At 39.5% G+C, this 144179-nt stretch overlaps 1 protein-coding gene across 5 annotated transcripts; it reads right to left on the reverse strand.

The window, feature by feature from the left end:
- Positions 1-24100: 24100 nt before the first annotated feature.
- Positions 24101-70817, reverse strand: PTBP2 (polypyrimidine tract binding protein 2). 5 transcript variants are annotated; one of them, XM_082286743.1, is made up of 14 exons: positions 70707-70817; positions 69099-69129; positions 56593-56668; positions 45403-45575; positions 44846-44989; positions 41122-41286; positions 40935-41045; positions 34114-34309; positions 29673-29812; positions 28227-28260; positions 27691-27783; positions 27092-27308; positions 26912-26989; positions 24101-26772 (listed from the first exon to the last, which is right to left on the reverse strand). In XM_082286743.1, exons 1-14 carry the CDS (start codon positions 70712-70714, stop codon positions 26643-26645), a joined length of 1596 nt encoding a protein of 531 aa, XP_082142869.1. In that variant the 5' UTR covers positions 70715-70817; the 3' UTR covers positions 24101-26642. The 5 variants fall into 5 exon arrangements, with proteins under 5 accessions (XP_082142869.1, XP_082142868.1, XP_082142867.1 ...); XM_082286742.1 differs by having other exon boundaries at positions 24101-26775; XM_082286741.1 differs by having other exon boundaries at positions 29673-29827.
- Between the last annotated feature and the right edge of the window lie 73362 nt (positions 70818-144179).

The raw sequence follows: 144179 nt of genomic DNA on the forward strand, positions 1-144179 counted from the left end.
CACGCAGGGCTAAGCTCTCAAACCCACTTAATAAACCTGGGTTACTTTCTCTTGGCAGGGGAAACATCTGCAAGACACAGCTGAGCTGGAAGACTCTTCTTTCACCTAACCAAATTGTCATGATTCCCAACATACAACTAGCAAAAGGCTGGAGACAAATGGGCTCCTAGAGCAAAGCTGTCCTATGTGATATGGGACATGCTGGACTTCAGCTATTTTCACAAGTCATAAAGAAAGGACAAGGCAGGTGGAAAGTTACACACTCAAACTAAAACCACTTTTGTTTAATTCACAAATGAATTGATGAAGTATGAAACTCGCCTCCTTATCTCATTGTGGGTTTGCTGTCAGGAACAGAGGGGCATAGTTCAGAGCAGTGACAAAAAAGAGCAGCAGTGTACATTAGAAACGCTACTTCCCACGGGTCCTGTGCTTTTGATTTCTGCCTTTAATACTGATAAGAAGTGACAGTAGTTGGATAAAACAATCAAAATTGGAGTTGAAGAGCTTATAAACCTCCTGACACTTCAATAAACCAAAAGCCAATACAAACCTTAAAAAAAATCATCTATCCATTTTGACTCTGCAAGGCCAAATAAAGCAGAACTGAAACACACTCGGAGGGCTAGAAGTTTATCTCTTGATTTATTTTACTCTCATTTCATAAATTTTAACTAAAAAAAATAAATGCTAAATTCTACATGGAGAAGTAAAATCTTTTATAATCTTTTAGATAGTTAAAGCCAGTTCTCAGAAGAGCTTTATGCTTGCTGCTAAATGTCTACAAATCAATATTTAATATTTTGGAAGACAAAGTCTTAATTATCCATCTCCCCTTTAAGCATCAAACCAACTTTCATTGCAAATACAACCATTGTGCTTATTAGCACACCTTTTCCTGTGGGTCAGAGAGAAAGGCTTTCAAACACATTTCTTATTTGCCTGACTTTAATTTCACCTGATTTTATTCATCTATAAGTTGATCTCAGATAGTTTCTAAGACTCCTGGCATAGTCAATAGCACCTCCAAGCACTTGATTCAGTGTACCAGGCTTCCTCCTCAGGGAACTTCCACTTTGGGCAAGGGTGTTGTTTCAGGTAACACCTGAATCGAGATTTGCTGTCAGATCCCAGGCCCCCCAAACTGGCACTTAACCACACACTCATTCTTACCTGTGTTTACATGACACCTCCCACAAGCACCTTCCTGCAGAACACCCTTCTAAATGACCAAGACTTTTCCATAAGAACTTGTGGCCTTATGTGGCTAATATGTATTTTAAAGAAGTTATTAAGAAAAGATAAAATCCCAACTCAGGGCACCAGTTCAACCTTGCAACAAAAGGTGCAGAGGATGGGCTTCATGGTGACATAGCCATGGCCAGGTGGCCAGCCCATGAGAAACACCCTGGTGCAGCTCCCAGCCAGAGCAGAGCTCTCCCAGGTCTTACCTTTTGGCAACCTCAGATCCCATTGCCTGCTTCGCTGTGCCATGTGGGAAGCATTCCCCAGTTATAAGCAGCTGCCAGCAAGAACTGCTGCTGCTCTGCCACAAGTGGGAGGCTGTGAGATGGGATGGTGTCCACAGCACCTCTGAGAACAGAGACAGGCAGCTACTCCAGACCAGCTGGTGTGTGGCATCCGGGCTCCCTTTGAAATGATAACCCCTTGGCAAGGTCTTTCCGTGATCAAAAAACATCTGAGACATCTCACAGGGAAGAAGAGGGGAAAAAGGGAGCCTTCAGGGCATCATGCCTTCAAAGAACCCAGCTGAGCAGCCTGGCAGTCTGCCTAGTGCAGGGAGGGTTTCCCTGGCAGTTCTGTGATGTGCACACCTTTAAGTCTCCAGCCAGCTATTTTTATGGTGGCTTCAGACAAGTGGAGAGTTTATTGAAGATGCAAAGCTTTAGCAATTGTCATTTCTTTGAAGAGTTTTGGTGGAATGGTAACATCTTTTTACCCTTTCCTATTTCATACTTGTGTTCAGGAATTGAGAGAATTCCATTGCATAATTCAATGACAATCACAGGTGACAGCCATCAGTGCAGCTCTGCTGAATCCAAGAGCCCCATGCTGACTTACTCAAATTTCTGGCCACAAGCTACTTCAAGGGATTTAATTTACTGCACAGAAAATTTCTTCAAAAGATTTTTTTTCCTCCAGATGGAAACTGTCCTCAATACCATGAGTGCACAGCAGCTGTATCAAACATTTGGTCCACTAATTAGGAGAACTAGAATAATCAGCTTTAAAGCTCTAATACCCATCTCTAAATACCTCTAAATGAATTCAAGCTGACTTCTACACAAGCAGTAGAGAGTACTACTTCTTACAGAAACATGTCATATTGGTATAACCTGAGGCATTTTTACTTTTTCTGGTTTAATTTTTGGGGGGACAATCATTAGCAATCTGATCCTGTCCACTTAGGGTTAAAAAAGACACTTTTTCTGGCCTGAGTAGAAGCAAGATCAAACCCTAAATACATGCCTTCCCTAGAGGACCAGGATATGCTGATGTGAGAGATTGCTTCAGCAAGCAGAAAAATGAGCTGGAACTTCTACTTTTGCTTTGTCCTTTGCATTTTTCATACTCTGTATTGACAGCTTCTAGATGTGCAGCATTCTGTGGCTGGTGATCCTTCCTACGCCTATGTACTTGGCTGTCTACAACCCTATTAACCTCAGATTTATTAGCTAGTTTGTCAGCCACTTACACTGTCAACTTCCCAAAAGGCAAATGCATCCCTATGTGAAGATGCACCAAAAAGACAGCAATGGAAAAAGTGCAATCCAGCTCACCCTTTAAAACTCTAAAACCTTTTAAACAACAAGTGAATAATCTAAATGTATTTTAAATTTGTGTAGCAAACTTCAGCATTCTCCTTACCTTCAGAAAATAAAATTTTCTTACTATTTTGTATTGCTTGGGGAGGGACAAATATGTTGACTTACCGAAAAAGATCACAGTGGATATTTGGTAGGAAAGTAAGATATTAACAATGAAAAAGCTATAATAATAAAAAGATTTTTTTGTGTGATTAAGGCTCTTGGTGAAAAAATACCTCGAGGGGGGTGATTTTGTTTGTACTTCAGACTCCATACAACAATGGGCTAAAATTTCAGTGCTGGGTGCAGTATCTGGTGTATGGACACAGACTTGCTTTATCACCTACTCAGGGAAATGGCTGTGACACCAAAGCAACATGTAAGTTCTTGAACTTCATAAAAACATGGCTCTGCATACTAACTGGAGATTGGAAATCAAACCAGCAAGGGTACAGTAGGAGAGACTATGAAATATTTAGGTAGGTAGAAACATGAAGGTAGATTTTTTGCTCACACACAAGACAAGAAAGGAAACTTTACTAAAAGGTAATGAAAGTTATGAGTTTTATAAGTTTTTTCTGTGTAAATCACTGAACACCTATGTTTTTAGGCATATTTCTGCAGTTAGGATATATCTGATAAATAACGAGCTCACCAGGCAACACAATAAACCAGCAGTTGCCTCAATGTTGCTGAGGCTGTTTTAAAAAAAACCTCCTCCTGTGTTTTCCCTGGTGTGTCTCTTGGAAATTTAAGAGCAGGGAAGTGTTTTTATACTTTACCTCGTGGCAAAAAGTATGAGAATGCACGTAAACCTGGCTAAAAGGGAGGCAAGTGTGGGGAAGGATGTAACAGGAATTTCAGGAACCAGTGCTGAGTATCTAGCCATCCTATGTTTTATCTCCCCATCAAGAACTCAGTGGTATCTATTGCACTAAATGTAAGATGTACTTGGGACAAACAAATAATTTGCAATAAGCTTGAATGAAAAACAGCCTGACAAAATGGATTTTTTAAAGTAGCATGATATAAAAAGCACAACCAAAATAAAATCCATGATGGACTACTGAAACAGTCTATTTCACTTATTGAACAAGTCTGTTATTTACTGAGAAAATAAAAGGAACAGAAAAGGGAAAGTAGAAATACTGGAAGTTTTATTGTTGTTTACAATGATTGCAGGTTAATTCTAATGGATCTTCTCTCAACCATCTCTTTTTATCTCAACACAGTTCTTCAAAAATGGGGGGAAAAAGGTGCAAACATCCTTGTATGAACTAGCTGGGGTGTGCTTTTTTTTTTCCTTAAATTTCCTTGTGAAGATGTTGAATGCACCAAGTCTCATAAAATGCAGAATAGTACAAGCCTCAGATTGTTTTGGTAGTCCAGGGTACCTACGGTTATTACAATGATGCTTATCAATGAATTCAGAGTTTGCAAACCTAGTCCTCACAAGGACTTAGTGCAGACCATCCTGCCCCTTTAGAGACTTCTTAACTACAGGACTAATTTGTAGTATGTTAATTACCAGGAACACTCATTAACACTGTGCTGAGTGCTGCCGACAGCCCTGTGGGTTGGTCAAGGTCTGGTGAAGAATAAAGGTATCAGTTCCTCGCCACACTTGCTCAAGACAGGCCATATTTTACAATTAACCTCCTTGCCCCAGCACAGAGGAGAAGGAGGCTGCTGCCATGCAGGAATGGGAAGCCAGCACTGCTGGCTCTGCTCTGCATGCCCCAGTGCTGCAGGGCCTCCCCTTCGGCTGTGCCAGCAAAGCCCTCACAGACAAATTCAGCCAACGCTGCTGGAAATGTGGTGCACAGAGCAGCACAGCCCCAGAAGGCGCCAGATTCCACACCTCCAACTTTGCTTCACTGGACACTGAAAAGCTGCTAGTTTGAGTCAGGACTACCACTGGATGAAAATGGCTTTATAAGCTGTTTTGTTGAGAAAGTTATGGAGAACAGACTAATGGGGTAAGTTTTTCTGACTTTGGGGAATAAGGGTGAAAATATTTTCAGAGAGCATTTCCACAAACTCAAATGTTACCTCTGGATAATAGGCTGGAGCTTTGTTTGTACAAATGTATCTATATGTGAGGTTTCATGAAGCTTGGAAGACAGAAATCTGTGCTGGAAAACACTGTTTCTGTAAAATAGCTTCTTAAGACAAGATGGCAGAAGTGTTCCACATGGGGATGCATATGAGCAGACATTTACAAGGGTTAATTCTTTGAAGTGCCATAGCCTTCTCCATTTGTGCATAATATTTTTAATAAAAGGTATTAAAAGCTTTTAAATAACAAAGTCTGGCCCAGTACTTTCCCTGAAAGGTAGTCACATGTGCGGGTAGAATGCAAGTCTGGGAGTTCTGTTACATCATATCACATCCACGCATTCCTTTTTCTTTCTTCTACCTATTCTACACAGGAACCTTTCTGAATATAATAGGAGTAAAGGTAATTATTTTGATTTGTGGAGTCCCATTTATGAGCCTTTTTGTAAGATTTTATCAGGCTGACTCCTTCTTTATGGGGTTGTGATATAAAAGCATTCTTCATTTCAAAAATAAATCACACATTATTAATTCTGCATGTTAATTTGATGGTCAGTGTTGATTACTATGCAAGTACACTTTATTAAAAAATAAACAAATGTACTAATCCCAATTTTTAAAATTTATTTCTAAATACTGTATTTGACATTTGCAGCTACATACTTACAACCACTTTCTCTTCACTATTGTGTTTATTGATTGAAATGCCATTCATTTTTGTGCAGATAAAAGAAATGTGTCTTAGCCTGTTTATGTTTATTAAGATGTTGCAAGCAGGAATATCACTTCATTTTAAAAAGCTCAGATAACACTTTCCTTACATTTGCTTCGTATATACACTGTTTGAAATTCTGAAGAGAATTATTATAGCATGCACTCATCCACCTCTGTTTAGCTTCTATGAGCACAATGGCTTCTGCATTCCTCTTTGCCAGTAGTTACTCAGTGATTTACATGTTCTACATACATGTGCATAAACTGTGGTATTAGCTTTAACACACCTAAATAAAAGATTATTGAAGAAAAGTGACACAAGGAATTTGGGAAAGTTAGAGAGTTGTAGAATGCAGCTCTTTTTTCCAACCGACCCATCAGGACTTCTAACTTGAAACCAATCACAATCTCTTTAATTGCTATGGCTAAATAGGATTCATTCCCCTCTAGTGATTGAGAGGGAGGATATAAGACTTTACTGCTACTAGATAACAAAGAAGATTAAAGTTCAGATTGCATGGCTCATACCCACTGATAATATGCAGTCAAGAGATCACTAAAAAAAAAAGATGTATTTTAAATGTTATAGCAGAACTTTCCTCAAGAAGAAAACATCATAGTTAAGAAATAATAATGAATTCTTCTGGAACATCACCAGAGATACAGATACGGTAAGAAAAAGCAAAGGAACAGAGTCACAAATGTCCCCAAAGCTCAAGATAAAACCTACAACTTGATACTGCAAAAAACCAGAAAAATATGAAATGCAGGAAATTATTAGTTCAAACCAATAAGCTTCTGTACTTTTCTACCATGGTAAGATTTCTGTGTACATCAAAATGATCAAAGGAAGACAATTGCAGGAGTGGAGGCTGAGTGCCTCATAACCAAGAAGTTCTGAGGCAGCAGCAGCATCGGGGCTCCAAAGCACTCCCACAGCATGACCCTGCTGGGCACCCACCAACAAACTGAGCCCCAGAGAGGTACTGAAATCACTTTGCCATTACCACAAAATCCTAACTTGCAAAGGAGCACTGATGTATAATGGGATAAATAACACTGAACAAGAACTGTTCAAATGCTAATATTGCTTTAACTTCAGAGGGACAAAGCAATATCCATAACTGAGTTAGAAAAGGATCATGCTGTTTATTTGTCTATATCCACAACATTAGCTGTTGTGTACCACTATAAAAGTTTCTTCTTAACCTGCTTTCTGATGCTCAAGTTTAACCACAGAGAAGGAGACAAATGACTGTCAACTCCTGATCCTTTGGAAAGTTATTTAAGTTAGCATAAATCCCTTGTGATCCAGCCACGATTTATTAGAAGTTTGGAAATGAGTGTTGCACATCTCCTTCCTCCATTTGCTATCTTCTGCCAGCTGTATAAGGACTCAATAAAAGAGTCATCCATCCTCTTTTGTCAACCAATAGTTCTCTAGTCTCGAGCTATAAATGAACAGCACAATAAATTAAATGTTTGACAGGGAAGATGTATGGCTTCACAATACTCTGATCTATGCTTTTAAGGAGAAAGCACTGAAACCCAGAGTTCCAGTTATGCTATTGATTACTGGAAAAAATGTGTTTAAATAAAGAATAAAGAACATTTCTTTTTCACCCAACCTTGGAAATTACTCTAATTCACAATCAGGAGAAACAATAAGAAAATAAGAGGCAATAACTTAAAATCATGGCAGCAAATCCAACTTGGTGCTTCACACACAAAGACATTTTTTCATAATTAAAAGGAAGGATATTGGTAGCTGAAATGGAAAGGATGCTTTTGAAAAACAGAGCAAAGAATAGAGCTTCCCTTGCCTTGCTGGCAAAACTCACTAAATTAAGTCAGAAAGAGTGGAGAAAAACAGTTACATCCAGAGATGGCTTAACCCCCTACCTCTGCCAGAAACCTCTCTTGACACAGGTAGTGTTGAGCTGCTTATCTCTGATAACTAATTTTGAGACTATGGTAGATGACTGGTTCAGATGAGGTGTCTAATATTTAGGCAGCTAAATTTAGGGGAGATGAATCACACAAAAGAGCTTGCTTAGCTGCTGTTAACAATCAATAGCAAGACAAGTTTTATTTTACTGGTGCCCTATGAATGGCAAACTGGCCATTTTAACAGCTCAGCCATGCTACTGTCATGCTGTAACATGCTGTACCAAAACCTGCAAGCACTGAGCTGTTTCCAACACTGCAGGATGCCTCTAATCCGGGTTAAGCAGAGCTTTCTGTATTTATCATCTGAGATAAATTGCAGCCCAGGAAGCCACGGATGTGGGCAGATTGACTGGGTGGTTAGAATGGGTTTCAGACAAGAAAGAGAAGGAAATTTTATGGTTTAGTCATTAAAACCACTAAAGGTGTAGAGTCCAAGCTGCATTTGGAGGAACTTTTATCCATGGTGGATATATGGACCTGTTCCTGTGAAGCTGCTGTACCTTACTTCTGTGGATAAGAAACAGCAATAAACACAGTGGCTGAGAGAGAGGTGTCAATAGCTGGCACTCAGGAATGAGCTATAGTTCCAGGAATCAGGAAAACCTGTGCACAGTAGTACTCTGTCAGCCTTTAGGGGGACTTCAGCACTACTGGGAAAAAAATCCTGCTCTGCGTTTCAAGGTCTCGAGGAAGACAGGCCCAGACTGAGTGTAATGTCCTTTTCAGTGAGCATCAGCAAGTCCAAATTAGACCAAGATCACACATGCACAAAAGATAACTACCCCCAACAGGGCAGCACAGGGGATGTCTTTTGTAGATAAAAAAAGTCTGTTATTTCCATGTCCATCTTTTCTTGACATATGAACTTTCAGCTTCCAGTGCTGTGTGAAATAACTGCAATTTTCCTTCAAGCACCTATTAACAGTGATGAGCTGACAGATGGGAAGCACATGATCAGCCCACTCAACTTTCTTCATACCTGCCAAAAACAATGATGCTACAGAATGAAACCTGCCCTCATCTTTAGATATTTTCTGAGAAGCTGGTGTGAAAACTTTTGGAACATCTGTAAAGTAATAGGAGAATCAGTAGTAAACAATTTGTGAGGTGTCAGCCTGACATTTGTTTCAGATAGTACATAAATAATGGAGCTAACAGGAAAGTAGATGTTTTCTGCAATTTAAAGTTTATGCAAAGCGTAATTTTTAAGAAACTTTCCTCTACCAACAATTCACTAATCTGTCCGTAGGAGGCAATTTTCAAGTACTTCCCACACACAGACACAAAGATTACAGGGCTATCTCTCTCTACTGCAAACCTTAGGCTCCTTTCTATTGAGCACGTTTTTCTTGTAAAAGGAACTACAAAAGACTGAGTAATCCTCTGTTTTAAAAACAGCTTTTTAATCAATTTAGTTATCTGACTGGAAGGAGTAACAGAAAAAGAAAACATCTCAGCTCAAGTTAACTTCTCCACCAACCACAATTTTTTCAAAAGTTCTCTCTGAAAACAAGAGTCATACTCCCACCTGACACTCCAGGAAAATCCTGAACTCCTGCAAGAAAGTGTGCCCAGGTGCATAGGGTCAGGATAACCTCAGCCACATGTTCTGTACAATACTTACAACTGAACCATCATTGTGAGCTGCCAGACTCAGCTCCAGACATAGAATTTGACACCCACTGGACACTGCTGCAAGTGAGGAAGGAGTTAAAAACATCACAGGGAATTAACCACCTAGTTTCCTGCCTTCCAATGCAATCCCCAGTCCAGAGCCATGCATATACCCTGCTTGCACTACAGGTTTGTCCCAGTTTTTAAGAAGGCCCAAATACTGTGTTTCTACGTGCTCTCCTATCAAATGCAACGGAACCCTTTTTACAGTCAGAAAGCCATCGCTCAAGCCTCTACACAAACTTCAGTAGAGATGTGCCACCCCACAGCCTTCACAGTGCTCCCCAAACTGGAGAGGCACCAGCCTGAGGTACTGGAGAGCGCTGCTGTGCTCCCTTGGGCCTGCTTGCTCCTGCTCTCCTGCAAGAGCCGAGACAAGGTTGCACTGCTCCTCTTTTCTGGTCTCAGCAGCACACATCCTATTCAGCAGGAATTTAGGGGCAGACCTTAGACTCGGTTGCATGAGCACAGAAAGGTGTGCCATGTGAACACTGAAGGTCTTACTTCTTCCTCACACCAAACATGAATAAAAATATCTCAGTTTACGGCCAGTGCAAACCATGCCATCAATAGGTCATGCCACATTTGCACAGGTGGCATCAGGTGGTGGATACAATTCAGCTGAAGTGGACAAGAGCTCTGAGCACAGAGGTTGCCCTGGGCTAAGGTGCACGTTTCTCTTGTAAGGGAAGCAGCCTGGTGAGTGCTCACCTGGGTGCCTTAGCACCACATTTCAGACTATAGGGGGGAAGCCCTAAAGCTCACTTCCTCCAGTTTCACCACTGCATCCTTCCTGCTCCTACCCTGTATTACTTAAAGAATTATTGTTCTAGAGTCATTTCAGTCAGAAAACACTGATGCACCACCAAGAAAATACATTAATCCTCCAGAGCAGGAGTTCTCCCAATGCCCCAAAAGGGGCTTTTTCTAATCAGTTAGCAACAGGGGACACTCACCTCTACCTGTTTCTACACTGCCCCACAATTCATGCAGTATAGCCCTTGTTCTGAACTTTTCAGAGATACAATAGTTTGGCCAAAGGTCCTACCCTCACATACAGACCAGGTGCTTCAAGACACAAGGGCCTGAAGTTTAGAATGAGATTCATCCAAAGTCTTCAGACAAATGGCAATTAAAATGGATAAAAAGTGTTCCAGGAAACCCAGTGCCAGTTGCTCCTAGGTTTGTTAGGGAAATACTGTGGTTTTTTAAACAGTATCTGGTTTCCTCTTTAGGTAAATCCTCTCCTGTTATCTTCCTAGGATGTGCTGTTCATAATCCATGTGCTGCTCTTCAGGAGAATGCAGGACTGGGTACAAGGTGGCCAGGGATTCATCTGAACAGCATCATGGGCCTCAGGAGCTTGTTTGGTGGCAAGATGACAAACAGTTGGCAGGATGTGTGTAAGGAGAATGACAACAGTGAGATTCCTGGGAGAAATAGAGAAGACTGGGTGTTTGCTGCAATCCAGGAGTCACTGCAAGCTGCTGTTGGTATCTGCCTGTACCAGTGGGGTTAAGGGCCACACAGATGTGCCACATGTGCTGTGTAAAGGTATCAGTGTTTCAAGAAGAACTCAGCACTTCTTAAAAGACAAAGTAACCACCATTAACCACCATCTCATATCCTACAATAGTAACCAAGATATTTTTTCCTGATGCAGAGCCTGGAAGCCACAGTAAAAAGAAAAATCACGATTTAGAAATGGAATCCTAAAAGACTGCTCTCTTGAAGAGAGCTCAGTAAACCTCTCTAAATTAGCTTCTGAATAGCTTTAAATTAACTTCTATTCAGTACTAGATTAAGGCACACTAGGTTCAAAGACGCCTTATGAGAGAAAGCCACCAAATGATCCTGCAATCATCCAAATAATCCACCTGGGATAGCCAGAATGACTGAAAGCATAGCTCAGGCCCTTCCTCCCTCTCAGGAGCACTGCCCAGGTCTGATGTCTTGTCTGAAAAAGGGAAACCTTCATTACCAAGAGGGTAGATAAGTTCTGGTGGACACGTGGGTGAGGCCGATGACACTGCACCCCCTGTGACATTCCCCAGCCTCTCAGTGGTATTTGAAGCTGCTCTGACTCTGGTAGGCACCATGAAATGTGCTGCAGCTTCAGGCTCTGGGGAAGCACAGGCAGCTCAACCAGTGTCAAGCACAGACTACATTTCTGACATCTGCTTATTTATTGCTTGAGACATAGTGGCACCATATGCCTTTGCACTGGAAGCAAATTGTAAAAAAAATATTTGCCTATAATATGGTAATTCCTTAATAGCTTGTTCAAGATTTCCAGAGCATCAGTGCTGTGTTTAAGCAGAACTAGTATCACCTACATCTGAACTCCCAAATAATTAGATTACATTCACTCCAGAATCTTCATTTTATATTCAGCTTTACAAGATTTTTGCTATATCTTGCAGCTCTTACATTAGGAGGTGATTCCTGCATTTTGCAGTAAAACGGAGAGCTTTGCATACCTTACCATACCTCTTCCGATTACTTGACCCTGTTTTCTCTGTCTTACCCTCCCACAAAATAAACAACCTTCCTGCAATGACTTCTTCCCTCACTGGTGCCAGTTTTGCTGATTTCTGTGCCCCAGGCTGGTATTTCTGACATATTTTCCTAAGCAATCCCAGCCTGACGTGGCATGACTGACAGGGTTACCTGGCTGCTGTTGGCCTTGCCAGGCTGTTCCCCAGCAGAGACAGTTTTCAAAGATGAGGCCTGATCCCACTTCCTTGTGTCCTGTGAGTAATTTCATTACTCAGAAGCAATGATAAATATATTGAAAAGACATTGTAACTGTCAGCTCTTTGAAACAAGATTCTATTTTAAATTGAAGTGGTAATTTCAAGTATCATATCACGTGACTAAGATTTGACCGAAGGAAATGCCACACTGTACATTCTGCTTCTTCTGCATAAGAAATGGACACCTCTACTTAAATCATGGAGGACTAACAATTGTGATTAGCGGCTGATATTAGGAAATCTTCAGCTTTAAAAAGTGTTAAGGCAATAGCTTACCCCCACAGAAAACTGCCTTGACATAACAAGCATCCTGACTTGTTAATATTTACAGGGAAGTAATACTGACAGGAAAGTTTGAAATGCTAAATACTATAGATGGCCAGAATGTGCAGAAATGCAAACATTTTCATGAATATGTGCTGCAACTACAGAAAATTTTTTTGTCAAGTGACTTTTGCTAAAATCATTTTCTCTTTTGAGTACGAATCATAGAATATGCTGAGTTAGAAGGGACCCACAGGACCATCGAGTCCAACTCCTGGCCCAGCACAGCACTGTCCCCAAAAATCACACCATGTATCTGAGAGCAGTGTCCAAGTGCTCCTTGACCTCTGCTAGGCTGGTGCTGTGACCACTTCCCTGGGGAGCCTGTTCCAGTGCCCAACCACCCTCTGTGTGAAGAACCTTTTGCTGATATCCAGTTTCTTCCTTTTACACTGACACCAGCTGTAAATATCTTAAAGCAAAAGAATCACCAAAGAAAAGCATCATGCACTTGGAACCTGTGTTTCTTTCCTGTTAGCACAATGATCATCTAAGTCTCTGTGAATTTTCTGCTGTTTCTCACTCTGGGTTTTTGTTTAATTTTGAACAATTCTTTCTGTGCACCTGAGATCCATACCACTGCAGTTGATTATTCTTTTCAGATGGTTTCCTTCACTAACATCCTGAGACTTAATTCTTGTTACAGTCCTCCCTACCCTGAGGAGCAAATTTCCTATTGACCAATACTCAGCTCAATTCTGATTATAATTGTAAAGGCACTGCACTGAGATTAAACTTCCTACTTCCACATCTCATGCACAGCAATCTGAGAGGGTTATTAAAATGGACTCCCTTCTGATCATCTCTGTAGACGTTTTAATCTTACATTTAGTGTTTTTATATCCAAACCTTGTTCCTTACACACAGGGGGAAGGGAATTAATTGAATTGAGTGGGAGGTTGATTTGGTGGAGTCCATTGGAACTGAGTAAAAGTATCTCTCATCTATTGAAAAGCATTTACCCTGAATTCTAACAAAATAAGCCCATTTTTAAACTGCTCACTTCAAGGGGAAGAGTGGGAATTGTTTGTGCTCTGTCTTTCCCCACTAGTGTTTCTATTATCATTTTTCTTAAAAGCAACACAGGCACCTGGGAAGGGCTGATACTGCTGCAATGTATGGAGTGCAGCGTGGTTGGGTTTTTTTCCCTGTAATGTTTTTTCTGGTACCGAAATGTGAAAGGCTTTTTTTTTCCATGTGGACTCATGGGATGAGAATGGACTGAAGGAGGCAGTGAAGGAGGCAGTTAACAATACTGCATTTTCTCTCTCTGCCCACTGCATGAAAGCAAACAGCCTGGGGCTTGGGTTCACTTGCTGATTTTCTCACGTCTTCTCTTTTGTATGTAAAGGACAGAATAAGTAACAACAGTAGGAAAAAGCATTTGCCTAAAGCCTCTACTCAAGATGTTAGTGCACAATGCAAACTGGAGCTTCCCCCGTTAGGACTGTGAAACCCACAAACCCCAGCACCTCCCCAAACACAAGGTGCTTTAAAGAACAGACTACAGGGTTTGCTTTGGAAGAGATGAGGATTGTGAATTCTGAGCACATGGTGTGTGCTGCTAGGTTTACTCTCATGACCTGTCAGCATCTGTGGAAAGATGTGTTCATCAGGAATAAATCAGGATTTGCATGAGAATGCACAGGTATCCCTTATCTTGCCCTCACACTGCATATCTTCAGAAAGAAGGCAGAACATTTGCCATGAAGGTCAGAGAGAAGGACAAACACTAATGTTAAACACAGGGGTATTCATGTGTCTGACCCCCAAGTCTGCAGCCCAGGCTCGCAAACAGATCTGTTAAATCCCAATATCCTTCTACCTCTTTCAATAACATAAATATGACAAACTCACACAGTACCTTAACATAACATGGACAGCGAGCTCAAAATCTCCTTTCCTGGGTCATGTTAGGACTAATTAAATACAAGCCTGTAAAAAACGTCTGGGTGCTTGCAATCTAACTAGAAATTCTGGGAGACAAGACCTTATTTTCTGCTCAGCTTCAGTGGCTGGATCAGTGTGAACAGAATCAAATGCTGAAGCATAAGAGGCCCCTTGAATCAAAGTTCTCTCTAGCAAGTAACAAGGAGTCACAAGTTCATGCTTAACTTCAGGAACATCAGGAGTTCTGTAGCCTCTTGTTCTTCCAAAAGTTAAAGCTCCCCTTACTTTTATTCAACCTCCTCACTATTTTCAATTAATTGCTTTTATTTACCAGATTTTACATTTGTTAATCTGATCAATATCAAATTAACCTCACCTTCAAGGTCACTAGAGAACATGCTGAAAGAAACTGTTTTAAGAAAACCCTGAGAGCAGCACGTACATTTTCCCTGCTCATCACTAGCAATCACCCTTTCTCCTGTCAATTGATCCTCTCTCATTACTAGCCCTTCCTTTAGTATATCAGTAGATTTTGTGATCTAAAAAACCCAAACTAGCAATTCTGCCATATCCCATAGGTATCTTACCTGAGAAACAGGCCCAGACAGATGGGAAGGGATTGGGTCAGAACCTTAAAAAAACCCCCTCATTTGGCTTTGCACATCGTCAATAAAATTGAAAGCTCTGGAATGTGTTTAGAAGTCCTGCTACCACCATTATAACTATCCAGCAAGATTTAAAGTCTGATTTCTACATACATCCATAGAAAACACATCCTCAAACGTTCCCACCCCTCAATTCAGAATTAAGACTGTCACCATTACCTGGACATCTTGCTGGTAAATCTTGTTATGTTCTGAACAGACGAGAGGTCTTGCTCAAGTGCCCCATCACACAGTCTCTGATGCACTCGTAGTTGAGGTCTCCTGGGCCAATACTCCATACACGTGAAGGATAAGGATGGTACTTCACAAGGCAGCACTCTCTGTGCTCAGGTTTAGAGTCACTAAGTCCTCCCAAGGTCAGTTTTGGCTGGAGAAGACAAGCAGCTCCTGAAACTGCTCCCAAACCCAAGAGTTCCCAGCATGCTCACACCTGTAGAGGGCCAACAGCAGCATTTGTGTGCTGGGTTTGCCACAGCACCATTACACCTCCAACAACAAGCAAAGGCAGCCCAAAGCAAGAATGTGGGGATCATTCATTGGGGAAGGGTGGTGCACAGAGGACAAGGAGGCAGAAACATCAGGGGAATAAGGTACAAGGATGCAATGCTGGATGGAGAACAGATCAGGAGAGCAGCTTTCAAATCCAATCAATGTAAACAATGCAAATGCTCCAAACCTGGGGCAGGTGGTGTGATGACAGGCAGGTATTAAAGCAGAGAAAAGAAAAACATTGATTTCATTTAAGGTTTGGTGTATCTAGGCTGAGATAAATGGAAAATGGAAAAGGAGACAAGATAGATAGAACAAGGAGGAAAAGAGCTGCAAAGTTTCAGAAAAGAGTAAACCAAGTCTAGCAGAACTTTTTAAATTCAACGTTCAATCTGCTTTGACTCTAAAGAACAAAGCTATTTAAAACACTTCAGAAATTTAGTACAAGAACTAGTCTACAGCTACCTTTGCAGCAATATAAGAATTACCTCTGCAGTGTAAGAATGACACTGCTTATCACCTTTACATTGTCATTACATATAAACAGAAATATTTCAGTCTATTTCTCAAGAACCTACCTTATTACAACTTCTTAAAATATTCCCATAGTAATGAATCAATTTGGTAAAACAGCTTTATTTTTGGCTTTCTCTGACATCCAGATCTGTGTTAATATACATGGCAATTATGTTCTAAGTAGAAATGCCACAATATTTTACTGTATTCATTACTACATAAATATGTAGATTTATGTGCATGGCTCATAAGGAGTAAATATTACCATTATCTGTCACCATAAAGCAGTAAAACCCTGGCTCATGAAGCACCATTTTTTTGCCTTTCTCCTCTTATACTACAGTGATGCGGCAAAAATCAGAAGTGTTTCTTTGAGAATGCTTATGGCCTTTACAACATGTCTGACACCTCAAAGAGAGCCTTCGCTTTAAGAAACGTATGGCATAAATGTCAGCCCAACTCCATCAAGTAAAAGCAAACATCATTCTCAGCATGATTAACAAGGAAATAACACATTGTTTCAAAAGAGCATGTCTGGAAACAGAACAGGAAAATCCCACCCAGATAATAACCAGAGACTTTAAAAGAGCCATGCCCAGAGAATCCTGCTTGGACCTAAAGCAGCAATGACAGAAACACAACAAAAGTGGCATGATAGGCACAAGGTAGGGGAAAAAAGCACAACCCCCCAAAAAACCCCCAATAAACAGCATCCCAGAGATCATTAATCCATACTTAAAAGTATTTTTTCCTGCTTCACTGATGGAAAAACATTAATTTAAATAACATTACTTCAGCAAAACATGTCACATAGCCCGTAAAGCTGATATAATCCACTAATTTTGCAGCGTGTGGCAGACCATTTCCTAAGATGCTGTTGTAAAGTGATGGGTTTATTATGTCAATTTAGGTTACAGCTCTGTGTAATAGACAGTATTTTAGTAATTATTAATGTATAGAAGCTAAAGAGATTCATATGGGCACTCGGGTCAATAAACATCACAGTGTGTATTAGCTCAAGTCCTAGAGCAACTCAGTATTTCCACCCGTATCTAAAACTGGTGACAGTTCCAGCCTTTAGGGCTGGAACAACTATATCAGCATAAAGGGTTTGAATTGTGAGATTTTGTTACATTTTAGCTGATATTTGACTTCTGTTGAAGTAGGCAGCGTTTTTTTCCCCCCTCCTCCCAGGAGTTTGCTCCATCTCCTTTAGTATTTCTCTAACCATTCAGTGACCAGGTTCAGTCCACTAAATTGCAAAAACTAATATGAAAAAGGGCAGAGGGAGAAGACAGTGGAGAAGTTTGACTTTTTTGGTAGAGATGCTGTCAAGTTTAGCAGGTTGAATCATGCAGATGAAGGGCAAGAAGACAGGCATCAGAGCTGGCAGAAGGTCCCAACCAAAAATGGCAGGAGCAGAACTAATCCCCTGAATAGCAGCAAGCCTTCAGAACAGCCCAATTGTAAAGTGAAAGCACCTCCTGAACGATTCCTGGCTACTTCTCGCAGTGCAAGAGGAGCATTTGGAGCACCTCCCATCCTTGACAGCCATGTTAACAAAGGGATAGGAGAGAGCAATAGGTCACATTATTAGTACCAATATATTTAAATATATGTGTCTATTGTGTGTAGCTAAATCTTTAATTGCATTTTGTACAAGGAATTAGGCAGTTGCACATGTAGGACTTTAAAAATCCAGTTGCAATTTTACAAGTATTAACTATCTTAAAATCAAATTTGGAACAAAGCTAACATCCAAAATATTTAAAACTTGTAACTGTTCCATCTTTCTTACTGCTTGAAATGATTGCAAAAGAAGGCGCTTAAATGCTAACAAGTGTAAGATATTTTGACACTTCCAACACTTCTAAAATTGCCAAACACAGAAGAATTAAGTCTGTAACAAACCTGGTAACTCATACAAACCAACCAGTTCAAAACATCAGTTCTTTATCAGTGGAAGGAGTTGTTAGCATCTCTGAATAACAGAATGGTGGCAAATAGGCATTCTGTTACCTGACAGAGAAAGGCAACTTGATGTACACGTACTTACTCAACAGGAGATTTTGTACCATAGATTAAGGCAGCCCAAAGATCAGGGTTCTATTTATGACAATTACTAATCCGTAAAAGTGAAGTCTCAGCTAGATTCAGTGTCTTACATTATTTCCAGTTTTAAGTGAATCACACCTGGCCTCATAGTGACACACAGCTCATTTCCATAGTGCTGCTTGACAGACTTAAAAAAATCTTAAAACACTGCAACCTAAATTTGCAAATTCATTTTTGAAATTGGAAAGGGAAGAAAAAGCATTCTCATAAAAATGAGTGCAAGGACATAGGCTGAAACTGACTGAGAGAGGGTACAGCTTTGGGCCACGTGCCCTGCAGTAGCCCCCTTTCACACAGTATGTGCAGAGGAAGCTCTCGGCTACTTGTCTCATCTCTAGGGAGCTGAAGTTCTTGTGTCGCAATTCAGTATTTACAGCATTTTCCCTCAGTTTCATTTTCTTTGCATACTCAGTCATTACATCTGGATGAACTTTCTCTTCTCCCTAGGAACATGGTTTTGGCAGGGCAGATGTCTGCACAAGAGAGGATCTTGGCATTCAGTAGCAGTTGCCTAGATACCACCTTTTAAGTGCCAGAAGCCTGGACTCGTTTTTTCCAGCACAGAAAACTAATGCCTATTGTTCCAAGTGGTAATCCTCCTGCAAGTTCACCAACTTCTGCATTGACTATTATTCAGTTCTACTAAAATAAATGTAAATAACATTTACTACAGACATAACAAACAAACAAAAAAAAAAAAAGTAGAGGACTGAAAAATATAACTTTTTTTAATATTACAAAAGAATTATCCAGAGCATAACATTAAGTTCCAAAAACATTTCAAAAAAATGAGGCATTTTAACAGCTTCTCTCTGAATGTAACAAGGATGTTGGTTACTCAGGATTCAAGCAGGTTGCTAAATACTACGTGAAGCTGAAATGAATATAACTTTCAATATCCCATGATTTCTTATGAGGGAACTGTCTCAAAACAGACTGAAGGGCTCCCAGATTTTTCTGGGGCTACTCAGTGTCCTAATCCAAGAGCCTTAAGTGCACGCACACCAAGTGTTCTGAAATCACGGATGCAACTTGCTGTGGTTACTGAAGGGTCTCAGAAGTGCTGGAGAGTCCTATAAGCACTGAATCTGCAAGGCCTGAATTCCTAGGAACCTAACAGCTGCAGCAGATAACCAGGTTTTGTGTCAAGTGTGATAGCTCACTGAGGGAAGTTCAGGGCTTATACTACGGTGCAGGTACACCAAGCACAATATATTTACTTTCCAGTTAATCTGTCTGGAAGTTTACCAAGCAGTTCTAAGACCAGAAGGCAGCTGGGTAACTGCTCCCAACACAGAAGGATCTCTGTACTTTTCTTTAGCTATGCAGGAATATGTCACCTATGTTGTTTGAAATCACCTTGGAAAAAAAGCTATGTTTTACAGAATTCCCATCTTTAGAAATCGAGGAAGCTGCTGTGGACTGAAAAAGGGCGTGTATGAAAGGGTGTATTATTTCAAATCAGCAAAAATCCACGTTTACAACTAGCTCAAAACTTGCAAAAGCTGAAATTAGAAATGAAATGAAATGTGGAACCCCTTTCCTTAGGGCAACATATTCAGACCTGTGTAAAACTTACAGGTCATAGCCGATGCAAACCAACAGTCTACATTCCTGTGAAAAAAGTTCTGATACTTTACATGTTTGCTTTGAAAAGCAAACTACTTTTAAAGATTTCTAGCTATCCTTAAGAAAACTGCAAATAAATATTAATATTGATCTGTTAGCAAGATCACTTGCATTCTACAGACTTCAGTTTTACTGAGCAACTCCAGTCACTTGTGAATGATAATGGGTGGTGACGCGGCAATTCTTCCATTGCTGCAACTGAGAGCACATCCCTTGGGGGACTCCTACTTAAAAAAGCTATGCCACCTCCAGGAAAAAAAATCTTCAGAGTTCACCCAGAGCAATGCAGAAGGGCTTGCTGTTACCATTCTCTAATTAAAAGAACAATTTATTAATTTGTAACAGAATGGCACCACAAACACCTCTGTTTATAAGAACAATTTTGAGTGAAGAGCCACCAATAGAAAAGGGTCATCTACTATTAATCATGTATTTTAGTGTAACTACACATGAAAGAAGATGAGGTATAGCTCCAAGAGGAACTTGAAAATGATCACACTCTAAAAACCAAAGTGGACTTAAATTGCAGCAAAAGATTTGGGTCAAGATTTTTTTTTCCCCTAAAGTCTACCAGTAAGCATGGCAAAGCAGTGATACAGACTAAGGAAGTTGTGTGACTTCTACCATCAGAGTATGAACAAGTTAGACACACTTCTGATGAAAATGATTAAGGTCGACCAAAATTTGCTTAAGAACTCTAGTTTATTTAATGGAGACCTCTAGTTTATTTTGTATAATCAACAGGAAAATGCCCCTATCTCTAAAAAGAGAGGAAAAAAGGAAAAGCCCCCTCATTTTGAAAGATAAACGTTGTTCACAAAAAGTTTACTCAAATTATCTAAGTCAATACCTGAAGGTTGATGTTTAGACGACAAAGCACAGCATGATGAAAGGAGTATTTTGTTGACACAGCACCAGGACTCTTTACTGAGGATTGCCGGCATTTTAAAGTGGAAAGGCCGGTGTCCCACCACACGCTGCAAATCACTGGTGCTTACCAGATGCAGCTGCCAAGAAACCTTTCTTGCTTCATGAAAAAAAGACTAGTCCAGCATGATTTCAGCTGCACAGCTGAAATCTTCAAAGGATGTTGATGCTGTCAGAGAGAAGCCCAGGGCATTAAGGAACGAGGGGGAACAGGGTTAGCCCAAAGGATACTGGTGTTCCCTGCCATAGAATAAGACAGTCAGGAATTTTACAGTTTATATTTTTCATCAAAAAATGCCAGTCCCCACATGTGTCACTTGATGACTCCTCTAACAAATCTCTTCCTGGATCTCACTAGCTCACTTTATCTAGCTCTTTGGCAAGCCATCAGTGTCAATCATCCTAAACTACCCTGACATATAGCCTATCCTAGGGCTAGAGGCTTCAGGCTTTCAGTCTTGCTGGTTTCCAGGGATGATAAGTACTCATCCTAGGAAAACCAACTTCCACAGCAGTCTGCATGCAATTGCTAAGCTCTGACACCCCCATGCCCATTGAGCTGAAGTGAAAATATATCACATTTACCTCACAGGCTGGACTAATTTTGTCCAGACTTGTTTGTGAAATACCCCTACAAAATTATTCAGCCAACATGTCTCACCTTGTCAACAATTTTTCTCGTCTATTTATGCATGAAAACAACTGAAAGCAAACTACTGAAACACCCTCAAGGCTCCTCTGTCCAGTACTCTGCTCCTCCTGCAAAATAGCCCTTCCCCTTCACTTCCAGTGGCCTGTACACAGTATGTCCAGGCCATATTTGCTATCTCACATGCTGCTGCCTTTTCACAGGGAGAGAACCATGTCCATGCCCGTTTGAGAACTCCCAGCAAAAGACAAGGCATCAGATCTTCTCCTTCCCTTGCCCGTAGCATTGAAAGTAAGGACTTTGACTAGCAATCCTCAATCATGAGGACAGGAACAGAAATACCTTACTACTGGAGACCTTCAACCCCTCTGTCTGACAGGAAGCCAACCAAAGGGTGCAGGAATGACAAGGAAGAAACAGGGGTCATCTTGGGAACAGCACATTCGCATGGAGATGGTGCAATTACACACGCCTCATTTCCTTATGAAACTGGGCTAAAACTCATAAAACATGCAGAACTCTTCAATAATAGGAGTGTTATTTTCAGCTACATTTTTTGAGACATTTAATTCAATCTGCATTTAATTCACATTTTTTCCAAGGAAGAAAAGTTCTTCATTTTTCCTTGCTGGCTGCCTGCCTACAGAACTAATCAAGAAAGAATAGATTTTACCATCACACGCTATAAACTTTGAAAGTGAAAAAACAAAGCAACGTAACCCTCTTCCAAATTTAGTTTGTTGATCAGAGGAAAATTCACTGAACTCAGAAAACAACAAGAGATATAGCAAGCTGTAAAAATTTTTTTAGGTGAAGCAGGAACTCACCTATCTCATTTTGTCAACGATCCTGAAGACCAAACACATGGACTGGAAAGAATTTCAAAGCTCAAGATACTCAGATTATGCAGTACTAAATAAATTCTTACATTAAAGGAAAAAACAAGGTAAAGACATTCTTTAAAGCTTCATTACTGTGGCCTGTAATTCCTCAGCAGGGCACGAACTTAGTGCATTGGCTTGCTAGAGCCAGTGACAAACAGAATAATTCTTAATGGTTTACCATTCTCTATAGTTAAGATTACTGCAGTCTACTGACTAACTTTCCCAAGGCCCATTAAGTAGAAAATACCATGCCAAATCCCATAGTTTCAGAAAAATCATTCTTTCTCCTTATGTTCTGTGTGGATGGAACCAGACTAGCAGGCTGCAGCTGCTCAGCTCCCCAAGAAACCAGGAAGGTAAGAAATATTGCAGATGTTGCCATATACACACACACATATATATCCCTTTCTACACAATCACATCAGGACTACAAGACATGGGGCATCCTGCCTAATTATTTAAAAGAAAAGTTTTTCACCTCAGCAGAACTCTGAACTTCAGGTTGTCCAGCATCTGGAACAGAAAAAGGGCTTCAGCCTCATCCCTACCTAACATAATCAAATCTTTTGAGCAGCCTTGCTCACTGTAACACATTTGATATTGGAAAAACCATTTCTTGAGATGGACTAGTTGAGTTATATTCCTGCTGGCAGAGAAAAACATAATTCTTCTTTCTAATGTTTTGACAGAAGTGCATGTTATCCAAGCATAGAATTAGACAAATTATCTGGAGTAAACTAGAGTCTGAAATCACAGTGCCTTAAATCCTGCAGATAGCAGGATCTGATTCATCTTGTCACGCTGTAAGATACTATAAAACATAAGGAAACTTATAATGAATCAAAGAAACTGTTCCTGTAAGATGGCTTATAAAACTGATTATTAACGTAAAACATTAAAAACAGCAAGTTACAAATAGTTGTATGAACTGTTATTCCTCCAGGGCAAAAGTACCCTTCATAACATGTTAAAACACAAAATGCAGAAATACTTCTACGTGTATTCACTTAACTTTGAGGTTTTCCCCCAAATTCTAGCTAAAATGCTAAAAGCTTTTGGTTTATTTCACTTACATACTGTATTTGCCAGTGGACATTATCTGATCAAGGAATCATTTTTGGACTTTTCCAACCAATTTCACTGCTCCACCAGAGAAAAACACAACAATTCACAAAGGAAGAAAAATTAGCAACTGCCTTCTGACAAAATATCACAATTATCTTAAAAATCTGGATTTGAGTTTGGAGAATCACCATGCCTATGGTAAAGCTTTACTAACAATCTGAAAACTCACATTCCATGGAGTGTAAGAAGTTATTCATGAATCTTATTTTTAGTAAAATTTTAATAAAAGTGATGTTTTTCACATTCTGAAGAGCTAAAAATACAGAAACTTATTTACATTTTATAACAACAAAAATGTACAAATTACTATACAAAATGCAGTACCATCTCATGAAAAACAAGTTTTTGAAAGTTCTAGGAGTTAGGATATTACTAAATCTGTATTTTCTGAAGAGATACCACTTTAAAGACTAAGTATCAATAACTGAACAGTGATTTTTTTCAGGTAAATAAAAAATGCTTTCATGACAATTATGACTGTCATTTTAATTTTGGCTGATACAAATATATCCTCATAAAAAAGGCTGCTGAATTTATAACAAGTCAAAGCCAATATATACTCTTTCCCTTGAGGTTCTGGTGACAGAAATTTTCAAAATGAGATAAGTATAGAAACTTCTTTTTAAGGAAATAAGCCTGGCAAGAAATATATAAGTTACCCTTTTATAAACCCCTATATTTATACACAATCAGACAGTGCAGATGTTTACAGTTATTTCAAAATTACACATATGGCAATCACTGTATGCTATCTGATACATGTTTTAGAGTGGAAACGATTCAGCACAAGCCGAACCCACGGAATGGCAAATTTCAATTCACATTTCTAGTTGAAACACACAAGCACATCTGATACACAAAAGGAAATCTGACACACTTTTTATTTTAGAAAAATATGGGACATCATATTGTACAGATGAAAAACGTAACAGATCAGCTCAGTCAGACCCTTAACTACTGCTTAAATCACTGGAAATAGTCACATCTATGCGTTTGGGTGCTTGAGTTGTAAAAAGATGCTGATTCACAAGCTTTGAGTATGGATGAATAGGATTCTACCAGCACTTCAGATTGGGTCCTCACTGCAATGCCTGGAGTATAACTTCAGTCATCTATTGGGTGTAATTCTGATAAAATTCATTTTATTTAACATATTAAGACTAATGCAAGTCCCCTATATTATAGCATGACCTTCAAAAGCTGATAGCAATTTACTGATTTGAAAGCCACCCAAAGGAAGACATCAGTTCACAAAGTACTCTGACATCAACGTATCTACAAGCGGTTGTACTGCTAAAGTGACTGAAAATGCTTTGATTTGAATGCCGACAGCTTTTACCGAATGCTCCAGGATCATTCAGTTATTCTTAAATGGCAACTGTGTAAAATCCTATTTCTAACTGAAGGGGAAAAAACCCCACAACAATCAGTTCAAAGTAATTAAGGAAACACTACTGAAGTGCCCAAACTGTTTTAATATTCATTTGAACCCAAGACTCTGGAAAGGTGAAGTATCCTGTTCTCAAACATGTATGGTCCACAATCTCATGTTAAATCCTTTGTTACTTTCACCCATGAGTGCACTGTATGATTAGTAGGAAATCTTTAGCAGACACAAAAAAAATGGAAGATGAAACTTGCAGCAAGAGAGCATGGCAAACCTGAGAGATCTATTAGTGCATAAATCTGCTTAAAAACTAAAAAGATAGAAAGAGAGAGCTAACAAACTACAATAAAAGTTATGTCTTTAAAGCAGTAAGTTGTAACAGGGTGGGAAACGTTTGATTTGCACATATGCCTGCAAAGGGGTCACTATCTGAAAATAGAGCTGGTATTTTTCACAGCATCAGATTTATGGTAAAGAGCCATAAATAGCAGTTTTTAATACTACGCTTTTCCCACCCTGGCAGAGAATAAACATGAATTTAGAAGCACAGTAGAAGTGAAAAACAAAGAAGAGGAGAGATAGAAAGCAGCAGAGAAAGACAGAAAAGGTGAATACAGAGCTACAGAAGTGTTTATTGAGCATGCTACAGAGGTAAGCAGAGTACACACAAAATGAAATTAAACAACCATCAAACCTCCCAACTTTGTTAGAAAATTAATTTTTAATTGTGCCACTTTCAAACTATACTGAATTTTACAATTCTAAAGATGTAAAAACTCAACTAATAGAAAATATACATGACCTTTTTTTTCTACATAGATAACAGAATCTATGAATCTTGAAACTAAGTACATCAATTTCAAAAAGTATTGGTCATTTAAACAGAATCAAGGTAACAGTTCAGACTCTCAGTGAACTGCTTTCAAATTAACAGGATCTGCAGATTCTGAGCCATGTTTATAGTAAAGTCAGATCAATTTCTAAATACAAAATATTTTGAAGAGATTTATTAAAACTGAATATTACAATGCAAGGTAAATTAAGACTAAAGGCACATAAACTTTGGTCCCACCTGGTTGTCAGTTTTAGGAAACTGCCACAAAATTTCCTGCAAGCATTTGCAGCAAACTTTCTTCATCATTGAAAAATACATGCACCATTTCCTGAACTAGCTTGACCAGTCTGTACATGCTCAGAAATCCACAACCATATTCCATATCTTAATTACAAACTAAAGATGGCAATATATATTGAAATGCACGTAAGTCATGTCAACTCCAAAAACATCTACGGAAAATATTCAGCCACAAACAGGACATTACTTAGTGCTGACATTTATATGATACATCCCACAAGAGTGTGTACAAAAAGGTTAAGATTCCACAATGCTTTTCACGTAGGGCTCAAAGTCACAGAAGTCACTTTTTGTCCTTTAAGAAATTAATATTCTGTACCTTGTTAATTTTAACTAATGCCTACATTCATAACTGAATCTAGACCAGAACAATGAAATACAAAAGGCCTTTTTTAAAAAAGAACACAAAGCAAAAAGTAGCAAAACTCAAATAATGTCATTTTACTCTTTCAGCATAATGCATCTTATCCAATTAAAAAGAAAAGTAAGTGACAAGCCAGCATATAAAGAAATCTATCAAGCAGGAGAAAACAAAAACTTAACCTTTTTACACACCCCTGCCTAAACATATTTAAATTATCATGTAACAATGTGCCCCAGACAACCAAATTTGCTTTTTACTAGTTATGCAATTCCAGCAGTACTAATTTTCCTTTTTAAGGCACGTACGTCAACTAAGTTGAAAAAATGTGGTATTAACTTGAAATCTTTTAAACAAAACAATGGTTTATCTAAACAACAGTTAAACAGTTGAAAAGCAGTTAATATCACTGCCTTTTTTTTTTTTTTTTTAAACAATCGAGGAATGATAACAGCATGAAAAAAAAAAACAAAAACAGAAGACAAACTCTGGTCCCCACTTTCCTGAACAGTCAAAAGGTGACAACACCAAACAATGCAATACACCTTCATTCTCTATCTGCCTTTTTAAATAGTTGACTTAGAGAAAGAAACTCTCAGATGGTGACTTTCTCCCAGATTGTAATTGTGAAGATCAATCAAAGCCTGAATAGCTTCTTCTACTGTTGACATCTGAAGAAGTGCCATCTTGTGATCTCTTCTGAAACAAAATAATGGAATTAGGAACTTGAACACTGCAGGGGTTGCTCCTAATGTTTGCTATCTGATATGTACTTTTTCTTAAGATGTGCTGCAAAAACTCTTTTTTTAGAGCTATGTGCAGAAAAGCTACTTACTGAAAAAATTTAAATGCCTTCACAGTGCCTCCAGTGTTAGCAAACAATGTGCGTAGATCCTCTTCTGCTACTGATGGTCTACAGACAGACAGAAAATAAGCATAAGCAGGAAATCATTAGGCAATTCAGTGTGTTGTGATTCACATGAATATTAGCGGCTTACTGACAGGGAACACTTACGGAATATTGGACAGATGAAGTGTTGCAGAAGGAGGGAATATATTTTGAAAGTTTTTTGAACCAGGTTTCTTGAAGCGGTGCAAAGGTGAATTACCAAAATCTTTAGTCAGCCCTTGGTCATCGAGTCCCTCGCGAGGTAGTTGTACTGTCTGATGTTTAGAAAGGGTAACCCGAATAATCTTTCCATACATTTTTTGTCCATTAAGATGGCTCATGGCTGAAAAAGACAAGTTTACTCAGTTGAGTGCTACTTTTCAACAGCTTGTGGTACATTACACAAGCAAAGAAGAAAAACACCCAAGCAAATCAAAGGGTCAGTGTGCTAAAAGACTGGAATCAAGAAGTAGGTCTGCAGCCTCTTTGTGAATAATTTTATTTAGGGATCACCACATTTGATTCGCTTTTGAATTCATTTAGGGTATTCATTTAGGTGCAGACCTTCTGGAACACAAGTGCATGCAAAAAGATTTTGGATCTGGTGGGTAACCAGAGTAAGAGGCAAACTGACAAATATAAACACACTTAGTTCACCTGATCTTACACAGCCTAATTTCCAAGTACTTAAACTAATGGGAATATAAACAGAAAACTAATCTTACCCAGCTGTGACTGGTTTCCATCAGCCATCTGTATAAGAGCACTATCTTTCTTATTGTACAAAATCTTCACACGCTGCACATCACCATAAACACCTTTTCAAAGTCAAAAGTAACCCAAAAGAAAAAGTTCATTTTAAAGCCAGCCACCTAAGTAATGTATTTTGACATATCAATGGAACATTCAGACAGCAACAAGATCACTCACTCAAACTCAACACACTCACAAATGAATAAAGGAGATAAAGATTTTGAATAGTGAATTTTGAAAAGAATAATTTCTGATAAACCCTCAAAGCTATGTGAATGATATAAAATTAAAGACCATGCAAAATATATTAGCATGCATTAAAAGAAAATCTGTGTCTATGGAGAGATTTAAACAGCAAAAGAAAAATAGCAAAAGATTTACTATTCAACTTTAAGCCAAAGTGCTAGCTACAAATAAGAATTAAGGTGAAACAAAAAAACCAACCAAACAAAAACCATAAAAACAAAATCAAATCAATAATAAAAGTATAGTGCTAACAATAACATACCGAAGAGGGTAAACAGACTTTGGGGCGTAACCATCTTTAGAAGGAGAGAAGAGCAAGCAGCGTAAGACAAGAAGAGAGAAGAGTCGAGGAAGAGCGGAGATGAACAGATCATCCATAACGAAGGGTGGTTCCCGCAGAATGGTGAGGTGGTCATGGATCATGGTTCAAGGCGGTTAATTGGGGCAAGTTGGTCCGAGGAACATTTTGTTCAAGCACAGAAGCATGAACATAGGGAATGAAGACAGGGAATGGAGACAAAGACGAGGAGAAGGGTAAGACAGGGAAGGGCACGGGAATTTGGGTAAAGACAAGGAAAGGGAAGTTGAACACATAGGGAAAAGGATGAAATGGGGGAGGGAATACAGCAATGCAGAAGAAAAAAAAATAAGGAAGTGGGGAACAAAAAAAAATAAAATATAGGTCAGTACATAGGAAATGCAGGAATTTGGTCAGAAAATGGTTGGTTTATGTACTGTACAAGAAAAACTGAGTAAAATGTAGTCACCCAAGACAAATATGGGTAAAGTACATTCATATTAAGAGTAAACTACAGCATTTCATCTCAACATGAACATAAATTAAAAAAAGCATGCAATAGAAATTTTAAAATTTAAACTTTAACTGCGTAAGCATGGCTGGCTATGAAATGCAGGCAAAATATCTTTCAAAATGGCACTCTGATCTGAAACATTTTAACATGCAAGACTGTGGATGACAAAATAGTACCAGATGATAAAAAAAGCTTAATGATTTACAGTGACAGAGGCCAGTTAAAAATGGAACAGCTAGACTGATACAAACTTCCCACATTTCATACCAGCTTTCACAGCCATCAAAATAAATGTAAAGGACAGTAAAAATGCAAAACTAAATTAATCCCTTTAGACTTCAGAGTTAGCAAGAAAGATACAGTTAAGGTGAAAATGCTTTGCCACCACTTTTTTTTTTAAGACAAATGAGTAACTGCAAAGAAAAAAAAATTACTAAGAGAGACTGGAAGACTGCCTCGTCAAGATCTTTGGGAGAACCTTCAAAGAAAAATGTGTTAGAGTAGTTCACATAAATTAAGACTCAAAAATGTGAGATACAAGCATGAAATGAAACAGCAAACAATTAGAAACAAAACAGAAATTCTAGTTTACATGATTACAATTACAAAAGAAAGAATAGTTGGGTATTCAAACATGCAGTAGTTACCAAATTTTTCTTAGAAAAAAATAGGTAGCTGACTGTCAAAGGATATTTTAAGTTGTTAGCTACCTAGGAAAATAAATGTATTTAACAATAATGGCTTTAAAATAAGCTTTGGGGATTATTAAAAAAAACAGCAAAAATCCTTTGAGCTTAAAATCCAAATGTAAAATGCCAAATGCAAAGAAATTATAAAATACTGAAAAATGAAGTGTGACTCAAGAGGAAAAAAAAAAGTAAAATTGTTTCACTGACCTCTTCATTTAAATTGCTAACCAGAAGGACTGTATTGCCACCAGCTGAAACTCCAGGCATTCCCACACGGCCAGCAGCAGCAGCTGCAGCTGCAGCTGCAGCATTTGGAATAGCCAAAGGACTCAGAGCTCCTGGAACAGCTGCAACAGGAAGCCCTAATTTTAAAATAAAGCATATTTTACGAAACACACACAAGTCGTTTTAAAAAAAAAAGTTCCTACATCAGTACTAGTGGTGCATACACCACTCTACACAGCAGACCATCCCACTGTTAAAGTCATCCAAAGGGTTGTGAAATGGGTTGCTAAATTAACATAAGAGAAATGTAAAATATTTTTTTTCAGATCAAGTCTGCAAAGTTATGAGGTGTAAAAAGTACTTTCTATTCAAACAACCATTATTGTGCACCAAAACTTTTTCCACTGCACTCCAAAATGCTTGAAGTGTCTAGTTTATCAAAATGGTACAAAGTAAATGTCGACTAAATCAGTAAGAATAAACACTAATTGTGCTCTCTGCATCATTACATCCTTATTTTCCATCATTTGAGACATTCCTCACTTCAACTTAACGCTTGGCTAAATACTCAACAGTGAAGCTGGCCACATGAAGAGGTTTACTATCTCTCACAGCCTCAGCATGAGGTGGGGAGGCAACCCTCTAAATTCAAAATTCAACATGCTCTGTGGCTTTTGTAATCCTATTGTCTGAAGAAGCATGTTAGCCTCAGCTAAAGCTTCAGCTGTGCTTTTATGTTTTCTTCTTCCAAGGAAACTCAAATCCTACAGAGAAGTGTTGGTTTTGTCTGGTCAGGTCACTGGGGTATGAGATGAGCGTGCTACTCCCAGGATTCACGAAAGGTTCTTGTGATAAATATGCACTACACATAGTTTATAGAGGAACAGCTTTATCATATTTGATCAACATTGTATTTGCACATCATGCAGGGCTCAGTAAAAGAGCACTGATGTATCCAAATACTTTTCCAGGACAGTAAGGCATGGCAGATGTCAACACAATGGAAATACAACTTATTTTATAACTAGGTCAATAGCAATCACTTAAGTTTTAGAAAATGTCAAGCTACCAGGTCTTACTAGAGCATATCAAGTCTTCTAGTATGTCTAGACACCTCTCCCTAACCTTAGGAACTTTAAACCAGTCCAGCATTTTTAGGAACAAAGGAATCTAAAGAAGACTAGTGAAGTTCTTATGGTTCTTTCCATAGCTGGGCACAGCACAGCCAAGTAACTCATACTTTAAAAGGCAAAATTCTTCATAGCATCAGACCCTCCCAAGGACATTCTTGGTCCCACTGAAGAAGTTAAAAAACAATGATTAATTAAACACCATTCCTATAAAAGTATTTTCAATTATTATCCTTCAAAATTAGTAGTAAGAATCTTAAAAAGGGGCATTAGTGGAAAGTGCGAACAAAGAACGCCAGCAATGACAGCAAGGGATAAAGCTCTGGGAGCCCTAAGCACAACAATGTATTTCCAGCTCTAATATTAAACAAATATCTAAATTGCAACAGTGAGTAACGTATTATTTCATATCAGTATTTGCAATTATAAACAGTTCTTCTATTAAATACTTTGTTTGTTGTGGTTCAGTATAATACAGTTGCTGTCTATCCAAAGTTTTTCTGTAACATCTGTAACTTGGAGGGGTGGGGGGGAGGAGGAGGGAGAATGTATCTACTGTTTCATATGTGAGGTAAAAACCAGAAGATAAATAAATTTGCTTCTGATAATTCATCTGAAACCATTTCATCCACTAGTAATTTTCTCCTTCTTTCAAAAAATATTAAGACTCACTGAATATTGTCCAATTTACACTCTCAAAGATTTCTGAAACCTTATTTTATCACAGGTGAGGATGTAGTAGATGAATGAGTGATGATGCATGCAGGCTAGATCATCTATTTGATTGATATGTTTTTAACTGATTACATAGCACACATAGATTTCATTTTTTGAAAAGGTCAGACAAATTACAAAGCCACAGCAAACAGAATTCTTGGTCTGCAGGCTCCACTGTACTTTGTCATGCTGATTTAAGCAATTAAAAGGTTTTTAATAAATAAAAATAAGAAGAGTTTCTATTATGAATAAGTTACCATGTAACGCACTGTTTAGGACTTACCTGAAACTATTTAGAAACCATCCCCATTTGATAGATGATGAAGAGTTAAGAATATAACAAGCTCACCCAACTGGCCACGAGCAGATTTAGAAAATGTACCCAGCTCCCTTAAGTCTCTTTTGAAACAATGAACGTTTTTACAGAACAAAAAGCCAAGATGATATAAAATCTCCACTGCGCATCAAAATAAACATGACTGACTTCACTGATGCTCTGAAAATGTTCCATAGCTGCAATGAAAGTCCCTCAGGTTGTGTACCTTTTATTTTTCTACCACTTGGAAAAACAGTGAATGTAAGGAGGTCTACCCAAGTAGTAAAAATTATAATATTTAATTAGTTATTGAAACTGTCATCTTCATAATTTTTTTAGAAATTGCTTTTAATATACACAAAAGAATGAGTGATTAAAATCAAAATGTTAGAAAACTTTGTAGTTTTGCAGACAAAAATCAAAAGTATGTAAGTGACTTTCAGGTGTAAAGTACTAGATCATAAATTCCACTAAAGTCACTTGGATAACTGCAGAAAGTACAGTAACCCCAATTAAATATATCCATAGAAATGCAAAGCCCCAAGCATCTGCAGAGTGTGATTCCACCATGCCAAGCAAATTAAACCTGTTAATTTGATGCATACTGTAAGTATTATATACAAGGAAATACTTTAGTAAGCCTGAGACTAGAAACCAACTACTCAGGATTCAGGAAAATGTCAGAATCAGAGTTACATAAGTAGTGCTGCATTTGTCACTGTTTTGTAACTCATGAATCTTTACTCTCTCCTCTCCTAAATCCCTGCCTTACAATGCCTAATATTATGGGTCTCATTAATAAGCAGCTTTACTTTGCTTTTGTCTACTTACTACTCATACTGCAGCCCCATGTCTACATTCTAGTCATTGTGGGCTGACAAAAGAATTACTAATTGCCTCAAGGGTGCTCCTACAGCACTCATCTCTATGGTGTCAAACTTCTCCACAAACACTCATCCACCTTCCCAACTGAAGCATGAAATGAGAGATTTCAATTTTTAAATTATGGGAAGTTAAAAGAGAAAAAAAGAAAATGAACTTTAGGTACAAGTTTTTTTCTGAGACTTCAGATTCTTACAGTATTTTTTACTTCCCAAAACTTTTGCTGTAGCTGCAAGTGATACATCATTTTGCAAGTCATGCTGGAGATGTAAAGTCAAGCGCTCTGGAATTTGGGGGAATTGGGTTTGTGTGTACTTTACAACTAGATATAAAATGTATCCTTCAAGTAACCTGATTTCAGAAAAGGGGCAAATACAATGCAACATTCAGTAGCCCTAGCTACAATATTCACCTCTTCCTGGGCTCACATCATTCACTAAGTGCCTTCTATCTTTCATAACAGAGAGCAGAGGCCCCTCTTTCCTACATTAACTCAAACTTACTTCAATTCGGCCCAGACTGTACAAAAAATCATGAAATCTATGTTGTTGTTATGTTTTCTTCAGAACAATAATGAGAAAGGATAAAAGAAAAAAAATAAGAAAAAGATTAAGTGGGAAGAACAAGGATCACAACATAACATCAGCTTTCATAAAAGTAATGATTCTACATCTGAGTGCTATTACATTTTAAAGAGTGAAAGGTGTTCTCACTGAAAACCAATTTGACAGGAGTAGGAGTACACATTGATTATTTTGGTAATAGTCAGAAGATAGATATATCTGCACCTTTATCAGAGCATTTCACCAACTTCTGACGAACTCAAAGGCTGACAGGATATTAGAACTCATATACTGTAGCACTAGAAGTGCAACTACTGATTTTTTTTCTTTTATTCACAGAAAGATACAGGCTAGCACCACATGGTTTGGGTTTTTTAAGCAAAGAGCATAATCTTTCCTCTTTGAAGGAAACCAGCAAAACATTATTTTCATTATCGGATAGTACAAATAAACATTAGCATGAAGAAATCATGCAAATCTTCTTAAGTCTCTCTTACAAACTTGATGGGAAGGTGGGCAAGGTGGCCACAGACAGGAACATATGAAAGAGGGAAGGATGGATTTCGGGATACAAGTTGAACTAACTTGATGTTTTCTAACACTCTGTGCATTTGTCATTTTGTCACGCAAGTTTGCATTCATTTTTCACAGTACTTCTAAAGACAATGTAATTGTGTTACTACAATTCAGATCACAATATAGACTGAACCTTGAATGGGCCTTCGGACACTACTGCAATTTAAGTTGTTAGAAGGATTAACGAATATTTTAATGAAGAGGCTTTGCAATACAGAAGAAGAATGTCAGCGTCATACCGAGAAGAGAGGTCTCCTTTGCAAATGCTGCAGCAATAGCTGGGTCCAGCGTTGGCTGTCCATCTCCAGATGGAAGGTCAGGACGAGTGTAGTCCCTGCTTTTATCGTTGTTGTACTTGACATTCAAATTCACCAATTTGGAAAAATCAATTCGGAGGGTACAGCAAGCATTATAAATATTCTGACCATCTAAGGCCTGGAAAAGAGAGCACAATTTATTTAAAAGACACAATACAGGTTGGTTGCACAAGGTTGGGGTTTTTGGTTGTGTTTTTTTTAAACAAGGTCAGCGTATAGATATTTATCTATCTTACTGTCTAGCTTAAAACCAATTAAAATGCTTTAACCTCTCAACATGATTCCAGGAAGCTCGATGTTCCCTTCTTACCTAGAAACTGTTTTTATGCACCAAAGTAGCAAGGGACATTTTAATGCAGTCAAACTTGAATTTAGTCTGTTGAATAGAGCTATTAACCTGCATTCCATAGCACAGCTTAAATTCAGACATAACACCAAATAGATTTCTCAAAGAAAAATAATAATAAAAATCAAGAATCTCACAAGTACTCTTTTACATAGAAAATCAACTGAGGAAAAAATAAAATCTAGACTTAACTACCATGTTAGAAAGCCATCTGTTAAGGTATAATATATACATTATTCCCGCATGTTTTCCTTCTCCCCTTAAAGGTAATTAGTGCCAAAATTGAAAGAAAACCAACTTTAACTGCTAACCTGATGTTACTAATACTGTTTTTTAGAAATCTCATTTTCACAATTAATTGGTACTTCTGAAAGAATGCTTATTAGCATGACACCTAGTACTCTGTGAAAACACTCTTTAAAAAGGCCAATATATATACCTGGATTTCAGCCCATTTACATTTTGGCCATATCTTCCTTTCACTCAAAGTACTACCAGTTAAATATGAGAGACTTAAAAACGCGGAAACTTTTTAAACAAAGTCAGTTTAATTCTTAAGGAACGTTAGGAAGTGAAGATGCAGCTAATCTTAAAAATTAGCATTCAGTCAAGTCATTACGTTAAATATAAAACTACTTTATATATATATATGCGCTGAAAAAAAACCCCAAATAAACCAAATTTTCAAATACAAACATCAGATCTTTTATTTCAATGTTTGGACTGAAACATTGGACTGAAATGTACCACTTCTGGACCTGAGCTAGCTCTTGCAGTTAGCTGGGTTACATCTGCAGTGTACTTTACAACACATTCAAGTTCTGGTAGGGCTTCTTATTTTGAGCTAAGCACTGCACAAACCTTGTGTGCCTGCTGGCTGTGGAAGCAACATAGCTATTTTCATACAGTGATGCATCTGAAAACTGAACATCTTGCCGACACCCCCTCTGCTAGGCCTGGGCCAGCAAGGCCATCCCTACAATACATATTATCACAGCTGACATCTCCAGGGCTCATGAAATCACTTAAAAGAACTACTCCCATTTTCAGCCAATGTAAAAGAATATCTAAGTCAACATAATTATTTTGCCATAGCTTGAAAGTTCTAAAAACATATAGAACAAAAAACCAATAGAAACTGGAAAATCTAGACTCTGTATCAACAAATCCTTAGCAATTAAAGAGAAACTCCTATGCTTGAAACTCCAATTAAAAAGTACTTTATATAATATTACAAAAGCAGAACTTACTGTCCTTATTCATAGAACACAAGCTGAGGATTAATTCTGTATTGTTGGGGTGGTGGTGGGTACCACCATTACAGCATACACAATTTGCTAGCTCTTTTATACACGGTGACAAAGCAGAATGCAAGACTCCTAATGTTGGTATTTGGGAAAAGAGTATCACTTGAACACTTACACCTAAAAAAGTTTATACTGAGAATCAGCCATCACTTTTAGAAGACTTCCTACCTTCTAAAATACACTAAGATATGGATTAGAGGAAGGGCCAATTTACATGGCCAGAGTTTACTTACTGTCAAATACAATGCCACTGCCCATCAAGGGAATACCCATTCCCCTAATGAAAAAAACAGGTATGAGTTAGACTGAAAGGCTGTATTCTTTAGCTTTGTCCCAATCACGGGACCCATGAGGATTCATACTATACCTCTATGTGGAGTCTGCAGAAATATTGACCTGTGGCTGGCAGAAGGCTGCTAAGTTGATGGAAATACTTCAGATTTAAAAAGTAGCAAACCAAGATATATCTGTGTTTGCAGTTTCGAGCAGTCAGTGTTTAAAGGGAGCTATGTAAGTAACTAAAACTTCTACTGAAACAGCAAAAACTCCTCTTTATGACTCAAAGTGACCAAAAGTACATATAAAAGGTCCTGCACAAGAGAAATCCATTGTAGCTGGGACACCGACAGGCTGAAAGAACATCCTGAACCAGAAAGGAAGGAGATGCACTCTTAAAAAGCACTGTAGTCAAACTCTAGAAAAGGCTTCAAGCACCAAAACAAAAAAAAACCCTCACCAACCCCAACCACCTCTACCATCAGCATTATACACCTGTAACAATGCAAGAAAAATGCTGGTTGGTGAGAATCTTTTTCAAGATTAATTGTTCACATGTAAAGTCACAAATGTGAATGCATGTCCTGAGCTCTTACTTGTACGGCAAAAGAATGTGCAACAAACCGTCAAACACTGTTCCTCTCACAGACATACTGAAAAAAACCGAGACCAGCCATACTGCTAGTGAATGTACATTCTAACATCATCTCCAAGAACTCTAGTTACTGCTAAGAAACTTCTATTTCGAGTATTTATATTTACATTCACATGTAATACCATACCACACACACATGGGCCAAACCAAGATCAAGTATCGTGAGACCCTTCTACAAATGTACCATTCTTTATCTTGGCTGTGCCAGTAAACCCAAAAAACTAAAAACAAGATCTTAGAAGGGTGTAAGAGCTAAATTCATAAAAAAAACCCCAAACCAAGCAATACTTACAAAACATACTCCAGCTAAAATAAGTACCTCAAAGTAACTGAAGGTCATAAGATAAGTATCTCTTGGGAGAGATGTGTCCCAAGTGCATCCTATAGATATGCATCTGAATGAAAGTAATTTCTTTTGAGACAGGTGTCTAAGACACAAGAAGTTTCTGTGGCTAAAAAGTGTATGTAAATACATTCTGTTCTCAAAAATTAACATACTTTATGTGCAAAGGACCTGTTGCTGCACTTCTTGGGCTTTCTGACTCAACGCAATCCAGCACTCTCCTGTTTACCTGAACACTACTTATTATTTCTGAACATAAACTGTGCTCTTTAAAATTAAAGATGTCCAAAAAAGCCTAATACAATAATAGCAGATAATAGCCCTTCAGCTCAGTATCCTATGTGGAGATGTCCTTTCTTTCATTCTGCAATGACTACCTGAAGTTCCTATTACAGATTTTAGGGCAATGCAGACTAGCAGAGATCTTTTGCAGACTGCTCCCAGCACAGACCCACCCTGAAGTTTTAAGTCAAAACAACTGGAAAGCCGACATCTTGAGTGCAGAGTCAAACCTCACTGGAATCTTCGAATAGCCTGTGGGCCAAGGAAGGATCAACTGGCCAACTGTAACAGAACCTCTGTGATATTTTTAACCTGTGCTGGGTCAAGATGACTGGCACGCACTACGTACGAGCCTCAGTTAATTTCCTATAGATGAGTCATTAATAACTGTTAACATCCATTATTTGGCAAGGGTCCTTCCAGTACATTTGCACAAAAGCAACACTCTGAATTAGCCAGCTTCTCAGACAGAAACACCAGCATTCTCATGTCTCCATGGTAATACCAAACTACTGGTGTACTGCTGCTTATGCTAAGACTACTCATCATTTACAGTAAAAATGGGCTATTTTTAGTGCTTAGCTCCATACCCATACAGACATCTCCAAACAAAACCTTCAGCAGCAGCAGAAGCACAGCAGTGCAATGTGCTCTACTCTTGCCCATTCTCAGTTACTTTCTCCACCCCTGACTAGACTGCTGCATTATATGGAACCTCAAGTTCCCAGTCTTCACCCAAGGAACCTGTAAAGATACAACCTGAGGGTGGTGATAAAACAAGTATCAGTGTAGCCACTATCTACTTTTACAGGAAATGAGTTTCTTACACAACAAGTGAAGCAGGAATGAGGCTTTTTACCAGCTGCTCATTCAAATAGCAGAGGAGATCCCACAGGGCTACAGGCTTCATACTGTATATTCTTGTCAGTGTCACTGTTTTCTCAGAACCTTCAAATGCATAGCATCTCTCCTTGGTACTTACATCACTTGAGTTTTTCAAATTGCTCTTTAACTTCCTTAATAAGTCTTCAATTTCTATTAAGGCCACATTCTGATTTCCTGTGAAGAGGGCCACCGGAAAATTAAATTTCCCCATTATCTTCTACAGTAACACGGATGGAAAACAAATCAAAAACTGTACTTTTTTACCATGTGTTTGATTGTGAACTCCATGCAACTTAATTGCAGCCACCACATCATCTTGCTTCTACTTCCAGATGTATTTAAACTGAAGGGCTTTTTTCCCCTATCACCTTACTGCTTCCTTTCTTTAGTTATTTTTGTTCTGGTGGCACTTGGCTTAACCGTAAGAAATATATTTTAACTCTATTTAGTTTGTGAGGGTAGTGGGGAAATCAAACCTTCCTTCCAATTTAGCATCCTTCAATACTACTCTTAACATTCTGCATAGACTGCTTAAAATATGAAACTATAAACCTAAGACCATTTCAATTTGACATTAAGGCCCCAACATCACTGACAATGACTGTACATACAGGAGTCACATACTCAATGAAGTTTAGTCACTCTCACATGAGCTGCTACTAGTGAACATGTACCCTAATCAAAACATGCAAAACTGGAGAAACATACATGCTGGGCTTTTTTAAAGATAAATACAGTATCGCACAAGCTAGTATCAGTTTGTCTGAAGTCAACAACAGAAAAAGATTTTTAGGTTCCTTTCATACCTTTACATACCTCATCCTTTCGTTTGTAACTTCTTTATAATATATTCCTAAACTGGTAATTTTCACATCACTACAGCCCATTTCGCAGACGTCATCTTTCCATTGAATTTTCTGATAATATGTATGACTCAAAAAATGAGGTCAAAAGATTTATCACTTGATGTCATATTTTGCGTCAGAAACGCACTTTAAAAGCAGCAGTAACATCTACTACTGAAAAATAGCTTTCCAAACACAAGTCAAGCCTGAATTACAACCTTCTGTAACAAATACATTTAGCATCCCACTATTTATCAAATATTTCTAATATAAATCTAAATGTCCACAATTGATTTCTGCAGCACTTGTAGGTTAAGATCTAGTTTCTGCATGACTATTTTAAACCCGCAAGGTTTATCCCATCCATATATATTCTTATGGAGTACAATGATATATCTGCATGTCTCTGAACTCTTTGATATTATTTCAACTCTGAAAAGCACATCCCTAATTTAAACTGTACTCCAGATCTACAAGTATTTCCAGACTGCTTTTCAGGAGTAGATTATCTTAAAGTTGACCACCATAAATCAAGGTGCGTATCATCTTGTCTCTTCTCTCTTCTTTGTTTTCCTCTATAGCATGAAAACTTACACTCTGCTTTTTGAAAACATGTCTTATTTTCTGTGATTCCCTGTCTTGATCATCTCACAGTTTTTTACTCAATGCCCAGTATTTCATTTGGCGATAAGGACAAAAACGACCATCCTCCACCACTTAACCAAGTCTTTACTTCAATATAGTCCTCATTCTTTTCAACAGAAAATGAAGCCCATTTTTGTCTTTCCTCTACTAAGAGGAAAATTTGCCAACTTAGCCTGAGGTGTGAGCTTTTCACGTTGGTGAAGTTCTCAGCTAGTCTGTCTTCTACAGGCAATAAGCACTTTCTGTGCTGCCAAGCAACACTTAACCAGCACATCAATTTTAATCAGCCTTCCTCAAACCCAGACTGCATGTGAAGGTTTGAAAATATAAATTAATTCCATTTATCTCTTGAAAATTATAGTAATAATAATAATAATAATAAAAATCTCACCTTCCCCTTTGGTTCAACTTTCCTACTGCCACAAATGTGCATATCTCATTCAATTAATTCAAACCATCTGGTCTAGATGACATGCTGTTGATCTTTGCCATAATTTATCCAAAGGCTCACTCCTGCTATAATGAATAAAACCAGTTACCTGTTCTTGCCTCTCCTACCCAGGATAGGAGAGTTTCCTATAAAACAAAAGCAAGATCCTGCTCACCATCACTGCTACAAGGCTTCTTCACACTCTGGCCACATGAGTAAACTGCACCCTGTCTTCTGGGCATTTATGGTTACAAATAAGTTTACTCTTAACTAAATACTTTCACAAATCTGTAACTAATCCACAAATCACATCTTTGTATGGATGCTTAAAAGTACCTGCTGACAACAATCCAACAGGGTTACTAAATTTGCTGCTTCTGGTGAATTAATTATGCATCACCATGACATCCTACATTCTTACTTCTGGTTGACATTTTTACTACTGCAGTCTTGCACATTATTTCATGTCTGTGCAGTCTTATAATAATATTTGTTCATACAAATGTCTAAAATAGTTCAGACACAGTATCCATAAACATACCATCATTAAACACCAATTTCACATGGTATAACAACATATTGTATAATAACTTCCACTTCTTTTTTTTTTTAATGTCAAAAAATTGTGGAGGAGTATGACACACTTATGGCAGTACTCTGTTAGATCAACATTTGTAGAATGTTGGGAGTACAGGAAGATCTCCAGCCTTAAAAGAGAACTATACTTACTTGTTTAGCTTGCTGTGCATTTACTGGATCACCAAACTGCAGTAAAGCTTGAAACTGGTTATTCTTTGTGAATGTGATTATCTTCAATACAGCACCAAATTTAGAGAATATCTGCCAAAAACATTATAAAGTTTTACATGTCTGTTTCTCCCAATCATAGCTCAAATTAAAATGAAATTTGACTTACCTGATGAAGAACATCCAGGGTTACTGGATAGTACATGTTGTCAATAATTATTCTAAGTACTGGACTCTGAGCTGGAGTCACTGCACTCTCACTAACAGTGGTCCCACTAATGGGAGCGTTTGATGCCTGCACAGCCGTCACTGCCTGAAGAACAGCTTGGGCCCGCTTAAAAAAAAAAAATGACAGAAGAGAGATTTTCTTAATATTTCAAGATAATCGCTTGAAATTAATTAAAAATATTAATATAGTTAACTCCAGAAACACAAAATAGTCCACTTATTTAAAACTCAGAGCTACAGACATAACACAACATTAAGTGCAATGCAGTCTGACTCTGTGAGAAGAGACAACAAAAATGAAAACATCAATTAATCCTTATGTCACATTAACGAAGGGCTTCAAACGGCACCAATATCAATCTTTCTAGTAGCAAGCTTATTGTTCTACTAGTAGGGATAAATAAAGTGAGGATTTTGTAGGTTTCAAGATTCTTTCCTTTACAGGAAATAAAACTAAACAAACCCACAAACCAACCAATGAAAAACCCCAACCCTATAGAAACCAGAAGTGCTTATCTTACTGTTCAAAAGACGGTATCTCAGCTCACATTTCACTGCCATTTTAATTATGTAGAAGGTTCTGATAGGAAGGGAAAATTCTAAACTAACACACCCAAACTTCTCAGTTTTAACACAATGAAATAATACACAAGACTAACAAATCTCAAAGAGTAGTATCCAGAGAGGTAAATGAACTGGTGTCTGTTATCCACCCTCTTTTGTAAAAAGAAAAACAAAATCCTCTCCATATATGGGGATTTTTTGTTTTAAACACAAGCAGGATTTTAGAAATTCAAAGGTAACCACATGATGATACCACAAGAACACACATCTATGTAACTACTTCCACTGCCAAAACTGACAGTATCAGAAAGATTAGATATCTTTTTCTGAGAAAGAAAAAGTGCAGAAAAAAGGGGTTCCATTTTCTACTTTCATTACAGTAGCCTTATGAAGCAAAACAATACAAAACAAGAGAGACAGGTGAGCATGCCAGGTAAAAATAATAACCATCATATTAATGCATACTGCATATTTTAAAGGTATTAGAGCTACTAAACAATTTCATGTCTCACAACTTACATGATACTCCTCATACTGAAACGAATCAATGAATAAGGAAAGTGGGGGGGAAAAAAAAAAAGACCTGGTGAACACCAGTTGGGAAAACAAAATTTACCTCTACATTTAACATTAATTACTGTAACTGTATAAAAATGTCTTTTGATTACATTTCTTTTCCCTAATGTATGAAACACACAACTTTCAAGATGGCCAGATATTTGGCTGAGTTGCATAATTATTTCCCACTCATTCTATAAGCACCTATCAATTTACAGTCAATCCTTAAAGTGACTGGAAAAGTTTAAACTGTATAACCCAACAAAATACAACTTGTGAAGTCAATTTTAACATATGACCCTTGTCGGCACTATCTACCTATGCTTATACATCATACTTCATTCCATTAAAATTAATGTGAATACATGAAGGAATAGAGAACTAAGCAATGGTAAGTATTAAACTTCTTATGAGTATTTTGTCAAAGAAGTTCAAAATAACATCCAGCATCATATATAAGTAGCCAATTTGAAGACATTTAAGTAGTATGTAGCACCGTTTCCTTATTTTTGCAAAATTGAAACTAACATCATAAGATCAAGTACACCACCTGAGGTACATTTATTTCTAAAAGTTGCAGTGCCTGTGCAGAAGGACTAAACCCATGCATTTATGACAGGCTGATGATTAAAAAAAAACACAGTTAGAGGTCCTTCTATTCTCAATTCTCCTGAGTCTTGATAATGCACTAAAAGTAAGAGATATTTGTTTCATATCTGAGTTTAAATGCTCCTCTCAGTGTTTTGATGTCTCACAGGAAAAGGATTCTCACAGAATGATAAAACTGAAATGAAAACTTAAAAATGGTCCCTCTTTCCAGTGTGTTTATTCAGAACAGCTCATTCTGAGTATACAAGTAAAAATAATCTCTGAAGCTACTATTACTGAGCAGTTCAGAAAGACACAGCTTAATGGAACCTTCCCAGCCAAGGCCTGGCTGTTTGAAGTACCCCTTGCTTAATTTTTTTTTTCCTATCTTCTTTTTAACTAAGACACTTGCACATTTCTCCAATTCTTTTATTCTATCTTTCCAGTTACACACACTAACATTCTAACATCTTCACATCTTCCTGACTTAACACCCAGAAAAAAACAATTTCAAATGAATTTGGGTTGATCAGAAAAACTTTTAATCTGATTTGAAAGCTAAGTTTTGAGTATCCGAAAAAATGCCAGACTACAAGCAATACCTGTGCTATCTATTTTTTCTTACAGGAAGAAGAATGTCTGACCATCTTTGTTTTATAGAATGCTTCAAGAGATAGTAGTTACAGAATGCTTACTGCCAAGTACCTATTTGTTTTATTTAGTTCTAAATAAAACTTGAATTAAGTTCTGAAAGACTTGGAATACAGGTTAAGATGTGGTATTAATATGCATGGTGCCATAAAAGCTGCTGAAAAGTCAGCACATCCTATACACTGAAAAGGCGAACATGTGAAGTACCAAATCAGTATCAGCAGAGAAACCACAAGACAACATAAGACAACACTTCTTAAAGGAGTATGTCCATCCACTGTAAGATAAATAAATTCATCCCCTACTCTATTTTTCAAAAGTAAATGAAGGTATTTATTTTTCTTTGTAACTGACACTTGGGAGGGTGGGGAATCTCAACTAAAAAAAAAAAAAAAAATCAAAAGATTCTAAGGAACAAGAGTACTTAGACCAACAGGAAAATCAACACTATACATGGCCTGAACCAAGTCTTTCAATAGATTAGCCTGAAATTGCTTTCAAAGGCAACAGCTATAACTTCACTATTTACATGTCCTAATAGAGGACACAATTAATAAAAACTAATTTGGCACTTACACTGTTTTTTGTATAATCAAAAATGCAACATAAGAAATTAATCTTAAAATAACCAGACTTGTGCTAGGTTTGAGTCTCTTATCTCTCTATAGTTTGTATGACTTGGTCACCACGTTACTTTTGCTAATTCTTCTGTTCTACTAAGAACAGACGTATGTATCTCTATTTATTGTGAAATGGGTCCTGGAGAGGCAAGAGCAAAATGTTTTTTTGTTATTAAGTACATTTGTCTCTAGAGTGATCATTATGGTATTATTCTCCAGAAAAAGCAGATCACAAGCTGAGGTTACCGGTGCTACTAGAGTGATCATTCAAAGCACTGAAACATAAGGCATTGGCGTCAGCCATTACCACTAGGGAAATTCAAACTGGCATTGGAATCTCAGGTGTCAGAACAAGAAAGTTAGTTTCATCATCCTACAGTCTATAAACTAAGACAGGAACTTTAAGTTATTTAGAACTTTTAAATAACTATTAAAAACACACTTCAGAATCTTTGCCTTTTGACATTAAGGAAACATTAAGAAAGTTTATCATAATGGAAAGATCATGCAGAAAGCAAATCCCTTTCAGTGTCACAAACTGGAATGATCATAGGTAAGACTACAGTAGTGTTAGAATGTGGACAAAACCGAATGATTCAAACATATGGCACATGAGCCAAGAACACATGCCATGCCTCATCTTCTACTGTCTGCATTTGTAATACTACTGAAAAGTAAATATACCTGGTTAAGTGTGTTATCAGTCTTTAGTTCTTTATGATTGGAATACTGGATATAAATGGGTTGGTTACGAAGATGAGGCGTCACAGCAGAGTAGTAATTAACCATAGTGATAGCTGCTTCTTCTGTAGCAAGTTCCAAAAACGCCTGTAATTAAAACAGGTAATTCTGAGTATTTACAAAGCAGATAATCTTCATATTAGCAGCACATAAAAAACCAAAAGGTTTTATAACACACTTTAACAAATACCAGTCTTCAGAAAATGTCATTCTAGACATACCAACTTTATTTTCTAAGCTACTTCATCTCCAAAAATTCATCTGTGAAGATGCAGGAATATATATTTCTCTTCCAGCTAACTTTTTGCTTTACGTAGTTGCCAGCCATCCTGCTTCCCCCCCAAATATACTAAAAGATGGTGTAAATGCATTAAAAAAAATAAAGGAACAAAAGCTCTTGTTTAATACTTACTGCTTTATGACTTACTTCAATAGCACTTTAATAAAGTATTTTGAAATCAGACAGTAAGCATATTAAAAAATGGAAAGCAATAAATTACCTGGTTTTTCCCTTTCAGCATCAGGATGTTGGTTACTTTACCAAAAGGTAAACCTAAAGCAATAACTTCTGTTTCTGTCACTTCCCCCGGCAATTTCCTGATATGAAGGACACGAGAAGGAGCCCCATCCATTTTATCATCACCTTTGAATTTCTTGTTGTCATTACCATTGGCTGAAAGACATATTCAGACTCTATTTGAAAAGCTTACTGATATTAATAATGCTTTATTAAAAAATGTTTTTATTTATAAGCAAGAAATTAAGTTTAAGTGAGCCATCTCCTCATTTGGTTTAAGCTAAATTCAAGAGTTCAGAACAAATTCTGCAGAGACAAATGTTAGTTTCATGAAAGGTGGACTGTTCAAGACTAACTTAGTCCTCTGACTAAGACCACAGGAAATTCTTTACTTCTCACTTTCAGCGAAGCATCTCATACAATAACATGTAATAAAGTATTAATTATGTCTAACAAGGGCTCACATAAGAACTCCAACATACATTAAAGAAAAAATAGTTAGTGATTACCTGGAATTTTTTGAAAGCAATAAAATGGTGGTAAACCGTTAATAGATCCCTACGTTTTTTTAAGAACTGCTTGCACCAAGGAACTGGACACAAAAAGTAGAAAAGTAACAAAGCAAGACAGGAAGAGTCATTAATGCTGGGAAAGATCAGAGTGGAGAAACGGGATGACCCAGAGGCCTGACATCACAAAAGGCTGATGAAGCCAATTTAAGGACAAAGTAGAAAAATGTCAATTTCGAACTACGAGCTCACTCACAGAAAAGGAAAAACCAACCAATAAACACAATGCAGCCAACACAGACAGGGGGTGGGGGAAGAGCCAGATAAATTTCCCTAAGAGAATCAGGGAACCATTAGCATCAATGTACAAAGCCCCAGAAAGACACTGTCTAGAACATTCTCCAGAATTCTTGTACAGAATTCCAGCAAAATTCCAACTTGAGCTCCTTTTGCTTAATATGCAGCTAGCCAGTTGAATGGAAGAAGTCTTGCTGTTGGAGGAAGGCCAGAAAAAAATTACTTTGGTTAAAAATATGTCAGTGAAGTAAATATCAGAGTCAAGAGCTAAAGAAAACAGTGTCATAAAATATTGATATTAATGAATTAATCAGTGCTGGAAATCAGCATGCATTTAGGTATTAGTAAAACAAGTGATAAGACTTCCTTTTTTCTACCAAAAATGCAAGATATTTAGATCTAAATATAAAATTTGAAGTACTCTATTAGTTAAAAACAGTGCTTAGAGGCACGTCATGCAGTAATTTCATACCCACACCCTGTACCACCACCATCATCCCTCTTCCAAAAAAAATTTCCACAACTAAGCTTTTAGAAGTTCTTGCACTGAAGAACACAAAGTATTTTCTACCTTACTAGAGCACACAAAATAACAGAACCTAACAATATTCGAAACTGGTCAAAATTCAGCTAGCAGTATCTCCAACTGACAATGCTAGAATCTATGCAATAGAAAGTATTTTATTTAGGTCTGCTGCACAGAAAGACAAATTTTGGTGGAACACAAGAGTAAAATTTGAAAAATACACACTAAACTAGGATCTGAAGTCTCACAGGACTCTAACCTGTACCGTTTTGGCAAACATGGTGAGATTGAGCTTCCAGGTAGCCAGATTTCACCTGTTCAAAACTATACATTATAACACTTTATCTCAACGAGACAGAAAGTCAAAGGTCGTGAAAAAGTATTTTTACTTTTCACCTGAAGCTCACCACACAATAGTCTTCCCTTGTTCTCAATTTAAATTTCCACAAAAATAAATAAATAAATAAAACCAAACAGAAGAAGCACAGCGAAGTGTGATAGGCTGGACAATGCATTCCAAACAAAACATTAAAAACAAACTTGCAAAGGATAAAAGAATTACGGTGATACTGAAACTACATGTCCAATGCCCCTCATACTTCAGCTTTCTGAATAATTTCAATTCATTACAAGTTTCAAAAAATATGAAATATTAGCAAAGAGAAACAAGAATTCAAAAAAATTTTTAAACTGAAGGATTTTCTGAAATTAAGAAACCACTTGTCTTTTTTCCATCACCAGAAAAATATTCACCATGACTGCTCAGATCAGTACTGACAGAGCTGTTTTGTTTTTTGTATGGTTTTCAACTGATAATTTTGACATATTAACTTTTCCACAGCATAATGTCCAAGGGTTTACTTTTTGTTAAACTAAAGCTCTTATTTAAATTAGGCTTTAGGTAACCCCAGCACTTCCAGTAAAAGTATCACTGGCGAGTATATAATCACTCACATCTATGAATATGAAATGTTCCTTTAATAATTATTTAACACAATAATTTAGTAATTACTGTATTACCCAATTGATTTTTTATCTAACAGCATTGCTACTTAATACTAGCAATTTACAAAGTTTTTCAACTTTTGCTGCAGTAAGTTTAAAGAACAAGCTTAAAAGAAACATTTTGTTACTAAATATATATTTTTCTAAATAGCAAGTTAGAGCTTTAACTCATGTATACAAGCCTCTCACAATTTTTTCACACTGTCTTAAACCTCAACCACACTATTCTTTAAACATTTTTACTTACTGTAAAAAAAAGTTATGTAGACAAGTGCCTGTGCAAAAACATTTATGTAAAAAAGCAGAGAAACATATTAAAGTAACATATGCAAAAAATACAGAATTAGGCACGAAAGAATGTATGGCAATCAGAAAACGGGGCACGAGGGACAGGATGGGGAGACTGGCAACAAGCATGCTCAATGCTATGGAATTGCCCCAAAAAAGTTTTTAGCAGTAGGGCAAGTAACCATGACAAAAGCTGTTTATTACTTATTGGCAAAAGCATCTCTTGTAAAATGAAAGCTGAACTGGTACCATTCATTAAAAAAGGAAGCCCACCTTCTCAAAGTAAAATTTAAGCCAAAACATTTTAAAATGGATTTTGGAAGACAGAAGAAATTAACACATCAGCTGTTGAAAGCAAAGAGAACATGTATTTTTTCTACTTTTGATTATCCATTCAGCATCACCTAACACTAATTTCCTGTTTCAGTAATAGCAGTAATGAAGTAGTGTATCATACACTAAATATGCATGCACATACACAAGTAAACTTTTCATGACATTTGTGGAACAAATTAAATTTAGCTTTTAGGAGAGTTATTGAGAGATTCTGGCACTGCATGAAACCTCTCTAACTGTAGTCTCTTATTTGTCATTTTAAATGGTACTTCTCAGCTGAAGACACATCACTAAATTGCACTTGGGAATAGAAAACCAAATATACAACATGGGAACACAACTTGTTTAAAGCCATTGAAAGGTGAATTTAACTACTGTTAAAACAACATTCATTCTCTAACAAATTTTATTAGCAGAATCAGTGTCCATAAAGGTTAAAAGCTAAGTCAAGGGGAGCAAGGTACTAGAAGAGTAACATGGTCTTTTGGTAGAAATAGAGTCTATGCCTAAGCAGCAACAAGCTGAAAGATCCTTCCTTATATGGCACTTCAAACAAAACTGCTGAAAACTGGGGGAAGGGGGTGGGGGGCAGGCCAAGAGATGTTAGAGGAGGAGACATCACAAGCTGACTAATAACTACTGCTGAGAAACTTCTGTTTAACTGGAGGCTTATTGGCAAGTAGCTATTTCATGAGGTAGTTTGACTTTCACTAGACTTGAAGATTCTGATGCAATTCAAATGTCTTGCTGCTAATGCTTTAACAAATACAAATATGCACTGAAAGCAGCAGGCTACAATATTTTTACCTTGGGGGAAAAGTTTTAAAAACCACTGGGAGAATGACTAAAACAGAGTGTATTAGTTCATTTACAAATCAAGTTATAGCCACAAATATGTAGTTTAAAAAAAATAGAAAATCAAAAAAATTAGAAACCTAGCCCTGAATCACAGAAACACTTAGGTTGAAGAAGACCTTTAAGATCATCAAGTCCAACCATTAACCCTGCGCTGTCAAGTTCAGTAACAGGAATGGTTATATTCAATTCAGACTACCATAAAATCCCATGTTCTGTAACAACCATAGCACTGATCTACGTCCTCTGCATCTTTCCACCAAGGACATGAAAAATTCAGTTTCCATGTGACATCAGGCAACTATTTCAAAACAAGATCTCATCTTTACTAATGCTATTCAAAGCATTATTCTCACATCTAAATAGGATACTACAATTTAAATATAATTGATACATAAGCCACATCCCTGTTGCAGAGTTCCTTCAATTCAGCATAAATCAACTTGTTGAAATTGAATGCTTACAGGCTGACAAAGCCTTTAAATGGCCATAATGTGAGCAACCTGGGTCCTGGCATTATGAGTTAGAAACTCCTATTTTATTAAACAGAGAAACAGGAACCTATATAAAAAAGCAACAAAATGAACTGCAATATACACAAGGTATATTGTAAGTCCAAGTCATTCAATCATTCAAGCTATGAATATTCAATGCAACCAAGAAGTTTTTGCAGAAAAACTGTTCTTCAAGTTCAGCATAACTTCTGGCAAACAATGAATAGCTTACTTCTGATAATAACTGGTTTTAAAAACGTATTTTAATAAAAATTCCATCCTAGAGGAGCTTTTCTCTGCACTTTTTTTTTTGGAGAAATACATAAATATGACCCAAGAGTTCTGAGACCTTTATTTTAGATGCATGATTTTCCTGTACAATACTTTTTTCATAACTACACAATCTGCTAATATAGAAATGTAACTATGTGGCTATAGGCAAAAAATTTTGGATACAATAAAAAGTTGCTTTCACCCATTAGTTCCTGAAAAGAAGGGAAAAAAATGTAAAAATGACCACAAGACACTTGTTATAAATCCCTGCATATCTGCAGCAGTGAAATAATATATAAAGAAACATCCTTTCTGCAGAAATCACTCTGTTTCACAACTGTCAGTACACAACATAACTAAAAAAAAAAAAAGGAAAAGAAGCTCAACAGCAGTAGTATTCATTGTCGTTGCTATGTAGAAAGCACTTCTTGTTTTACCTTGGCTTAATATATATAATTCAATGTTACCAGCTAGTAGAACATAGGACACATATCCAGACAGGAAATAAGTGACTAAGAGAAAGGCAGTGCAATTGAAGATACCTAGTTTACAGTTGTAGATTATGACCAGACAAAAACATTAAAATGTTGCCCTGGCTACTGAACACAATCACCTGCCTCAAACAACCAGCTACACAAACTGCAAACAATTATAAATTGGGTGGGGGAGATATTATAGAGACCGCTGTGGTTTCATTTCTGGAAGGTTCTTTCCTTAAAGAAAGTTTTCCTATATTTACCTAACCCTGATGTAACTGATAAAATGTAGGAAGAGAGCTGTTGTCTGCTTCAGTGACCTTTCCCAAGTTCCCTAAAGAAAATAAACAGGACCTTTGTTTTAGTATGTAAAACTTCAGACGTTCAACTTGAAGTCTGGAATCCAAAATGTTTGAAAGAACAAGAAAACAAGATACTATACTAAAAAATGTGATAAAAACACACAGAATACGAAGTTGTCTGAAGCCTACATTTGTTAGCCTTAAAGTTAGAGGCTACATGGTCAGTGTTAGTTACGCTTTTGTTGGGGTTTTTTTGTCATTTATCACAGATATGGGCCATATGCATATGAAAATCTTGACCAACCAATATTAAAACTATCTTACAATACAAACGCTGTTGCTTAACTGGAATTTGACCTTAAAGAAGTAAACACAGTGAAACAAAGAAAACTAACACAGCTTTTAACTGGCACATCTGCACATAGGCTGCACCTGTTTCAAAATGCACTGAGCACTGAGCTTTCCAAGCAACTATGATAACACATTTACAGTATGGTATAGTGGCTGTTCGATGTTGCAATCTAAAACTAATGCGCTTCAATTTAGTCCTTAAAAATATGTAAAAATACACAGCTAGAGTGAAATCCAGCTGAAGTAGAACAATGAGTTACCACAGAATAGTAATGCAGACAAATTACCCAAATTAATAGTAATAGCCACATTTTGTTTCTCCCATCCTAATATTTTTTATTTTCCTAAGTTTCTAAGTCTGCATATTTGTAGAAATATGTACAGTATACTGTATTATTAAATTACTATACTTTCCAATCACGTGTAATGTACTTCTTAAAATCTTCCCAATTATTATTAATTGTAATCAATTTGCAAACTTCAGAAGTAAATTATTTATGTTTAGGCATCATTAATTTTAACTAACAACCAATTTTACTTAACGCGCTATCAAAAATGGCACATCTATGGCACAACTATGTTTATTGCCCAAGCTAAACACAGCACTTGAAATATAATTAGCTTGTATGCCTCAGTGCTAAGTATTCTGTTAATACAGTGAATTACCTACCAAAGCCACTCCTAACATTCCCTGCCAGTTAAGTAAAAACACGATCAACAGTAACATTCAAAGCTCCAGGAGTTTGGTGAGCTCAGCTGCAAAATAATTTTGGAATGTTTCTACTGATCTACTTTAAACACACAAATAAGAACAATGAAATTGATGGCAGCTGTAACAAGAAAGTCTGCCCATTCTTCTGCTTCGATCCCTTGTCTTTGACAAGCCAATTTTCATAAAACTTGCATCAACATCTTTCACTTTTTATCTACATCCCTTTAAAAATGTTACTTTTTTCTGTGCGTGGATTTCAGCAGTGGAGTTCACGGCATGTGCATCTTCATACAGATAACTCCTCCTACAACTTCCATTAAGCAGTCCTCCATCTGAACAGCAAAAGCCTCAGAAGAAGTTCAGCATAAAAGTAACCCCCTACAGAGGAAATACTTTTTCCAGTTTTTAAAGATAAAGATTTTTCTTGCATTTAAAATCTGCAGCTATGTATTTACTGAACATACATCACTGAAAGGTAAAAAAAGATATTTATGTACAATCATTTGCAATGTGCCTTACTAATGTCTTCAAAAACATCCAGAGTCAGGAATATTTATTTAAAGATCCTGGTTTCAGCTCTGGTTTCTCAGAATCCTGTTACCAAATCATATTTTACCTTACCTAAAGAGCCTTTCTAGTCATTCTGCACCAACATAAAAAAAAAAATTAACTCACAGATCTTTATGAGAAGACTATGCTCTCCAAAGAAATCAGAATCAAGCAACATTAGGCAGAAAATAAGAACAGACTTTGACAATAATTTCAGAAAAGCTAAAGGAAAACTAGTAGTAGTTCAAGCAGTAGTAAAAGGCCTGTGGTTCTGACAATACAACTTTAAGATATTCATGTCAGCTGGTGTTAAAAACATCAGAAACTTATACATCTAACATAAAAAAAGAACTTCTTAGAAAAGCTTAGATATTTGCTGATCTTGTACTTTACAAGCTGTCCTCCCTTGCTACAAATTCTAATCTAGTAGATGGGATCCTTCCCTTAATGTTTACACAATAATGTTCTGCCATACTGTCCAACCAAGTTCAAGAAAAAAAAAAAAATCTTGTATATTTAAATATAAATGCTTAACTGGAATGAAATTTCTCCACAATGACAGCAATCAAATTTGTCCAAAACAGGGTTCAGAATTAAGAGGTAAAAGTCATCTTCATCCAAGTCTAAATTCCTGTTAAGACTGCTCTTTTACAAAAGACACTGAAAGTACCTAAAACAATAACTTCACTTGTAGTGAATGTCAACTTCCTCTCATCTACAAAGTCTGGAGGATGGATACAGATGACAAAACTGTTTAGAAAATGTCCAAGGATCAGGCCTTATATTTTGAGCCATGTCCAACATGCTAGCCTTTTTCAGCGAATTACCAGTGGTTCAAATTAATCGGTAAGAATGCTAATCAAACATTTGTTCACCAATTACACAAGTTTCTTTCACAAAAAAGTAGGAAAGGATTTATCTGTAAGACTCCCTATAGGGCAGGGAAACCATTTCTCTTTCATGCCTTTCACTGGGAGAGATTAGAGCAAGAGTATTCATAAAAGCATTAAAGTACTACAGTATTCTCACTGAATGGCAGCTGAATACAAAAAAAAAAAAAAAAAAACCACCAATGGAACTGTTCCCATGATAAAAAGGTAAGGTGTTCATTTAAAAAAAATCATCTTCAGCCTCACCCTTAATAATGACACAGCCCTCAGTTCCACCAAACCCACTCCCTTCCAAGAAAAGGTAGTTTTTTGGACAACTTAAGCATTTTGGTTTAGGTTAATATTTCGATAGAAGAGAAAGAAATGAGGCTGCAATTGACACAGTTTTGCTCCAAGTTTAGGCCTGTTAAGGCACTGCTATTGACAACTGGTTTTTTGACTGTGTACACTTTCAGAGGATTACAAAGACAAACCATCTCTTTCTTCTGTTCTCGTAGCTATCTACTTAGAAAAATATCACGGGATCAGATAGTGGAAATATCACAGTCAAAACCAGAATAGGTTTCTATATTCTCCAGAAAACAATGGCCAAGTCTCATAATATCATGACACTTCCCAATTCTTAAGAATTAAAGGGCAAGACCAAGTGTTAGTTTTACATAGGCAGGTATTTACAACTTGTCTCATTTACAAGGGACTTAACAAATGATCACAGGTTCCTTGAAGCCCTAGAAAATTTGAGAAAGATTCATTGCTACTATACCTTGGCTACAGAAAAAAAATTGCTTAATTTAAAAATGTTTTAAATTCTTCTGAAGAGGAAAAGTAATAGCAGAACTGAAACAAAAAGGAGGACATCAATTTAGACAGAAAGAATACTTGAACTCATTTGGCTTCAGGAGATGGTTAGAGAAAAATTAACACACAGGTTTCCATTTCAATCTAACTACTTCTGAGTTTACAGTCTGAACTGGTAAACTCTGCAAGTCTGGAAAAAGTACTTCCTGGTCCCCAGTAAACAAGACAGCTTTGGGAGGATATATTCAGAAGCAATACTGAACAGTGGATTTATCCAACTCTACAGGGGTTTTTTGTGCTGCTTAAATAAGGCAGGCAGAACGAAATTTGAATACAATACCAAGAAACTGTTTGAAAAATAAAATACCCAAACAAACTTAAACTATAGCACTGCATTCAGATTGTGGGTTTTTGTTTGTTTGGGATTATTTTTCCACCAACCTTCTTTACATATTACATAATTTATATGAAACTTTTTATAACAGGCATCTGATATTACAGGGGACAAACCAATACTCTGACTACTGCTGCTAATGACATAGTTTCTTGAATAGTCATTTATGGTTCTGGATGCCAAAAAAACCCAAATAAAAAACCCCCACCCACACCAAAAAAGAAACTTCCAAGAGTAAAAAAACCCAAACCCTTAACGGCTTAAAGAGGGTAGAAATAAAAACAAGATGTGAAGCATCTTCTCTATTTGTAAAATACATCAAACTCCCATCCCATACATCAACCTAATGGGATCAAAACACGCTTTGCCATTTTCAGAACTTTTGAGGAAGAATTTCTATGTAAAGTCTGCTTAGACAAGCTTCTGTATTTCTTTTTCTGAAAACTCATAATTTTAATTCTTACTTCATTTTTTTTTTAATCTCTTTTTTTCCTTTGCTAAATTAACTTGCATTTAATTTCCTGGAACTAAACGTTTATCTAAAAATATATGGAAAATTTGGTAACATTTAGGACTTTGTCTTGTCTTAATGCCCACTGCCCACAGCCAAACCCTCATGCACACAACCTGAGCTCCTTTTCATACCAGTTTCTCATTTAATTAAAGCAAACTGATGAAACACTAATTAATATCCAGGATTGAAGAGGACATGAAGAAATTGAAAACAAGAGGGACCTCTTTCAGAACCAGAAGGAAATAAGAAAAACAGGGAGGACAGACGAACATTCTGGGGTTCCAAAATGGCTGTGAATGCACTACACTGCATTTCTGACGTACTCCAAAGTACGACCACCTCTTCACCTTTGGTTACAGAACTGCCAGTGGAAGTGGTTTTCTTCTGCTGCCACACTCCTCCACTCAACACTGCACTGTCTAAAACTGTGCAATCACATGACTGATCAGTAAGCTGCTGCAAGGAAAAACTACTTTTTTCTTGTTAGAGTAGTTTAGTGCTGCATTAACTTATTCTGCAAGTGTATGAGCACTCCAACAGAAGAGAGTGTAGCAGGAACATGTGGATTTGGGGGTTTTTCTGCTTGTGCCAAAGATGTAGCATGAGAAAGCACAGAGCTACCCATTCTGGCAAGAGCTGTCACCACAGCACCCTAATTCTAACATGAAATTGCACCCTGAATCCCAATCTCTTACTAATAAATTAAAATGGAAAGAGTCTGCTACTAATAACAGTGATTATACTGCTCAGCCCAAAAATACAGAAAATCAGGCACAGTAAAACAGTGAACCAGGCAACTGGCTGGAAAGTCCAGAAACCCTCTAATGCCATGAACCAACTCCTCCACATCTCTAAGGCAAAAGCAAAAAAAAGAAAAAAAGCCCCACAAAAAATAAATGGTATGGTAGAGAAACAGAAAAAAGAGAAAAAGGAAGACTTCTGAAATGAGCCTTCCAAGGGAGCTCAATGCACATTCAACATACAGAAGCATCAACTGCAATAGATGGTGTTTTAGTGTGTGCCAATTCACGAAAAACTTTTCTTTCTATCTAGCATCACTAGAAAACTGATTCCAGCACAGCCACGCTCACTTTGCACTGATATTCTGAGATTCTACCACTGCAACCTCAAACTGAAGGAAGAAAAGTGAAGCTTCCTGCTTTAGCAGTGAACCAGAACTCTGCCTTCCTGAATCCACACTACATTATGAAACTGGCACAGTGTTCTTTCCTATAATGCCCAGGCTTGCAGATGTCCATGTGTAAAAAAGTTGATGTCACACAGGAGTTAAGCTGTTTACCTTCGCTTGGCAGTTGAGATCCCTTACTTTAAAGGCAGCTGTACAAGACAACTGTACATTTTCATCCCATCACCCACCAACAATTTAGTGCGCAGACATCTGAAAGTTGCCTATTTTTTAATGCGATTATTCTTCTCAGACACTCAAGGTTTGTAGGAAATACAAAGTCACTATATTCTAATACAAGCCAGCAGTTTATCCCTCTATAGCACAACGGATTCTTGTTTCGGTGTTCTCCCCTTGTAAACAGGAAATGAGTCCAAGTATAAATTATAGATTTCTCCTTTGAAAGGGCATCACTTACCAGTAACTACCATGCTGCTCATGTTAGAGTTCGGGCTACTGAGTACACTGCCTGAAAGAAGTTCGTCAGATCCTCTCTAAAAAGAAAGAGACAGTAAGAGATTTTTTTTCCTCTATTTTGTGATTTTTTAAAGATGATACTTCCTCTTTTCAGATAAGTGCAACAACTTGAAATCTAAGTAAAGCGGTATATTTACATGGCAATCTGAAATGAGAGCAGCTTAAGCACAGTTGTTTAACCCACCACTGAAATGAAGCCATCTCTGGGTACAGTGAGAACTGCTGAACAATAATTTTGTCCAGCATTTCAAATTAAAATATAATTAAATATATTTATTCTACTTCAGTAACATTTAAATTAAGTTTTAATATTTTAATAGACATATATAAAACTATTATATCTAGCTGAAACTACAAGGGAAATCTATGCAAGTAGAAATATGGAGTTTAGCTCAATCTTAACACCCCTATTTAAAAAAAAAAAAGATTTAATGTTCACAGGAAATAATCAGTTTTAGTTTTGGGGACATCCATTTCTTCTGCAAAACACAATTTAGGGCAGGGAATTACATCTTCATTGTAATTCTTAAACCATGACAAATATCAATTAATGAATGACTTAAAAGTGGGCTGCAAAAATCAGAGGAGGGTTTATATTGAAAATATACAAGATGACCCTTTCCACAAATTGTTTGTAGGACGGGCATTTGACGCAGCTGAAGAGACGCTTCTTTTATCTTGTTCTTTCTTTTTTTCTTTTATGCCCCAACCCCCCTCACCCTCAAAATTTCATCTCTCAAAAAGCCTACAAAATCTTTATGTGATTTTTCAATAAACAAAATATTTTAAACATCTTTTGAATATTATATTTAATTTCTTATAGGTTCTTTCCCACTTCAGAAGTATTTCTGCAGCACCCTTAAGACTAATCCAGGTCACTGATCACTGCTAAAATGGTAATGATGAAAAAAACCAGTTACTACTCATCCTTATAAAAATAAATGGGTTTAATTCTGTTGTGGACACTACAAGAGAATCAAGAATAGTTAATGAATATGTTTTACAGGGCACCTCAATAGTTCATAACAAATTAATCTGAGACTATTACCCTTATAGACAGCACAGTTGCAAGACTTACAAAAATCAAACCTTTACCTTTTTCTCATACTGCACTATATCTGTGTCCACACAGGGAATAGTACATTAAAGTTTGTATATGTGTATGCACACATAGAGCCATTGAAGTTTACTTGGTTTTCAACATCAGCTCTGAAGAATTTCTTTACAGTTTATTGAATGCTCTAAACTTGTAAGGGTACATAGCAAGAAACAAAGCTGTGCCTATCAAATCAGCAACAGAGCTCCTTTAAAATTGCCTCATGCCTAATACCAAGATTAGGTAGAACCATGAGAAGGACCATGTCTTGTCCTTTTCAGTGTAAGGATGCATTTCTAATCAGATTTAACTAAGAAAAAATTTAGCTAAATAGAACTGAAAAACAACATAGACAAGTTATAGAAACTCTCTGTTATTCTAACTACATTGCTTTCTACTATAATACAAAAGTACTCAGTGTAAGTTGAAATAGAAACATTCTTTCTCTTTCATGTTCTATTTTTTCTAACAATAATACACAAGGGAAGAACACTGCAAAGTTGCAGATTACTAGCAGCATTATGTTACTCAGTGGCAAGCGCAGTTTCTCCAGCTTGCAGCTACCCGTCTAGCTTTGCCTGGGAGCCCCTGTCTGCAGCCTGGCCAGCTCAGCTGAACAGGCAGAAGTAGCAGCAGACACTGAATCTGTTCATAGTCTGGCTGATTAGGATCATTCAGCAGCCTTTTTTTCCCCCTTAGTATGACAAGCATCAATTTGCAATGGTACAGTAGTTACTACATAAACAGCTGAAGAAACCCCGGTACCAAATGAATGCTCTTCCCAAAACCTGCAGAAACTTTACAATTCTGAAATACCTCAAATTTGAGTTGCCTTCAGCTTCAGAAAGTTACTTACAACAGCAACTGCTGAATGAAAGACTGCAAGAATGATTACATAAACTTCTGGTTCCTAGTAAATCAGGCTTTCAAAAAAGCTGTTAATTTCTTAATCCACAGCAGAAAAATCCAAAAGAAGCACAAATTACTCAAAAGAGTGGATATTCAGTTCCTGTATTTGTGTTTCATGAACAGTTCTCTCTTCATTTTCAAACATATCATTTTACATTTCATTAACACCTTCATAGTCAATAACAAGATTTTGTCACTGCACTTGAAAGTTTTAACATTGTTGCTTCAGAAGGAAAACTAAACATGAATTTCTTACACTGGCCTGTAGCATAAATTCTACACTTGTCTTATCTGCATAAATTAGTGTTCAAAAGTCTGATTCACAGATGTACACGTTCATACATGGAATATTCTTCCAATTACCCCATGAAATCAGAAATGTATAGCAAACTTCTCCTAACTCACTCCCATACACATTTCCCAAGCTTTTGGTCAAAGATAAAGATACCTCTTATCGTGTGAGTAATGATCCTATTGGATACACATTGTTATTTTTCCTAATTGGTTCTTAAGCAGCCTGGACCCTTCTGTACTTCATTTCAGTACGTAACTTTAAAACCAGCTATGCAGCAAAAACCATGATGGACTTGGACACAGAATGGTTAAATTACAAAATCAAAACCAGTACCTGCCTGGTTATTGTGATTTACTTCAAAAGGGCTATCTGAAGATCTTGATTGTCTAGTAAAGCAATTTCATATAAGCACCTCAAGTAAGCCAGTGTGTGCTGTTAAGACTGGCACTACCGTGTGACACAATCCCTCCTGAATTACATAGACATAAATACTTATTTTACTTACATTTATTCAGCAGAGATAAAGCTTTATTCGATTTGTGGTTTAGGGTGCTTGGTTTTGGTTTTATGTGCATCTTCTTTTAGAGAGTGCTAAGCCAAAAAGGACTGACATCTTTCTCCAAGAGCAAAGCTTTCCATCACTCTGCTATGTCATACATGAATTTCAAAATCATAACCAATTTTCCAAGCATCTTGAATATTTAATTAGTCTCAAGCACAGAAGTTCTGCTAGTTGAATGGTACAAAACAAACCTTTGAACTAAATTAGGTAATTGTATTGATTGTTTCAGAGCTAAGGAAACCAAACTCAGATCTTTGAGTTTCACAGAGAATCAGACTCAAGAAAGGAAGATCCCAGAGCAATGTTCACTTAACTCTTTTTCCCTGTCTGTGCAAATTGCTGTGTTCTAAAGAATCAAAGCAAGTTTGAGATGGCATAACAATATTGAAGATCACAAATACAGAGATGGCAAAAACATTCACATCTAAGTTAAAATAATAAACAAATAAAAAAACACCATAATGATTATATTTCACCATAAACTGCAAAGGGAAGTTACTGCAATAGCAACACAGTAGAGACTAATTGAATACCCATTTTAGCATGAGGCTAGGAGATTATTAAGAACAAAGTACAAACTGCTATTATACTATAAATAGGTCATCTTCTAACATCTAGGTCCTCAACAGCAGAGGTTTTCAATGCCGTATTTCTATTCCTACCAGTGTCTTAATTACACTTAATCTACATTCATCTTCCACAAAACCTGACAACTACGCAGATCAGATATCTAGACCATTTCTTTATGAAATCAGCATCTGGCAAAATACAAGTACACAAAATAAACAAGGGAATTGCCAAGCTAACATCTTGCAGTGACTGAACCCAGAATTTGTCACAGAGTCAATACCGCCCTTTCACTGAAGCCTATGTTATCACCCCCCATGACCCCAAGAGAGCATTTCCATGCATGGTGGGAAAACATCACGTTTAATGCATGGCTTCAATCAGTGGATTTAGGTAAAACTGACATGTAGGACCACTTTCAAAAAAGACAAAAAATATGACAACTCAGACTTTTAGTGCATATCTAAGTGAAAATTCAAAATTACATATACAAAAATTGTTTTATATACTGTAAATTAAAGACAGCACTTTGATATTTTAGCTAATTCCCCTAAGTGAATAGTTATTTCATATACTGTCACTCCTGCAATTTACAAAGTCAATTATACAAAGAGAAAGAAGAAGCCCCTAGCTCAGCAAAATAATGTCCTAAATCCTTGCTTTAAGTTACAGCCAACTCAAAATCCCTCACCACACAAGTTGCATTTACATAGCAGAATTTCAGATTTCTTTTCTCCACATAAAAGACTACTATAAAGCTTCATGCTATCACAGGTTGTATTATGCAGCTATGTAATTTCAGGAAGTCATTACAGTCATACTATCCATCCAGGCTAATCAAAAATATACTATTTAGAAGCCTTTGCCAACTATTTTCCTCACGTTCCAGATCGGGCTTTAAATACTTCACACATTCCCCAGATTTCATTACATCTAAAGTACTACCAGAGAGTAACAACTTTGGCTTGAGAGTTACCAAAAAGATTTACTCTTTTACGCATCAAAATACTTTCTGACAACTGTTTAAATGAGAGACACATCAGCTTTTTTCCTAATAATTCAGGGCTATGGAGACTCTGATCAGAAGTTATGGCTATACCTAACCTAACAGTGTATTACAGAGAGCTTATTAGAAGCATGTGTAGAAGCAGTACTATATTCCTAGAAATAGTAAACAAGTGACAGAACTGAACTTTGTATCATCTAAAATAATTTCTTAAATTCCCACTAGAAAATATAAAGAAGACATTCAAAGACATTGAAAAATACACTTTCTTACAAATACTGTCATTGGTGGTATTTATATTTGCTGGTATTACAAATCTCTCTCAAAGATGCTTCTGCCCTCCCCATTTCCTTCTCTCCTCCTTTCCCCCCAAATGAAAGATAAGTAAGAGAACTTTAGCTGCACTGCACATTTACCACAGTCATTCTCAGCCTACAGGCATGAATTTCCCAAGGGGTATGACAAGCCAAGAGACAGATCTCATGATTTAAGGAAATCCAACAGCATTGTAAAACACTTTATTTCTAACAACATCTGGGAACAATTTAAAAGAAAGAGCCAGAAACCTGATGGTTTGGGAGAGGAATAAGCACATGACAATTTCAACCCAGACATTAAAACATTTCCCTCTAACAGTTACACATTGTAAACACACTGCTTCAATATCTGAAGTAACTTTGGGGACTGGATGTTTGAAACAACAGAACAAGACACTTTAAACTCCCAAACACAGCCTTTATAAACTTTGTTCAGTTTACATGTGATGGATCAGAATTCAAAGGATGCTTTATTTTTAACATGATAAATTTTTATATGAAACGCTACATAAATATACCCTCACATAATCTTTTGTGACGAAAAAACACTTGATCTGCCTTATGCTCTGATTACACGCACAACTGTCAAAACACATAAGCCAAACTACCCTAAGGAATTTGTTACACCTCTCATATGTATAGGATCACATAAGACCTATAAGGTTTCTGTGGAAAAAGAAACCTAATTTCAGGACAGGACAAGCTAAATCTACATATACAACAGAAACTCCATGCACGTTCGTAAGTATTTCACAAAGCGTACAGTTTAACTACACGCATGTTATCACTTCATTAGAACCTCACATGCAAGGAGTACACCTATTTGAATTTTTTTTAAGAATACACTATTTAACTATATTGGCATGAAATCTTATCAGTTAGGGTGGTGAACTCCATGGGTACTTAATAACTTACTTGTAACATCACTTGCTTTTCATTCAGTATTAACTGTATACAATATGACCTTTACATACTTACTCTCTCTATATATTCTTTTTTACCCTACCTCAATTATTTTCATATTCTCCTCAGCCAAGGATATATTGTTTGTATAGCCTAACAACTAACTTGCCATTTTAACACTCTCAATTTTTCAGTAAGAAAAGAGCTAGGAGAAAATTAATAAAACATTAATAAAAACACACAAATTTTGTAGAAATTGAGAGAGAGCAATCAAGGGAATTTGAAAAGTCTTCCAGATTAACAAAACCCAATTTCCCTGAAAAATCTCCAGGTTCCCAAAACACAGTGTTGAAAAGAAGCAAATTTCTCAAAGCACCAGAAGATCAAGATGGACTATTAAACCAAAAAGCCAAAGAGTAAAGAATCAAATTTCAATTTACACCATGTCACACAGCCTCATTTGGAAACTTCCAAATTTCAATTGTAATGAAAGACTGCAGGCAAGAATCTCTTCTAATATAAGTCAATGCTTCAAACACCCAAGAGAAGTAAACTAACAAGACAACTTATTCCACCATTTCAGACTTTCGATTCCACTTTTACCAGGAAAGAAAGTACTACTCTCAAACAGCTGTACATTACTGGTAGTAAATTAGAGTAGATGAGAACAACTCACTAGAGCTACCACCTGGATGTGTCCTCTGCCTTCCCAAGAACCATGGCACCTTCAGTAGCAATTTCTACACCTCAAAATGTGATCTACATGGAAGGTATTTTCTACTCCGTTATCTCCTATTTTTCACTAATAAATTGAAAGTGGTAATGCTATTTTGTCTATAACTCAATACTCGTGTTACACATTCACAGAAAAACTGATTTTATGAAAAGCCAAACATGGCTACATGTACTTGCAGCTATAAAAAATACCCAAACCCCTAAATCAAACATCACAGTCCCATTAACAGCTTGTGAAACCACAACCTCATTTGAATCAACTATCACCAAAAGCAAGAATCCTACCTTCTCCCTGACCTCAGCAACTTGTTCATATTCTGTCCTTCGTAACTGTATAAAGTTACAAGTACTTGTGCAATCACAATGCTTTGGTACAAACCTGAGTAAAAAGATGTAGCTTGCTGTTGTGTCAGCTCAGCTTTACCCTGGTTAAGTTCCCAAGAGAGGTTTGTGAATTGGCTACCTAAACATCTGTTGCACAAGTATTACAGTGACAGAAAAAAGGAATGCAGCTTGATTCGCTTGTGAAAACATGGCCCAAAGCTCTAGGAAATGGGAAAGGTATTTTCATGCTGGTATTAGTGCATGTTTTCAGAGGTGGTGCAGGTGATTGCATTTCTCTTTGTACAACTCCTCAATTAAGATGCAAACTTAAGTGTTCTGCTACAAATGAAAACTAGGTGATTTTTGGTTACTGCAAGATATCAAAACATATCAAGTAAGTATACCAGAGCTTCCTTACACTGTTGCATACTTACTACAGAGAACAAACTAATTTTCAATGCGCTTCCTTTCTTTCCATTTTCAGCTTTCCTTAGTTTTTCCACATATATTAAAGTGGCAGAAAGAGCATTACAAAAAACCCCAAAGGCACAAAGGAAAAAAGAACTGGAATCAGCTGTTCTGAGAATAAATATGAAAGCCATTTCAAACAGAGTCAATTTATAGAAGTTATTGCTATCAGATATCTCTACTGTTAACAGACAGCTTTCATTGTAAGAAGCTATTTTCTGTCACTATGGACATGTTCCCCATACCACTTCTGAAAAGACAAATTCAGATGCCAGTTCTAAACTTTTGAACATGGTCAGACTTCAGTCTTACTTGACTGCTATAATGTTACACACATTTTTTTTCCTGTTTACTGCTGCTATCACTACTAAGTATTATTGAATACAAAGGTTGTCTAAAAACATTATCATAGCAAACACAAGATTAAAACACATCCAATTCACAAACAACCCATTTTTCTCATATCACTGCATCTTTGTCTCATCTACTAGCAATCTACTAATGATTACCCTATGCAAGGGTAGCTCAAAACTCCAATTCTAACATTTTAAGTGAAACAGACCATAACATGGCATTTGCCTGTATGAATAAATCAATTTTTCATCCTACCACTCCCTTCTTTTTAAGTAGCCAAAATTACAAGTGAAGGCAAAAAATTTCAGAGAGAAAAAAACCAATAGCAACAGGCTTCTGAAATAAGTTTAGACTAAATTTTACAAGTCGAAAAATTTATCATCTGACAACTTGCTAGAATCTAACTTTTCAATCCCATTTTCATTATACAGTATACAGTTGAAACAAAAAGTCGCAGCATATCTACAGTATCTCCTTGTTTCCACCATGAAGAAATTCTCAGTTATTACTAGCAAAAAGGGTTCAGAGTTCTGTAATTTTGGAAGAGAAGGCTACTCCTCAGAATCTGAGTTAAAAAACCAAAGTGCTTCAAGAGTATTTACACAATGCTACTTTGTGTTCTCTCCCCCTTCTCCATCAGTTCCTCTCTATCAGATTTTAGCTACTGCCCTTCCCCCATACTACTATACTCCCGCATGTTAAGTTTCAGCAATCAGGAAAAAGGAGGACTTAGTGATACTTTACTGTTTGCAAAACTTAGAAAGTACTAGGACAGTGTTTCTTAGCATCTTCTACCCACCCCAAACAAAACCAACTAAATACACACCACCAATTCTCTCAAGTGCACTGCAAAGGCTGAAGCCCTGACTTCGGGGTGAAGAAGGCCATCTCCACATCTTTAAACATTACAAAACGGTGTTTATAGGAATGAGTTTTTCCCTCCTAGCTATAACTAGGGCTGTCCACACTTGGCAGCTGAAACTTGGTTTTTGGCCAGTGTCCAAAACACTGTCAGGAAGGTCAAAAATGTCCCAAATGCTGTGTACCAAATAATGCATCCAAGAAGAAATGGCTGGTTCTTTTCTCCTGTTAGATAGAACACCTCAGCCATTGTGAAACATGCAATGCACATACACAAAATGAGTCACTCAATTGTTCAGGCCCCATTTACTGCACAGCTACCCATCCCTTCCAGGAGAAAGATCATCTATTAGACTGAAGTGGCAGACACTGAAATACAATAGGAGACATCAGCCTCAATATGCACCCAAAGTTCACCTAACTTATTCCCTACACCTATGTGACATATATTCCTTGTATCATGTTTTATACCCCTCCAAAGATTCTTTTAATTACTCCAGAGGAAAGATACATTATATACTTCATACATTCAACGGCTGAAAAAGGCTCTATCACACCAAGTGCCAAATCAGTTATCAAGATTAAAGCATTGTAATTGTAAAGAGAGCACAAGAGAGCAATTCACAGTACAGTTATTAGATGCTGATGCTCAAAAATATATAACCAGAGAGTAACTAAGGACCTGATGTAATAAGAACAGAGCAACTGTAATGTACTTTTTTAAAAAGAAAAAGCAAACATTTTATATGATATGACAATTTTTTGAAGCCACGCATAAAGGAATCTATAAAATGTATAAATATCTTCAAGGAACTAAAATGTTTTAAAAACTGATGAACTGTGTAAATACTATCAGCTCTCTTCTCAGCTCCTCAGCTCTCTTCTATTCAAGTATACTTTACACAAACTGCTTATATATAACACAAGTTCACAAATTAGCATCAGACAGAGAGCTAAGGCTCACTCTTTTTTGCATTTTGCAAAATGTAATGTAAGGGGTGAACTGTGTGCAGTGACATTTCCCTGCCTCCATGAATTCTAGGTAAGCAAAACAAGACATTACAGACCAAATCAAGTATGATTTATTTCATATGTACTTACAAGATGACTGGGTTGTGACACGTTCTAATGCTTTCAGAAATTAAAGCACACTGCTGCTCTGACAGATTTGAGCTAGGAAGCGTGTTCCCACTGCATATTTTGAGTCACACAAATCCCCACATTTACTCTATGTAAACCAAGTTTTCAAGTTGTATTTGTCATTTTTTCCACCTCCATTTTAAGTTTTATGTTTTGTATCGGTTTCTGGTGTTAATTTCTGGTGACTCAACATGTAAATAGAATTAAGACTGAACATCAGATGAACAAAAATGTTTTAAATCAAATCAAGTGTACAGTACAAATAAATGGTAACAGTTTCAAATGTATCCCTCATTTGTAGATAACTCAGATTATAAAACTGTTAATAAAACATTATAAGGAAGCAGTCCTTATACTTTTTACTTGCCTTGACCACATGCAGTCCCCAAAGCTAAAAAGCCCTCCTTTAATTGAAAGACAATACCCAGAGTACAGTAGTTAACTTCTCTTACTCTTTTATGAATGGGTTTAAAAATATAACTACCACGTTCACTTTTCTGTTTAAGAGAACAACCTGCCAGACAACAGTTAATATAACTTTCAAATTTGTATTGACATGACTAATGATGATAAAATAAAGCTGATTTTCCAAACAGAAGAGTCATATGTCACAATCCATTTCTCCAAGTATAATTGAATATATCACAAACATGTTTTGCAGGTGATTAGCATATACACTGTAAATGAAAAATCTCAGAAAGCAATGACTAAAAAAATTATTCTGCATAAGGTGATTTCTCACATGTAAATCCCTGCCCACATCCAATGACTATCCAGTCACAATAAAAGCAGTGTTGGAAGAGTAATGCTAATGCAAGTCCTTGGATTCAAAACTGACTCCCTACACATTCCCATGGCACCCCATGAAAAAGATGACAGGCAAGGGAAGGCCAGATGATTCATCCCAGTTGTTCACATACACTTGACAGGCAAAGCATTCCTCAACTTTAACACATCAGTCCATCAAAAGCAATGAATAGTCACCAGAGAACATAAGGACAAACATGTCCTTTTGTTTCACATATCCCTCCACAAAACATAAATGAAGCTGGCACACTGTATACCTCAATTAGACAGAAATCCCATTTTCCATTCTTACTAGTATCTTGAGATAATTACAGAAGCTCCAGAATATAATCCAGTTATTCCTCCCATATTTAACAGCTTTCTTCAGGATACCATCATCCTTATTTATCTGCGCTACTTCCACACACAGATTGTTTTCTTTTAAAAACCAGCCAGCAAGTCCATTTTACATGGCAAAGAGCACAACTTTTTGATACTTCTGAGCCTTTCCTTGTATTTAGTTTAACCACTGCCTCCAACACTTATCTTGCCTTCTTTTTTATATTCATAATATAACTTCTACAATCAACAGAAAGAAGGAGTTATGTCATCTGAAGCATCTCTCTTTCATTGTCTGGCTAGTATCTTAAAATTTGGTTCCAAAACTGCACTATGCACTTAGGACATATTTCATAACACTGAAATTCTCCCAGACTGAAGTTGCTCACAGTAAAGGCTGAAAGGGATACTGAATCCATTTACTTCTCCTGAAGTGAGAAATGTCAGAATTTAAGATCCAAGTAATACATGGTCTACCTGAAACTACTTCTTTGCTAGACATGACTACAGGCAATTTATGATTTTATTTTTTTTTGCCCCAAAGCTGTGTATGTGGAGTAGTCTGCTGCTGAAAGACATGGAACATCCTCAGGTATTCCTCCAAACTACTAAATACATTGCTAAGTTTTAATGAGTAAACACTTTGTCCTCCCAGGCAACAGAAAAATAATCATGTCAGTTCATATTTCTATTGTGATTAGCTCCCACAGAAGTACTTTAATAACTACACTTTACTCACGATTTAGAGAATGATTTTAAGCTTGTCTCCAATACTGCAAGAACATCTGGAGCCAGATGGGTCCAAAATCTATGTAACTGACTTCTTATAGCTCTTCCTAGAAGCAAGCTTACCCAGAAACATTATATAGGTACATCTGACAGAACAGCTGCTGTATCTACAGGCTGGCTGTATTACGTAAGAACTAGTCCAAATCCAGCAGGACCAATACTGAATCTGAGCAACTGGGCCTTACTAGACAAAGCTAGGCTTAGCAAGCAGTTAACACAGACCAGCTTCAGGTGAAAAGGCAGGTACGTAGCACAAGCTACAACATCCCTGAACAAATGTGAAGAGTTAACTGTATGCACTACAAAACTTCTGTTTCTACCACTGAAATAGAATTGCTCCCATGCATTCTTTGAGGTTCTCTTGTCCCATATATCTTTCCATAAACATTATTTCTCACTCTGCTACTACGTAGTACTGATCTAATTCCTGTGACAGATTTGAATAAAAAAAGCAAAATTAATAGTAAATTAACAGCTATTTGGAAGCCCTTTGCTTGTTATAAAAATATGATAAATTCTTAACTGAACTTCAGAAATAAAAAGTACAGCAAAGCAAACACCTTCTTTTGTGTCTACCTAACAAATTCTAGCTCCCATTTTTTGTGTCCAATTACAGATAGTCACTTCTTTTTTAACTTCAGTGAGAACTGTTTTGAAAAACGGAGGGGGAGGGACAGAAAAAAGCATGACTTTTACAGTTCCCATGCAACAACGTGAGAGTGTTGTTTCAGAAAAAATATGCAAAATCAAGTTTTAAAACAAGAGGCTGACACTACTACATTAATCGAGAAGCACTGTTTACAGTTCAGTGCCTAGAAGTCTTTTGTGTAGAGCCTCCAATTTACCCCTAGAGATTTTTGTTTAATAAAGCATATACGGCTGACAAGATATCAGCTCACAATGACCAGCTAAGATATTCCAACATGCAATTACTGATGCTCAAAGTAGTTAATTTTGTATCAGCACTCTGCCCCCTTATTTAAGTGTAAATCCTACCTTCACACCAACTGCAACATCAGTGACAATGCTGTAAAAAAAGAAAAAAACAAGAACAGAAGTCAATCAATTTATCCTCACAAACCCAACTTTTCAGTGTATTCAAATGACAAAACAGTGAGGAAACAAACAGGCAACAACCACCCTGAGCAAGAAACTATGTTCAAATAACGTGCAGGACTGAAATACAAAAGAAACTTTAAAAAGCCACTGGGCTCCCATAGCTTATAGGCCTTTCCAAAGAGTACAAAGTTTCAAGTAAATGTTACTCCAGTGCAGCGCTGCAAGGAAATTTATTTAGGAAACTCGGGTTTCTGGACCATGTGAGATTACAGGGTGAAAACAGAGTAATTTAAAAGTAAGTACAGAACTTCTCACACACCTCTATTAACTAAACAGCTAGTTCAGCAACATAGCCTGACCTACTCTTTGAACAGCACAGAGCAATGGAACCGGTTTTGGTTTTTTGTTAATTAGCTTGGAAAAAAACACCCCAACGCATTGGCAGCTACACCTATACGAAATTTAAAGAGGTACACCTATGCAAAATGCTGCAACAGGTATGTCTAGGTAAATCTTTTTCTTAGAGGTTGTGACATCATCACTCACAGTGTATACCACAATCCTAAAAGAAACCTTAGTCCACACAAACACACACACAAAAAAAACCCCAACAATATGAGAGAGCATTCCACAATGTAGTACTCATTACTGACAAGAGTTCTCAGACAGGATTTGTAACTCCTACCATTATAATCACAACCATAAAAAGCCTTTGGAACTCTCACAGTTGAAAGGTTATATGCTTAAAGCATACCAAATAGATGGTTTTTCTGTTTGAAGCAGAGTAAACAACCTAATAAGAGATTTGGAAGCTGAAGGTTGCTGTATTTACACTGATGAAGGCTACAGCCAGCAGCCCCATTTTCCAGGTCCAACAAAAAGCAGGCCTGCGCGTAGTGCCTGCCCATCCCAGCCCTCGCTGTCCCACACGGCCGACTCCTTCCAACCTTCCCTTCTTTGGTTTTTACAGCCAGTCCACTGCATATACAAAGGCATCTTTCCACCTGGGGAGGGGGGAAAGCCGAAGGGCTTATTAGGCAGTTCTGAAAACAAAAGATCTCGACATCTGGCTCCTGCTGGCATCGCTCCTCCCCTCCAGCCAGCTCCAAAACAAACCCGAGCCCTGCAGCGCGCCCCTCCTCACCCCCGGCCGGGGGAGAGATGCCAAAGACGAGGGGGAAGGAAGGAGGGAGAGGCTCTGGGGGGGACGGATGAGGGTAGATGGCGTTGCTTCTCTACATCGAGACGCGGCGTCTCGGGCACTAGACCTAAGTAGGGGACGGCCCAAAGCCCCCGGCGATTTGAACGGGAGACCCTACAGAAGGGCCCACGTTACGGAGAGACTGAGCCCCCTCCTGCCCCGCTCCCAGCTTGTGCGGGGCCTCACGCTTCAGCTGTCCCGCGGCGGGAAGCTCACCGCTCCCCACACCCTCGGAGCAGCCCGCCGACAGCCAGCGAGCGCCCGGCACCGGGACAGGTCCCACCACCGACGGGCAGCAGAAGCGCGGCGGTGCGCTCGCTCCCAGCGCCCCGGTGCCCACTCACCCGTCCATCGCCGAGCAGGACAGAGCGCGGGCAGCGGGACAGGAGCCGCGCACGGGGAAGCTGAGAGAAAATGGCGGCCTGGCCTGCACGGAAACCGCCGAGCGTTGCCGAGTGCCGGGCTCCGCTCCGCGTCCCCCTCCGCTACCGCGCAGGCGCAGGCGCCGGCCAAACGCGCATGCGCCGTGCGCGCCGGTGAAGCTTTTGCCCTCAGCTGCCCGGCCTGGGCCCGCTCGTGAGGCGGCGCGAGCCTGCGCCGCGTGGGGCGGGGGACAGGGACAGGGGCGGCGGCAGCAGCAGCGGGGCCCGCTCCCCGCCCGCCTCTCCTGCCCCAGCGCCGCTGCGGGGTACGGGCAGCGGCAGCGCCCACGCAGCTGGCGGCGGCGGATGGCACAGCGGCAGCGGGGGCTTTCCTGGCCGCCCCGCCCGGGCCGCCGTTGAGGCGCCGGACCCCACTTGTTGAAGGGACAGTTTCCGCGCTTGGAGCCAGCTCTTCCCAGCGCCGGGAACCCGGCCTTTCTCCTCAGGGAAAAGGTTCAGAGAGGCCCGGGCACCGCTGCGCACCCCGCCCCGCCGGGGTCCGGCCCCGACAGGGAGCCCTGTCCCCATCGGTCGCTGCCCTCGGCTACGCAGTCGCTTCCCAGAAAACAACCTGTATTACACAGTTCATTATGTAACTGATCACTAACACTTTATAAAAAATAATGAGGAACGTACAAAGGAACTGCTGCAGTGAATTGGGTTTTTTCTTCACAGAAATCAGTGTGTCCGTGGTTCTCTGTAAACTCACCACATCAGGGTACAAAATACGTGGCTATTAAGAAACACACATTTTCTCTTTTTTTGCCAGATCTCAGTATTTCATCACATATCTTAAAATGTTCGATACAGATTTTCTAGAAGACTCAGCTGTGCATGAGAAAATCCTGAATTGCATTCAAACAAAAAGTCACTATGAAAGAAAATTTGAAAACGTGATCCAAATGTTCCTGTAAGATCCAAAACGTAGAAGAATGCTTAAAAGTATTCAAAGTATCTTCTGTGATTTCAATATTTTGATCTAGCAATACTGGTTTCAAACATATGTTCAGAGAAGATAGCCCATTACTTGATTGCACCTTAAGTTTTCAGGTTAGTGTAAATTCCTTGGAGTTTGATATCAAAACTACTGCAATGAAGCCTGATAAAGAATTTAGGAGCTGAAAAACTATGCATACATCCATAACTAGAAATTTTCAGCATGCTTTAATATTCCAGTATCCTTCTCCTCTAACTGACCCCACAAATAGCTCAGTAACTGGATTAACAATTAGGAGTGTGTACAAATTCTCATTCTACTCTGCAACTTTTTGTTCTGTTCTGGAAAGGCCACTCTGATTCTCTGGAGCAGTTTACTGATAATGCTTCTCCTAAATGCCATCCATTATCAGTTGGATATCTGCAGCTACTTCCTTTTTCAGAAATTGTCTTCAGCACCCATCACTGACCACTAGACTAAATTACTTATTACTCACTTTCTTAGAAAATCCCTCTTAAATATTTGATTTGCTTAGATTGTATATAAAGCTCATCATGCCAAATGCTTTAAGGTTTTGCCTTCCACATTGTTTTGTTTGGGTTCTTTTTGAAGTCTGTGGTTGTGGCATTCTTTACTGATTACATGTGATAAAGTACCATGGTCAAAAGTAACATTGAAGACATCAGAGACATAGATGTGCATATAAAAATCTCCATAAATCCAGGGCATTTTTATGTATTTGCTCTCTCTATATATATATAATTCCTGTATATTCTGGCATACTTAGCAGGCTTTGCACCATTGGAGGTTGGGTTTATAGTTGGTTTCTCTCATTTTCCATTGCTTTCAATCCTGTTTGTTGCCACATTGTACTGGGGATTTTTTTTTTTCCCCCTTATAAATCTAAATACATCTTCTGCAGTTTTGTATTGGTAGAAGTACTAATCCTTCTACTTCTTAGCAATTAGTAGAAAATCTGATTTCCATCTGATTTCTCTCACTGCCTGACTTGCTTACCTTCTTTGCCTTTATAGTAATGCCATATTCAAACCTGTTTTTCTCTTTCTTTTCTTTTGTCTCCTTCATTCGTGACACTTGCCAAAATCTATCTGATTAAGTAAGCTAATACTCATTCAGTTTATTGTCTGAGTTAAATGCTCTTGATATAAAGGAGGGTGAGGAGCACCTGTTGAGTATTTATAGCAGAAAAGACACTGGAACTGAGTTTGCAAATCTGATTGAAATAATGGATGTGACTTTATAGAGCAAAACTCAGGTCCTCCCCAAACCATCAATAAAAGTGATAATCAATCAGGATTTTACCTAGAGCATTTAATTATAGAAGGGATAAAAAAGATCCGAGCGCTCAGTGTGTTTCTAATAAAATGCCATGGCACCCTCTTGATCAGTTGTTCACGCAGTGTAGTATTCCACTTTCCTCTTCATATAACTTTGCCTTTTTACACTACTAGATAATTTTTACTACACTTTTTGGATGCCTTGTGAAATGTCTGCCATATTTGGAACGTCAGGACAGCATCGTCTGTTTATCTGGTCATCTGTTTTCTGTGTTGCTAGATTACCTCTTTGCTTTGTCTTTCTCATGTTTCAGAAGGTCAGAAAAAAAAATTGTTGCCAAAAAACACCCTCTTGTCCTTAGGACCTGTCAACTTTCTGCTGAAGTCCTGCATCAGATGTTTCAGAAGGCAGATGAAATGTCCAGTAATAGACAACCATTAAGTAAAACACCTCGAGCAAAGCCCTCCGCATTAAGTTGTTACATTACAAAACACAAGGGCTTATATCCTCTATCCATTTTATTCTAACCAAAATTTAAGTGTAGATACTACTATCAGCTGTTCAAAAGTTCCGTACCTTTCAAATTACAGTAATCCTACTGCTGCAGCAATATTTTGTTTTCCAAAATAATTTCCTTTGACCATGGATACACTTAGATGTTTCACTTCGATTGGTTGTTTCCGTTTTATTTCAAGAACAGCTAATGAATACCATCTGTGTAGTTCAGTAGTAGTATGAGTAGTTAATAATGTTTTCTTTGTGAAAGACTGTAGGAACTAGAAAGCACACAAAGACATTTTCTGCTGTGCATTGTCCCAGACTGAGTCTCTGGAGTTGCTGGGGAAAAAACAGCATCTGCACTCTCAGAGGAGAAGCTTGTCCAAGAATTTGCCCGAACACTTTTTGACATCCACAGCATTCTAGGGCAACAAGTCTTCCAATTTAGGAAATCATTGTCTGAAAAATATTTTCTTTTGTTTGTGTTGGGCTCACTGCCTGTAATTTCCTTTGATGTCCACTAGTTCTTTTTTTTTAAAAAAGCAGAGGGATAGTTTTTCCTGTGTACCTACTCATGCCGTTCTTGAATGCGTATACCTCCATCATACAGTCTTCAGTTCTCTTTCAGGCGTTCTAGTAAATGTAGTGTTTCCTCTATTAGAAGTCATTCCCTGTTTTCAATGATTTGTTTTGCTTTTTTTTACACCTTTCATAATCCTATTCTAGAAGACCACAGTGGTCCTCATTATTCAAGTTACACACTCAATGGCTTTATATAGGTGCATAATAAATGCTTTCTGGTTTTATATTATTTTTCTTTCTTATAATACCAATTTCATTTGCATGTTTGAATCCTACTGAGCCATGAGCTGGTGTTTTCACAGAACCCCCCACAACTCAAGCACTCTGTGCTGCGTGAAAGCCATTTATTTAGATTCCAGGATTTTGCATGTATATTTTGGCTTGTTTTCTCTCTCACATATTACTTCCATTTTTCAGCACAGAATTTAACTTGCCATTTTATCATTCAGTCACACAGTATCACGAGAGCTTTCCACAATTCTTCACGGTCAGCTTTTGTTTTTATTACCATGAATAATTCAGCATCATCAGCAAACTTGGTCGCCTCGATAATCACTCTTTTTTCCAGATCATTTAAGAATATGCTGAACAACACAGGTCCCACTGGACCATCACAACATTGGTAGTGTACCAATGACCTCTCCTGTACTGTGAAAAAAAGAGCTTTTTTCTTGTCCTTCATTTAATATATTTTATTAATCCAGTATTAATAACTAATAATTAACAATTTATTAATATATCAAAGAATGTACCTGTTAATTCTGTGTCAGCTTAGTTTCTCTCAAGAGCTTTGGGCAGAGAATTTCAACAAATTATTGGTTTTTTAAATTTTTATCATGTTGTTTCAATCAGACTATGCTAAAACTCAGTGACTCCTTCAAAGAATATGATGCTTCTTGCTATTAGATGCACTTAAACAGTAACAACTCTTCATCTGTCCTTATCTCCAAATAGCCCCTTCCCTTTAGTTTCCCCGAATTGTTAACGGCAGTGTCATTAAATGGTGTTGCTTAGAACAACAGATCCTCGGGATATTATGGGAAAGGTTGATCGTTTGGTTTACCAGTCTTTGTTATATTAAACCACATTATTCTATCTTAAGCCAGTCCTTATCATCTTCATAAATTCCCCAGATGCCTTTGAGCAAAGTCCCAACATTTATTAGTAGCTATTCATCTTTTTGTGCTCCTGTAAACAATGTCCTTAATCAACATTTCTTTCCAGCAGTCTATGTTGATTTACTTTGTTTTCTTAAACTAAGTTTTGAGGCTATTGTGTAGCTCTTCCAAGCACAGTGCCCTAAATAAATGTCTCTTTTTCAAGTTCAGGTCAGAACTCGTCTTGCTGGCCTGAATCCCACAGGCTGCTCTCCAGCATTTTATTTCTAGCATCCTTGCTAGAAAGACAGCTCATCTTGAGCAGGCTGGGAGTGTTACTGCTCTCTACCATCTCAAACACTGAAACATGTGACATAGCGCATCCTGTACTTCACTGAACATTCATATGAATCCAAAGGTCTGTTCTTGACAACTAGATTATTATCTGTCTGCCCACTTTCTCTTGCTTCTACTATATCCACCTGGAAATTTATTTTCCACAGCAGATTCACTTTTTTCTGTCACTGTGATTAAAAACATGTACATTTGCTTTCTCCAGGACTGGAGATCAGTTTTACTTTTTATTACAAACAATATACGCCAGCAGTGATTGCAAATGTCTTTCATTCCTTGGTTTTTGTCTTGGAGTGGTGGTGGAGTAAAGATCATGTTGTGGGTCATGTACAGCCATGGCCGCAGCTGTTTTCTGTCAGGGGGAAGAAGTGAAATGAATCTTTTTCTTTCTGTCTGTTTTTTTTTTTTCCGAATGCAAAGGTGTCTGCTGATGTTATAAAACAAGGGTTAGAACTTCTCTGCTTCTTGATCTAAAAAAATGTAAAGATCTTTCTGTTGTTCCAAACAGGTGTCTAAGTGCTGGCCTGGCTCCCTACGTGACACAGGTGAAATACTTCAACACCAAAATTATGATTGTTCTCCAAGTACATTAGTAAAGTAATTTAGTCAATGTGCAATGAGAACCTAGTTTTCCTCTGACTGCAGTGTGGCTGACCAGTTCTCATGAGGACTGCTCCCTTAATGGTGGTGCTTTTACCAGCTTGGATCTTCACATTGCAGACAGCAGAGCTGGCAGTCACAAAATCCAGGAAAAAAGTCTCTAAGCACTGTACTTTCAAAATCAATATTTAATGCTTATTTTCATGGGTGGGCTACATGCAAGACCCACAATCAAAAAAGACTGGCTTTAGTTCTTAGCGAGTCCTTCACTACTACAACAGCTTTTGCCAATCAGTATTCCACGCAACAAAGGTTCTCCATTTGAGGATCAGACAAGGACTAAATTTAGGGACTTGAAGATGATTTTTATTTTTGAGCTGAAGTGAAGCTGCCTAAACTTTGGCTAGTGATACACATATAAGGGTATGAGTAACTTAACTGAGCTGGAGCATTTAGTCCAGTGATGCCCTGGCAATCTGTTGCTTTGTGCAAATTGGAGCCCAGTCTGTCCCCACAAGTATGTGGTGTCTGAGCAGTGGCAAACTTTAACCCCTCATCCCATAAGCCTGCTTTGGTGGGGGGGACTTTTTTCTGTTCCTGCGCAAAATCAGGTAGATCCACTGCTGCACGTGATCTAAACTCTTCTGGTTTGACTTCACTGAAGCGATCTGACAGATTCAGAGTCATTTCTGTCAGAGGAGAGCCCCCGAGACCCCAGCTCTCCTGCCTCCAGCTACTCATTTGCAGTCCAGGAGCCTTTCCTACTCTATGCTCTGCAGGCAGGAGCAAGTGCAGGCCAGAGGTTTCAGCCACAGCCTGAGTAAATATCCCCAAACTAGGCTTAGATGCAAACTTAAGGGTGTATTAAGGTGAATTTTGACTTGCCCTCTATCGAACTCACAGAGCAACATCAGACAGAAGACTTTATGTAACATACACAAGGAGCCCAGTCTTGTACAAGCTCTGAGGCTGCCTAGTTTACAAATATGATAATTTTGATTACTAAAATGGTGACCAAAAAAGAAATGGAGAGCACATTTTTTAAAAAAAATAACACCAGCAAGGAAAAGATTCCAAATCTCCAATAATATAGTAGTAAAGTAAAGCAATATATTCTCAAACAAAGAAAGAAGATTCATAGCAATTTCAAAAAACATTCTTTGCACAGCTGGACTGAAATGGTACTTATGCTATTGATTTCAGGAATACCAGAATTTGAACTCTGAACTCAAATAATTTAAAAGGAGTAAAAAGTGTCCCACAGTAATTTTTAAAAGGCCATATAAGTGACAGATTAGCTCACCTTTCACTTTACTATTTGATGTTAGAAAATGGAATTATTTTTGTACAATTTTTCCAAAACCGTGCTCTCATAACATCCTATCCTACAGAAGTTCTTCCACATGCTTTTGCACTTTATGTAGGAACAGCATTATGTTCCTGGGCTTTTTTGATAGGGAATATTTTATGGACTCCTACAAGACTGTATAAATTATCAAAAAGAATATCACAGAGGAGAAGTATTTTCAAGTGAATGCTGTCCATGGTGGCAAAAGATATTTACAATGGGAACCTTTTAAGTGATACAGAAAAATGTCTTCAAAGAGGACACCCCAGAAATGTGACCGTTTTTTAAGAAATGAAAATCTTCAAAGCAGACACCTCTTTCTGTGAGGAAATCCTCAAAGGGGCATTCCACCAGAGTGAGAATCTTTGAAAATGAAATCTCTTAAATGATCTGAAAACTTTGAAAGCAATAAACCATTCCTAAAACTGAAAGCAGTATTTCCTTGAGAGAATATAGGGTGTTCCTAAAGAGAGAAATAACTGCACCATTGTTAACTATAGAGGTGATCAATGCTTCTTCTCTTACAAGAGAAATAAGTATTATTTAAAATCCTTTTAATCTTAACATTATTAAAATACATTATTACATATTTTAATCAATAAATAGTATTGGTGGCAACATAGTCTTTCATCACTGGGCAGGCAGTTGCTGACTTAAAAAAAAATTCTTAATTTTTAAAGATGTAAGTAAGAAAGTCCATGGAGCGGAGCTTGGTGGAAATATTTCTGCGAATGATATTCCCATGGAATTCCCTTCTTTTTCTTAAAAGACAGGAAATGGCAGCTGTGCAGTATATTTTTTCAGTTAAGAATAGTATGATTTTTGGAATCTGGACTATTTCTACAGGATGGAAATCCATATTCAGGTGTTTTCCAACTAGCACATTCCATGGAGTGCTTGCTGGTCAAAAGCTTTACAGGGAAGTGATATAGAAGCAAAGTTGTTACAAGCAAAGTAAATAGCCTCTATATAGCTTAGAAAGCAAACAATGAACAGACAATTTATTAATTTTGCCACACTGAAACCACATGGCCTTGAAGATGACTGCTGTTGAAGCATTTCCTTGAGCAATGCAGGGAGATGGATCTGTAGTATCATTTAAAGAGGCTGACTGCTGGGGCACTTCACAAGCTGTTGGACTGGGAGTGAATTGCAGCTGACGTAAAGCCAAGGGCAAGCAGAATTATTTGCAGGGTAAGGCACTGGAGTTTAAAGCATCCTGGGGAGACACAGTCTTTTTTGAATCAAGAAATTCAGAAATTAGCAGATAAAATACGTATTTGCTTGCCTGAGTGGCCACTTTCTCTCTTACCCATGAGACTCATGGAAGCAACATTTTAGTCATCTTCTGCTCCTGATTGTGTGAACCTACAATGGTACCACCACCTTCACACTGTTCTTATGCTCAAAAGTACTCAACAACGTAGTGTCTCCTCCACTCTCTCTTACTATCTTTTCAGGCTGTCCTCATACACTTCTCACTTCAGGATTTGGGTATCATAAGTACCCCTAGGAAAATGTAGCTAAGGGGATGCATTATGACACTCTGGTTTTTAATTGCTTTACTGTACATACTTTTCCCACTGGTCTGTTTGTCTAGCAGCAAATTTAACTGAGATCACTTAAGCATCTTTCCGTATTAAATGTTATAGATAACATTACTCTTCCAGATCTACTGAGCTGCAATAGTTTTTAGCATATCAATTTCACAGACCTGTGATTTCTGTAGTGTGCAGTACTGGGAGGTTCAATATGCATACACAGGAGGCAAATATGACCCAACTGACATAGCCTATACAACAAAGTTCTTTAATGATAGCTTATAACTGGGGTGTGGGTTTGCATTTTAGAAAAAATAAAAAGACAACCACAAAAAGTAGAAGTTGCTTGCATGCTAAAAGGTAGATGTGAACAGTGGTTTTGCTAATAGCAGAAAAGAAATCCAGGTTGCAAGGACCAATTACCATGTTCAGTTGCTATTACAGTCTTTTCACTCACTGAATACAGGCAGTCAATGCAGCTGGCAATGCTCAGAGAATTTAAGTAAAAGCTACAAATACCTTGTGAGACCATTTGAAGACAATCTGCCCAAATAAGCTGCACATAGAAACCTTTCTGTTGCACTGCCTCTCAAAACACCAAAACTCCTGAAGCAGGCTGCAGATGTCCCCTGCCAGCCACGAAGCCAGAGCAGATGCAGGGCCCGGCTTTTGTGGCACTGAAGCAGAGCAGCCCATGCTGGGGACACTGCAGTGCTCTCCCTTCTGCCCCCCCTGCAGCCAACACACAGCCCCCAGAGCTGCCTTAGGCTGGCACCTAAACTGCAGACACTGTTGAGCTTTTCTGTGTCTAAAACTTTCCCAGCAGGATAGCCAGAGTCTCACATCAATCCTTAAGAAAACACCAAAGCCCTTTTCCATGCTCTTGCTGAAGCTGGGACTGGTATATGTACTCGCACCCTCCAAATGAGATTTTTGGAGAGGTGCATACCCCTGCAGCTCTGGTGTGGCACATGAGCACCTGAATAATCAGAAACCGAGACGTCACTGTCACAAGTAGAATTAGTGACTTCTGTCATGCCTTAGGCTGCAAGGCTAAAAAACACCAGAAAGCAACTCATAAACTAATGTTTTGCAGGTTTTTTTTCTATTCCTCCTGCTCCACAGGAATTTCATGGTATGTTAGCTGTAATTTAGAGTTGACCTGCTACAGTTAACAAAAACCTCACTTATGACGGAGTAGGAGCAACAGATCAAGGCACCTCAGTAATTTTCCTTGTCAAACCTAACTCTTGTCTTTTTAATATGGAAATAATAGAAAAATCCAAATGTTTCTGGGGTTCCAAATATTCCTCTCTAGACGAAATGATATTTTCCATTTAAAAATTGTAATTTTCTCTATCGACCATAAAAAGCAGATACAATTTTCTTTCATATGTACTGTAAACAGTTACAGAAATGTTGAGTGGTAAAAGGCACATCAACTCATTGCAAATCTGAAAATGGGTGCTGAGAAGAGCAACAGATTAGAGATGGAAGTCAGAAATAATTCTGTTCTTAAATTCATTATGTATCCAGAATGGATATTATTTAAAAAAAAAAAATCACTTTGCCATCCCCAAAACTAATTTACTTTATAATTTCAAGAGTAATCTTCTGTGTAGTCTACTGTCCTTTAGGAGTGCTGATGTAGCTGGAGAACAAGAGCAGCTTGTCACACTGCATTACTAACCGTCTGCTTGCAAATTACAGAGAATTTCTGGCCACATGTGACATAATATCTCATTAACCTTTTGCAATATCTGAACCCAACAAAGATATCTGCATTTTCAGAATAAGCAGCAGCTATCATCTCAACTTCCACCATGAACAGCAGCAACTTTTAACAAATACCATCAGCAGTATGAGATGCAGTCCAGTGATATGCTGATTCCTCATGGCTTGGACTATAGCAACAATCTTTGTGTCAAATTTACATCTATATTTCTTTATTCATTTCTTAGTTCAGCTATCAGTCCAATATTGTGCTTGCTGTCTAATGTGATGACTTAGCAGATGTAAAATATGATTTTAAAAGGGCAAAATTGATGATTTACAGCCACTGTAGGCACAGAGCATGTAAAGTAGAACTCATCATCCTGTAGTAAGTAATCAAAATACTGCTGCAGTCCTGATGCAGGTTTTCTAGGGGATTGGAGTCAGGGTAGTCATATCCCTCCTGTTTTCTGCACTAGGGCAGGCAGAGTTAAGCCTTGGCCTCGGGGCACAGGAACTCACTGACAGGAATGAGAAGGGATCAAGGCCACTGACACATTCAAGTGCTAGTCAGGATGAGCTGGGTATTTGGAGGTGCAAAAGATCTCCCAGCTCCAACCCAACCTGAGGCAATGCAGCTCACTCCTATTAAAGAAAGGCATGCGGTGCTGAACAAAATATGGCTCTGCACAAACATGGTTCTAAAAGCTGTACCGACTCTGCTTACCTATCTCTACACTCCTTTTTTCAGCTCTATTATTTTAGTTCAGGCAGAAATTGCCCTGCACTGATTTTTACTCTTAGTTGCAGTTATAATGTTGCTGAGATAATCTCAGACTTTAAGCTTAGGGACCACCAGACCTAAACCCTAAAAACTCTGGATTTTGATTGTCTAACAGTGCTAAAGGCAAGTTCTTAATGGTGGGGAAACAGCAGTCACTCTTGCTCAGTAAAAAGGAAAACTTTAGTGCACAACAATTCTTATTCAGACACCACATATTTTTATTGCCAGCAAACAGTGAAACACCAGCTTGTCATTATAGTATCCAAGGTATGTCTAGTCCTCAGCTTGCTTCTTACTTGCACCATGCTTTCCCAGTCTGTCACCTTGGAACTAGATGTGACACCCTATGTAGTGCCCCATTGAAACCATACTCAGCTGGACAATGCATTAATTGCAAAAGCCAACAAAAACTTCAGGACTGATTTTCACCGTCTTCTGTTTTCTTTTTGCTCTGTTTTTCTCTTTAAGGACACAAGCAAACCAAGCAGGCTTGACTGAAGCATTATTTTGGAGAGGTTTGCAACAAGATGTGAAGTTTTATTAACACATAACCTTTCATCCCAAGATCGCAAATGCCATACCAGTATAAATTAAGTCTCACTTGTCCTCTGTAAGACATATAATAATTTTTATTATTATTATTATGTATTCCTATTGTTGTACACACTGATTCTTTCAAGTCATGAGAACAGCAGTGCAGTAGCTGAGAAAGAAAAAGAGGTTTAGGGTTGAGTCCAAAACTGCCAGTCTAACCACAATGGTACCTTCAAAACTGTAATACACACAGTGGAAGCCCTTGGTAACTGGACAGTCATGCCTTTGAATTTCTTATCTGCAACAATAAAATACTCCATTCAAAAAATGAATTAAAATGCAAATTTTATGGGACTTTAAAAATTGTATTTTGAATTTCCAAGTATTCAAGAAGATTCTCATCAGCTACAGGCTCCTTCCCTTGTGGTGATTTTATACTCTGTATGCTTAGTTTTTAGTGAAAAATATAATGATCTCAATGGTCATGGTCAGAAAGATAATTTTTAAACCATTTCACTCTTGGAGGTACAGCCAGTCTGATGTATTAAGCTGTCTGAGGTGGCTGAGCTACCTTACTAAACTGATCTGAACCATCAACTTCTCAATGCAAGTATCGAGATTTTTAACTGATTTAGAGACTATCAGAGTACCTCTAAAATGTAGGACATGACGTGAAACACCCCGAATCTATTATCATCCTAAAATGATCCAAAAATCAATCTATCATGCATGGTGCCTATCAAGAGTCAATAATAAGCCATGAGCATTAATCTCCATTATAGGTATGTATAAAGTATGACACTTACATAGATTTAGTGCAGATTTGGACAGTGTCTTACCACGAAAGCAAATAATTTCTCAATGGCCAGTGATTTTTAGGCAGCCTCATTAAGTACAGGGAATTTTGGTGCCAAGTCTACCAAAGGGAAATAGGCATCTCCAAAAAAGTAAGGGCCCTTGATTACCCAGAACAACTTTGAAATGGCCTCCTAAATTAGCTAAGAATCAATAACATGTGAGGCAAAGAGAGAAGATGTGATTTTGGATGACCCACTGAGCAATCCACAAGAGAGGGAAGAGGGCAGAAAAGGAAGCTGGCTGGCAGGTGTCAGCTGGTGGCTCTCTGCAGCCCAGGGTCTGAGGGAAGGCACTGCCTTACAGCATGGATTCATTAGCCACCCCACAGCCTGTCAGCTGCATGCGGAGAAGGAAAAGACAAGAAGGACAAGCTATTACATTTGATTTTCAGATGAGTGTACTTGTCTTTCTGTATTTGCCATTGTAACTTGGTCTGGTTTGGATTTTGTAAAGAAATGCTTCACTTTAACATGGTTTCTGTTAAGGGCAAGATTTCAAGGTTAGTGGATAAATTCACACCATTCCATCTCTGTAGTTGTAATGATCCATAAATCCAGCTTACTGGAACCCTTTTGGAGTGCTCACTCTCCATTTCTCTAGGTATTGAAAGCATTAAGCATCTGGTATTGTATTAGCTGCACAATTTAGGTGATGGGGACGCAAGAAGTTCCCTTGGATGGCCTGCGTGAGCCACATAGACAGCAGAACATGCAGAAAGGAGAGAGAACAGTACCAGAAAAGATTTGCAATTGTCAATTAATAAAAGCAGGCAGATGTTAATTAAGCTGAAAGTGATGTAGAACTTTCAGCAAAGCAGCACTTGACTCCATAGATCTGGCTGCAGAATTTAAGTTGTTTTTAATTCTGGATATAGAGGACCTTTGTTAAACGTCACAAGAGTAAATGTAGTCTGAAGACGGGGAGAGCTGCTCCTATGTCCAGATTTTTACCTAATAAGTAATTAAACTAAGATAAATTCTAACATGACTTGTAACTGAAAAACTTTATACACTGTATTAATTCACCCTTGATTAAAATTTTAACAAAAACTAGAAAACTGCACTCATGAAACGACCAAGAAGAAAAGCAACTATAGAAACCCCTCTCTGAAAGTGTTACATTTATGCAATGGAATTTCTGATCTCATGAGAGGAAAAGCTGAGGAACAGAAACTTTCCACAATATTTCTTTCACAACCTGGTAGAGCTGCCAGAAGAAATTCCTGGCGGATGTAATGCTGACCATAGCGATGCAGCGAGCTTTAGTTACATACTTGTTCCCTGAGTCACCCTCTGTGGCAGTCTGGCTGCCTTGCCTCAGCCTACATCCATATAAAGAAAGAAGCAGTACTTAAGCACATCATCAATAGCAGCATGACATTAAGAGGGTCAGTCCCTTGCTTGTTGTGCATCACATTCCTCCCAGACCAGCACAGGTCTTTCTTTTCCTCTGAGCACCCTGCATTTATTGTGATATAAATAGAAAAAAAATAGCTTGTATAAATACTGTATTTGAATTAATAAGTGTACATGGATGAGGACATAGGCAAAAAGCTAAATTTTTTTTTTTTTGCTTTTTTATTCCATAGTTTAAAATTCATCAGTGCTGATAACATAATAGAATATTAGAAGCCAGAGTCTAAAATGTCATTTTTATGTCAGGAAGAGATACACAAAAAATATTTTTTCAAAGCCAAACAGGGCAGTAAGTGACCTGCAAAACATTAAAATATTTACAAATATTCACAGGTCAAGACTGTGTATTACCCATCTTTGCATAAAGACAGAAGCTGAAACTGCAGTGCCAGTACTGTGTGCAGTCCAGGCTCACAGTCAAGGAGGAGTCCCTTCCAGAGTCCCTGGCACAGGAGAGAACCAGCCAGGGCTGGAGAGTGAAGTGACTCATCCAGCCAGTGGTAACACAGGCGAGACTGGAGCCCTGTGGTGACACTCAGCTCTGAGGAGAAGAGAGGGTGTCTGCCTAGGAGTAAACAAGCTACTTAATTAGTATTTTCCCCAAACAGAGGAGAACCTCCCTGCAGCTGCTGTGTGACCTAGCCTAGGTCTGGGAGATGCTGCCTTCCCTCCTGCTGCTGCTCCTGCTCTGTGACTGGGGGCTTGCACACTGAGCCATCTTTATTTTAGGTTTATTCCAATGTTCTGCCAAGAGACATTCCAATATCTCTCAACAGGCTGGAACAGGGCATATTACAAGCTTTGAAAATGCAGAAACTGTGATTTACTGGTAGCACATGCCACGCTATGGTATATTTCTTTAAGCATTGTTTGTTCCAGCTTCCATAGTACCTGAAAATAAACAATTAATATTTTCCTGTTAACCAAATTAAAGGATGTCAAAATTTTAATGGCTGTTGAAATGAGCACTTCATTACCAAACCTACAGCCAGTTCACTGAGCACATAGATTTGTTTGAAGCTTGCCGGAGCTGTGCTGCGGTGCTTGCTTTGAGAGATGAAGCTTGCAGACAACTGCGCCTTCCTTTAAGTAGCAGTAACTTTCTCATCTGCCTCAAGCAATTCTTTGGGATGTCACACATCAAAACACAGCTTTTGTTCGTTCATCCTAATAGGTAGCAAAGAGTTCAGAGTTTTTAGGTTCAGAAGCTGATGTAGTCTTGTTTTGACCTTTCTCAACATGCTGAATGCCCTCCAGTGCTCTGCACTGGAGTGTGGCAAGCACAGCAGAATCCCCATCAATCTCATGAAGGGAGGCAGTACAGCTGAGCTACACCACAGTTTGAGAGCACTGGCCCTATATATTGAAATCTGATGTTGCAGCCCATTTGCCGCAACGGTGGGTGCCTCAATAGCTGCACTTAACCTTGCTGAATATTCAGCAGCGGCTCTATGTTCCTCAGCACTATCAATTCACTGACAGCATTTAATATCTTTTAATTAAGAGTGAGTGGCAATAACCATATACTTTAACCAAATGTTATCAAGAAAAAAAATCTTTTATTTTCTTTTTTGTTTGGGGTGAGATTGCCATTATCATCCCTAGGGCACAAAGCATCGTTTTAGGATGTAGATCTTGCCAGGGTGACTGACATACAATGTTACACTCCCAACCCTGCACAGCCAGCAGCTCCTCACCTCCCCCGGGTAAGAAACTTCAGCTAGTGCCAGGTGCTAAATCTGTGTAATGGATCACTGTACTGCTTTGTTTTTATTTATAATGTTGCTGTTCTCCTAGCACCTGACAGAGGTACATATGATTAACATAATTTGGTGGCTCAAGGAGTTGAGGGTAAGCTATGGCAACTGGCCCAGCAAAAGGGGTTGGAGAAATGGAGCTTTTCTCATAACACCTTAAGCTTCTTGAAGCCAAAATCAAAATCCAGACAAAACATGTTATGCTTCCAACTCACTGGGAGATTTTTCAGTGACCTGCCACTTTGAGATATGACAAACCTCAGACAGAAGAACAAAATGTGAGAAGGCAAATGAAGAGTATATGAAGTGAAGCAAAATGTGGACAACAAAGAGAATGTGACCATAATTTACAAATTAATTAGGAGACCTCTAAAAAAAGTACTCATACATCATTTGCTTTAGACAACTTCTGGCATCCAAATTAGGTATGATGAGGATTGTTTCACTCATCTGCTGTTGGCCTCTTACCCAAACACTGGAGCACACCCCATATATGCCCTCATCCACCAGGTAAAGAGGAATATTCCCCATTATGGGAAAGACAATTTTGTCATATGACAAGACATACACAAAGTCCTAGTTACATGACCAGGCATGAGATCATCATGCAGTAACACATGGCTTTTTTGCCAGCAGCAAAGAGAGCAGCAACTCACAAGGAAGATTAGTTGCTCTGGAAAACCCTGAGGTAGGTTTCCCCTGAGCAGGGCAACCCCTGCTTTTTGAAAGTTAGGAGCATAAGTTTCCTATAAAACCAGTAGGTGGTAATGAAAGGACAATCTGACTTATCCATGTAATGTCAGACACTTCAGTATTAACTACAGAATGGAAAACTCTGTCTTTCTGCTTGCTGTGCAATCCCATCTCTCATTCTGATTTACAAACAAGGTAAATCAAAGTTAAGACATGCACGTTAAGGTTAAGGTCCACTTCATGTGGTGTGCCCTGGCCATTCAGACAGCAAACGTGGGGGGTCATTTCCACAGTTTTCCTTTCAAGGAATCTTGGCTACAAGCAAAGGAATGAGAGTGTGACTCTGCAAGTTCCCACTGGACAGAAAGCTGATCTCAGATGGGCTTCAGCAGACCAGGCTGTGGTGCCACCGGGCTGCTCTCATTTGTGTCTTGTAGCAAAGAGCACAGGGCCTGAGAACCAGCCTGGAATTACACCAGCCGGGGCTGACTGAGCAGCTGGATGACTCTGGCAGCAGGACTCAGGTATCACAGCCACAGACAATCCTGCTAAACAGTCAACAAAACACAGTTTGCAGTGCAAAGTAGCTGATAGTTACCACCACAGAGCTGTATATTGTTGCATGAAGAGAAGCTAGACTTTATGATAAAGTTAATGATGTACCATGTGTAAGTTAGTTCTATCAACACCTGAAGCATTTCCACAAAACTTAATTTAATATTCCAACTTGTTAAAAATCTTATTATATAAACAACTTATAGGCTTTATAAACACATTTTCATATTATTAGGAAAAGATCTTGATAAAAAATAATTTGAATGCAAAATGCACCTGTAAAGTAAGTTGCTTATAGTATAACTAGCTAAATGAAATTTGCTGTCAGCAAATCTCTTGACAAGTTTCCCTGTCTGAGTTACAAACAGACTGTTCTTTTATGTACTTGGACCTTTTTTCTAATAGAAAGAGTGGGCCAGAGAATTCAAGCAATGGAGATCATAGTATAAGCATTGGCCATAATCCCCACTCTGAGGACCAAAACATTCTAGAGCAGACTCTGCAGCTGATTATAACAAGTGATGGAACTCATATCTGTATAAATTTCTCTCTCAAGCTATAACAATTCTATCATAGTGAAAATGAGAAACTATATTGGCTTTTAGGACAAGGCTCTACTGTAGTTCTGATGGAAATGAAGTTTTGATAAACACAGAACAATATTTGTTATGTTTAGCTAGTAAATAATCTAGTTGTTTATTATTTTAATTGATTATAATACTGTGACATTGTATGCTGATATACCAATAAAACTACTCATTAAAAGAATGACCATAAAGTGAGCATGATTCAACTATATAACTGATTATTAAATGAGGCAATAGACTTACAGTGATTGGTGTATGATTTATTGTCAGAATAGAAACCAGTAAAGGTTTGCACCACCTGTATTCTTCACTGACATTATTTGGAGCTGCTATTCAGAGCATGTATATTTTAGAAGCCTATAATATTTGAATCTTATATGACATTTTTATACTTGTGTTTTAAATTATATGCTCTAACAGGTTCAAGTAGGTAGAATTTTAAATCTTTATAAAAAACAAAATTTGTTGTTTTCACTAACACTTGAAACATTAATCTGCAGATCCCTGTTTTAATAAATTTGTAGTGTTTTCTATGTACAAAATAAATGCAAAAGGTCAGCTTATTATTCCCCAAAACTACTGTGAAGTCATCGGAGAATTAATTTTGTTATTCTGCTGAAGCTGCATGCAATCACCAAGGTTCATATGGGTGAAGTATTATTAAGTTCTGCTCACTGACACATACTGCAATACACAAAATAAGAGCTAAGAAGTGCAGACCACTGAAATTACTCCTACATGCAATCAGATTGGTTTTTAAAACAAGCTTTTCAGATACTTTGGCAGCAGCCCTGTAGGTGCAGCTAATCCTCCATTGCTGCTCCCAGGTTTTCCTAGTCCCCTCTCCAGAAGTGCTCCTGGAGTGCAGTGGAGCAGCGCAGGCTCCCTCAGCCCACGGACAGCCCTGAACAGTGGGACCCACGTCAGGCTTTACACTGGGCTGTGAACACCCTCTGGGCCTGAGAGAGGGAAGGAGAACCTGCTCCATCTTCCATGGCAGCCAGACCGGGTGGGAAACGATGGGAAGGGGTGGGGAGCCAGAGTTACAGGCCCCAGGGAAGGCCAGGCTGTGAGATACATATTTAGTGACACACTGCTGATTATGAAAATACTGTCCCAGACAGCAAGATCCGCAGAGCTGCCCAGGGCAGTGCAATGTGCACCTTCCCCTTGGTAAACCCTGGGCAAAGCCAGCCTGGACTGGACCGGCTGCCCTGATTTTAAACAAACTTTGAAAAGTCAGTATTGTATTTCGTACAGCTGTGCTATTTCATCCTCCTCTAGTGCATTGGCTCATGACCCTTTCATTTATCACAGCAATAGGTCTCACATTTACAAGTATGAAGGACTTAAAAAGAAACAGGGTTTTTTTGTTCTTTTCAATATCTGTTCCATTGATGCTGCCCTTGTGGGCTTTCTGCTGCTGTACCTCACTCCCAATGCAAATGTCATCATCAGGTAAAAATAAACTTTAAGACTACCTAGCAAAGTAGTTTTGTTTGCCTTTAGCAATTTAATATAGCTTCAACATAAAAGTTTGCCCACATGCGGATGAAAAAGCTTCAGTGCATCTGTGTGCACTCTGGAGCTGACTTTTCTCTCCTCTGGGCCCATGGGCTGAACTGATTTAAAGGTGCCAGCTCATCTTTTAAGTACATAGCCACAAAGTTCAGCCAAGGCTTTGTGGTTAAATCTTAGCTCAAAAGCCAGAAATCTGAAGTGGCAGCACTGAGCCTACAACCCAAGTGCCTTTAGCAGTTCCTTTGTATGAAGACTGTTGACACAGAGTCCAAGAAAAGATGACAGAAGAAATGTAGTTATAATGTAATTATGACTGTGCTCCCATGCTTTTTGTAAATGCCTGATATTGAAGTAAAATAACAAATATTCATTTATTAACAGGAGTTACTGATACAAGCCAAAGGCAGATGGAAATGTTGAGGGTTTTTCAAGCCACAGATGTTAGGTTATCTCAGGAAAACAACAGCAGGTTCTGAGGCACAATGCTGAACTTTTCCACTGTATCTGCTGTTCTATCAAATAGGCTGTCGTGACCCCAGTTCTTACTGTGATGTGCCAACAAAACTGGCTTTATATCACTTCTAAGGACTCCATAACAGGATGTTATTCACTGCTAATGTATTTTGGTTCATATAAATGCAGAAAGAGTCTGTGGCAGGTCACAGTGTGTCATCCTGTTATTTTTAGTCCATGTACATAATTTACGTTATTCATTGATACAGGGGCTCCACAACTGATTCAGGGCTGTGATAGAGGCTCAAATGAAGCTAGAAAAAAGATTTAGCATTTCAATCTGTACAAAGTATGAACCAAAAAACTCAGATTCAATTTAGGGGATGAGAGTAAAACTGGAAATGCTTCACCTGCTCCTAATAATGCCATGAGTGCTATGCAACCAAATTCGTTAGATAAGGATTTCCTGGTCTAATGGTGAGCATAAATAAAGAAGAACGGTGCTCTGATGATGAAAATTACATGCTTTTGTTAAAATATTGGAGCTACAATGATCTAACAGAGCGTCGTGAGATGGTTTAAAGGTAGTGTTTTCATGTAACTTGGCAGGATCACTCAAATCAGTGAGATGAGAAAGAGCTGGCAAATGATCAGAAAACCTTTTGCCTGTTAAAATTCAAAGCTTCCATTTTTGGGTTTTCTGAAAAACAAAGGGTGGGCAGATGGATTCTGTTTGCTCCTCCTTTAATTCTATCAGTTAAATAGCTAACCAGCAGACTTACAGTTACCGCATCTTGACATGACAGTTAATCTTTACGTCTTTCATGACACTCATATATTAAATATTGGGGATCAGGTTTTATTTACTGCTCTCACTTTCTGTAATCCAATAAAATTAGTCTTCCCAGCTGCCCTCAAAGCAATGTAAATCTTCTTTTCTAAACCATTTGCAAACAAATCCTCAGTGTTCATTGTCAGATCTAAGCTAGGAGGTATTTTATATGACCACAAGCAGGTAACTGTCAACAGAAAAATCAGATGCTACATCCCAAAATATTTCCAAGCATATTTCCACAGACTAACATACATGAACATTATTTATTCTGAAAGAGAAATTGTAGCAGAAAAGTCCTACCATCCAGTCCATGTAGTGTATTCCATGTATATGGATGAAATTATGTGCTTGGGAAGCTATAATATGTAATTAATAATTACCATATTTGTCTCCTCCTCAAATCATGATCCTTCCCATGAAATCAGACTTACTTCCTGATCAAGGTACTGTTCTGCTTGAAAAAAATAAGATGTGAAGTATCATAAACAGTAATGAATAACTGAAAGTCTTGTTTTGCATATCTGTAAAGCTCTGAGTTAAAAAGGATCTCAGATCATGCTTCATAAACTTTAATTGAGCTGCCTATATCATGCCTATGACATAGGAAAAGATTACTTCCTGTGTTTTATAGCTAAATGATAGCAAGACAAATACAGATGCAAATCTTGCCCTCAAGCAAATGGTCACAGAGTCTCCCCCTTGCCTTACCAACACAGTACTACCATGCAGGCACCACTCTGAATTTATCGTAGAGGTAAGGAACAAGAGGAAGATGCTCTAGCTTTCAATACTAAAGAGCCAGGATCATCTCCAAGGCACTTGGAGGAAACAAAGAGGAGCCTGACAAAGCAGGAGGCATTGTTCTGCAGCTGCCCTCCCCTGCACTATACTTGTTCCCACTGCTATTTTGTGGCATCTCCTGGAGACCTGCAGTCCTGATGCACAGCCTCTGTCACTCTGCATGTGCAAGAGTGCAGGAGAATGTCATAGGTTAGCAAGCATAGTCCCGGAAGGGATGTCCTTGCTAAGGGGTGCTTACAGTTTCCTCTGGGAACTGATAGAACCTATCAGCTGGCCAGTTTGAATATGGACAATTCTCTAAGCCACTAAAGTTGTGACCACCTCTGTGATCCACATTTAAGAATAGGCAAACTCCCCCTCCAAGCTCTCTCTCGTTTCCGGCGCTGGCACAGGTGGCTGCGGGCCCCATGTGGGGGCCAGCGGGCCCGGCCAGGCCCTGCTTGGGCCAGGCCAGGCCAGGCCACGGCCATCCTGGAGCCATGGACCTGTTCCAGCCGTGGAACCCCCCCCACTGCCTTGCCGTGGGCAGCCGGAGCGGCTCGGCTCTCCCCCCTCTCCACTGCGATAAGGAAAATTCAACATTCCAGCTGCAAGGCTGCAAGGCCGAGGTGAGATTAACCCTTTTACTGCTGTGAAGAGCTGAAAACCTGAGGGAAAAGAGAGAGAGGAGATGCTTAAAGCTGAAATTCTGTTGTGAAGCTATGATATATCAGAGTAACCCGTTGTAATTCCATGAAGATCTGGGGGGTGGAGTGTTCAACTCGTAAGCAAAAGCACCTGCGCTGAGATAGGCAGATGCTGACACAGCTGTAATTTCATGAGAAGTTTGGACAGGGAGAGATGGAAGCGATGAGGACTTTTGCTCCAAATGGGAAAGGAGAAAACCTCAGTCCCTAGAGATGAACCAGATGAGGACTTTTGCTCCAAATGGGAAAGGAGAAAACCTCAGTTCCTAGAGATGCTCCCAGAGATAGTCCTAACAATGAAGATGAGGAAGACCCTTTGCTCCCAGGGAAGGAGAAGGGCCTCTGTTTTTGTTTCTGAACGGCTCAACCTTAAAATTGTACCCCAAGAAACTTCAAGAGTGGACCCTCGAAAGCAGTTGCGGGAAAAGCTGCAAGTCGGGGGGAAAGGACTCACACGCAGGCAGAGAGACTCCTCTTCCTAAATGGACTGAACGATATTTGGAAGTGGGCAGCTGTCTCGTTGTGATAATGTTTTCATAGCATGAGCAAGAAGAGACTTCTCTTTCTAAATGGACTAAACAAGGTTATTATGGCAGTGGTAAACAGACTGAACATCTTAAGGGTTGTCTTTTCACATTGTCAGTGGGAGAAGGGAGGAAGGTGGGGGGAGGAGGAGAGTTCTGAAGGTGGTATAATTTTTTTTTCTTCCCTCTTTTAGGTCTGTTAATAAACTTTATATTCTTTCAAGTTTGGTGCCTGCTTTGCATTTCTCCTAATTCTTATCTCACAGCAGATAAACAGTAATGAGTATTTTGGACCAAACCACTAAAGAGACACTCGTGAAATACAGCCACTGCAAGTGGAGAGCTCATAGGTAGCCAGTTATCTGCTGGCAGAGGGGAACTTCTCAAATGCACAGGAAGTAGAAATCCACTGTCTGTAAGTGTAGCAATTGGTCTTAGCTGGGCTCTCTCAGTGCTGACCCTCCTCTCTGCTGCCCACTGTTAGCAACCAAGCCCTACTTTCACTTAGGAATACTCTTGCCATTGCCAGGAGGACAGCACAATGCTGATATGAAACAGGATGCCCAAATCATCACTTATTTTTCAAATTCCAGTACCACATGAGCCAAGATGAGCAAAGTACAGACCAAGGAATGATCTTGCACCGCAGGATGGTATTAAGTGGTCATAAGAAACAAGTAACAGCCTCACTGAGACAACAGCATTGTTCTATTTAAGTCAAAGAATAAGTCTCAAACAGGTATAATCAGGAATAACAAGACAAGTGTGACAAACAGCAGGGCACAAAACATTTTACTGGGGAAAAAAAGGGCATGGTTTGATTAGTGGTAATTTTCAAGACATATGACTGTTAGTGGGTTTAGCTGCCTCCCATAAAAAGGACTTTTAAGATATTTTTACTAAATTAACATTGGTTTTGTTTCCTAGTGAATACTCTCTTTTGTATTTCTGTTTCCAAACATGTAGGGCAACATCCTTGATTCTCCAGCAAATACTTGTTTCCTCTTGGTTAAGCTATGGAGAAACAAAAGGTTCCAATCTCACCAGGAGAAATCACCTGCCTTTGCTGTTCAGCTCACCACAAAGCCATCTTCTGTTCAGGCAATTCTTCCTTAACAGGAAGAATTAACTAATGCAACTGCATTATTTTAAGCCTTTTTGCAGATGTAGATTTTCCCCAAGCTCTTTGGTGTTCAACCCTGCCAAGCCACCAACTGGCTTTCTAGGATTCTTTTTTGGCTGTTTATTCTGCCATTTTTGGACATCAATACCTCTTTAGCAGGAGTGTTTCTGTGAATGGCCAGAGGAATTTTTGAACTCCAAATAAATAGCTTAGAATTTCAGTTTGTCCTGTATTCTCCAAAGTTCTCCAAGGTCACATACTGTCAGGCTGGAGCAGCATCTCTGACTGAATCTGTCTGAAAAAGCAGGAGGCAGAGCACCAGGTCAGGTGTTGTCTCCCAGTCACTCCTGTTATTATGGCAGAAGGATTCCTGACCTGGGGAAACAGGCATTTCTTGTTGCTGCTGAGCTCATTTTCTCTGCATGTGCATGATAAGCAGGAAAGCAGATGAACTCTTAAGAAACAAAGATACTTTTTTAATGCAAATCTTTCCAGTAACTCAGAATAAGGATAGGGAAATATGGAAAATATAGGCTATACAAGCAGAATTGTTCTTGCACAAAGAAACATTTAGTGAGACTTTCCATAAGGCAGCTGCATCCCTGTGAAGTCAGCAGAATTGTAAAATGACAACATTCAGTGTTTATTGTTTATAATTAGTGATTTATCTCTCCACTTCGACTTCAGTGGCCATATTACTATGTAGGAACCCAGCTCAATTATCCTCATTTACAGATATTTTGAAAACTATCTTCTCCTAGACATTATAATTCAAAATGGCTTTCTGTGTGTATATTTATATTTAAAGGTGGTCATATTATGGATAGGATACATAAAATTTAACAATAACAGCCCTTTCCTAAAGGTGCAACTAAACTTCTTCTGGAATGAAAGTTTCTTGTTCTTTGTATTTTTAAAGAATAGATTACATAGCTTCTCAATGATGTGAAATGCAGAACTGAGCATGCAACCTTCTGTTGGGGTCCAGCAGAATGCTGGGTTAGTGTAGCAATTAAAGTCTACACATGAAGAAACATCTGGACCTCTTTGGCAGAGACAAAGAGCTCAGAAAGTGCTCATGGTTATGGGAAAAACAGGCATGTTAGAGTGTGACACCATGTCAAGCTGAGATGGCTCAGCCCCAGAGACAGGGGCACAATGTGCGACACCTCTGCACGAGGCAGCAGGTTCCATCCCAAGCTGGGAAGCGCAGTTGTGACAAAGGTCTGACACTGCTGCCAGGAGAATACTCAGCAAAACAGCTTTGTTTTATACGAAGCTCTGCTTTTGAGTCTTTTAAGTTGTTTTTTTTTTTTTTTTTCACTTCAGAATGCTTTAAACTCTAAAATTTAAAAATTCCCTGTGAAATCAAACAGCTGGGAGAAATGATTTGCACATGAGCAAGATGTTTTATCTCAGTAAAAACAAGCTGTATTCTGGTTTTGACCTTTATAACCTCTTGCCATAGGAAACAATACCACACTGAGAAAAATAACTTCATAGCTAAAAATAAAATTAATTTCTCCTTTGAAATGTCAAAACAGGTTGAGGATGGGGGTTTTGGTTCTTTTTTTTTACCCACCAAGAAGGTCAGGTTCTGACCACTAGTAAATCCTTTCTGGTGTGCTGACAAGTGGGGCTGGGACTGGAAGGCTTTGCTGGCTGGATGGCCCAGTCTGGGTGGTGGGACTTGCTCCCGTGCACGGTGCAGACCTGCACAGCTGACACTGAACATCACGGAACAGTTCTGCTCCTTTTCGACTGGGCTTAGAAAACATCTGAGATGGTGTGTGATGAAAGGCCATGATCTTGTGACAGATAGATCATTATTGCAGAGACTAATTACCCTTTGCTGATTCCTGAACAATGAGATTAGCATCAATGAGGCTGGGGAAATCTATCTAAATGAAAAGGGACACAAAAGACAAACAATAGAAATTAAATCCCTTGGTTAAACAGAGCGATGAGCCACTCCTCCCAAGGCAGAGTGAAGCCAGCGTGCTTCCCCCGCCTCCCTGCTGCAGGGAGAGGTGGGAAGGAGAGAGACAAACTACAGCCCCTATGGCACGGGCTACGGTACAGACAGGACCCTGAACAACCGCTCAGACTGGGCTGGGCTGCATGTGCTGTACCTTGATCACAGCATGACTTGGGAACAGCCCGGCAGCTCTGTCTGGGACACACCTTCCTTCCCTGGAGTGACACTGGAATAACCGATGGCACCTGGGGATCAGCACGTTGCTGACAGCAGTGCCGCTCGGGCTCCTGCAGCTGCAAGAATTTGAGCATATATGCTTAAAGATAATTATGTGCCTACAAATTCAGGTCTTAAGACAGAAAAGTGGGGTGACATTTTTAGAAGCGCTCAGCAGTGATAAACTTCGCTTGTATTGAGGTCAATGGGATTTCTTTCTACGTGTCTTAAGTGGGAACTGAATTAGGTCAGTGCCAAAGTGCTTTTGTAAATCAGACCTGTGTGGTAAGCAAAGAGGTACAGTGTTTTCCTTGCCTTTAATGGCAGCTTAGGGACATCTCCTCCAGTGCAGTGCAGTATGAAGTCCCTCTTCTTGACAAAGGCACTACTATGTCTGAAACCCCAAGGTAATTGTGTATATGCGTGCAAAAACTCCCTTTTCTATGAGATGTCCTTAATAGGTTACAAAATTATGTATTTGAAATTTTAGGAAATTATGGAATGTATCTATTTAGGTCTCCTGTTTAGAAATGCCCTGCCTAATTAGGAAAAGAGCACACCTGCACTAAGACCAAGAATGAAAAGCCATCTTTCAAGAGATCAGTCCACTTGCAGTGGAGAAGTATTAACCACTAAAGAGTCAGAAAGGCTTGGAATAGAAGAGTTTTCAAATCCTTACCTCGAGCAAGAGTGTCCCAGTAATGCTACACCAGAGTAAAGGATAGGAAATGAGAAAAATTGTCAGAAAAAAAAATTATTTATGAAAAGATTAGACACACAAGTGTGTGTTGAATATGCATGCACAATTGCATGCTTAATTTGCACACCCAATTATTGCCATTGTGCATAAAATTGAATAATTACCCATGAAAATAAATGATTATGGTTATTTACTTCCATAATTACTTGATTTGCACATACAATCATGGTAATTAGGCACACAAATTAGTCATCACACAATTGCATGACTAACCTTATTAAGAATCAGAATCAATGCATTTATTTTAAATTGCCTTTGTCCAATTTGTACTATTTTTTCTTTATAGCTGGGTTTGGAACTGATGTATGTACCAGGGCCAAGCTTCCCAGTGTGCCTCTGTCCTGATACCACCCTTCAGGCATCAGCAGAGCCCACAGAATGCCCCCATGGCACAATGCTCCCTTCGTGCACAAATCACAAAGGAAATTATATAAAAGGGGGAAAAAATCATGTATGCGTGTGTGACAAGAAATGGGGAATAACACACTTTTCAAGTTGTTACTTTCAATTCAGGAATGAAGTCACTAAAAAAAGTCTCAGACGTTCGTGAGGAAGAAATGGGTAGTGTTATAGAGGAAACAATGCTTTAATGACTTTTTCTGGCATTAAAACTTTTAAAAATTTAAGTACTATAGTTAGTTAGCATAATGTTTCTGAAAATCCAGAAAAACTATTACGTTCATTTTATAGGCAAAGCCAGTTAAGAATACAGATGTTAAATGTCCAAGCCTGCATCAGTTCTTTGCTGCACTCACAGAAATAAAATCCAATTTCAGCTTCCAGATTTGTGATTTCACTTATTAGTCTGAATGTCTGCCCCTTGTAGATGTCCTGTCTCCAGGTGCAGTAGGTGAGGATACCTTTATTAACTTTCCTATAAATCACATTTTGCTAGGAAACATAATAAAAGCCTGGGGAATTAGTCAATAAAATAGTGCTGCTTCTCTATCACTTAATAAATGCCTGGGTCCTGTGGCTGGAACTTGGTATGCTCTCTAATTAAAAAGAACAAATATGAGAAAAATGCTGGCAACTTGAAATATTGAGCTGTTTCATGTTTGTTATTGGAGCCTTCTTGAGTACAATTTTCTAATAATTGGACCAGATGGACAAGGAAAAAAAATTAGCATGACAGTTTAAACGGAGTCTATTACTATAAAGAAAGGATCATGCTTGACAGATCTGTGAATCTCCCTTCATAAATCAGTAAAAGCCTTACTGTGTCTGTGCATATAATGTATATTTTTCCCTACCAGTTTTGAGTTAATGCCAAGGTAGTTAATGCTGGAAGAAATATAGGGGTTAAAACATTTTGTCCTTAATGTATCTTTCTTTTTTTTTTGGTTGTTGTTAATTATGTGCTTTAATTTAGTTCTTGCTTAATGCACTTCAGAATGAATTGTATTTCTTGTAATTGCTTTATTATTACTTGACATTAGACCTTATGTTAAGCAATCAAAATGGTATGGCAGAAAGAGAAGGGAAAATGATCAAGATACAGTGAAGATGAGTTTACATTTTTAAAGCAATCACACGGTCCCCAACTGCCTGAAATGTTACAGGATTAACATTACACTTTATCTATATTACCTCCTGGAAGAAGAAGGAAAGGAAAGGAGGAAAGGAAAGGAAGAGGAAAGGAAAGGAAAGGAAAGGAAAGGAGGAGGAAAGGAAAGGAGGAAATCCACCCCCGAACGAGCAGCTGTTTGGTTTGTTAGCTTGTGACAAAGTTTTGCTTTGAGTCATCACAGGTGGGACCTGTTGCCAGCCTGACCCCTCTCTTCTGCTGTGCACTGAAACCCCTGCCTTTGGGAAGACAGCCCTGGCTCAGGAGGCTTACAGGGGGATGCAAAAGCCCTGGGCTGCTGCATGTGACTGTCTGAAGCACCCTCCAAAGTCAGTGGCAAAAATGCCTTAATAAAACTGGTTAATGCCATTAGACAAGAGCTCTCTTCAAATCCCTCAAAATATTAGGTGTCAAAACATGCCAGAAAAATATAGTACCTTTGCAACACAGGCCCATTAGTATTTTATAGGTAGGAAGAGCCTTAAGACTCCCCTATCTTAAATCCTAGGGAAAGCCATTTAATAGAAATAACTCAGGACTTCCAAAGTAAACGTTAACACCTCTTGCTAGTTTAATTCTTTCACAGGGCTATTTTTATAAATCACAAGTAAATGATGGTTTAGAGTGTCATTGCAACCAGCCTGACGTTAAGTCATGAAGACAAACCCAACCCCAGGAGGTCTTTTAACTTTAAACCATTCATTCTGCAGCTCATGGTCCTGCTGTAGCCTGACAGCATACTAATTTGATGTGCTGATCAAGTGCTAGTCCCATGCAGAAAAAAAGTATTTATTTACATGCATAGGGCTACTTAAAAAAAAAATAAATCTGTATATTTCATGCTGCTAAGGGGGTATTTGTTTAGTTGATGTAATATTTTCCATAATGATTTCTGATTACCAAAATGCATAGTACAAATGGTAATCAGCGCCCCTTTCAAAGCAAACACTGCTGCTGAGTACCTCCTATGAGTTTAATCACAGTGTGCAATTCACACCGTAATGTGTTATAATTGCCTCCTACAAAGTTGGTCCTGTTTCATTTTAATATCGCTGGACTAACTGCTGAAACTCAACATGAGTTCCTTGAATGCTGCATTCTTCATTGAGAATTTTACATACATAATTAATCTCAAATAAGGGTACCATAAAAAAGGTGAGGATTTTTAAAGAAATGCCCTTGGGTTTTAATAGCTGTAAAATCAGAGGTGGTACTTTGAAAAGTTCACCCTGTTGGACACTTTCCTCTGAGATCCAGTCTGATTGCCATTTCCTTCAGATAATTTTACCCATTCTTTTGGCAGGGAAAAAGTACATACTGATGTAGAGTTTATCCCTGTTTTCATGCACCTACAAATATCATTCATGCCGAGATGAGATGGTAACTCTTATGTTACTTTTTAAAAGAACTGTTGAAAGTACCCTGAAAGTACCCAGCTATAAGATGCAGAAGACATGATGCTGCACAGTTTTGAGCCAAAGTTCTTAAAGTGCAACTGGGGATGGAGCAGGCAACTCACCTGCTGGCAAGTCTGGGCAATCCACCTCTAATTTTAACAGCAGTAGTGTTATTTGTATGGTCATGCGGCAAATTAAATTTCTCATTTTTAATACCTTTTTGGCTACTTTTTACTTATTTGTGAGCAAATCTTTGGACTTTCCTAGATAACTTACGTGCTATTCAGAACATCTGAGCATTCCCCTAATGGTTCGTGTTGGTCAAAGTGCCGATCATCTGCCTGCTTTACCTGCCCAGCACCTGGGATACATGTGGGGCAGCCAAGGGAGCCCCACTTTGTCCCAGCCCACAGGGAGCCCCTGGCAGGAGCCCTCCCTCTCCTCTGGGGCCTGCCCTGGGGAGGCACTGCCCAGGCTTAATGAGAGAGCCAGGTGCAGGACAGGTCAAAGCCAACGTAACCTTCCTGCTGTTTGCGACTGGTGTTTGTGCTTTCCCTTCACTGGGCGAGTGAAAGTTTGAAGCTGAGGAGGAGGAAATGACAGAGCGTCCTCATCCAGGCGGGCCACCAGAGCACGACGTGCCGCCTGTGTGAGTGGCTTCGGGCTGAAACCCAGCGAGCAGAGCCACCTCGGCTTCCACAGCCCCAGCCGAGCTCAGGCAGCCAGAGGCAGCGCAAGGCACAGGTCACCACTGCTGGAAACGCCTCCTGTCGCCGACGCCAGGCCTGCTGCAAGTGATACTACACTTTAATTACACCGACGGCAGCAAGCAGAGGTGCTGCTGAAATCATGGAGGGGAGCCATGGCCTGGGACCGAAACATCCTTTAATAACACTGACGAACTGTTCACTTACTTTGTGTCTGACCCTGACCTCCCAGAGGGAGTTACCAGCACAGCACCTTCTTTCACAGCGGACACGCTGCCGAGCCAGGAGCTCCCACCTCCTCATTAACTGCAGCTCCTGTTGCTGCTCCCCTAATGAAGGCTCTCTCAGGAGCCTGCCAGCCCCTGGCAGCTCACTACTGCCAGGCATCCAACGTCAGGCATGAGCCCAGAGAGCTTCCAGCCTCTCTTGGCTTCTGGAACCAGAATTTGGTCCCTTTTTATTGAACACAATGCACAAGGGTAACCTAGCACATGCAGAAAACACAGGCACAAAACCCCAAAAATCTTTTTAGTAACCAGTGTTAATGGTCTGTGGCTGATGATGACTTGTTTGGCCACAGTGCTTAGTGGTAGCTAGAAAGGATAGTACATGAGAAGAACGAGTGTTATTTTCTGCTTGCCTGTTTACTATCTCCATCACTTCCCAAACCCTAAAACCCGCACCATCAGGCATTTCTCTGAGCTTCCAATGTTCAGCTACTATAAGGCAAAATCACCAGATGGTGGTGACTGATGGTACCTGAAAGTGGTTTGACCCCAAAACCAGTCTACGAGTTGTGACACGAGTCCTTGCTACTTGTCCTGCCCCTTGTGATACTTTCCTTCTGTCAGCTTATGTCTCCTCTCTTTTCCTTCTGTCCTCTTTAGCCACATCTCCTTGTCTCCCTGCCCTGCAACACTGAGCAACCAGGTAGAAGCAACAAACTCAACAGTCCAACACTAATAACATTTTTCCTGGGTTTTAGACTAGAGCTAAAATTGCATGCAGTATCTGACCATTTTTCTTTCTCTCCCGGCATCAGATTTACCCAAGAGACAGCATATTCTTTCTAGTATGTTCTGTTCCTCCCTATCTTCTTTCTGGACTTTCATTGTGTAACACAGAAAACCCCCAAACCTCTGCTCCAAACCATTTCATTCATGCCAACTTAAAAAGAACTTGCTAATGTCAAATCCAACTGAAAACACTCCATGCAGCACAATGAATAGGAAACAAGAAAGCAATCTAAAAATTAATCTTACATGTAAAATACTCTGTACTTTTTCTAACCTTTAACATGAGATGGAACTAATAGCATTTATCAAAAGGAGATGTGGCACTGCTAAAGGTCAGAACTGCCCTTGACAGTATCATGTTGTAGCATTAATTGCTAGCAGGTTTTTTTCCCTGGCTGAACCCCAACCCTTCATTGTGCCAACACACCACATCCCACCCTGGTGTAAAAGCAGAGTTTAGACTTTTCCTTCTTTGGTGGAAGCCACTTTGATGTTTCTGGTGTGCTCAGGGTAGAGGGGCCATGAGGGACAGAGCAGTATACCAGACACATGCAAGGAAAGGGCATAAAGACAATGCTTACATGAGCACTGTGACTTTCCATCGTCACTGAGTCCTCTGATAACCTGGAAACACAAACACACACACCACTTTTCTGTTTTTAAAAAATTATTAATACATAACTGTGCAAATTTAAGACCCAAGGACTACTTCAGATGTGAACTTCATAATAGATCTTCCAAAGCTATTGTAACTATTGACAGGGAGCATTCATGTTTTCAGAAGTAATTAAGAAGTAATTAAGGCAGAAATTCTTGGGTATACCTTGCCAAGGTTTTCTGAAGCTTATTCCCTGAGCTGCATTGTTTGAAAGGGGTGGAAAAAAAAGAAGGAAACAAAAAACAGCAGCGTGAATTGTAATTACTCAAAAGCAGTGCAGAATAAAGCTTCAGTAAATGCCTTCACAGTTGAATTCAACTGTTTAACAAATGAAAACTCTAATTGACAATTCTGTACCAAAGTGTAAATTTGTCAGGGAAGGATACGCAACAAGTTTTTTGGGCTTTGTTTCTTTTTCTCCTTGTACATCATAGTGAGTGCTGTTGTGATTTGGATCTATTACTTCTGAATATTGCATGAAGCTGACAAGCACTTGTCATTTAAAGACCACATGGAGGCATTTAGTTTTCCATTTAGACATAATAACACATTATGCAAATAAGCTTGCCAAGGAAAGCTGGAGGCTTACATGAAATAAACTGTCAAACACCAGTTGCTAATAAATGAACATTTCTTTATAGATTGTCTTAATTTGGGCAACTGGAAAATAAGCGTGACTGCATGGATAAACTATCTTTCAATATGAAATTCTGTTGATCGTGCAGAGCAGAAATCTTCCCAGAAAATTGATGTTCCTTGCCTTGATTCAGTTAAGCAAACACAAAGAACTTTAAGCAACTCTGTTAAATATTTACACTATATTGTACAGAACAATAAAGGTCTTGAAATTGGCTCCCCACATTGCACATGCCAAGGGCAGCTTGGCCATGCCTAGGGCTAGAGCAGAGTGCATCCCATCGGCGCTCACCCCACAGCTACCAGGCACTTCCCAGGCTCCTGGCACATCCTGCTGGCACATCCTGCTGGCACATCCTGCTGCTCACCCCAAAGGGAACCCTCACAGCCCCGCTGCACTGCTCGCGGGCATTTCAAGGGGCACGGCTTCCCCACAGGCTTTCTCTGTGCTGCACGCAGAATTCACAAATACTTGCAAGGAGATCTCAGGCTAACCTGGTAATGGGGCAGCAAAGCAGAATGTTTAAAATAAACCAGAACAGCTTGGAGCTGTTTTGCAGCTTGGAGCAGTGAGGGTCCCAGGCTATCACATGCAGTTACCTGTGTAAGTGGGCAGCTCAGAGAGGCTCACATGTGTGGGCAGCACAATTAAACACAGACAGGCCTCCTAAAACAACTCTCGTCAACAAACAGACCACTATGACAGCAAACCAGAATAATACCAAAAAATAGAGGCTACCAGGGTCAAATAAGGGGGTTTGTTTAAGGGAACTGCTTCTTAAAATGAAGCAGTAAAAACCAACCCAACCAATCAACGCACCAGCAAACAAACCAAAATACATCAGTGCTCTACTTGTGCAAATTAAAAGTTTAATGGAGAATACTGATTTACCAAATCACTCCATGTAAAAATAACCTAATTGCTCTACATCTTTTATATTGCTTTGAAGGGAAATTCAAGCCAATGTGTAATTCCAATGGCTAATTTACCATGCCATTCCTTGTTTCTATTTTTTATTAACAAGAGTAGCATACAGTTGTTTCTAAATTGGCATCTTTGCATCCTTAAGGAAACTACACCCTAAAGTAATATTCTGTCAGAAATCTGCTCTTAATTGGGCTAATCAAGTAGTATTTCCACGTTAGGAAGGAAGGATTATAGTTTCATTTACTGAGAAGTTCATATGACAGTTGCAGACATTTATATTTGAGTAGCTGGTTTGGGATCTGTCCAAAGCTCTCTCTTTTTGCTTCTTTTTAATTAATATTTCAGGCATACAGGATAGCTTCTTTTTTGGAAACTGAATTGAAGGATTTGATTTGCACTGGGCATTTTGCCATTGGGAGAAAAAATAAAAAATAAATCAAAAACCTAAGAAGGAAATAATGAAGTTTCGCTTTGTAACTAACCTGAAGTTTTTCTGCATAGGGGAAACTTTACCTGATGAAGCCACACTGTCCCTCTGCCACATAGCATGACTGAGGGGACAGCTGACTTGCCATTTTAAGACAAAATAAAATTTGGAAGCTGATGCTTTGTGTGATCTGAGCAACCCTCCCTAAAATGACCAAAAGAAGCAATATTCAGAGTCACTGGAAACTGAACATTTACATGTAATTTAAGAGCCCTTGCAAAACTTCTGCCTCTGTTCAAAACCTGACAGCTCAAAACCTTCCTGTTTGCCAGAAGCCTGTGCAAACCTCACTCTACCTTCACTCTCCACAGAGCTGCAAGATTTAAATTTAGTTTTTAATAAAGCCTGTCTACTGCTTGTGAGTGGAACAAGTGCAAAGCAGCATCCTGGTTTTAGTCAGAATTCATCCCTGTGGGGTGAGAATGAGGAGGTATCTGGTGGAATATGAAGATTAATTCACAAGATGTGAAAGAAAGCACTTCCTTATGCAGGGAGCAGCAAACCTGTGGGAGGTGCTGCTGCAGGAACACGGAGGAGGACCATGTCAGCAGATGTAAGAAGTGTTCAAACACATTCATGGACAACAATGTCCCTAAACAGCTATGCCAGAACCCAGACAGAAGATCATAGCTCCCAGAGCGTATAGATAATCAGAAATTAACCACACTGCCAAATGGAGTGAGGAGCATTCCAGCCTCCTCCCCTGAGCCCCAAGGTTTGCTGTATCAGGGTGTAGCTTCTATATTCTACAGGCAGGGCCTGGAGCCCCAGCATGCAGCAGAGGCAGCGCTGCCCATCCAAGCACAAAGAAGAAAGTGTTGAAATCAAAGCAACTTGAGAGAGAAGCTTACAGCACTGTTGGGGTTAGGAGTGAAAACAAAACCTAAACCCAAAGCAAACCCACTTCCCTAGCATGTATTCCCCTGTTCATTTAATCCATGTGACAGCTGATTTCAGACTACCACCACTGGCTCCACGAACCCTAATCCTCTGTATTGTGTAAATAGTGCAGCATTGCCACAGGCTTAGAGGCAGAGCAGCACTAATGTTATCAACACTGATCAGCTGGCAGGAACATGATCCCAATAGCGGGACTGTTTTGATACAGTCTTAGCACTACTGAACAAAACTGCTTTTGAATTTGGGAATTAGCTGATGCAATGTGGTAAAAAGACAGAACTACTGACTCTCATACTGGGATCAGACAAGGGCATCAGGGTAGAATTTTATTAGGTTATTATTTCCTTGCTCTCTTCTTGACACAGTCAATCTTTCTTGCAGGGTTTACATTAATAAATAATTACCTATGGCAAGAGACTGAGATGCATAAAAAGGCCTTACAAGTGCTCTCATACAGCAGGCAGCCTTTTCAAAAACAAAGATGGAATTGAAAAGTTTCACTAATCCGAGCCTTGTCATCTACAATGCTGTTGAAATAACCCCCTAAAGCACTATTAAAAGGCACAAGAGCAACGCATCAAGCAAGAATTGGTCGACTTGTAGATGATACTGTCTCGACTACAAGGGCATCCCTTTGTAGCAAAGATTAAAGGGAGAGTGCCTTTTCCTGTATGCTGTTGACTTAAACAACTACCATTTAGCAGTTTGACTTTCTTTTTGTGGTTGAGAATGTATTATTAATGTATAGTCCTTTAAAGAATGTGCTAAATTCCTCCTGCATTTAGCACTTACAAAACATACAGAGGGGGAAAAAAACCCACCAGTGGTTTTCACAGTCTAAACAATAACAAAGTACCTCCAGGATTCATTTTAATGAGAAACGCCAGTGTCGCGCTGTGGAAATCTGGAGATGGACAATGCACACCAGCAGATTAATTATCATTTAGGAGGCAGGAACTATGTGGATTTTGTAACACAGCTTGTAGAAAATAAAAATTCTGTTAATCACGGCAATATTTGTATTTCCTCAAAGGTACCATTAACCTATAAATATATGTGCAACGTACATTCAGAAGGAATAGGAAAGGAAGGAGCCCTTCCTCTCTCCCCTCTCCAACACTACAAGCTAGGAAATTTTCTTCCTTTACAGATAGCAGTGGCTTTTTGATTTCTATTTTGGGTTGGCTTTGTTTGTTTGGGATTTTTTTTTTTTTGTTTTGGTTTTTTTTAGGTTGAGATTAGAGTAAGTTTTTCTGAGCTTAACAGAGACTTCAGCAGGCAAACAGCATGACACCCACTGGTCCTCCACACAGCTGCGGGATGGATTTATCACTGCTGACATGCCATGTAAATGATGGCTTCAATCCCTGATGGAGCAGTCATTGACTTTCATAAAGGTTTTATGGATCACCAAGTCCAGGGGCGTCTCCCAATACCTTTTCTGGACTTGCGGATAACATTTGCAAGGCAAAGCCCTCGTGCAGAAATTCTCTGCTGGAGAAGGCGCTTCTCTGACTCCAGCAAACCCAGTTGGCAGCTGATACTCAATGGCTTCAGCCTCAAAACGGGAGGTGATAAGAGATGGGAATTTTAACAATGCAGAGACTTGAGTCATAACCTCACTGAGCATATTTGATAACTCCAGTCTAATTTCTGGTTGTAATTCAGAGGAGGACTGCATTGTTTTACAAGATAAATGTATTAATCCCTATTCTTCTGTGGTGGGTATCTAGGAGATTAACTACATTGCTGAATATGTGAATTTGTCTGTGACCAAAACCTGACATGAATACAAACTATATGAATGATTTCTAAGACGCTTTTGTTAAGGAATAATCTCCAGACAGATGTCCATGATAGCTGAGCTGTCAGTCCTATACTGTATCATTTATTTGGAATTTGTACCCGAAATAAAACTGACTTTACTATAACCTATTTAATTTCTAACTTCTGAATATTTTAGCCAGTTTTATGTTCTAGCCTTTCCCTGATTCACTGCATTTGGAGGGCTCCAGCTCACATTCAGGCCTTTTGAAAACTACACACATGATAAAATAGGTTTGGTTCAGTCCTTTTAAGGAGATAGTTTGTTTAAAGTAACACTTTGATAGCTTCCTCCAGGAAAACAGCTCTTGTGAAATGGAAACATTTTCCATGTACCAGTCACAAGAGTGCAGAAATGTACTTCTTTCACTATTTCAAATCCTGCCAATGCTACTAATCTTATTCTCCCACAGAAACGTTTATCTTGGCCCCCAGTAGTAACAGTCTCACTCTTGCGTGATCCGGGTGCACGCAGGTTGGGAGTGCCTGGCTGCTCACTTCTGGCTGAGCAGGACTTTGGCAGGGGCACATGTGCTGGAGCTGCTGGCAAAGAGAAACCTCTCTACCTTGTTGTCATTGCTTTGTTACCCAGATATTAATGATAATTAATTAACACCAATAAGAGTAGGGCTTGTTGCGTTGCATACATAACAACTGCAGTGTCTACACTGAGCAAATACTCTCAATATCCAAATATCACATACAAGGTGACAAAGTCTTTTTTTCCTGGGACTAGCAATATGTGATGCTACTGGAGAATCATTAATTCCTTCTCAAATTATATTTTGCAACTTCTGCATTTTTCATGTACAAGGGCTGATTCTGGTTCCCCTGAACAGATTAGTTACTTATAAATGTTCAGGCAATCCATGCAAATAGATTACGGTAAGGTTGTTTATTGTATTTTTTTCCTCCTGCAATGGATACAGAATGTGATTTCTCATTTCTGAAGAAGTTTTACAAGGAAGTGGAAAAAGTGTGTAACATTAAGTAATGCATATTTAAATTAAATTTTTGAATCCACATTAAAATTTGTGAACCTTTTAGAATAAACGAGCATTCCCCTGACTATTTTCAGAGAATGAACTCTTTCTGCATTTATAATTCAAAGTGGCCTAGCTGTCTCCCAGGGTGGGATACAGAGAACACTGCAAATAGATAACATCTTCAGAGAAGCTGAATATTATTCTCTTCTGAAAAATGAGGGGAACAAAGTCTGCATCCCAAGGTGTCCCTTCCAGGCGTCCCCCCCTGGCTGGTGTTCAGGGTGATGCAGAGGAGAAGGCAGAGCAGGGGTGCTGTGGGGATCACACTGAGTGTCCCTGCACTCCAAGATGCAGCAGCTTCAGCACCCCCCTGCTGCCGGCCCCACTCTCTGCCCAGCCCTGTCCTGGGTGGCAGCCTGGCTCCCCATCTCCAGCTGTCCAGGCACAGGAGGCCAGTGTCTCATCATCTCTGAGGCCTCTGGCTCACAGACCCTTGGTTTCCCCAAAAAATTTCCCACCACTTGTTTACAGCCAGCTCCATGGAGAGGAGTGGGCTGGATAGGCAGCAGCTCTTGTCCCCTTCTTCCACCTGTGTATACACAGAGAGCTGCAGCCAGCAGGAGTCCAGGGCAAGGCTCACCCATGCAGGAACGCCCTCCTCACAGCCAGGCACTTGCTTATGCCAAGAGCCAGCATGGAAAACTGTATAACCCAAAGCCTTTTGTGACATGAGGGACCCTACTGGGATCCCTGCTCTTGAGCAGTGACTTGAACTGCAGCTCCTGTGCCCAACTGCACCAGGACCAGGCTATTAGCAGAGATCTCCCTCCTCTTTCAGCTACTTGACTTTGTACAACTTCAAATTACTGTAATAAAGCTACAGACATACTTCCCATTCTAGGGAAGTGACCTAAATACTCAACATCCCAGCCTGTCTCCGTCTCGGAGTAATTTGCCAACGGCACAGCTGCAGCAGTGGAGAATGCAGCGAGTATGTCAGACCTGGCAGCCTGGATGTCCTCCCCAGACAGGAGTGGCAGGGGTTCATGTCCCTTCCCCTGAGCACCTGCAATGTTTCATGCATGTGCACAAGGTACCAAGATGTCTTTTGTAAGAACCAGCAGGACTGAGGACCCTGAGCTGCTCTCCATACCCACAGCAGAGTAACTACCTTCACCACTGAGCATTTCAGCCAGGAGTATTAAAAGCTGCTCTGTTAGAATGAGGGGAACTTAAACAATTGCTATTATTAATTTTAAAATAATTAAGTGAGAAGCTGTAAGGCTATCATTTTCACAGCAGGACCACAAAATCTTTCAGTTCTGTGAAATGTTTTACTATGCCCATATGTTCGGCTACAGCTGAGTCCGACTATAAAAGTATGACATCTTTTAATTACATTTTAATGAAAGCTGTAACTAATCCAATAGCTCATTTGTTAGTACCTTGTGGGAGAAAGAAAAGCTCAAGAACAACCTCAGAATTTCTGGGTTTGGAGTCTATGGAAAGATACACGATAATGGTTATGCCAAGTTCCCATTAACAGCCTGCAGCATTAGAGTTTGCTTGCCAATGACCATAAAGAACATCGGCATTTAAACAGGTGTGTGCTTTGGTGTGTCTCAGTAGTGCTTTCCTCCATTTGTCAGTTTCCTCAAACACCAAAGGAAGCAGAGAGATGTACAAGGGGCACACAGTCCAGGAGCACGTCTGGCTTGAAGGAATGTCCAGTGATTTCACTGAGCTTTGAATCAGACCCTTACTGAGCCATCTCCCATTGAGCTCTTTGACAAGCCCTTCTTCAACATGGGAGCAGGATCATTTCAGCTATTACACACATTGAAGAAATTGGATTTGAGCCTTCAATAGACATAATTTCCCCCATCTCTGAAAACTGACATCTCCTTTATATTTGTCATCAATAGACTGACTTTTATATCTTGCCTGCCTGCCCTATAGACAAATACAGTCATAATATTCATAATTGCTGCACATTTCTCTAGAACAAGTGAACTGTATCTTGTGGATTCAGGCTGAGACTTGAAGAGCTCAAGGACAGTCTGGAATTGAATACATCAAGCAGTGGGCTCAAAAAAAAAAAACAAAAACAAAAACAAAAAAAAAAAAAAAAACCCAAAAAAAAACACCCATGCAATTTCAACTGCTAGTGAAGAAATGTGCTTCAGAAAGGAAATCAAGCCTTTGGTGGGCATAGTTTGGCCCCTAGTGGATATCAATTCTCATTGTCACACTGAATTGGTAGCCTTTGCTTAAGCAAAAGCCAGGACAGAATAACCCTGGAAACTAAATTACCTCCCAGCTTTGGAGATGAAACTTGCTTCAAGCCAGACCTGAGATGAATTTGCAGTCTAGTGACAGGACTGAAAACTAAACATTTGCCTCCTCAGCAGGACTGCCAATACATTTAGAATTCACATCCAGAAAATGAATCTTCTTCTTTAGCAACAAAATATTCATCTGAATGGAAAGGTCAGTGAACATTTTTCTCTTCCCTTGCTAATTGAGAGGCAAGTCATATGCTTAATTTGCCAAGAAACCAGGACCTTGTACTTCTCATGTTGAGCAGAAGGCTCCAACAAATACACTTGATGGAACCATGTCCATAGCATCTCTGGATAGCTGCCATCATTCACCCCCATGAAAATGATGCAGTTTGCTTGAGATTATAGACTCCTATTGATTTCCAATTTTCACCAGACGTGCTCAAATCCCTTGGGATCTACGCATTTGTAGATCCCTATCAGTCTTGCAGTGCAGAAACAAAAGTGGCAACATAATTGGCACAGTGGAGCAAAAAGACTCTCCCATTCTGCTTTCAATTTAGTCCCTTACTGCCATTTCTTGACAGTAGATTTCTTCTTAGTGCTAATGGCTTCATATAAGGTTCTCAAGGACGAGATTAAACTTTAAAAAGAAGTGCATGTATTTGGGCTTTTTGAGCTTAATAACCACACTCTTAATAGGAATGCTATCTCCAGAGTAGACTGTGCTACATAATGTTGGCTTTGTTTGGTTTTGTTTTTCACTAGCAATATCAGCTAATGCTTTGTGTTTTCCTGTGCTGCTCAGTCACAGCATCTAGTGGGTAAAGTGATCAAAGCAGTTCACGTCACTAAAGCATGCTCATAACAACCCCTTACTTGTAGTATTTAAATATGGCATACATAGCCTAAAGTTGTTGCAAAAGGGATATTTGCACAGCCTACAGTAAACCCAAGGCGATACATATATAATCTCCCCATGTAAGGTGAAAAGGGGAAGCGCAACAGCACAATTTCTGTTTAGAACAGCTCTTTTAGCACAGAATTAATTCTGGCCCTCCTCTGCAATACCTGTGCTCCAATCTGAAAATTCTAACTGCTAACACAGAATAGAAAGCTTAAAATGTGCTGAAACACAGAACAAAGCATTTACAGAGGGAAATCAAAGCCAATACATTTCTATTTGCAAGCAGATAGTAGCATAACATCTCTTGATGATGATGTTGGCTGCCCTACATGCAGGAGATGGGCTGGTGGAGCAACACGGGGTTTGCTTGCAGGAAGCAAAGCTGTGCTATTTTAACATCTGCAGAGCAACACCATTTCTGTTGTGACAGAGCTCCATCAGGAAGCAAGACTGACTTTATCAAGGCACAAGGCAAATATTCATTCGGCTCAGAGGACTGGAGGTTTAGTGTTTCGGGAATGCCTTTGAGGGGCAATCCCTCCAGCAGGAATCTCCAAACTGGAGACATTGTACTTTGCTGTTTAACCAGGGAGTATCAGAACCTGACCACAACCTAAAGCAACCATGTTTGATCAAATCATATTTTCTTATAAAGCAAACCCATCCAAGCAGACATGCAGGAGATAGATACTTCTTATCTATTCGAGATGGAGGGAACATGGGTACCCCTAGGGCTTGCATGGTTCTCCAACAGGTATTTCCCTCAGTGGACAGCAAGACATTTAAAGCAAGTGTCAGATGTGGATTCCTGGAGACAGAGGATTATAAACTGCTCAGAACTACATTTAAGTGTTTGGAAATACTTATCACCTGTTGTGGGCACTGCTAGAACTGAAACAAACTTAAAGTGTATAAATGCATCTGTAGCAATGAGAATCATTAAGTATAATGATCTCAAGATGGAGGTAAAACAAGTTTTGTAAGTTGAAATAATATCTTACTCTAGACGTGAATATAGGGAGAAAAGGAGTTCATACACACAAATCTTTCTACAGACAAGAAATTCTTCAAAGCTCTCTTTCTCTTTGAAACTATATATCTCCTCATGAACCTCACATAGCTAAAATGTGACTGAAAAAAAGCTGGTCCAAAAATAGTTGCAAGGCTCTTACTGTATAAAAAAAAAAAAGAAAAAAAAAAAAGAAAACAGTAAGCTTATTCAAAATTACCAGGATGCTGAGAAAGAGTTGCAAGAGGAACATGTTCCTTTATTTTTTTATATTTAAACAAAGTTTAATTACAGGTACAGAAACCTCACTACAGTCACCTTGAAAAGGCATATTTTTAATGCCAACCTGATTTACTGCCCTTTTGTTTTTTTAAACACTAACATCAGTAATAGAACATAAAGATTAGAGAGGTCTTGGTGGCTTGCTAAGCAAGAGCCCTGTGCAACCCACTGAAATCTACAGCAGGAATCTTCTCTAAGTGAAGCCTACCAGGAGCAAAACAAGACTTAAAGAAACAGGATTTACTAGGAATAAAGAAGAAAGGGCCAATGTTTGAGTGTTTCTCTCTGTCTCTCTCTCTCTTTTTTTTTTTTTTTTTTTTTTAAGAATTACTGAGAAATAATTCTAACCAAAAATACTGAGAGTAGGAGTAATGACATCCTGAGATAATACCTGGCACCCTGGCTCCTCAAATGGCAGAGAAGTTCAGATTCAGTGCTGATAGCAGTAGCTGGTAAGTTTAGCAGAGAGTAAGAAGCACAACATGAAAACCTGAGGAAGATGCATGTTTTCTAAATAAAAAGGAGCAACTCCTTCACTCAAAGCAAAAGGAAAAAAAAGACACAGAATCATAGAAAATACATGGAGAAATATAAGCTCACAAAGACTACAGTGTGCAGTCAATTGGGAGACCAAAGTGGACAGTTACAGGATGCTCACCTTGGGCTCAGTTATGTTGAAATGGCTGGTCTGATGTAAAAGCCACTCCAGTTTCAAACAGGTGATGAATTACCAATTTTGTAAAGATCTCATTTGAATGATTGGCTTGAAACCCTCTAAAAACTATTCTCCTGAAGGCTGTATATGGAAGATCATCCAAGTCAGAAAAACACACTCCAAGGGTTAGGGTTCAAAGGTAATCTGATCAAAATATTAAATTATCAGGTGAAGGCATAATGAATCTTGCTTATTACAAAGAGGAGCTACAAAAGATTGCAGAAAGCAACTAACTTAACCACGGTAAGATTTTAAGAAATGCTTGAGGAATACACCAGAGAACAGGATAGCTGTGTATTTGACCTGTCCTGAAAAACAAACCAGTATGCAGGCCCCCAGTCTTCACGGAAAAGAGCACCAGAATACATCACCTACAGGCTCCATTGTCATGCTCTCATCACACAGAAACCTCAAAAGCTCAGTAACATCTCTTACTGATGGATCAAGGATCTTTAGGACAACTGAATCACAGAAACAAAACCTTGATAAAAATCAAGCTATCCTGGATTTTTTATTTAAGTGAAGTGAGCCCTTTTAGTTCCTCCCTGCTACAGGCAAGAATGAGGAAGGCACTTCCAGCAGAAGAATCCAGCAGCAATCCTTGACTTCATCAAGTAACCACTGCCTTAGAAAATGCAGGTAGTAGACACAAACGTTATTTTAAAACTAACTCTGTGATCACAATACAGCAAAATCAGTAAAGTGCTTGTGTTAAGTGAGGACAATTCCCTACCTAGGAGATGGACTCAGGTTCAAAACTCTTAAAAAGAAAAACAGACTGAATAACCTACCACAATGCGAGTCATGCCAAATTAGCGACAGCCGTGACACAGCAGTGGAGCCAGCAGCTCACATATCAAATTGAGATGAAAAATTGCTGTGATGAATCAGATGGTGAGTAAAGGCTCAGCATGGAGATAGAGCAGGACCTGGGCAATGCCACTGCCTGACATTCAGAGAGGGGAAGCCACAGGAGTTCAGATGAAGCAAAAGGCTAGAGACAGGTAGCAGCAGATTTGCTTTGTCTGCCATTATTCATCTCTCTGAAAAATAAAGAATGAGAGTTTCACCTTAAGAAATCCTAGCTACCAGAATAGTCTCTTAGGGCACAACTGTGCCTTAATACTGGAACATATGTTTGGGGTCAACTTCATTTGACGCCAAACCTGGAATAAGAATGGAGGATGCTACAGGAATGGTAGCAAGTATCATAAGTTACAACACAGGCTGGGATCTCTCAGGACCATGTGTTTTTACCTATCTGCATTTCCCTGCACACATTTCTACGTTTTGTGCTCAGACAGGATTCTAACCTGGAAACTTGTGTCTTCAGGCTCCTGCAGCTGGCCATTTTCTCTCTAGTTGTACAGCTAAGCAGTATTGAATATTTATTTCGAGTGAGAAGCATGACACGATCAACCCCTTTGGTCAAGAGCTCATCCACCCTCATGCTAAGTGTCCGTAATTGCATAACTGTGTCAATTATCCCACAAGGAGCACTTTGAGCCCTGCTGCAGAAAGGCCAATGCTGCTCTTGTCTCACCACGACCTCACCTCGCCCGTGCCATCGTTAGCAGGGCGAAAAGGGGACAAGAGGAAGGGCTGTTTTCCCCGCCTGGGGAGTAACAAGCAAAGCAGGGGTTCGCAGGCTCTTCCCAACAGACCCGCTGAGCTGGGCCTCCATCTGAATACACCCCAGCCCTTCCTCATAAACACTGTCTTGTCATGTAATTTTCTAGAAGCCAAAACCCTTTTTAAAATATACTCAATTTTCTTCAAGGCTCACCATACACACACTGAGCTATTCTTGTTGCATTAATGCTTGTGCAAACGGAAGAGATGCAGCACTTGTTTGAGAGTGGCGATAGGCAAAGTGCAACAGAATTCCAGGTTATAATTCTGGGCATAACAGTATGGGACACTGTCAACCTGAAATCTGATTTAAGAAAAAAATCCAATTTAAAGCATTTCTAGGTGTTGTGCCCGACTGACTTCAAATGAACTCTTAAAAATCATTTTACAGTCATATTTTCCTCTTCTAAAGATGTTTTCCTGCTCTACTGAGTTAGTACACACACACGAAAGAAAAATAAACTGCTTAGTTAAAAGGATGCTGTTGTCACTGTACAAAGCACATACATATGAAGAAGCAGAAGCTAAATGCCTTCTAATCTCTTCAATTACAATTGTATCAGAAATTTAACTACAATGTATTTCAGTTGGAACCCAATTTAACATTGTTTACCAGCCTATTACATATATTAATGTGAATATTAACATATATGCAAGATATGTATATACATATAAATACATACACACACTGAACTTGCATGGAAAAACAACACTATGAGGTGTGTGCTATATGCTCTGGGTGATATAACCTAAACTTCTGCTCAGTAACAGCAAAGCTCACAGCATTTCATTCTCATTCAAAAAAAAAAAAAAAAAAAGAAAAGAAAAAATCCAGGTAATCTTTCATATCCTTAAGTGGTCTTACTAGAGGTTTAACTTTCAAAACTCGGTGAAATAAATAATGCGCTATAGGAATCAATTCCTACATTTGCTCTCAATTTTGCTTGCCTGTGATAGTCTTCTATTAAAAAGTCTCAGTAGAAGCATTCTAATAAAGCAAAGTTATATGAATTTAGATTGAGATCTTTATGAAGTATAAAAATTATATCTATGAGAACTTTATCATTCTAAAAATAGTAGGAGTAAAATTATGGAAATATCTGAAATACAGTAGATCAGTTACTTCCCATCCCCCTCTACCTTACTAACAAGTACAGGTAGTCAAGACCTTCTCTTTACAAAAGGTTTCGCCATAAATGTTTCAATTTGATATTTCAAATCTCTCTTATGCAAAGATGACTCCCATGAAATTAACTCCTTTCTGTTCACTGGCACCGTGACAACTCTGGTAATTGCTTTCATGGGGTAAGCAATACTCAGAAAGCATGAATATTCCTTTGTGAAATTTAGCAATTACACGTGACTAACTGGAAACCTTGTGGTGTGTTATCACCAGCGCTGTACCACAGGACAGGCTTTGCCAACAGCCCTTTGGCAGCACCGTGCCATGGCACCCCACATACCAAGGGGGCTGGCAGGCAGCCTGTCCACTAAGGAAAGCATCCTCCCCTCTGCCCAAGACTAGCAAGGAGGTTGGGCACAGAACTAGTGCAGGGATCATGAGGCAACTCGAAGTGTCCACCAGATCACCTGGCTGTGGAGGTCTGTCTGCTGGCGTGGCTCCCCCACTCCCGTCCCTCCCCACAAACCAAACCTCGTGTATCAGAACGAGGAAATGCCCTGACACAGTGATGTGAGAGGAGACAATGGACTTGGTAACCTGTGCAACAGGTATACCCTCCAGATATAAAAAGAATGGATTTACAACAATGTATTAAAGACAACTTTTGAGAATTAGAACTGTTTTAATACCTCCAAAAAGACAAAAAAGAAAGGTAATGCCACCTTCAATGTCTCTCCAAATACAGCAATGCTTGGATCATCTTAAACTTAAATATACCTCGATATTTGAACTGCTCAGGCTTCAGCGCCTCAGCCTCTGGCATTTCATAATACTTAGATAATAAACGAACAATCTTCTTTTATAAAAAAAAAAGACGGCATGGGGGTGGGAAGGAGAATGCAGAGGAAATAGTAGCTGTGAAATGGAATCCACAGTTTCAGACACCAGGTCTCATTAATCTTGCTGATGAATAGGACCTTTATAAAAGGAGACCCCGCAACCGAGAGAATTGAAAGGAAATAGTACGGAAAGTGAAGCAGCAGTTTCTTGTACAAGTTCTTATATGTTTTAAATTAACTGGCTTTTTTGGAGGCTTGAGTCAGAAAAATAAATCCAAGTAATTCTTTCTTTACAAGAGAAATGCATGTGGATGACACTGATGCTCCTTTTGCTGCAAGCCTTTTCTGGCAAAGAGATTAGATCAAGAATACAGCCAAAAAAGGAATGGAAATGCACTGTTCGGCAATTAGTTTATGACATTCTACCCTATATATAGTGCCTATTTGGCAAACCCTCCCGCAGTTCTGTGTTTTTCATTGCAAGTGGCTTATATCAGTACTGACATCTTGCAGATGTTAGTAGCTTTGATTTTTTTTCCCCCATGTTGCAAATGAGTTGGCATGGAAACAACTCTTTTCTGGCAACATGACATATGATTCAAGGCAAAATGCATTTAACACAGATGAATAGTTCAGGAATATGCCTATAACAAAAAGTCATCTTGAAAGCTGCTTTGCATTTGTTGGTGTTTATGACAACTGTTTCAAGATATTCTCAAAAAAAAAAAAATCAACTGTTTAAGACTAGGTACCAATGATTAATTTCTCACTGCTTGATGCTACATACTCTACTTCATCCTCGATATATTTGTTTTAATAACAAGAAGAGAACATTAAGAAAAGCAAAACATTTTGAGAGGTTATTTTCCTGTTCTTTTAAATGACCTTTGTTGTGTTGATTTTTATATTTAGAGACAGTTGTGTAAGCCTTGAATTAACTCTGGACCTGCCACAGGCATTCAGAATGCACTGCTGCTTCCAGGGACTCATCAGACCATTTCTTGGAGGACCAGTGCTAGTGGGAGCACATCAGTGACGCAGCTTCACTGGCCCCAGGCATTTCCCCTGCCTCTGAGCACCTTTAACCAAGAGCCAGGACCATCCCCGTGCCCATGGTGACACTGGTAGTCAAGCAAAGCTCATCCAGGGACAGGACTGGGGAGAGGGCAGCTTCTGGAGGCTGCTCACAAGGGCATGAGCTTGGCCTCACCAGGTTCCTCCCCAGCCACTATCCCTACTGCAATTGAAGCAAGTTAGGAAGAAGCAGCAAGTTCCCTCCAAGCCTGTCCCTAGCAGCTCCAAACTGATCTTAAGCCTTGGTAAAGGTCTGATTATCCTCTTGATCTTCTAAAAGTATTTTTGGAAAAAAAGGTGGGGGAAGTGCTCCTTCCAAGAGCAAAAACCTGTACTTCACGTGGCCAGAGCCCAGGAAGGGAAGGCTGGGGTGAAAGCATGCCATTGGCTGCTCCCTCCAGCAGACACTGCAGGCACCACTTTCTATGCTGATCAGACAACCACACTTCTACAAGTCTCCGGCACAGTCAAAAGCCTCCACAGATACCTGCACAAGTGAGTTAAATGCCACGTGACATGCACAGGGTAATCATGTGGTGCCATCGACTGTGCACTGAAATGCAGTTCTCAGGCAAAAAGTTATAGTCAGTAAACCATAAAAATGGCTATGTAAGGAAGTACAGTTCTCAATTTACAAATATTTGGGCACTTCCTTGTAGTACATATACATCAGACAGACATATCAATTTTATTGGGGGGGAAAAAAAAGGGGCGATCTTTAAATTGTAAGCAAGAGACTTTCAAAGCAGGAGACAAAGAAGCTGAGGCTGCACCAGGGAAGAAGAGGTCTTGCACAAGAAGCAAGGCACCAGAAACCTCATGGTTTGCAGTCAATGTTGGACATGTGAACAGACCTTCTAGTGTTTGTCCAAACCTAATCTGAGCTCCAAACCTTTTGAAATATTATTATTACTGGAGGAGTCTGACAAGAACTCACCTCTGTGATTTAGAGGAGTCTGAATTCAATAAAATTAGCATTTAAATGAACCCAATTAAGAAATGCTTTAAACTCGGTATGCAAGAAGGAAGTATGGGCAACTTGTCTATCAGAAAGCTCTGAAGGGCTACTCCAGCATGAAAAGCCAAACCCTTTTGTGTCACTATAGCCAGGGCAGCAAACACCAGGTTCTGTGGGTGGAATGCACCACCTGATAGCATAGATAGGTGCTTTTTTACTTCATTTTCACAAAAACAAACAAAAAGTCTTGCCTTATTTTTAAAAAATTAAGATTAATTGGCAGAGGGGATGTATAAGAAGATGGTGACTGCTGCCTGCACAATATTCATCTGATTTGCCATTTCTGAGCATTCAGATTAGCTTGCAAAAGGTACACAGTAAACATAAATATCTGACGTAACAAACGTGTGCTGAAGCATCATTTACATACTTGGCCTCCATACTGTGGAACAGCCCAATCACAAGAATAAGAAATCTGAATAGACTCCATTTATTTTACTGGTATTTGAATGCAACTTTTCTTCTAAAAAATGTATCTGTTTTGGATGATAAATTGCCCATTAGAGAAAATTCAGGTGGGTTTATTTTGCATTCCGTGTTTTGAATAAGCTGCCATTAACATGGCATTACATTTACTATTTTATCATTGCTTCTGCCTTCAGCTGAGCAGTACAGAAAAAAAATGATAGAGTGAGCTTATAATCACAAGTATTTTAATTTATTAAATAAGTGACCTAATTGCTTGCCTGAGATCTATTTTTCTTCTTTCTCTTGACCCTATTGAGAGTTAATCAGTTTCTTGGTGCTAATTAGATGTCAGCATTAGTAACCTGCTAATACATAAGAGATAATGACACCATTGTGCAAGACACAGTGTCCAACACATGACCCTGTTTCCTTAAATTATGCCCTAAGGATTCATCTGGAAGTCTAAAGGCTATGTAGTTTTAGAGCAGCAGTTCCTTCTTCTGCTTGTGGATAGTGGTACAAGTTTGACAGGCATGTGGAGAATTAGACAGGAGATACATCCTACCAAGCAGGGTGAGGTTTCAACAGGAATGCTACTGCCTCTGTTCTTGTCCCACCTTGGAATTTTAGTATGCAGTATTTGCTCAGGATGAAAACAATCATACAAAGAAGGCTTAAATAACAATTCTGTATTTCACTTTTATAGACTAACAAACCGCTGGCAGGAAATTAAGACCTACATCTTCCCTTTACAACTCCACAATCCAACCTGTACATTCCAGTAAGCTGAGAGAGTAGCAGAGAGCATTTTGTGCAAACGTATCTTCATCTGCAACTCCAGGAGATGCCAGCACAGCAAAGCCACGTTTCACAGGGGCTTTTGCATCAGCCTGCCTGTGCCAGGCAGATGCAAAAGATGCACAGCTGGGGAAGGGGGGTTCTTCACATGCAGGTGAAAGCTTAAACTTGTGACACAGCTTATCACAGCACTGCTGAGCTGGAAGGGAATTACTCATTTACAGCCTTATACAATCATCCAGCTCTTAGGGCAGGGGCTGGTGCATCTGCATGGATATAGTTTCACAGGCTTCTCCCCTCAGCTTTCTGCTCCCCTCAGCTTTCCTGATGACCCACATCCTCTCCCAGGTGGGCAGAATTAACTCAGAGCTGCAACAAGGCCACATGCATAAAACATGCACTCAACCTCAGCTTGAAAGTGTTTCCCAAGTACAACAGAAATGTCTTTCAGGGGTGCCTGGGATGAAAACTTTCCAGAGGCCAGCAAGGGAACAGCGGCCACAAGGGCTGAGCATGAGATCACAGAGAGGCCACCTCAGCAATGCCCCAGCACGGCTGCTCAGGAGATGGCAGAGATCCATGGCTGAGCCTCTCCCCACACATGGGGAGTGCAAGCAGGGCAGAGGCTCAGCCATGGCAACAGAGGGTCAGCTCACAGGCTAGCTCCGGCTCAAGTAACTTTTTGCCAGAAAAAGAAAGGGGGAAGGGGGAAAGAAAAACACTCAAGTTTATTTTATGGAGAACATAATCCAGGTTGCAGTCAGTGCCAAAGGCCCAGAACAAGGCCTGCAACATAACTAGGCTTTCTGTAAAAGTTCCTGTCAGAAGAAGGAACCCCAGAGAATTTTGGAGAGTCCTTTTTTTCAGGTCTTCGCTTCCTCAAAGCCATGTTTGGAGCTTGAATCCTAGTCCAAGGCAGCAAACTCATGCTAGCAAAAGCCTGCTGTCCTCTGACACATTCTCCATCATTCAGCAACAACATACGCTATTTAAACAGGATCCTCTGTCTCTGAAAGTAGACTGAGGGTGAGCAGTAACTTTTGTAGCAAAACATCTACAAATCATACTCTCTGGGACAGGGTTCCACTGCCTGTCCACCCAGGGCATTCAGCCTCATGCAGGAAAGCAACTGATCTTAATCCAGTTTCTTGGTGTTGGAGGAAAAAAATACCTTATGCAGCAGGAAATCCTTTCAGATAGAAACTAGGACCTCAAACCTTTCTGATATAATTTCAGTGAATAAACCAGCAATAGGACCTACCAATACAGAACTGTTAATCAGAAATGAAGCTTGGAAATAAAATTTCTGGATCAACATGAGTTCTTGAAGTATTAAGCACTTAAACAAAAGTTACCTGCCATCTGCCAGATTCATGACAGCAAAAACCTTCCTAGGAAGAATTGACCTTAAATGTAAATACATGGAGGGCAGGAAGCAGAGTAGGGGAGAGGCAATGAAATTGCAATCTTTTCATGACAGCTTGCTCTCAAAACAGTGTGACCAGCTCTGCACCTGAAAGTCACTAAATGCATTTTCTGTTTGATATTTTTAAGTGCTGTTGTGCCTGGGAAGTGTTAATGGCTCATCCATTAGTTGTGACCCAGACTTCACAACTTCACCCTGGCTTCATTAGAGCAATTGTGGGGGTTAATGCACTCTACTTTTATCTGGCAGTTAAACCTCCAAGGTTCATTTGTATCAAAGCCGCCATACAAAGCGAAGGTCTTCTTTGAAGGCCCATGGACCTACAGAGGAGTCTTTGAACTAGGGACAGTTCCTGGGGGGAAGGCTGGAGTAGGAAGGGAAGCCTTGTTTGGTGTGCAGACAGCAACAGAAACTCCAGAAAGTCACAGCACCTAGCAGTGATCACAGCTGGGAGGAGAGAAACAGTGCCTTACCAGGCTTCTGCAAGAGGCCTTCTGAAAAGTTTTATTTGTCTGTGTTTCACTAACAAATAATTAAAATGTTGTCCTCCTGCCTTGGAGGAGAAAGTACAGTGTGAGTGTCGAAGGCTGAAAGGCTGTGGAATTCACAGGCTGAAAGAACTGCAGCTGCCAGCGCTGTGCAGCAGGCTGCTCTCAACACTCAGCATTAATGGCATGGGAACATGGGACTGGCTAGCACATCCACCAGCAGACTGGCAACTTCGGGAGAGACTCCCTGCACCAGTTCCTACCACCCAGGCGAAGGTGCTTTACAAATCACAGCATCATCCTTGGGAGCAGAATGCTGAGCTTATCTACCTCATGAGGCCAAACACCCCAAAATGGGAGGAAAAGAAAGTTGCCTGGCTCAGTCATGGACATTCAGGGGGTCTGTGCCTACACAAAACACCCCCACTGCAACAAACCCTCCCTACTACTGGGAGACAAAAATAGTGTTGTGGATTACAGGTATTAAACATGACTAATGCAGCAGTTACCACTTAAAACCTACCACCCAGCTCCACAGCTATCTTCATGGGGCACTACAAAAACAGAAGAGAGTGGGAAGCAGTAATCCAGCCCTTCAGAACACATCTGGATCCCCAGTCAGTCCTGAGTGTAGACAGATACGGGCACAAATCCCAAACCCAAAGGAAGCAAAATGGGGAAAGAGAAAAATAAGGAAGATAGTGGGTTTTTTTAAAACTCTGAACATGTGAAAACATGTGCCCTCAAACTGGATTTGCTGTAGCTCCTGGAGAAACACAAGTGAAATTCTTCATGTGAGAGAAAGCACTTTTATGAAGAAAAATTGCATTGTTGAACACGCTGTCCCCAAACAGGAAACACCGAGAGTTCTTGCATTTAAAGAAAACAGAGTTAGGATACCCCAGAGTCCAAGAGCAAGTTCAGCAATTAAAGATGTTGAAGCACAAAGGAACAAAAAGAGAAGGATGAGAAATGAAGGGCAGAAGTAGAGGTGACCCTGTTCTTCCTTGAGGCATTTCCCTGCTGGGAGCAGAGGCAAGGGCTGGAGTTGGCTCCTGAGCAGCACCTCGGGGTGCCTGGCTGCCAGTCAAGCCCCACTGAAGGCGGTGGGCTCTGTCCTTGTGAGGCAGATGGGTGGGGGGCCATGGGGAGGGCTCACCAGAGGCAGCAAACAGAGCAACACATCCCTCATCACAGGAGCCAGGGCCACATCTCCACCCAGGGACAAGCACGTGGCCACAGCACTGTGGGCTGTCAGGGGGGTCACATTTCAGCCCTGGATCTCCTCTCACTTTATTCTTACCACATCCATACGTGTCAAGAGACCTGGATATAACCACATCAAGCTTTACTACTAATGCATACAAGAGACTGATTTACGCATTGCAGCAGTGTAAATATTTGTACAACTTACAGAACAATTTAAAGACTTTAATTCCACTTGTAAGAATAAAGCTGGGAGGACAAGAGCTAGATCATGGCTTAAAGCTGAACATCCCTTCGGAAAGAGAAACAATAAAAAAGTCTGCCCACTCTGTCGTCTAGCAGATGACACTATAGTTCATTAAGTGAACACTATCAACAGTTTTGGGGTTTTAGTGAAAGGCTACTCCTCAAAAGGACATTTATTTGTGGTAACTCAAGGTTCCTTGCTCACGGGAGATTTCTTTGAGACTGGGAGTACTGGTCCGACTCCACACAGCTCCCAAACAGCTTCCTGGAAGCCTTCATCAGGCACATGCTGCTCCAGTACAGCTGGCAAGGGATTCTCTGTAGCAAAATGAGGGAGGGGGTATGAAACCTAAAACTGTTCATACTGAGGGACAAAGTTTATAACTGCACATGGAAACTTGCTGTTTGATATTGCTAGCAAGATGCCCAAAATGCAGCATTACTCCTGAGTGCATCCCAATATTCAGGACCATGTGCAGCTCTGCTATGAGTTATTCTCTGTAAATATCTACTATATTTAACGAAAAGGAGAACCTGAAATAAAAAGAGAACCAGGAAATGCTTGCCAAAAGCCATAGGAAAAATGGAACCAAAATTATTTAAAAAAACCAACCAAAAAAACCTGGAGTCAAATAATAGTATAAATAGTACATCACTAATTAGCAAGCTCTTGTGCTTATTTACTGAATAGGTGATAAGTTAACCAATACCTGACCTTTTAAAGTCATATTTCTAGCCAGGGAAGTCATGGCTATTAACTGCTACCAGGGTGCCACGGGATTCATGTTCAGAGACTTCTTCTTCACTTTGTTGTTGTAGCCTCTCATCTTTTACTGACATTACACACCACTCATCACGATCAGTGTCAGAAGCTATAACAGCATCTGTTGCAGTGGCAGCTTCTGCTGGATGAAGAGTCTCCCCCTTTACCTTAAAGAAGGTCAATCATTTCTCATTCTCAGCATTCAGACTTGCTCATCAGTAACAACACTTTCAGCTACACCAAACATGATTTTTGAATAAACACTGGACTGAGATCCTTGGAAATGATTGACAGCTTGTAAATCACACTTTTCAGAAACCAGTAAGGAAGGGAAAAAACCCTATCCTTTCCTAATTCTAATGTTTCACTGTCATTTGAAACACCATCTACCTGAAGGGGCATGGGACCAAAAGCTTGATTTGTGACATGTGAAGGCCTTACAGAAGGCTTTCAGTAGGGTTTTTTTCAGAGTCCCCTGTCTCCTTTCTGCTCGTAGCCTCACTGGAGAGGAAGGGGAGGTATCAGAAGTTAATTAAGATAATTTAACTATCAGACTAGGTACCCAAGCATCTGGTTAAGTTTTCCCTGTGGAATAACTGATATTCATTATTCTTAGCATAACTACCCCCTTACAATCTTTCAGTGGATTGCTCACAACAGCATCAGTCCAAGAGGTGCCCGAGCAACTACAGGAGGCTGCCCTGGCCTGCCCTTTCTTGGCTGCTGCAGAGTGACAAGCAGGGACCCAGGGGTTAGAAGTTGCATGCATAAAAAAGTTATTTCTAAAACCAAACCAAGTGGAACAGATCAATATGGACACAAGAGAATAAGAATCTATAGAAGAGAAAAATAGTGGCAAACTCATTTCCAGGCAAGTAAAACTTGCCTCTGTGGGAAGGTGCCTATTACTCCACACAAGAAGCAGCTGTTGTGCTTCATCTTACAGGTTTGCCTGCTGCTCCCATGCCATCATGTTTCCCTGGACTATGGGCACCATTTGGGACTGCTGTCCCCTCAGCCCATGGGAATGTAGGCACAGCTCAGCTGCACCAGTGCTCGCTCCTGCCCAGAGCCAAGGCCCAGCTGTGGTCCTTGGGCTTTCTCTTAGGGGGAGAGAGTATGAACATACCAATCACAGCTCAAAAAAGGAAAAATTTCAAGCAATTGAGCAAGGAGAACAACGAAGTATCTGCATTTCTCTGCCTCTTGTGTCTGAACTTTTCACTCAAAAGCTTAGCATTGCTTTTCCAGGTTTTCCTTCAGCTTTACTGGATGTCAAGAGCTATTGACTCACAAGCAAGCCCGAAGAAGAACACACTTCCCTAAAGTTGTGTTAAATTTAGAGGCTTCATACACCCTCTTTTGCTCCAGTATGGATTAATCAGGCACTTCCTCAGCAGCTGCCTTTTCCTTCCATTAATTAGCAGCTCATCGTGCCATCCTGAATCATACGCTAACACCACCTCGCACCCTGGCAAGGAGGGTCTTGCTCACAAGCCCAGGGAGGGGAGGAACAGTTCCAAGGAGCCTGGAGGAGCTGGGGCTTTCAGGACAAGGCTTCCTGCATGGTGTCATTTATTCCCTTTGATCATCAGGACACAAGTACCCAGTTCAGGTCAAGAAGCACCCAGCCCAACATCCACAGTCCCAGTAGGCTTTAATGTCACCTTAAGTACAGGAGCTGCGCTTTAGAAGTTGCCTCTGCCAGACCTTAGCAGCAAGGCAGCAAAATGGGAAAGAGAACATTTTTGCATGTTCTAAAGAGAAATGTACTTTACGATTATGTTCCTGTAATAGCCAATTTTTGAAAGCTTCCTGTGCTATGCTCAATGCTTCTTTTCCCTTTTTTAGTATTGGGCTTGATAAAAATGCTTAGCAGCTATTTTTCTTAAATGATAAAGACTGCTTTTTTTTTCTTTGTATCAAAGTATAAGCCTCTTTCAAAATAGAGGACTAGAAATCTCTAGAAACCATTTCTTACATCATCTCCCTCAAGCAAGGCTTCTCTCTGATTCCATCGCAAACCAGGAGGACCATGGCTTACCAGAGCAGAATTGGCTTCACTGGAGGTCAGACCTTCTCCAGCTTCTCCTGCATTCCTTATACTTCAAAACACAGAGCAGAGATTTACCCCAGGTTTTTAGAGTGGCTTACATGGCAATGTTTTGGGATGACTTCTCACAGATACTTCTCTATTTCAGCAGAAGCTTTTGAGAATAAAAATCAATGGCCCATAATTTTTTTTGCTACAATAAGAAGACTGTTTTACCTTTAATTTGCTAAGTACATATAGCTAGCTACACTACTTGCACAGCTAAAAAGTATCAGCATCAGCCCTTAACACAGGTACTTACTCACCCACTGGGCAGGTACAGCTGCTCCTTCCCAGCTCTCTCAGCTCAGAAGTAGCTTGTTGAATTACAAAATCATGTCTTCAAAAAAGTAACCAAACACTTTCCTCAACCTTTTTCACCACCAGGGAGTTTATCACCTCCCCAGATAACAGCATGGGGGAAAGAGGAGGAAGAAGAGGAAGAAGAAGAGGTGGGGCAGGAGTTAATTATCTCACATGCTCCAGCTGTGCATAATCTTTTGCTCTTCCTACACAGCTGGTTTCTGGAAACTTTCTCCTCCCCCTTCCACTTTCCTTTTAACAGAGACCCTAAAATAAATCCTATTGAGAGTCTGATCACATCTATTGCCTTCTCCAGACAGGGTAAAATTTATTTCTCTTCCCCTGCTTCCAAAAGCCCTTGGGAGGTCTAAGGTCTGGAGAGAGCTGAAGAGAGGGATAGGAAGAGAGCCTTATTTAAAGTTCTCCTCTTCTGCTTAACAAAAGTCAGAGTTGACACAATAGGAAGAACTTTAATCTATAAAATGGATCAAATAAGCTCCATGTCAAAGCCAACAGATACCATGCAACCTACTACTACTTCTTGTCATTCCAGTGAAAAATCAAGTCAGAAAAGGCCCAAGCATCCCCAGTCTGAAGTCAATGCAAGGCTGGGTTTTACTGATAGGTGGATTCAGTGGGTGTTTCCTGTTTAAAAAGCAAAAGGTCTGCATTTTAAAATGCTTCTGCTTTTAAGTGACAACTCAATACTCTGTAAAGGGCTCTGAATGTCAGATGTGGGGTGGGCTGAAATCTGTGAAACTTATTAAAGTGGGTGGAAATTCTAGATTACTACTTTTTAGTTGTGGGTTGAAAGGAGAGTTTGGACACTAAGACTTGTCTTTGGGGCTATGACCCAAACTCAGAGTGTTTGGACCTTTGCATTAGTTACCTATTGATCTTTACTGAGCTCTCAAAACTACAAATGCAAATAAATGCTGGGTTTCTCTTATAGAAGTTTCCAAGGAGCAAACTAACCCTCAGCAGCCTTTCCACAAAATTCACCCAGTCCCACAGCGGTAGCTTGTCATGGTTTGTTTGCCTGTGTAATGCTCAGTGTTTCCAGCTGAGCCTACGACCAAATGTGCAAAAGTGATGAACATCCCTGTTTCTGAAAGTTTAGCACTGTAATTTTAAAAATCACTGCATATAGATGTGCTGCTTATAGAGCCTTAATGGCAAGATTGGGGCTGATACAGACAAGGCTGGCAGAGAGCAACTGTTGTTATCAGTACCTGTGATTTGTTGAATCTCCTAACTAAACAATTTTGAGAGATGTGAAAAGTGGTGTTGCTCAAAACAACTGGAATAGAAAATGATGAAAATACTCAAATGTTAGATAATCTTAAAATAAAAATGGAAAGCAAACTCAAAACCAGTGCAGAATGACAATATATTTTATGAACAAATAAAAGCATGGGTTAGTCAATTCTGGGTTGGGTTTTTTTCTTTTTTGTTTTTGTTTGTGTGTTTTTAACTTTCTGCATACCGATACATCTCTTTGCACTTCCAAATTCAAAGTTCTGGGATAACATCTCCACAAATGGAATTGAAGTTTTACTTCATGAATGTTTTCCTTTGTCTATTTTCTATTATGTTTTACCAATATTGTAAAGTATAAAGTAAGTCTTTTGGGATAGATTAAACTGCCACCAGAAAAACATATTCAAAGCAAAAAATAAAATTGACAAAATTAGTCATTTTCAGTAAAACGGCTTTCCGGGTCAAAGATTACTTGCTGAAGAAACAGTAGCTGAAGATACAGCATTATAAATGGTCTTCTCTCAGCTACTTGTACCAGTGGTCAAATAATTCATTTCTTAGTAAGAAATACAATGGTCTATTAACAGAAAGAAAGATTAGGTGCACATTAATCAAACATTTCAGAGACATATAAACATGCATGTAGCATCTAGGAATATCCCATTACCCTATTTCAGAAGATATATGTAATCAATATTTCAAATATATCTAGTTAGTTTCATATCATTGACTTTTAAGTATTCTCCCCCTCCCCACTTTGTAAAATAGGCAGAGCTTTCAAAGGCAGCGTCAGTAATTTTCTGAAGTGTTGCTTGACCAAAATAAGTATTTGAGCTGGGCTTTCTGTGCTGTTCAAGCAAACCAGGCTGAAGACAAACCCAATGGGATCTCCTACAAACAGGCAGACACAAAAAGATTAACTAACTACTGTTATCAGAATTCTGCTTGAAGAGCATTGACTTGGAATAGCATTAATTCCTCACCTTTATCAGGCTGAGGGGAGCTTCTAAAGCATTGGCTTTTTCCCCTGCCCATATTCTAACCATTAAAAAAACATTAAAATACATTGGTGGAAACCAGTCTATCAGAGGCAAAATTTGTTGTTTGTACTGTGGCATTTGCTAACATCAGTCTTTTCACTACTGGTTGCATCAAGTAAATACGTTTTGATTTGATAGCTTCTTGATAGCTTCTTGATAGCTTCCAAAAAGAGCTCTAGGAACAGGGAGAGCCCTTTGGCTCATGGCAATGTTCACCTAGTACTCTGCTGACAGCCCCTCTTATTATTCCATGCTTCTTGCAGGAGGAGGACTGATTTAAAATACAAGACTTGCTCATCTCTGGACATCAATTAATACAACCCCAGTGGTCTCTGAGCTCCAGGATGCATTACATTCTTTTCATAAAAACTGTAGCCTGAAATTCAAATATTCTTTTTTTTTTTTTTTCTTTTGAAATGGTGCATCTTTTAAGAAGGGCAGGGAAGGAGTATGTGGGGGAAAACACCTGCCTTCAAAACCAATACCCTCAAACCATATCTGATAGCCAGCAGTTGCAAATTTAAAGAAAATCTCCCAGTATGGAATTATCTCACTGGGAGTAAGACACTGTTACGTAGTTATTTAAGTAAATATGGAATCAGAGTTTTCACAGACATGAAAAAAAAGTCTGTGAAGAAATCCAGATGTTATTTCATGTTGTACTCTAAAAAGTCTGGAGTATGCAGCATTCTTTTGATTAATTCTGTACATTCCCTCAGGCTTACACAACTTGGCACTTCAACACCTTTAATATGGTGGCTCTGTGTCAAGAAGCACATTTATGAGTTCAGTCTGCGAAATGTTTCTAGGCATTTGTATTGGGCTTATTCATAGAAGGATGGCCAGGAGTTGGCTTCATCCAACCATGGGGGATTTGACTTTGCTCCATGCAGCCGAAGAAAGGACACAGCAATGAGTCACCTAATTGCCTTGAAGCAAATGTAGATTCCTCCTGACAGCATTTAGATGTTTAAGCTCAGAGTTTACCAATGGGCAGCTTATGTTTGCACAAAAATAGAAAAATAGAGAAACAGCTACTTTAGAGATGGTGAAAATGTTGTAGGTCTCACAGAGAAAACAACATGAGCTCTGGGACCTTCCTGTACTTTCTGGGAGTGACAGGACCCTTTGCTTTGGCCCTCCACAGGGCTGGCAGGTTTTGAAAGATGCCAGGGCAAAAAGTGGGGAGTGCTTCTTCCCCATGTATTTTCAGGGTCTTAAGGCACTATGCAATGTGTGAGGAGAGCTGCACTGGGAGCCCACTACTATGGATCATCAGAGAAAAGGAGACTTTCTGGAAAGTCTTCCTGAAAAAACAGACATCACTTTTATTAGGACTGATATATGTGTAGATGCTCATGTGACAGCCTTTGGATCTAGATGAAAGACAGCCTGGAGAATCAGGCAATCCAATTACTTCTCTTAGATGTCCTCAGTAACAAAATGACCTGAATGAGGGACAGGGGGTCACTCTAGACTGAAAACCATGCAGAAGTTCCAAAAGACTATGAAAAGTAGTCTAGAGCTGCCATGATCCATTACAGCAGAGCTGGAGAGATTGTCATTCTTGGACTTTGAGTCAAGGAGCACACTCATCGGGCACCAAGGGTTCAGCCAAGAAGGTTGCTTTAATAAGCACTATAAAAGCTAAATCAAAAGAATGAAACATGAACATAATGTTTGCACTTGAACGGAGACATCCCCATCTATTGAACCAGCTCCTTTTGCAGTGTTTACTCAATACCCAGCGAGCCCATCTGCACTTCCCTCATTAGGCTCTGCCACGGGAGCACGGAGCTGTCAGCACAGCTTCTCTCGCAGCACGGCAGCCAAGGCTGCACAGCCACCATGGCCAGCTGGCCATGGGCCCACGCTGCACAGGGCTATGGCACTGAGCTCCAGCTGCCCCTTACACACCGTGTGGGACTTGTGAGGCTGCTGCCAAGCATCAGTACACCCAGACAGGCACCCACATGCCCCGCTTACAGTAACACCCTGGACATCTCTTCCTCTGCAGATCCATGAGCTTTCTGAGAAGAAACCAAGGTGACATTGCACAATCAAGGGTTCCATGTGCACACTGCTTTCCAAAAGCCAGATTCCCTCCTCCCTTGCACATTGAGTAGTCATGTATGTGCCCACAAAGCAAAGGGAAACTGTTGTACACTGACACTGGTGCCACCATGTAAAATTTAGCTGGGTCATGTGTACAGTGTGCGGCAGTTGGGCTGGTGTTCCAAAGAATCTTTCTTGTGTGAAACAGGTAGCCTTTTGGGATTAAAGGAGTTTTTTGGCCCTTGCAGGTGCAGTCAGTTAATGGATGCTGTATTTTGTCCATGCATGATCGTTACAGCTCACATTAGCTCTGAAAGGGACAATAAACAAGGGAGAATAATCTGAGACTTTCCAGTTGCTAAGGCAATGAATTAATCAGCATGTATGTGTTCAGCAGATTCACATGATCCTGCCAAGGCCTACAGCTTTAGGTCTCCTGCTATACTTTTGCCAGCATGAGAGAAGGGAGCAGAGGAATTGGCAGGGAATGAAGTGTCAATGGTTAGGGCTGTAATAAAAATTTTGGAAGGAGAAAGCAGCACCTACTGCTACACATTCATGTATTATGTGATGTTATAGCATGCCAACAAAATGAGGCTCTTTGCCACCATTCTGTGCAACAGCTTCATTTAGCCTAATTATTGGGTATAAAATCCCCTTGTCCAGTAAGAGCTGATTTCTCCTCCCAGAGTTGTGAATCCAAGCTGAACTATATTCAGTGCATTTGATCATATTTACAGACCCTGAACCAACTCTTCAGCTGACAAGACATTGCTTCACTTAAATCATTAAATTTCTGTCTATCTCAGGAGCTGAGTTCTTTAAAAGCTTCTTGGAGTAAGATGCAAACCAGCCAAGCAGCACCGACACCATTTCCAAACCCAAGAGCATCAATGCATGCTCTGGAGGGCTGAGGACAGCACAGCATAGTTGATATGCTTAGGTGAACCTACAGTTTGTAAATGGTTTTGATGCTGATCAGGCAGTCCAACACAGTGGCTATAAATTAAGTACTATGATCCCTTCTGACACATGCAACTAACTAGGAAAAAAATAAAAAGGAAAAACAAACTAAGTTGGCTTTTTTTACTCAGGAAGATCAAATGAAGTGGTTTGGGTTTTGGGTTCAGGATGAATTCCCATTTACCCACTTAAATAACAGAGATGAGGTCTTTCTTACAGTTCTTTACCACAAGTTAGCAGTTAGCCAAAAAATCCTGTCCCTGTGACTTTACTCTGGACCATAGTCATGAGAACATTTAGTGGACAACACTTGCACTGTTCCCTCCTAAGCCACTGTGTTGCTTTTCTCTCTTTTGCATATAGAAGTATCGCTGTGCATATGTACCTAGAAGATAATTTCTGAATAATTTTACACATGCAGTTGTTGCAGCTGGTGATCCTTGCCTCCTGTTCAGTTTGGAACCCCTCTGGTTTCCTAAGGAAGCTTACCTGCTCTGTTATCTGAAATGAAGGGTAGCCTTTAGCTAGGACAAATACAACCCCACACATTCAGTGAGGTTTAGCCAAAGCTGAAACAAAAAGGTGCCTGTAATAAGGAAATCCAAGCCTGACCTTCAGGGTCACTCTGGGGTGAGACAGATCCATTTGAGCTACCACCATAAGTAGGCAGCTGGTTATCACCACATCTGGAGCTCTGAGCCTCGTCCTTACCCCAATTCCAGTCTGGCTTTGTGTGAATGTAAATCTTCTTATCAGCGAAGTGAAGATAATACCACTTCAGCACACTGCACGCTGTAGGAGAATTAAATGGATAAAGTTTATAAAATGTTTTATATGTCAGACAAAGTATATATAAGACCTAAACATTCTTATTAAAAGCTCCAATAGCTGAATATCAGAAAACTAATAGGGAGAAACGCATTAGAGACCTGGTAGAGAGACAAGGCCTGATCTTTGGCACTAGTGCTTGTGAAAAATCAATTTAATCTCAGAGGAAAGCAGCCTTGGGAGGAAGGTGTAGGTAGAGAAGGCATTACCCCTCACCACACTCTTGAGGCTGACCCTGCCCATCCCTGAATCACCCACGGGAGAAGACCATGTGTTGGGGGAATCTAATCAAAACCTATTTGCAGTTAATTATGCAGCCATGGATTGCATGCAGGCCTGGCCTGTGCTCACAGGCAGTGCTGGGGCACAGAATGGCATTGAAAACACGAGAGATGTGCACCCAGCCCCACATGCCATTGTCCACAGGGGTGAGGAGATGCTGCCCTGGCTCTCACCTGGCTCCAGGAACACGTGGATGGCCATGAGGCCCTAAAGCATTCAGTGCTGACATGTTCAGTCCCGGGGGCTGTTGTGAGCTGGCAGAGCAGCAGAGGGGCTGTGCTGGCGCACGGCTGAGGCTGCAGCTCTCGGCAGGCTCCGTGGGCAGTGGCTGGGCAGTGGCTGGGCAGTGGCTGGGCAGTGGCTGGGCGTGTACGAGCAGCGTGCCCGGGGCACACGGCCACCCTGGGGCACGGGGGTGCGCATGGGCCGGGCTGGCCTCGTCCTTGCTGTGGCCAGGGTGGCTGCGGCCCTGCGGCCGGGCACGAAGCCGCACGGAGCCCAGCCCAGCCGAGGGCACAGCCCGAGCACTGGGAGCTCCGGGCAGAAGGGCTAAAAGGGCTTTGTCTCGAAATCCCAAGCACGTCCATGTACAGAGCTGCTCATGGGCCCTGGGCCACCGCTCCCGGAGCTGTGTAGGAGCCCTGCCAGTCCTGCGGGCAACCCAGGGGGTTCCGGAGCCTCCTCCGAGCCCCGGGGTGATGCGGCCATGCAGTGGAGACGTAACCGCTCCAAAAACTCCTTTGACTTGAGGGTTTCGTTTTTCCTAATAATTTCTTGATAATAATATAATTGGATGATTCCTTAAGGCCATTTCATGTAGTAGATTTATTGGGAATATTACCTGCAGATTTAGAGTTAAGGGGGACAAATATTTTATTTCCTTTTTTTATTGTCCCATTATTTATAGAGTTCTCTTTGAATCTTGTAAATACATTTTTTCATTTCCCTTCAGAGTTTGTCTTTCTCTTTGGCAAACATTGATTTTTTTTTTTTTTCATGTTTTTTCCAGTGAACCTTGAAATTAAAATGTCTTTTTTTGTTTAATTTCTTTTTTTGTACACTGGACTCATTGTCAGCACAGCAAGAGCAAGGTGCTTTGTTAGATTATTGCTGCTTCAAAGCTGCTGAAAGGAAGAGTTGACCACATTTTATCGTTTGTGTGTAGTTCCTTCATGGGTTACAATTATTCTCTTTCAAACACAAAGCCAATCCCAAGTTCTCAGCATATGAAGGAAGCATTTTAATTATTTTAGTATTTCATAATCAACTTTTACTTTGAATTATACCAGTTTTAAGAATTGTAGAATTCTTTGTCATCATAGTGGACAAATCACATGCACGGAAACAGCCGTATACAAAAATAGGAAGGTTTACAGGCAGGGAGAGTATCTTTTATTAGATCAGCTGATATAGTTGGGGGGAAAAAAAAGGAAATGCTCTCAGTCACAGAAGCCCCCTGAAAGCATATCTGCTTTTTTTCTATCTATATCAATTGTTCTAATAAAAAATATTACCTCTCTCTGCAAACCTTTCCTCTCTCCTACCCTTTTACCATTGCAGCTACAGCAAAAAAATAATTGTGTCTATATAGCAAAGAAAAGATATCACCATTTTTTCAAGTGTTTTTCATCAAAACTACTGTCTGTTCCCTTTCCTACAATAGAAATTTTATTTTTAAAGTTGAGTATTTTTAGAAAATAATAATTTTTATGATAATTACTTTGCCATTGTCATTTCATCTGCTGTATCAGAAGAATTCTCTATTACAGTCTTGACTAAGAATGCTTTTTTCTTTTACTAAGTAGCCAGGGCACTGTAGGTTATGAAATTAAAAGCTTAAATTATAGTAGGGTAAAGTGGTTGGACCTAGGAACACAGATACATTTGTATCCTTGGTCAGCCTGAATGCCATCAGAAAGTTAGGAAATTCTTCAAAATATTCAGCTAAAATGAAATCCTCCATAAATTAAAAAGGTTTTCTTTAGCTTTGTGACCTAGGGTTATACATTATGCTAAGCAAGTATAACAGTCTATGTTCAAAGGCTAAAGAGCAGGTAGTAAGTGTTTAAAGCAGCAAGAGTCATGTTTAAAAAAAAGAAGTATTTAAAAGTGGATTTTTCTAGGCTATAATAAACTATAAATTGTAAAAGGTTAATTGACAAAATGATACTCATCTAACGCCATCTCTGTAATAGCAATCATTGCTGAATTCGTAATTCAGGGGTCTTGCTATATTGACAATCACATTTCCTCAAAAAGACTCCGGTTATTTCCCGAGTCTGTTTAACCTGTGGTAGCTAATTATAGATTTGCCAGCAGTACACAGGCAGATACGGGTACCTGTGACCACTGTGCTGCTGGCAAGAAAGACAAACGCCCGTCTGCAGCCTGGGGCAGGCCAGGTATCTGCATGAAGATTCCTGCCAGGAGCTGACCTTTGCCTTGCTCGTCATCCGAACCCGAGCGCCGGCGTGGGCGATGGTAATTACCCTCACTGCACATCTGGCATTCAAGGAAGGGCAGCCTTGCCTCAAGGTTGCTGTGCTTAGGTTCAAATCCCATTTTTGCAGAGCCTCTGACCTGCAAATCTGATCTGTTTTCCTCCAAACTCTATTTCTTATTCAATGAGATACAATATGTTAGCAGTGAACAAAACAGTAATATTTTAAGAATTGCAACAAACATTCAGTCAAACTCTTTCCAAGTGCGCACTGTCGGAGTGGCAGAGATACCCTCCTCATGACAGAAAGGATTCCTTTTTAACTTTTTTTTTTTTCTCTCCCTAAGGTATTATGCCAAATGAGAATTATTTTGTTTGTTTACTTTGTCAATTTTTTAAAAGGCAGCAGATCCTCAACAGAAAGACAAATTGAGTCAGTGCAATTGCCATTTTGCAGAAGGGACTTCCCAGGCACCGGCTGCATCAGCGGCTTTTGTGAGCAGAGCAAAGTGCTACACAATCACTTCCATCCACGCCTGCCACAAGCTGTAACCAAAAAAATGGCAGAGGCTTGCTAAAAAGGGACTATTATAATGTCTCCTTAATTACGATTCATTACTTCTTTTTTTAACAGTGCAAACTTGTCAGCTATAACAAAAGATGTTTAAGAAACAAACCTTGTCAAAATAAATGAATTAAGAGCATTCATCCTTTTCCAGAGTGTGAAGAAGTTTGTAAGGTGATAATGAATTCTGTAATGCATTAGCCACACTTCTTAAAAAGTGTGTACCACTTACTCCACAACTTGTAAAAGTTTTGTCATTCTCACTGAATTGCCAGTTATGGGCACGAATTAGCAAGATTTGATTGTAATTGGACTTTGAGCAATTCAGCTGTTGTTCTGCCAAGTGCAAGGTGTTTCCTCTGTGCAGAAGCCTGTTAAAGCTGCATGAAATCCATATGAAATCCATAGGTGTATTACCATTGGCTTTGCTGTTACTTGGCAGAGCCTTGTGCTGGAGAAGGTGTAGAGCATGTTCTGCCTGCCAGGATCCTTCTATGGCATGGGCTGTCCCTCTGCACGGGCAGGTGAGTCCTGTCTCAGGAGCTAGGCTTAAACCTGATCCCAGGTGCACATAAGCCTTCCCTAGGAGTTCACCAAAACCAGGGAAGGCCATGATTTGGGCTATGCTTCCAATGACAATTTTGGGTCTGCTTTCCCAAGCCATTGCTTTCTTTACACATATGGGCCCCATAGGGCTAAGAAGTTCTGTCCAGGCATGACTGAATGTAGGTCCAGCAGTATTACTGAGTCCACCCATACACACACAGATCTGTGGATGCAACTCCTCCTGACTTTAGTCCCTTTATGAACTGGGCACCAGCACAATTTTGCCATCCCTTTTATGAGTCTAACCTTGCATCTCATTGACAGTTTTCAGAACCATCTCAACATCTGCCTAAGACCCATTTCACATCCATGATTTTGTCCCCTCACTGTCACGCCCATGACTGTTTACAAATTTATGGTTGTCTCTATCATAGCACCAATCTTGGTGTTCCTTTCAAACAACAGAGCTGCTGGAGAGAGTCACTGTTCTGAGAAATTTTTGTGTACAGTAAATGAGCACGCAGCACTTCCTCCATGTAATGAAATCTTTCCAGCAGTGACACAGCATAGCACATTTAGCATTTCATCGGATGAGCACTCATAATACTTACCACAAAAAATAGATGGTGCCGATGACTTCTACTTATCTAAACCAAATGCTCTGAAGAACTGCTCAGATTCCTGAAGCCCCCTAAGATCGTGACTTTTGTTTCCAAAAACCAAAGGCAGCTCCTGCAGACTCACCACGTCTACCCCTTGGAGCACAGTGACGGTACTTTTGCATTTGCTTGCGTGGGGTGGCAGGGCTCACTCTCACCATCCTGCCGGGTGCTGGGAAGAGAGGCTGTCTCCCACTTCATCACTACACCACCTCTCTCCTGCTGCACCTTGGACAGAGGCACTAATGTCACACTGGATCCAGGCTTCTCCAGCTCCTGGTCACCTCAGCTCACAGTCCCAGCCTAAAAGCTCAGGTTGAGGCCTGTCTTGGTGGCTGAGCACACACTTGTTTGAGATATGCTCTGGAAAACAAGACAAGCTTGCTGTATTCACCATGATAAACGCAAGTGAATTTTTAAGGAGCTGAGCTGTTTTCAATCCAGCTCACACACAGCTACGGACATCTTCAACCCGTATACTTTCTGATTCTGATAGAAATTCTCCCCCCTGCTATTTAGAAACAGACAGGCACAAGGAGGTCAATACTACTGGGGGTCTGGCTTTAGATTTTTGGCATCAGAAACATGAATGAGCAGAGAAACAAAGACTATAGGAGATGCATGATAGAGATATATCAGAGGTAAGGAAGAAAAAAAGGTTGGGCAGATATCCAGGGGAACAGTCTGGGGCATTGGCCCTTGCCCTGGTCTCTCAGTGATTCCTGGCAAGATGAAGGAGTACAGCACACACAAGAAGAATTTGTCCTAGAGCAATACAATGCAGTTATTACTGGAGTGTTTCTGCATCCCAGGGAAATGTACAGAGATTCAGGCTACCCAAAAAGAAGGGAAATCTGTACATCTGATGGCTCTTCTCACAGCCCCACTGGGCTATTCATGATACCTTACTGCAATGTGCCATGCAGATGTGTCTCCCTCACCTGCAGTGGGACCAAAACTTGCAGCAGCAAGGTGAAGTCTGCAGTCCTCAGTTATGTGGGATGATAGGAAGCACAGAACTGTGGAATACTGAAATAGCAAAACGTGTTTGGGAGCCGCTAACTTATACAGCAACCATTCCTATCCCCAAAGCAGCCAAATGCAACCAAGTGCAAAAGCAGAATCACACCAGTCTTATTCATTCACAGGGAGCAGAAGCAAAATCTAAGCTTCAAACTCATGATTAAAATAGAGTTTTAGAGTGGCAAGTAGATGTGAACGCTTGTGCCCAGAAAACAGTAGGCTGTTTGAATATCAGTCTCTGTGGGAGATCCAATATGCCACTGAAAAAACTGTTCATGAATGTCAAAAATAATGCCAGCACTGAAACAGTCCAATATGCAATAATATTTCCTATTAGATATTTCACTGCAACAGCCAGAATTTTAATAAAGCATATGGCAATTTTTAGTTAACAATGGAAAAGGCATTCCCTGAAGCTGGGATACACCGTACCTGTTGACTGGCAAACAGCTCACAAGAGGCAGTTTACTTCATGGGTGGAGGAAATTGCTTCTCTCCAGAATGGGAGCTCACCCTTGTGCAGCCTGGCAGGTGCCGCCAGCGAAGGCGGGTGGGACATCAGCCAGGAACGTAGCCTCGGTAGTGCTCAGACCGCGCCCCAGCGGCAGCGACTGCAAACCACTCCCTGGGCTCTGTCCCGGGGGCTGTTTGTGCCCCAAGCCCGGGACTTGCCTCCTGTGTGTGCAGGAGCGCTGACTTCCTTCTTGGGCACAGGGAACATCTCAGCCATGATCTCACTCACTTTTCCAACAAAATATGGTGATCTTCACTAGCAACAGCTGTTTCCAGCTTACCACAACATTTGATAGTAATTGTGGGAGTAAATGTTTGGAGCTTAAGGTGCATTTTCTAAATGTCTAATATTTATAGCTGTGGAAAACTTCATGAATTGTCACATTCACCTAAAATGATTCATGGTTATAATTGGAGAAGAGCTTCCATATGAAAAATTAGGCCATACTGACCCATATAAACAAACTCAGTAAGCCACAACAAACTGCTTGAATCCACTTAAAATACTACTTTGGAAGCACAGCAGAAAAATACTGCCTGTTTAGTTAACTTAGGGTCCATTTCCTATCTATCTATATGTATGTAAAAATATTCTGGTGAAATAAGCACATGTTTTTATTTGCTGGTGTTGAGACGGCATGTGTTGCTACTGCGGTTCATACATGAAAAAATCCATTACTTTGAGTATGAATTAGGTGAATACTGAAGTATCTCTGCAGCTCTCAGAGGAAAATTCTCTTCTACCTGCCTTACAAATAAATGTGAGGTCTGGTATTCAGCTTAACAGAAAAATACAGCACAGAAAAAAAAAAAAAAGCAGCTCTCTAACATGTTATTTATACACTTTATATATTGGCTACAGGAAGAACTGAAGTTATTTTCACTAGCAACATATGTGTAATTTAATATCACCAGTGAAAACTAGAAGGAGTTGAACTGGCCAGGATAAACTCAAAGCACTTGTAATTTTTCCAGTTTCGAACACAAAAATGGGAGCTAAGCGGAACTCTCTCTTCATCTCTGCAATGATTACAGCAGTATTTTCTAGAGGAAATGACAGAAAACCAAAACTGTGCATGGGGAAGAAAAGCAGAGAGAAAACAAACACTCCCCCACTACCCCACCATCAAACTTCTCTTGAATGGATCCATTGCTCAATCCAGTCGTGAAGTAAACAGCCATGTGCATGACATGTTTGTCAGGGGTTACAGGATACAGTTCGTATTTCTTCACCTCCTCTTACTCTGCATAATGCTGTTCCTGGGATCTCACTCCCCATCAGCTCCTTCTCTGCTCTGAACAAGGTCATAATGCACTGACCTTGTATCCTGCAAAATCAAAAACGTCCCCTATCTTGCTGTTGTATTTTTTCCTTGAAATCTCCAGACTAGGTGAAAGTATTGAGAATGTGTGACTCCTGATGACCTTTAGAGAAACTTCACCCACATCGCTGCCTCCTGCACTGAAACCAGAGTCATTCCTCCCACCTGATTTATGTTTCCCACTGCAAGCACAGCAGATGCATTCCAGACTGCTGAAGAAAGGACAAGCCTGAAGAGCACAATAAACTTTCAAGACACGGCATACATGGGCTCTGCTCTGAGCCTGGCAGGCAGGGTACACAGCATGCCAGCATCCTCACATCCCTTTTGGAAAGCAAAGGAAACAGTAATCCAGCTTTGCTTTCCCTGCATCTCCTACTCTGAATTTACACCTCAGTGAGAAGGAAACAAATGGATTTGTGAAGAGGTCCTGTGTTACCACTTCTCCTATAGCTCATGCAGCAGCATGGTTTGGATCAAGGGTTGCCAGTGCTGCATGGAATCAGACACAAATGCAAGATGCCAGAGGAGAGAGAGGAGATACTTGCAGCATAATCCAAGAGATGCTGTAGAGCAGCAAGAAAGGAATGAGGTGATGGTAATTTAGACTGTAAATCAGTGACTAACTCAGAACACAGTTCACCTGCTGTCTGTGCCAGCACAGCCGCTCCCTCTTTTCCCAGGCACAGGGATGGGCAATGCTGTCTGCTTCAGCTGTTCCTCATGGAGCTCTTAAAGGCTGAGTTAACTCTCAGTAGCTCATCATATAGCCTCTGCTTTCCAAAAGAGTCATGGCATCTGGTCTGCTGGCAATACATCTGCGTAAAACAAAGTTCAGCACTGCCTGCGGTAATGACTACCCTTGCAATCACACCATAGCACCAAATGCTGGGTAAGTGAAAGGATAATTCCATAAAAGCCTGCAAGTTAAATACATATTTTCTCATTAGCATTTAGTCATTAGTCTCAGATCTTAACAACTCAAGAAGCCAATGCAAATGGACCAGAGTAGCATTAGTACAGTGACCCTGTGCTGGGCAGGGTCTCGTTGCTTGGGGGGTCTCAGTGCATCATGGAGAGCTCCCTGAGACAGTCCATTTGGAAAGGTGAGCTGTGCATGGCTGATCCTGGAACATGCTTAGACATCACCTTTGCTGTGTTGACTGAGAAATGTGGCCACTCAACCTGATGCTCTGTGTGACATAAGCACACTGGGTCAAGTGATAAGCTAGATATTTCAGTCCCAGCCCATCTGCATTAAAAAAAAAAAAAAAAAAAATCCTGTTCATGACTTTACATTCATAAATACTCTCACAATGTCAAGGGATGGGGGGTTTTCATCAATTCATTAGATCTGCTCCCATGAATTATTTATATTCAGTGCTAAAAATGGTTCCGAAACATTACAAGAATTCAATATCAGTTTTCACAGTGGGATTTCATCATTTTAGCACTGTAGCATAATAGCCTAATGCAATACTAATACTAATACGATATGGTGCTAATAGGGTACAATGAGAGTTCTCTCTAATATGCAAACATTTCCATGTTGCATTATTATTTCTTTTAAGTTAATATGATATGGTGATAATATGATGAAATGAATTAGTTTCATATCATTGTTTGCATGAGTTGCGCATATTAAAAGAATATTTCCCCCCCTCCCTTTGAATTCACTTGGAATGAGCTTGAAAATTTACCCTGTAGTTATTCTTATGCTAATGAGGCTGTTTAGTAGGAAACACTCCTGCTGTTGCTTAGCCAGCTGAAGAAAGAAGAGGCGCATGTCACCTCTTGCTGGAATAAGAATTTTCCTGGCCTGTTTTGAAAGCCTCTGTCCTAAACATGTCTGCTTTAACATTTCTCACTAGCTCATAGATTCATTGCATATTTATGCTAAATTCTCTGGTCAATATTTATCAGGAGCACTTCTACATAAGCGGGCATGTCTCCCAGCTCAGCTGCTGTGAGGTGCAAGGTACAGGGAATCACATGCCAGCACCCGGGGAAGTGACCACAAAGACAGAGCCATCATGGTTTGTGTGGCCCAGGTCTGGTGTGTGCTGGGAAAAGAGAGATGGCAGGGCAACACCCAGGCTCCAGGGTCCATCACAGTACTTTCCTACAGGTCTTGTGACAATTTGCCAAAGTCTGTGCTGTGTATTCATTGATGCGAAAAACCAAGCTGGTGTAAGGGGTTTTTCTCTCTGCCCCACAAAGCAAAATATCTACCAACCTTGGAGAGAAATCCTGTCTGCTGTTCCTAAAGCAGAGTATCTACCAACCTTGGAGAGAAATCCTGTCTGCTGTTCCTGGAAATGAGCTCTGCTCCCTGGCACATCACACTGATGCAAGGACCTCTTCGTTTCCTAGCTCTGGTAGCAGATCCATGGAAGGCATCCTACAGATGCTTTGGCATTTTATGTTGGACATAACCTGCAGGGCTTGGGGCCGCCACAAAGACCTGTCCTGACTGTTTACAAGCCTTTTGCTATGACACTTAAATGTGCAAACTGGAATGGTTGTAATGGGACTTTATTAGGGCCTTTTCAGAGGGACTCACTGGAGTAACTCTGCTCATTAATAAATGGGCACTGAAATTCTGAGGATTTCTATTTGGGGGTGTCATGGTGTTCCCATACAGAATGATATGGGAGGACATTAATAAATAATTTAGCTAACATTAGCATCTGGCTATTTTCTTCCTGACTTCCCTATGGAGACAGAGGACATCCGACAAGGTGGCTGAGAGCAACATCCTGATCTACCCACACCCCAACTTTAGCTTCATGTAGATCCAGTAACTGCCTTCAAATCACAGCACATTCAGCTTGACTGAATCTGAATTCAGACTCTATGACCATTAATTCACATGAAGTAATGCAAGAAAATTTTACATGTGAGGTTAACAGCACATGTACGACACAGAAAACTTCCACAAGTGTTACAGAGGTTTAAAATGTCATCAATAAAAGAGTCCAAAGTTTTTTTTAATTATCAGATTTCCAAAGCTATTTTACATAATTCCCTGTATAATCCAATCTTAAACTCAGAAGACACTCATGCAGATGACATTTCCTCTCTGTTTTGAATAGGGATTATTTTTTAAGAGGATACAGAACCTGGAAGTATTTCAATAGCTCTGATATTTAAAGCATATTTAGTGGCATTTATGTTTTAATCTTCTTACCTACTAAACTTTAAAGAGAGCTGCAAGGAATTCAACAGTGAAAAAAATAATTAGACATTAGTTAGTAACATAAAATGCATAGGCAATGGGTCAGTTGATTCATGAACAGGACGTAAAAAGGAATGATTGTCAGGGCAACACAGCACACCACGCTTTCTACCCTCCAGGAGCAAGGTCTCACACTGCTCCTATCCTCTCAATATCCTGAAAGTGTTCAACTGCTTATGGACTTTGGCTACACTGTTGGCAACAGGGTGATCCAAAAGCAATGACCCAAATTCACCAGGTTCCTTATCGATGAGCAGATCAGAGGAATCTTTGCCAGGAAGAGAGGACAGAGGCAGATGAATAATTCTCATAACTTTCATTCTGCGTTTTCTAGCCTGAACACAACAAGGCACCATCCGAGCCCTCTCCTGGGAAGACTACTCATGTTTAGCAAATCTCACACAAAATTATACAAATAAAACCTCTCATTTGTTTTCTGAACTTTGGAGTTTTAGAAACAAAGTATTGTTTTGATCATACAAGTTCAGCCTTGCTGCCTTAGGGCTGTTGTGAGTCAGGTGGTGATGAGTTACACCTTGTGCTGGTGCTTGTCTTCCTAAACTTTACACATACTCATTTGCTGTTTCAGTCCTGAAAGAGACTGCAGACAACTTCCTGCTTGTTTTTCTTCTCACACTCTGCCTAACCCCAAGAGCAAGGAGCTACTTCATTAGGAGTAAAGGTATTAATTAGCAGTGAACCTGTTTAACCCACATGCTCTTTTATGCAGGTTCCTAATGAATTCCAAACAACCCTGAGTTGTAATATGACTACTGTTTCCTCATATTAGAGCAGATACTCATTCTCTTGAAATTAGAGGCAGTGGTCTAGCAAACAGCTCTTTCCAAGGGGCTCATAGATTGGAGTTTACTGAAGCTTCCCCACAGTGGGTTGT

This window comes from Coloeus monedula (genome assembly GCF_965178545.1).
Source record: "Coloeus monedula genome assembly, chromosome: 9".
In the NCBI taxonomy this organism is placed as follows: domain Eukaryota; kingdom Metazoa; phylum Chordata; class Aves; order Passeriformes; family Corvidae; genus Coloeus; species Coloeus monedula.

Excerpts from the sequence above, each read along its gene's own strand:
- PTBP2 (XM_082286740.1), bottom strand. Across the intron at positions 41,046-41,121 it reads CCCTGGATGTTCTTCATCAG|ATATTCTCTAAATTTGGTGC; the intron begins GTAAGTCAAATT and ends TGTTTTTGGCAG. Across the intron at positions 29,828-34,113 it reads AAAGGAGACCTCTCTTCTCG|GGCTTCCTGTTGCAGCTGTT; the intron begins GTATGACGCTGA and ends TTTTAAAATTAG.